Source organism: Stegodyphus dumicola, chromosome 6 (assembly GCF_044657685.1).
Source record: "Stegodyphus dumicola isolate Sdum_Otavi_A_Nest chromosome 6, ASM4465768v1".
Classification (NCBI taxonomy): Eukaryota; Metazoa; Arthropoda; class Arachnida; order Araneae; family Eresidae; genus Stegodyphus; species Stegodyphus dumicola.
Window position 1 is genome coordinate 205,848,612 of NC_140773.1, and position 120,781 is coordinate 205,969,392.

At 31.2% G+C, this 120,781-nt stretch overlaps 2 protein-coding genes across 5 annotated transcripts; one reads left to right on the forward strand and one right to left on the reverse strand.

Annotated features, from left to right (window-relative positions):
* Nucleotides 1-10,227: 10,227 nt before the first annotated feature.
* LOC118187140 (beta-keto L-gulonate decarboxylase-like) lies at nucleotides 10,228-37,165 on the reverse strand. Of its 3 annotated transcripts, none has more exons than XM_035357344.2 (9): nucleotides 37,008-37,165; nucleotides 33,258-33,356; nucleotides 29,139-29,212; nucleotides 26,944-27,045; nucleotides 23,408-23,473; nucleotides 19,361-19,450; nucleotides 14,269-14,418; nucleotides 11,753-11,866; nucleotides 10,228-10,882 (listed from the first exon to the last, which is right to left on the reverse strand). In XM_035357344.2, the coding sequence occupies exons 1-9, from the start codon at nucleotides 37,066-37,068 to the stop codon at nucleotides 10,709-10,711; spliced, it is 930 nt and encodes a 309-aa protein (XP_035213235.2). In that variant the 5' UTR covers nucleotides 37,069-37,165; the 3' UTR covers nucleotides 10,228-10,708. The 3 variants fall into 3 exon arrangements, with proteins under 3 accessions (XP_035213235.2, XP_035213234.2, XP_085675514.1); XM_035357343.2 differs by lacking the exon at nucleotides 37,008-37,165 and adding an exon at nucleotides 36,785-36,902; XM_085819388.1 differs by lacking the exon at nucleotides 37,008-37,165 and adding an exon at nucleotides 36,743-36,769.
* A 189-nt stretch (nucleotides 37,166-37,354) lies between these two features.
* Nucleotides 37,355-116,407, forward strand: l(3)72Dn (UTP4 small subunit processome component l(3)72Dn). Of its 2 annotated transcripts, XM_035357340.2 has the most exons (18): nucleotides 37,357-37,520; nucleotides 48,185-48,239; nucleotides 48,846-48,965; nucleotides 49,516-49,587; nucleotides 64,780-64,864; nucleotides 72,693-72,861; nucleotides 74,436-74,511; nucleotides 75,964-76,011; nucleotides 83,626-83,782; nucleotides 83,890-83,960; nucleotides 86,923-87,016; nucleotides 88,488-88,615; nucleotides 95,221-95,410; nucleotides 97,598-97,704; nucleotides 98,379-98,474; nucleotides 103,981-104,151; nucleotides 108,083-108,172; nucleotides 108,256-116,407. In XM_035357340.2, exons 1-18 carry the CDS (start codon nucleotides 37,417-37,419, stop codon nucleotides 108,367-108,369), a joined length of 1,947 nt encoding a protein of 648 aa, XP_035213231.1. In that variant the 5' UTR covers nucleotides 37,357-37,416; the 3' UTR covers nucleotides 108,370-116,407. The 2 variants fall into 2 exon arrangements, with proteins under 2 accessions (XP_035213233.1, XP_035213231.1); XM_035357342.2 differs by lacking the exon at nucleotides 103,981-104,151 and having other exon boundaries at nucleotides 37,355-37,520.
* Nucleotides 116,408-120,781: the final 4,374 nt, after the last annotated feature.

Genomic DNA, 120,781 nt, shown 5'->3' on the forward strand with positions numbered 1-120,781 from the left:
TCATTATTGTCTCCGCAAGGTCTTTCAAATTTGAATAGTTCCTTTTAAAATCTTCCTTAAAATTCTTTCTATATTTCTCTCTTGCACTCCGGGTAAGCGTACATTCATCGACAAAGTGCCTGGCGTCCCCAAACTTATCACAATTTAAGCATTTAATCATTATTCTGTAGATGGAGCCGGTTAAAATAAGCCGGGAAACGCCCATGATTAGTCAAAACCTGATTTATATCACCATTATTTATAATATTCATCTTCTATTGTATATAACTATACAATAGAACTATATATTTTTCATTAACTCTTTTTTTCTTTTTAGACGACTCTCAGCGAAAATTCCATTCTGTATAAATCCAGTTTTCCATTTCAGCAATGGTCTTTTTTCTTGAATCTTGGATATCAAAATTATCAGTCCCATCCCCAAGTGCCGCGATTTTAACAAAGATTTCTTTTATTTCCGACAATTCCACTGTGTGCTTTCACCCAGTGCAATTTAACAATATGTTTTCTTTCAGCCTTTTTAAACAAGTCTTTTATTTCATTAATTAGTTGATTTTTAAGATCTAGTTGGGCGAGTGCCTAAAGCGCAGATAGGGCATCAATAAAAATATTTATAAAACATCGAACTGTTAATTTTTTATTAATCCAAATTCAAAGCCTCTAACAATGCGTATAGTTCTGCTTAATAAACCGAATTTATTGGTTTAAGTTTTAATCTCACATTGTCTATTTCCACTCCATGAAACAAAACTACCACAGCGCTACCCACTCCCCTATCCATTCAAGGACCATCTGTAGAAACGTCTGTTTCGCCACCAGTAAGAAACTCAAGATCATAAAATAATCCAAATCGTGTCATTGGGTGAGTAATATCCTCACACTCTCTTGTTGAAAGGCCTTACTTGTGAGTACCTTTTGTCCAATTTCAGTATCTATAATAATTTTATTAGCTATTAGAAACTTTTTGTAGTAAAATTTGTATTGAATCGAGAGGGGCGAAACACCTCCAAGGACGAAGGCAACTTCAGTTGAAACGGTTCTGAAGGTTCTTCTAATGGCAAGCATCCAGCCTCTCTGCAGGGTGTCCAGTTTCATTCTAATCCTAAGTACTTCCTCTGTCCTGCAGCCCCAAGCCCCGACTCCATAAAATATTTTAGGGATGATCACATTTCTAAATATCTCTCTCAGGGTGGAACTCTTTCTATTCAAAGTATCAGCACTAAAATTATACTTATAACATTTTAAAATGTTATTTGTGATTCTATGTTATGCTTAAAATGTTTCGCAAAACTCAATTTGCTATCAGTAACAATTCCCAGATATTTCATATTTTTACCAAATTTGATACGATTAGCCTTAAATTTCAATTTGGGGTGGTCTAGTCTTTCTCCCACCCCGAGGGGGAAAAGTCCGCAAGTTTTTTCATTATTAAAATATATTTTCTCTCTGTCACTCCACTCTTTTAAATCATTTTCTCCTTTTATAAATACTTTCTCCATTTTTTCAAAGGAGTCTCCTTCCACCATAACCAATATATCGTCGGCATAACAGACAATCTCACAGTTCAAAATATTGACTTTCTGCAGTAAGTCATTAACAATGAGGCCCCAGAACAGAGGAGCGCTGCAAGAGCCTTGAGGGCATCCTTTGTAAATGTCAAAATCAGATTATCAGATGGGCCCTTAAAAATCATCTTTTGCCTTGTAGGGTTTATATTTATTTTAACTAACATTTATTTTAAGTTTAAACTATCTTTCCTGTCAAGCCTTACCTTCCCCTGGAATTGCCAATGCCAGAGTATGTAAATTTTAGTAGAACGCGCAAAGTATTCAAAATAGTCAGCGGAAATATTCTGAGTTAAATAGAAGGGAAACGAGTTCGAAAGTGTGCTTTCTTGCTTTACGAGCGTGGAGGTGGCTAGTTAGAAATTGAAGAACCACGCGTTTCGGCCTGTGTGCTTGCCTCAGTAGATAGTTAAATCTTTCAACGTAATATTCAGAAGTTTGCTGAATTGTCAGCGGTATCTTAGAACGCGGTTAGGTTAGTTACGTTTTAGAGAGCCTCGTAGGTAGTCACTTGTTATTATTCATTTTTAGTTTCTTATTTTTATTTTACCGCCGGGTCGGCGTAGTTTGTGAGCGTCAAGAGCACGCATCTGTAATTTCTAAAGTTGAATAAAAAGGGATTTAAACCCTTCTCAAGACTTTGTATACTTTCCAGTTCATAGCAGTCACCACTATTGTTGCGTGCAGGTTGGAAGCGCGCAACATTACAGCCTTTTAAAGTAACATTTTATAATTTCATACATATTCTTAATAATTCCACTATTCTTCAAGTATCGCATCAGGGAGAGCCACCTTACATTATCGAAGGCACCCCTGGAGTCAAATGAAACCAGAGCCACATGCTTAATCTTTCTTTTCTCTCTAATGCCAGATATGACTCTATAAAGAGCCAGTTCGGTTGACCTTCCCTTTCTAAAAACCAAATTGCCTTTCAGAAAGAATATTATTCTTATTTAAACAATATTGCAGTCTATTAACTAAAAGTTTATCATAAACTTTTGCAAATGTTTTCAGTAGGCAAATTGGACGAAATCCTCCTTTATCCTTTGGAATCAAGATTAATTTTCCAAATTTCCATACATCTGGACATATCCCCAACTTCAAGCATCTATTGTTTAACACTATGAAAAAGAAAGGACAATCCTCAAACAATATCTTCAACAATGTGGCTCCGATCCCATCCAACACAGTAGACCTTATCCGTAGACTTTTCATTGCAATCAGTATTTCATCATAAAGCAGTCTTTCTTCTTTTCACCCTCCTTCATACTAATTTCTTCATTTATATCCTCATTATAATCCTTAAGATATAAAGTATCTTGATAATTTGTTTGTAATTGTTGTCAATAGACGCCGTCGGGGCTTCGCTTTCTCAATAATAATTTTCTTTTTCATTTTAGCGGTGGCAGCTCTAAAGAATTCATCATAATAATTCACATCTCTCATAAGCAGAGTGCCTGCAGTTATCAAACTGTAAAAACTGTTATTAGTATGTAATATTCAACCTTGTTACTTTGGATCCTTCCCTGCCGTGATGGTATATAATTCCGTTTGGTTCATGTCCGTGGTCGGAAGCCATCATAGCGGTGCACTCACTCTCATAAACAGATAATTTTTATATTCTTTCCTCGTACGCTTGATCAGTTTTTTATATTTTGATAGGTTTCTTTTATATTCGATTTTTCACACAATCTTGATATCATCTCTCAATCCTTTTATTTGTGTCCTTTTACGTGCCGCTCTTACTTGTCATCTTAATTTTATCCAGTTCCGAATTCCACCAGGGAGTTCTTTCCTCCCTCTCTTTCTTCTGATTACTGCAGACTATAAATTATCAGTCTACTGCAGACTATGAAAGATTTTGTAGAACGTTACTAATTATTGCATATTATTGCTTCACATCCATTTAAGTTGCACGGTTTAGGTCAGGGTTACCACGGGCAGCCCTATCTACACACGTAAGAACAGAACCAGATTTAGACTTGATATTGTAAGGCCCTAAGCTATCTGAGATATGGAGCTCTTTATAAGTCCGGATGTTATATGTCAATGCCAAATACGATTTTCGGATACCTAGAGAGTTAAACTGAAATACAATTAAGAAGTATATAGATAGTGAAATAATAAGTATTTTAACTTAAAATCATTTTTATTCATAGCAAACTTAAAAATGCAAACTCTGGTAAGAAGAAGCAAAAGTTCTTTTAAAAGGTAGAATTTACAAAGGCTTATTATCCAATCACTTAAACCATGACACACGGATTAAGGAATTATATTAAAATAATTTTTTTATTTCTTGCCTTTGCCGGAGCAAAGTCACTGATGACATCTCAAATGATAAACTGCGTACTATGTCACTTTCTATATACAAGAGACTGAGGGAACATAATTTATCTTGAGTCGTTGTTCTAAATTTATTCCGTATCCTCTTCAGCTGATAAAAAGATCTTTCTCCAGAGCAATTTGCAACCATCATACTAAGAAACAATCTCAAAATTATTTCTGCATTAGGGAATGCTGATTGGACACGATCGTTAAATATTACCTTATACAGATCCCGATGTGTCAGACTATCATGTTTCTTCACACGTATCATGACATAGTTACATCAGTATGTTAGACATAGGCTTGACTATGTCTAACATACCGATAAAAATGCTTGACTTCTCCTACAAGATTCATTTTCACGTCTTCGAGATATGTTTGGCATAAAGCACTAACTCCTTTACCAATCTCTTCTTCCGTCGCTTCTAATTTTGTTAAAGAATGAAAACATTTTTGCAGCGTCATTGTATACTGAGGCCCTCTGTGCCAGACTTGACTCCAAAACATCCATTACAGCTATAAATGTTTTGATTCTGAACTTGTTTCTTAGCCCAACCTGCTCTAAAGCATCATCTTCATCATCATTGATATGCCTTCTTCTCTATCTTCTTTTCTTGTAATCAACATCAGGCAATTTTTCCTTTGCCTTTTCTTCAAAATGATCGACCGGTGTGGAGTGGAATCTACAGATAAACTGAAGTACCCTGCAGCTTTTAAATTATCCAAGATTGAGTCTCTTACATTATGTGTCATAATTTGGATAAATTCATCACATATCGTTTAAGAAAGATAAGATATGACACCTAATCCTTTATTCCAGGAATTCTCAACCGGTGGTATGCAAGAAAAAAATAGGTGGTACGCAAAGAAGCAAAGTATTTTTAACTATTAACTTAAAAAATTAAATACCCCAGTATCCTGTTGAAGTTCTTCTCTAAATACTCGTAAATTTATGCGACTGAGCTTCGTTCAGGGTCAATAGCCGCTCATACACTTTAGCAAAAATAATCCGTTTATATTTTCACAAATATTTTTTTAACCATATGCACAACAAAATTTGTCAAGAAATGAATTTTGTATTTAATGGAAAATTAAAATGAGTTCCTATAAAAATATAATAGTATCTCGTTAATTCTTTTAGAGTTAATCGATTTATTAGAATGTCTCTACTTTATTTCGCCACTATTTCCAGGCGCAAATTGCTCTATTTTCAATTAGAATAATTTTTTTACGTCGATTTGCTATATCTAACAACAGGTATTTTGTCTTTTTGTTGCTTTGTAGGTCTTACTTTTCTACGCGATTAGAGAATATCGTCGTTTGTTTTTGAAGAAGTAATATATTGTGCATTTAAATAGTTGTGAAAAAATAATAAAACAAACTTAGATTTTTCAAAATGAAAAAATGGCTAAAATTGACTAAATATATCCAGGACAATCTACTAGTACAAAGAACATTGAAAAGAAAATAAAAATTGTTTATAGAGAATATAATGAAAATTATTTATCAATTGGGTTTTCTTGGAATGGAGATCAAATGCACCCTCAACATCAAAGTGTTGTTTATGGTGAACTATTATCTAATCAAAGTATGAAACTATCGTTTATTAAATGACAATTTTAAGGATAAATCTGAAGAATACGTTAAGAGGAAATTATTGGAGTTCAAGAATAGTAAACAAATAATGAAAGGTTTTGTTACTTCAAGTGAAAAAGCTTTGGAAGCTAGTTAGTTACTAGCTGTTATTCTTAGGCTTATTAAGAATTGCCAATAATGTGCAGACTCACACTATCAAAGAAAGCCTTTTATTACCAGCAGCTAAAGATATCGTTCTAACATTATTCAATGAAAAAGCGCCTAATGAACTTGATAAAATTCTGTTATCAAATGATACAATAAATCGACAAATTCTGTTATCAAATGATACAATAAATCGACAAATTCCATAAAAGGGACACTTAATTCCAGAAATAAAAAAATACAGTGAATATTTCGCATTAGAGCTGGATGAAAGAACTGATATAACGAACTTTGTTTAATTATTAGTTTACATACGTTTCAAAGAAGATAAACGAATTGCTGAAAAGTATTTATTATCTCTTCATAATAGAACGACTAGATAAAATGTTTTCAAAGTAAATGACAATTTTTTGTTTGAGAATGATTATTCCTTGTAATAGGTGCATTGCCGTGCCCACCAGCAGGTTAATGCCTCTGAACACTGGTAATTTGGTCCGGGTTTCGAGTCCCGGCGAACGGGCTGACTGCATAGGCGCTTTCGTGGTTTTACCCCATATGTAACGTGGACACGAGCCTTTGTCCTTTAAAAAGATCTCCACGGGCATACCTTACTTTTCATATAGTGCTTAAGGGCAAAGCACGTAATCAGCACAAAACAAAAACAAAAAAAATGTGCATTGCTGTATGCAATGACTGAGCTCGGGCTTTAACATGAAAACATTCAGGTGCTGTTTCTCAAATAAAGAAAGTTGAACCAGAAACTAAATTTACTCACTGCTCCATTCACTGTGAAGCATGAAACTTTAGTAGCCAAAACAATCCCCGAAATCCTGAAAATCGTTTTGAATCAAGCTGTGAAAATTGTTAATTGTATTAAAAGCCGGTGTTTAAATTCGAGAATATTTATGATTTAATGCAAAGAGATGGTCAGTGAATAGTCATGAAAAGCTTTCGTTATATTCCGAAGTAAGTTAGTTATCCCAGAGGCAAAGTTTTAAATCATCTTTTTGAACTTCGATCAGAAATTCAAATTTTCCATTGTGATTCAAAATTTGAATTGCAGAAATGTTTATTAAGTGAATTATGATTGGCGAGTTTAGAATATTTATTTGATGTTTTGGGGAAGTTAAATGAGTTAAATTTAGGATTACAAGGGCTGTGTTAATCTTTTTACCATTAGAGATAAAATAAAAGCAATGATAAAAAACCTCGAAAATAAAAAAAATAATAATCAAAAATTGGATAATAATATTTTAATCTTTTTACCCCTTTTAGAAAGTTTTCTAACCGAAAATAATTTGAAAATAAAAGAAGAATTAGGATATGACATTAAAAATCATTGCTTTTCATTAAAAAATAATTTCAACATGTATTTTCCTCGATAATTACGAAAATGAACATTGGATTAAAAATCCATTTTGTTCAAATTACCTGAAATTTTATCTCGCAAAGAAAAAGAACAATTGATAGAAATTTCCTGTGGTCGAACTCTAACTGAAGATTTAAAAAAGTAACGCACTTGTCAATTTTTGGCTGAACAGAAAAAGAATTTAAAGGTATTTCAAATATAGCTATTAAATTTTTACTCTCTCTTTGCACAACCTATTTGTTTCAACAAGGATTTTCTTCCATGTTATGTTTGAAAAATAAATACAAAATAAAATTTAAAATGGATCAGTAATCCAAGGAAATTGCCACTGTGAGGAGAACCAAATGTTTTCTCTCCTCTGAAAGGTTAACCATGCTCTGCTATAGTAACTATAACTACCACAACTCATTCAAGAACATTTTTCCAGTGCTGCCATTTATTATTTTAAATAATAAAAGGACAATTTCCCCCCCCCCCAAGAAAGTGGGGGCCCTAAGCTATAGCTTGAATAGCTTATACGTAAATACTGCACTGCATATATAACACAAGAAAAGTTAACTTTCTCGAATTTTCAGTGTTTTCGCAAGGAGAAATTCTGAAAAATCAACTGAACTTTCATTGAGAATAGAGTCCAAGTATGCCTCACTGTCTGTTGGTTGTGCTGGGAACTACACAACAAGGGGCCGTTGCAAGCATCCTTTTAATTCTTTAAAAGTTCAATTGAACATGATTGGCTTCAAATGTAAAGAATGAAAAAAATAAGATGATAGTTAGTTATCTTAACCTCTCAAATATAATTATCTTTTAAATGCAAAATAATTTAATTTTAGTCGCTTAATGGTTTTAGATAATGGTTCGCACTGATGTGATTTCGTAAAATATATCAGCATCAAAACATTATCTTTCATTCATGCGAAAAATCTACAATGAGTACTTTTCAACAAGAGTATTCATTTTGACTATCTAATATCGAGTATTAGTTTTTTTTTTTTTTTTTTTTTTTTTGCTTTTTGTTTTCTGAAAAGTAACCGTGCTTTTGAATTCTTAATTTTTATTTTTTAAACACTACTTCTGCCCAGATTTATTGATTTCCACAATGTTAACCTTGACACCACCTTAAAGTCTGCAGTGATGGACTTTAAGGTGGTGTCAACCCATGTCCTGAAATAATAGCATGCGCTATTGGTTATTTTTCATTTCCTAGATAAATTGTAAGTGTCGCAGATAGGAATGGTACGTTTGCATATCACAATAATAGATCTCGTACATACAAATGGTACATCCGCATATTAGACTTAACCTTCTACGATTCTTAGTGAAGGAATTGATGAGTACCGAAGGTAAACTACAGCTCAAATCAGTGGTCTCATACTCATATTGCATGGAAACTGAATGCACAATCTGAAAAGAGCTGACAGGACTGACTTCCCCCCCTTCTCCCTTTTTTGTTACAAAATGAAGTGCTGTTAACAAAATAAAAAATAAATTTTTAATTTCGCTTACCAAATATTCATCCAAACATGCATAAACAATAATAATAATGTCGCAAAGAAAAAAATTCAAATTTATATTTATTTTTTACCTAAAATCTAAAGTTGGGGGACACGTAAGACTTTTTTTTTGTTTTTGGTTTACACTTTTTAATTCAAATATATTGACCAAAAAATATTAAACTTGTAAGCTGGCATTTCTTTCAAATAATTCTAACTATCTTAATTATCATTAATTGATTTAATTTAAACTAATAAATAAATATAATTAAGCTAAAAATCTTTCTAATTTTTCAGAAAAAAATTATTAAATGGAACAAAATTCGAGAATAAATAAAAGCAACTTAATCTTTCACATTTTTATAAAACTTTCCTTTTGATACATAAATAAAAATATGTATGTTCAAGTGTAAATAATTACAAACTTCTTTATTTCTTATTATAGCTTGACACTTGATGGCATTTTGATTCTTATAAAGCTGAAACTAAATTTGAGAGTTCCAAAGAAATTACTAGAAATTATTTTTTTTACCGATTGTAAATACTCATTGGTCAAATGGGTTCTTTTCTTATTAACTTTCAACTGTAAAAAAAAAAAAAAAAAAAAAAAAAAAAAAAAAATATTCACATTAAAAAAAAAAAAAAAAAAGTATTCCCAAAAAAGTTATTATGCTTGGAACAAAAATTTATAACTGAGCTCATTTATTTTTTGACAAGTACAAATAAAAATTAATAAAATCTGTATCTTCAAAATCTTTGAATAAGATTTATATTGCATCTGGTGGTTAGATGTAAATAGGTAAGATTAAACAATTATTAAGGGCCTACATGATTTAATGGCCTGTTACATTTTTATTTTTGAATGTTCAAAAAGTAATAATAGAAGCATAAATTTTTTGCTAATCTTTGATGTTTTATAAATACAGATTTAAATTCTGTAAATAAATGATGTTATTATTTATAAAAAAAAAGTTTATCGTATCTTCTTTTCAAATGCTATTAAAATTAGAAATAAAATTAAGTGGCACAGTAGCTTATCTTGTTTGTTGTCAATTCCAGTGCTGTGGACTGAAGTCTTTTGTGTATATGTATTAGCCGATGCAATGACCTCCAGACAGTATCCCATAACTCTGGATGGCAACTCGGTTGATCCGATCTTAATGGTTTAGGAGCAGAATAGGAGTGATCTTTGGTCTTGGAGAGAGACCAGAAGCTCCACCAGGATATTCACGACGTCACACCCGTCAGCAGTGTTGTAATATTGTCATGAAATGTGCATGCGCAATCTAACCAAAATTAACCTGTTTATTTGTGATAATCATTTTGTATTTGTCTTCACTGTGTTTTTTATATCTGAGCATAAGAAGGCATCAAAAAATAATTAAAAACTGCTATCACAAACCAAATAGGCTAGCTTTTAGATTGTGCATGTTCATTTGATTAAAGGCAACCAGAACAGCTAAGTGCTCACATCCTATAGTAGTACAGGATAGGCCACAGATGGTGTTTGAAATTTCAGCCAACAAGTGCAACAGAAATCTAACATCGGCACCACAAGGAATCATGCTTAGAAATATTCCAGGGTTACTCGGACGACGCCAACAGCTGTGCAGATGCGTGCCACAAGAGGAGATTTTCATAAAGTGATAATGAGATTTCATTTTTAAGACTTCTTACAACCAAAATTTTAATTGTCTACAAATTTTAACTAGTTTAAAATAAAATAAATACAATAAACAACTTTTGAAAAAATACTTTTATTACAAAAATAAACATAACATTCATATATATTCTTTTCATGTGCACCATTTCAAAATCAATTTTTGATATAATGTATGAAGTAATGTGTATCAAAATATAATTTTTTTCTTAGATAGGATCACACAGTTGTATAAAAATCTTTATAATGTATATACATATATTTTTTTCTTTTGAAGTAAATTAGAAAATTCTTGTAATTCTTGATTAATTACCAGAAATTCTTGATTGATTGACCAGAAATTAGGTTCTGACAGAATATAAGTAGCTTCTAACAATAAATTTAGATTTAGAAAATATCATTAAAAATATGATTGGCTATATTTATTAAACAAATGTTTCCTCCTCTCCCCATCCAAACAAATTATCATCTGCATCATTTTGGGAAAATTTAATACAGATCTACCATTAAGATAGATCTCAGTTAAATTCTCCTAAAATGCATTTAGTTTGTATCAGAATATTCAGTCTCTCCCAACTTGATGTGTTTCAGCTGGTGGATCAATTCTGTAAATAAAATCTGCTACATTGAAATATCCTTCATACTTTACAATATCTGGAGTAGTGTCTTCATGATAATGACCACCTACATCATGATCACTAAAGCAATGAGTATGCTCAACTCTTAAATCTAAACCCTGCAAATAAAATAATAAATATCTTATACAACTTATATACTATTCTATATTTCTTCTAAATAAGAATTATAGAAAAAATATTTACATATTTATGTATGCAAACGCTTAAATATTTGAATAATTTAAAATAATGAAAATTTTGATGATCCTGCATATGAAGCATCTACCATGTAAAATACCTTTTTTTTCATGCAGAAAGAACGTTTGATAATACTATGTGCAAAGAAGGACTATTAGTAGCTACAGTTGAATTAAACAACTATTTTATCTTTATCTCATTGATATTTCATTCCTATTTATTTATTTCTATTTATGTGAAAAAACGTTTTCAACTATGGTCATAATAAAAACCAAACAAAGAAATCAATTGAATACCAATACAGCACTTTCTCTTGCAGACACAAACGTGCAGCCATGCACATCAAAAAAACATTTTTTTAAAGGTGGCATCAAATGTTGCACTAATTAAAATTTATATCTGTATAGCATTAGACATAAACAAAATATCCATTTATATATTTTTTTTTCTTTGTTTGATGCCGGTTCACGCAATATTTTTCCTATTTTTGCCAGTCTACAGGTGTGAAAATGTGGAAAATGCTGATCTAGTACACGTCAGAATTTTTTTTAATTCGTATTTTAATGACTGAACTGCTTTGGCTGGGCATACCCTTAAACATTAATCCCAAATTTATATTCACAACAACAAAAAAATATATACATTCCCCTAGAATTTCATTCTACATAAACTATTCTGTACAATATTATAAGCATGATATTCGAAAATAATGTTTTTGAAACTTCAATATTCATATCTAATTCTAATAAATAAAAGTATATCAAATATTGAGGGAACAAACTAGCACTTACCGGATCATGTGATATAAAAGTACTTAAACATACTAAAGGAGCTGGCTGGTTGTAAAACTTTAACCAATTGTTAACATCTTCATCAGTCTTCAGTGGAGTTTTTGAGTAATCAGGCTATAGATGAAAGGTTTATTTTATGAAAATATTTTAGGAAAGTTATGCACATTATGAAAACACTCAACTAAAAAATCAGACTAGAGATGATACTTCAAACACAGTTGTTATATAACATAATAAATTTGATATAATTTAATATTAGAAAGACAACAAACTTTTCATGAAATATTGACCAATTTTATATAATAAGCAAATTAATATCTAAATCAAATTTCCTTTTGGAAATATTATTCTGAAAATTTCATTCTGGAAACTTTATCAGATTTTTATAAGAAAGTGACATCCAATCCAACAAACAATTAAAGTGGGGAAGAGGGAAACTAGAAAAATTTTACGTATTTCTTTACAATATTAGATGTCACTGAATAATAACAATATATGTTCGATTATTATTTAAAAAGTGCTTTCTAAAAATGTATCACATAATAGTGGTTTTGGTTTTTTTTATATTCTTCCATTTTATATTATTACAGACTAAGAATGGCAATAATTTAAAATAATAAATATATTTTTATGTGCAATACATATTTTGTTCCTATAAGCCAAAACATTACATCAATTTGAAATTCTTTCAGATAAAATAACATTTAACAAGAATGTTATAAAGCAGCATCAATGTTACATGGTACAACTCGTGCATTATTATATTAAACATCCTAAAAATTTAACAAACTCTTTCCTGCTGAATTAATTACAATCAATACTAACATATATATGTGTATGTGCGATGATTTAAATATTGATGCATTAAGATAATGGTATTCATTGAAGCTGACTACTCACTTCAGTTGCTGTAGACAAGCATATTTTTAATACAGCAGCAGATAACGCCAAAAACATGCATTTTCTTGAATAGCTACATAGGCACTTTTTTCTGTAATATTTGAAGAAAGAATGAGCACCAGACAGCAGGTTTGCATAGTTTTCAGCTGGTGGTTTTTTTTTTTTTTTTTTTTTTTTTAAATTATAATTTCACTTTGTTCTGATGGTTGATCGAGTTTCAGCTCACAGAATTAAAAATTATTACTGGCTGAAATGTTATGTAAGCACCCGCATCATTAATGTTATGCAGGAATTATGTTAGAAGAATTAATTTTGAAATGATGTAATTTAGAACAATTTATTATAAGCAGCTACTATTTTTACAATGACAGGGGCAAATAAAACCCAAATTAAACGGAAGAGTTAAGGAGATATTGCAATTTGAAGTTAGTATTTTGTCTTATCTGTGTTTTACCTAGCATTAAAGGTACATGTGTGCATTAAAATATTAACATATAAAAACATAAAATTGCATTAAAAAAATAAATAGTTTTTACTAAAGGGTAAAATATGACACTGAACTTCTTTTAGGTACAAATTCATATCAATAAAATCCTTTAAACAAAATTTAAGAACTATTATAACAGCACTCTTTTAACAAAGGAACAATTCAAATGAAAAAGAAGTGCACAAGTTTAAAATTTAATACTAAGCCAAAAAAAAGGGGGACTGTAGTTTTGCCTGGATTTTCATTAAAACTCTATGAATTATTAGGCCAATCAAACACTGGTCCCTCTTATTCAGGAGCGAAAATGGGGGGGAAGGAGGGATAGCCGACATAATGCATAACACAATGCATGTACTAATGCAATCATGCTCACTTTACTCCACCAATTACTTTCAGTATAAAATTGTTACCAATCTTCCTTTCTACAAAGTTTTTTGCTCCTGAAGAAAAGGGATCTGTGTATAATCACCCTTGAATTCAAGAGTTTTAATCGAAATCTATGCCAAACTAAAATTATTTATTTGCCTAGTATTAAATGAACAGTTATTTCCTTTTCCATAAAACGTTTTCTCAGTACTCTTCTGCTATAGAGTCCAAATTTTGAAATGTATGCATGTATATACATGAGTGCATGTGCATATATATGTGTATATATACATGCATACATATGTATATACATCTATGTACAAACACATCCATCCATACATACATTTCTGAATCCAGTCCCCACAACAGAAGAGTACCATTTTCTCTGACTATATTTTCTTAAAAATAGAAAATCACTTATCTCCTACATAAAACATACCAAAATATTTATTATAATAAAATATAAAAAAGATATCCAAATAAAAATACAATAATACTTTTATTAGCAAGTATATTAAAAATTTAAAAATAATTTAAACAAATATGAACTTCTTTACTTATGATAAATGATTTTTTGGGTTACAACTAAATCTTGAGGGAAAAAAAAGTTTGAAAAAATAGCAATCTGACAGAAATTATCCAAAAAGCTATAAATATTTATGAGCTGTATAAAAACTAGCTTAATTCTCAAATTAAAACTATTCAAGAAACTCTATACAATATCCTTAATAGAATTTTCAATAAGAATTTAAAATAAATGTACCATTATATGCAGCTTTGCTTCGCCAACTTGTATATTAAAAACTCCCCCTATACCAATAGGTTGGTCTTTATAGTGCTCTGCTAAAGTCTTACGCATAGCTGAAACAAAATTTTCAGAAGTTTTCCTATGCTGTGCTGCAACTTTAATTACCTGTAAAAATGATTTATTTTTAATTCTTTATCACAAAAGTCTATTTTCTGCAATAAAACAATAAAAGCCCACAGGCTAGTCCCATTACATAATGAATCTATGCATATCACCTTAAAAGCACATCACATTAAAAAAGGGGAATTAAAATATATACATGACAATCTAACAAATGATGATTTTCTAATTCTGAAAAGTGTTTTCCCCACTCTAAACTGTGTATGGAAGATTTGGTATTTGATTACATAAAATGAAATATCAGAGTATTGAATGGCTTGTAAATAAAATCTCACATTCCAGCATTTATGGTCATTGTTTTTGATCAGAAGAGTTTTAAGTGCTCTTCTGTTACCGGGACCAGATTCAGAAATGTATGTGTGCATATGTGTACAGACGTATGTGTTTATGTATACATGTAGTAGCTGCGTAGGTCCATACACAGCAATGTACGCTGTACAGTGTGTTAAGAAACACAGTCTGGGTTGCCACTGTTATAGCTCTTTGGTAATGGCGAAAAATGCGTAGCAATCTCCACTGAAATTAATGCGCCGTCGATGACACACTGCTGGCCGGGGACTTGTCGTTTCACTATACAAGCACCACTTTCGATATGTGCTCACAACTGTACGTGAACAGCCTACTAAATGCGCCATTTCTGATACCATAATGATTTGACCTTTATCGAAGTCTGATAAATCAGCTGCTTTTCCCATTATGTAGCTAATCGTGTTATGTTTGAAAAGACAATGCATAGCTGCTTTATATACTCCAACATCAACTGCTCATATGCAGTGGTTTTGCTCTTTGGCGAGCCCATTGTTATAGATGGAGGGTGGTCATAAAGTAATGTCTCTTCGGTAAATATACACACATATATAAGCACCTACCTACATAAGCACATTTCTGAATCCGGTCCCGATAACAGAAAAGTACCCTGTTTTGATTGAAACTGATGGAATGAAGTCATATCAAACAGAATCAGTAATTCTATTATGTAATTTTAACTGCACTGCCCGACACTGAAAATACAACACCAAGAAGGAGTGGTTGGAAAATTATGTAAATTCCAGGCTAGACGCACATCATCGAGTTATGTGAATGATGTGAAATTGCACACATTGAAGAAGACGTAAGGGAAGGAACTTCAGAATGTTCAATTTCCATGCCATTATTTCTGCTAGGGAAATCATTGTAGAATATTTGTTCTTGTCTTAGAGGATGCATGTAATAGCAAAGAAATGCCAGGCCATCATCAATGACGCAGTTCCAGCAGACAGACAATTTTATGAGGGTCATAGCAATCGGACTGAAAAGGGCAGGTTGGTCCATACGACAAATCACAGCTGACACACACCTTGATATGTCCACAGTGCATGGCTGTAGCAACAATGGTTGAACAAGGAAATATGGCAAGTTTGAGAGGTGCTGGTGCAGCCAGAATGAGGTCAGCATGTGCAAATCGACAGATCTGCTGACAAGCCATGGTGCACGAGTAAATCACTTCTGCCTCTATTCTGCAGCATGTTCTACCCTGGAGGTTCCATATCGACTAGAACCATTTGCCGTTGAAAAAGTCGCTAGTGGTCTGCACTCGTGGTGTCTATTAAAAAGACTGCCATTGACCCCATATCACAGATGACAACGTCTGCATTGGTACTGAGCTAGAGCGATGTGGATGACAGAATGGCCTAGGGTCGTGATCTCAGATGTGTCACACTTCTGTTTATCCAATGACAGTCGCCACATACAGGTGTGGTGTCAATATGGAGATAAGTCCAATCTGGCAGCAACTGTAGAATGCCCCACCACGTGATAATGCGGCATCATAGTTTGGGGTGCATTTGCTTACGATTCCAGGTCACCTCTAGCTCGTATTCAGGGCACTATGATAGCCCAACGATACGGAGATGATGTACAGCGGGTGGTGGCACACCCCTACCTTCAGGGAGAGCCTAGTGCCATTTATCAGCAGGATAATGCCAGACACACACTGCTTGCATCAGCCAGTGTGCTCTGGAAGGTGTACAGACACTTAACTGGCCACCATTCTTCCAATCGACCACATTTTGGATGTGACTGGACCCCATTTTGCAGACCCTGACATTACTGCATTCAGAAGATGAACTCGCTGATGAACTGATTCAGAAGCAAATGATTGACAGGGAATTGAGAAGTCCCATTCTTCTGGGCACCATCCACAATCTCATTGGCTCTGTATCTAGACGTGTTGCCACTCCAAGGTGGTCCTACAACCTACTGAGCTGACCCTGTTCTCACTCTCTATTATGCACATCATTTCAAAATAAAGATCACGTATTGTTTATTGTTGTCTCTCTCTGTTTGCCGAGTTTCATCACTTTCTGGCCGCTCCTTCTTCAAATTCATTGTGTTGCATTTTCAATGTTGGTTAGTGTAAAATACAATTTGATCTACCTGTTGTCATACAGATTCATGGCAAAAATAATGCTGAAAGGTAGAATGAAATTTAACAAACCTACCTCTTTTCAACCACTGAAATCAGCATTTGTGCTGCCATGGGTTTTACAATAATCAAAAAATTTTATTTTTGATTATTATCAAAAAATTTTATTTTTGATTTAGATAATAGTACATAAATGATACAGAAGGAACTTCTGTGGTTAAAACATATTAATGACTATCAATATTTTTTTAATCTAGTATTTAGCCTCTAATGTACTTAAATTATACATCCTGCTTCTGCAAAACATCCCCCAGTTACCTAGTATGATGTATTATAATTATGCAAATATAGAAGAGAATGTTATCAAGTTTCTAAATTTTGTATTTAACTTTAAAAATGAAAGTAATATTATTTTTAACAGATATGTACATTTTTACAATACCTAAAACAGATTATTTTTATAACTACAATTATTATTCCCTAACGATGAATTTATCACTTTGAGATTAACTGATATAAAAAATATGCTGTAAAATCTCTATTGCATGCATGTTATAATTCTTCATAATTACAAAAGCTTTGTAAAAGGTGTTTAGAATATACCACTTTTACCTATAACATTCAGATTGTAGTAAAGTGTGCAGGAAATTTTATATATATTTATATTGGTTGAAAATCACCCCTCTGATAGTTAGAACTAAACTAAAGAAAATTAATATTTAGATTTATTTCATTGATAAGCATGCAACATTGTTTCTTTATTTTATATTCATTGACTAATTACACAAAGGCAAACCTTTATTATCAAAATATATATTAATCTCAAATAAAGAAATTAACTCATGATTCCCAGAATTATAAAAATACAGAGGTAATTAAAAACAAAAATTTAACTCAGACTTATTTAAAACGTAAATCTCATAAAAATAACCTCAAAAGTGGTCAAAATGCAAGCACGTGTAATCTCAAAAATGGCTAAAATATCTTATTCTTCTTCAGTGGCTCAATAGCCCATGATGGGCCTTGGCCCAAGTATTTCTTTAAACTTTTTCAGTTAGTATCCAGATTACAGCTCCATATGTCAAAAGAGATCTAATTAAATATTTATAAATTGTCAGTTCAGTTGTTATTTTGATAAAGTTTATTTCAGATACTTCTTTAAACCAAAGAAGCATCAATTAGCAAACGTTATTCTGTTATGAATTTCAACACAGATACAGAGCCAAGATGTATAAAACACTCAACAAATTCAAATTAATATTTATCAGTTCCCAAGAACAATTAAAATTGGACTTAATGCATGGTATATCATTAGTTTTTGGTTGGTTGATGCTAAGATGCATAGTAACTGTGTTAGCCTCCATTGAGAGAAATGCCTGTTTGAGTGCTTCAGCAATAATGTCAATAGCATCCACAAATGCCAAGACTTGAACTCGTTTTGTTAAAAAAACCTCTCCTAGTATTCATATTTGAATAGGAGACAAGCCAAAGCATCTACCTGTCTCAAACCATTGGCAAAAAGAACAGGTTCTTAAAAATTATTCTATATATTTACTCTTAATCTGTTCTGTGTTAAGATGATGGAAAAAGTTTAACAAGCTTTTCAGGAATGTTAAATTCTCTCATAGAATTAAGAAATCCTTTTCTATTAACTAAATCATAGGCATTTTTAAAATCTATGAATAAATGATGAATGTCAATATCAAATTCTCTGGTCTTTTCTATTATTTGCCTTATACTGAAGATTTGGTCATTAGCGGACCCTCCTTTACAAAAGCCACATTGATAATCATCAATTACAATAACTGTAAAAACAACTAATATCTTACACAGAATGTTAGAAAATAGTTCATAAAATGTGCAGAGTACTAATACCTTGATAATTTCAGCATTCGAAGAAATTCTTTTTATGAATAAGATAGACGCTATTAAATTCTGCATTCTTTTCGTATTAATTTTATTAAATGGTCTATTTTCTTTACAGCATCTGTACAACATTTTTAATAAGTTCAGATGTATTGAATCAGGACCTGAGATTTCTAGTTTTTCAATTTATGTATTGCTTCATTTATTTCCATTAAAGACAGTGTAGTGGATTTGAAAGTTTTACATCCAAGACTAATTTGATGAAAGGAAGCTTCGTTTTCATTAGATGTTCTTTAAATAGGTCTTTGTGAAAATTTTTCTTTTTCTTTTCATGCATCCTCTTCTCATGCCTTCTAACTTCCCTAGAAACTTAAATATAGTAAGTTCCTAAACAATTTCCTCTGTAGCATTTTAAGACATTTCATTTTATTGCATTAAAGTTTTTAAATCTGGTTGAAGTTGTTTCCTGCAAGACAGCCCAAAATTTTCTTCTTTAGGATTTGCAACAAAATTTGTTTTTAGAGAAAGATTAGCAACCTCTTGGCCAACCTCCAACCTGATTTGAGGTTCAAAATATCTTAATAAAGGCAAAATCTCAGTAGTAAATAAATTTGCATAGAAATGTTATTAAGTAACTAAAAATTTCAAAATCATTACCTTTCCACTTTTACCTTCTGAAGCAAAAAGATTGCCTAAAAGGCAAAATTCCTCATTATCTTTTAAGTGAACCAATTCACAATTGCCATCCTATAACAGAAATCAAGATAAATGAATGCATATTGTAAAAATATAAGTAGACATAAAAAATTTATATGTAATTTTAATGTGCAAATAGAGGAAATTTGTCATAAAAATGCAAAGAATAAGAAAATAGAAAAAAATCAAAAAATAACATTAATATAAGTGTCATTAAGTTGGCAGGGAAAAGTTATTAAGTTGGATGAAAATTGGAATGATATATTTGAAAATAGCAGTAAGTATTTTCCATGCATATGGCAGAGCAGTTCGTGGTATTCATTTTGTTAGTTACTCACTACCAGTTGCACATGCATTATTCAGTTTAAAAATGCCGATAGAATTTAATGACTGCGAGCTATTATCCCTTTTTTTTTTTTTCTGCAGGGGGGAGGAGAAGAAATTTATACAAAAGATAAAAATAAAGGAATGTTTCCTGTTTATGGAAAGGAGTGTTTGGTACAAAGCCATGTGCAAGTTGAATGAGAAATTTTCTCAAAGCCGCTCCAAAGTTTGTAATGAAAATCAAAGTAAGCCTTCTTTTCAGATAGAGACAAGACTCAACATCACGGAGAGAAGATGAATCGATCTGAGAAATATACCATATGCTATAACACACAGTTGCAGTACCTATTTGGTTTGCTAAAAAAATATCTTGAAAGTAAATGATTTAATGATCTTTAAAATGATGTCCTAATGTGGTAGAGACAGAAATCTAAGAAATTTTATGCAGCTAGTACTGCAGCACTGACAAAATTATGGGGCAAGTGTATAAATAATAATGAAAGTTATGTTGAAAAATAAAAACAGTTTCCAGCTGAGCATCTCATTAGTTATTTTGTAATTGCATTTTGCGACTTACTTCTTGATTTCCCTTCATAATACAATAAAAAAATTTAATTACAGTGGAGATGATAATATTTTGCATACAGTATGCTCTTCCAAAACCAACATGCACAGAAATACTGTTTTAATGGGACACATGATGTCAACAAACAACAGTAAAAATAGCCGTCCACATGGAATAATGCACAGAAAAAAAGAAATATTTATCTGATTTTTGCATTTTGATAAGTAAGCAATCAACAAATATTCAACAGCAAGGCCAAAAAGGCAATACTGGATGATGCCTGTATATTAATTTGGTAGATTTATGAGTCGAACATCTATGGAAAAAACACTAGCTGTAATGAACCTGCATTTAACTATAGCAGCCCGAAGAGAAACACAAAGCATCCGGTGGTTCATTTTTTAACATTATTTATTATCTGCTTATATACATATTTACAATTGTCCTATTATTACGTGCACAGTCTTCACAGAAATCATGTTGTCTAATCAAAACGATACTTCGTTTCTACCTTACATGCACTGCGCTGCTGCCAAGCAGCACCCTCTACTTTTCTCTTTTCAACACTAGCAAGAAGTTTGGAACAAGCAATGAAATAAAAAAGATAAATATCTGTACCATCATTCACTCAAGATATTTTTTTTTTTTTCCCTGGCAAAACTGAAGCATTACTGAAGTGCTGAATCACAAGCAGTGAAATCATTTAAGACTCCATTAAAAAATGAAGAACTTTCAAAACTTCTTATATCTATTCTATTAATAAAAAAATGTTAATGTTTTGACTGTTCTTTATATCAATGTTTTTTAAACTGTGGGTCATCAAAAAATTTAGCAGTTTTGATATTTGATATATATATATATGTAATTTTAATGTGCAAATAGAGGAAATTTGTCATAAAAATGCAAAGAATAAGAAAATAGAAAAAAATCAAAAAATAACATTAATATAAGTGTCATTAAGTTGGCAGGGAAAAGTTATTAAGTTGGATGAAAATTGGAATGATATATTTGAAAATAGCAGTAAGTATTTTCCATGCATATGGCAGAGCAGTTCGTGGTATTCATTTTGTTAGTTACTCACTACCAGTTGCACATGCATTATTCAGTTTAAAAATGCCGATAGAATTTAATGACTGCGAGCTATTATCCCTTTTTTTTTTTTTCTGCAGGGGGGAGGAGAAGAAATTTATACAAAAGATAAAAATAAAGGAATGTTTCCTGTTTATGGAAAGGAGTGTTTGGTACAAAGCCATGTGCAAGTTGAATGAGAAATTTTCTCAAAGCCGCTCCAAAGTTTGTAATGAAAATCAAAGTAAGCCTTCTTTTCAGATAGAGACAAGACTCAACATCACGGAGAGAAGATGAATCGATCTGAGAAATATACCATATGCTATAACACACAGTTGCAGTACCTATTTGGTTTGCTAAAAAAATATCTTGAAAGTAAATGATTTAATGATCTTTAAAATGATGTCCTAATGTGGTAGAGACAGAAATCTAAGAAATTTTATGCAGCTAGTACTGCAGCACTGACAAAATTATGGGGCAAGTGTATAAATAATAATGAAAGTTATGTTGAAAAATAAAAACAGTTTCCAGCTGAGCATCTCATTAGTTATTTTGTAATTGCATTTTGCGACTTACTTCTTGATTTCCCTTCATAATACAATAAAAAAATTTAATTACAGTGGAGATGATAATATTTTGCATACAGTATGCTCTTCCAAAACCAACATGCACAGAAATACTGTTTTAATGGGACACATGATGTCAACAAACAACAGTAAAAATAGCCGTCCACATGGAATAATGCACAGAAAAAAAGAAATATTTATCTGATTTTTGCATCTTGATAAGTAAGCAATCAACAAATATTCAACAGCAAGGCCAAAAAGGCAATACTGGATGATGCCTGTATATTAATTTGGTAGATTTATGAGTCGAACATCTATGGAAAAAACACTAGCTGTAATGAACCTGCATTTAACTATAGCAGCCCGAAGAGAAACACAAAGCATCCGGTGGTTCATTTTTTAACATTATTTATTATCTGCTTATATACATATTTACAATTGTCCTATTATTACGTGCACAGTCTTCACAGAAATCATGTTGTCTAATCAAAACGATACTTCGTTTCTACCTTACATGCACTGCGCTGCTGCCAAGCAGCACCCTCTACTTTTCTCTTTTCAACACTAGCAAGAAGTTTGGAACAAGCAATGAAATAAAAAAGATAAATATCTGTACCATCATTCACTCAAGATATTTTTTTTTTTTTCCCTGGCAAAACTGAAGCATTACTGAAGTGCTGAATCACAAGCAGTGAAATCATTTAAGACTCCATTAAAAAATGAAGAACTTTCAAAACTTCTTATATCTATTCTATTAATAAAAAAATGTTAATGTTTTGACTGTTCTTTATATCAATGTTTTTTAAACTGTGGGTCATCAAAAAATTTAGCAGTTTTGATATTTCTTTAACTTATGATAAAAATTTTACAATTACTAAATATTTTTACACAATGTATTTGAAAATATATAAAGATAAGACAATACAGACAAATAAAAAAGAAAAACATTTCGATGTTTTCCTTTTTTCCTTCAAGAAAAAAACATTCTTTCAAAGAAAAAAGGAAAATGTTTTTATAATAGAAATGTTCATTTTACTTGCTTTGCACGTGACGCTGTCATTTTGTCTGTTACTTAAAATTTTCACATTGTTGTATTATTGTAAATTTCACATTGTCACATTGCCTTAAAATTAGAAATTAAAATTAATGACCTAAAACTGCAATAGTATATTACAGTACAAGGGGAAAAAATTGACAGTTTCACGCACACGTGTGTCAGATTTACACAATGCTTATAGGGACCCACAAAATTTTCATAAATATTATGGGGTCCTGGAGGCCGTGAATTACTCTATAAACTTTAAGAATATAACATTGCATCTGAACTCTTTTTCACCTTAATAATGCATATATTGCATTGTAATTTAAAATTTTTGAATTACGATAAATTTATTATGCACTAAAATTATATATAATTTTAAAAAATGTTTCAACATTTTTTATTTTATACATAAATAGATAACATCATGAAACAGAATCATATACCTTTCCGATCTTGGCAACATGTGTGTTATTAAATTCATCCTCATTGAATTTTATATTTGGCATCATCTAGAAAATTAAAAATTATATTTTCAGATATCCAGAACAAAATGTCCATATCATACTTTAAAGTTTAAATTAATCAAATATAGAATAGCATTTAAAAAAAATAGAAAGTGTGAATATGTAAAATCATTGCAAATAAAGAATGTTCAAGAGCTGCACTATGAATAAACTAAGTAATGCTACAGACCTTGCACTATGAATATGAATGCAAAATATGAAAGACTTTTCCCATTAGATAACTAATATCATTGCAGAAACATACTAAAATTTTACATCAAATATGAATATAAATACAAAATAAAGATTTTTCCTGTTAGATAACTACCATTTCACAGAAAAATACTGAAATTTTATATCAAATGATTTGTCAGACAACTGATTATATAATATGTTATAAATACATAACAAAAGTGAAGAAGTGCGTAAATAGGGTTTTCAAAACTTAAATCCAGCACCAATTATTTTAACTATGTGTAAAATCTTGTATATTTGTAATATTTAATTTGTAAAAATTGGAGGCACTGTTCTGTTATCGGGTCTGGATTCAGAAATGTGTGAGTGTGTATGTATACAAGTGCATTATGTGTATATGTATGCACACACATACATTCATGCTTATATATACACATGCACACATGAACACATACATCCATTCACACATGCATGCATACACACATTTTTTAATCCGGTCTTGATAACAGAATTGTACCAAATTGTAAAATAATATCTGACACCTTCTTTCTATTTACTACTAAGCCAATTTCTGTTCATGTCACCTAACAGCCGATTTGTGTGAAAAATTTATGACTATCCTACACTTTCTTTTTATTTTTCTATACTTTTACCATACAATATTATCTTTAAAGAAAAAAAACTGAAGAAAATTAATATAAAATATTAAATACAACTAAAGAACTAACTATATAATTAATTCTAGTGACAAATTTATGTCAATGCATTAAAATGTTGCAATAAAAATGTATAAAGATGTGACCTAAAACTTTTTATGCTTACTTACCAGTGGTCTGATATTAAAGGGGGTACATTCCGGAGTCAATATCATGTTTAGTTTGATTGCCGTTCAAAAGTTAGTTCAGAAGATCTATTGGATACTAAAAGTCTCACCAAGTAACTTGGTTACTTAATTTCTAATACTTAAAATATTTTTTATGTAGACAGCAACATTTTTCACCTTTTTTGTTAATTCTCTACCAAGATTATTTTACCTTTTAACATTTCTGTCGGCACCTGAAAATATGTAGATGTGGTCTCCTAAATTCATCAGAAACATATGTATATATAATTTAATTAAATAAAAAAGCACCTAATAAGTTAAGGAGCACGAAATGCATAATGAAATGTATTTTTTAGTACCAGATGCTGGATAAAATATCAATTTTTCTCTGACCACATTCTGAACATTTCACCGAGAAACAAATATAAAAACTGCATCAAATTTTATAAAAAATTTCTCAGATTTTAATTTTGACATGCTCACAAAATTTTGATTTTAATATTTAAAGTAAACCGTCACTCTTCGCCAAACACTGTGGACACTTTATTTCAAAGTAATAATATTTTTTACTTTATAATTGTTAATTTTACTTTTTAATTTCAAAATTTTAAACCGCTTAAAGTTATAATTTAATTAATTTATGAATATATATACAGTAAAAATTCGACTATCCAGAAAGCTTGTGAAATGCCAAAATCTGGATACCCCAAAATTCCAGATGATTGAGCATATAAAAAAGTGCAATTTATGGTAGGAAAGCCAAATGAATGGATGTAAAAATTTCTGGTCTGAAATTATAAAAAGAGTCATTTTATCAAGTTCAATATCAAATGCCTACACTTAAATTATGTGATATTTCAAAAAAAAAAAAGTATTCCAGACATAAACGTCAAAGTAAAACATCACATTCGATTACAAAATTCCATTAACCATGATGATGGGAGGAGCTCTCGTTATACTCGCATCAGTCATTCCAGCAGAAGTTTGAAGGAACAGATCGTTTTTCATATAGTTAATCAACATATGCAAGTTATGGACATCTAAAAAGCTTAAATTGCTTGTCATAATTTCTAATGCTGCATAACCATATTTATGTCATTTTCACATAAATCGTAATTTTCTAGACGCCAGAATTTTTCATTCAATTAATTCAGTTCCCACTTCGCAGCAAGGCAAAAATACATAAAAAATCAAAACACCTCCATTAAAAATTTCAAAAATATAAATTATAAAATACAGAAAAACACCAAATACAGTTAAAACAGTTTAAATAAAATTTTTTACAATTAAAATTAGACTTTCTACACAAAAACAAGCAATTCAGCCAGCAGGCAAAAACACAGATTTTTCAGTGTACAAAAACTGAAAGTTTATTTTTGGTCAGCATAAAGAAACTGAAGGTGCAGAAACTGACTTAATTCAATATTCTGTTTTTTTTTTTTTTTTTTTTTTTTTTTTTTTTTTTTTAAAGTGGCTGCTCTGTTAGGCTTAGTCTCACTTAAATAACTTTAAATTGTTGATAATTCTAAAACTACTGCATGCAGATTTAACTAGAGGCATGAAAACCTTAACCAGAACATAAGAACAACATAATTCAATAACTTCTAAAGCAAAAAATGCACAATTTACCAATAAATAAATAAATAAGAATTTAAAAACTGAGCTCACTGAGTAACAGAGTGGGTGTGTGTATATATATATTTCAGGTGCACATGTTTGCAAAAGGAGATGTTATAGCAATCCCATATACAAAATTTCAATGTTCTGGGGCTACTCATTTTTGAATTTTTGATTTATGCAAGATACATACATATGTACGTACATACAGATGTCATGAAAAGTCTCTTCTGAATCCATTTTAATTATAATTTTTAATCCATTTTGGGAAAAAGAGACCTCTATTCTGTCTATACATACAGATATCATGCAAAAGCTTCGTTTAGATGGATTCGAGAGCGGTCAAAATGGATATTTTCGTTGAAATACAATACCCAAAATTTTCCGTGATTATACTTCCTTTACTTAGTATAAAAAAGAAGTACCCACATTATCAATTTTATTATAAATGAAAATCATTTTACTAAATTTAAACTGATGATCTAAAATAAGGAAAATTTTTAAATCAATTTAGAATCGCTGAAGTCTCAGTAACTCTGGATTTTTGAATCCATATACTAATATATTTTAATTTGTTATTCTTGCAAACTGCTTACATTGCACATCAAAAAGTAATACTGTTATAACTATCAAACATGTAGGAAATTTTCAAAATTGCTTTTCCTTTTGAATGACGAAATCCTTTTGATAACTTTTATAGATAATTCAAATTGTGTCAAATAAAAATCATTCTGAGTGACAATAGTAATGAAAAAGTATCCCTTAGACATTAACAGCAAGAACTCTTCTTGCATATTGAATTCTAACATTCTATACACAGCAGAAAAACTAAAATACATACTTCACAATTTGTTCCAACGTGATGTCTAGGGCCTGCTCCTGCGCCTATGATTAAAGCATTTGGCAATTCTAATTTTTTTGCAATTTCTCTTAAATTATACACCTAAAATAATAAAAAACCAAGACCTCAATAAAATATGAAGCTACTTAATTAGTATGAAACATTAACACAGTTAAAGTCTAAATGGTACTTTCTAATTAGCTGCATCCCCACTGAAAGGTTATGAACTTGTTAGTGATTTTGAAGAGCATTCTGGAAATTGTTTGCTTCCAAAAACATAAGAGAATTTTACAATTTCAGCCTTGTATAACTGGCACTGGCAAAAGAAGACTGTTCAATGTACACCTGGAGTGCCATGAAATACTTTTCGTCAGCATCCTGGGCTTACACATAACTATTTTGGCAGAATACTGCTTTGCTTCATAAATATATTTTTTACAACTTTTTGATGGGGGTACAGATAAAAAATAGCATCTAAACTAACAGAAACATAGATTTTAAAAAGTTAATTTTGTTTCTCTCAGTTGCATAATAATCTATAAAAGTAGCCATCACTTTCTATGATTATTTTACATATATTTCTATGGCTATATAAAATTCCAAATTTCAGTTATGATTTATAAAACTTAGTTCATAATGAAGAAAAATGAGCAACATCAGTGAGTTCCAAAAAGGCCAGATTGTTGGTACATCTGTAAATACAGTTGTAAAATAACAAACAATATCAACTAATAGTCTGAATTCCTGAAAGCATATGATATTCTTGGCCAAATATCATTTGTAAGACACAATTGTGGGATGAGAATGAAAAATTACTGGCAGAGACAGAAAGAGATTAAAGAGGATTGTTACATCAAGAAGAAAAATAATTATGAGAAAGTTGACTATCAAATTTAATATGCATTTACGAATCCAATTACGGCACATACAATATGATAGAATCTGCAAATAAGCAGAATATTTACGGCAAAGCTATCTCAAAATTTCTTGTTTCATAAATAAATATAAAATAGAGGCTACGACGATGCCAGGAACATAAAAAGTGGAAAAACAAAAATGTTGATCCATGGAAACAAGTTGTCTTTCCGAAAAGTCAATATTTCCTAGTTTAGGATGAGTATATTTGCTAAGAACACCAGCAGTAGCTTAAAAAACAGATTGTTTGCTTCCTATAATACAAAAGCATACTAGTTCGGTTAAGCTTTGGGCATTTACATTGTGTTTTATAGCAAGTCTAATTAATAATACCAAAAAATTACTTAAGACGCATATCTCTTAATTAAGCTAAAAACTAAAAGCCGATTAGCTAACTTTTCAAAATAAAAAACTAACTAAAAGAAATTATTAGCATCCCTAATTGAAAGATTATTTAGTAAATTAAAGTGTGTAGCTAAATTTGGAATAAGATTTTAATGAATTAAATTAATTTGCACAACATTTTAATGTTCTGCTGACACTATGTAACTGTTGTATGTTTTTCAGTTGATTGAAAATAGTAAGCGTGGTAAATATTTGCAATGAAAAACCGCTATATTTTAAAAGTGAAAAATTTCACCAGCCGAAGAAACATAAAATATGATCATACACAAAAAACCCTTATATTCTAAAAGCAACAGTAAAAAAAATTCACATGGCATAGATCAGTAACCATAAATGCTTGTTTTTTTGCACATGCAAAGATAAGTTAACTACTCGTTTCTAGCCAATGTAGAAATATGCCAAATCAACATTCCTGCCAAGGCCACTGTAGAAGAAAAAGCCATTTTTCTCTCTTAACATCTCTCAAAGAATTGCAGTTGTTTATAATAGAAGAACAGTATAAAATACCTGTTACCAGCATTGAAAACTTGTATACCTCTATTCCAAAAAATTTTATAAAATTTTGGATACCTAGACTCATAAAAACACTGTATCTCAGAAGTGGTAAGATGATGACAATAATGTCAAGGCATTTGTTTCACTGTTCAATATCGTGTGAATAGTTGGCTATCTTAACACATAACTTGCAAAATTAGACAGATGAAGTTTGTTATAATTACTTATCATATCCTTTTATTATAATCATCATTTCAATAGTTGTAAATATTCATTGTACCAAAAAAATACTAATGCCACTGAATGCAAATAAAAATAAGAATGAGTATAAATATAAAATTAAAAAATATATAAAAGTATTATTAATATAAGAGTAAAACCTTGTCTGTGCGTGCAACTGGTATCAAATAGGGGACCCCACCAACATCTGCAAGGCATGGATTCCCACAAATACCTAAAAAAATATTATTCATTCACTCAATAAAATTAATAGATCACAATACAGGTACAACAGGTATGGAAATAAAAATTAAACTGCATGCAGAATTGTGGAAAGCAACAGACAAGTCGTTCTCTTTAATGCTGCATATCTGCTAAGTATTGAGTAATAACTATTAACTAATATTCCAAGAAACCAATCTTCATTATAAAATTATTTTTAAGGCATTAAAGATAATGTAATTCTAAAAAAGCTGCAAATGATATAAAGCCTTATATGGTTGATCTTTACAATATGGTAACTGGTAGTTTGGCGACATTTTGGAGGCGATAAAGGTTACTACCTGGGACTTTGGTAATAATGTGAGCAGTACTCAGTTCCGATTACGCATTATTTTGTGTGAGGGAAATGAGAGATCATGGGATATGTCATGTGATATTAATGGACGAATTACGGTTCTTTAATCGGAAAAGGGGGGAAATCGGGAAAAAATGTGGAAATTTTGTATTTAGCTTTATTCTGTGTTGTGTGAAACAGTGTTGTTTAATTTTTGGATCCCATGGCCCTAACTAAAGTGGATTCGAAATGGGTATTTAGGCATTGTGATAAAGAGAAGTTTGCTTTTTATTTACCGGAGGAAGTATGGAGGAAAAATCTTTCAATAATTTTATTGAATGAATTAGAAAAGTGTATCCGCCACGTAATCAATATTCTGAAGAAGATTAGTATTTTTAATTATTTGAGGATATTATTTTTATGCATTGTTCTAAATGTAAGGTGGAAAGGAATTTGGTATTATTGGGAAAATTGTTATTAGCAATGATTTAGTTTGAAGTAATTAGGATTGTAAGGTAATTTTTATTAATTTAATGTATGTGCTCATTTATATTTTAAGTAGTGTTTTTGAATTTAATTATATTTTAATGAAATGATAGTTATTTTGTGAATTTTATGTTTGTAGGAATTTGGTTTACGTTTTAGTTGAAATAAACGTGCATGGAAATAATTTAAATATTTGATACTAAGTATTTGTAATGCTTGCGGTATGAATTCGTTGGTGACGTGTATAATGTAATAGATGATTTAGAGGTAAAAGTTTTTGGATATTTTATTTATTTTATATGTGGAAATGTTCATATTTGTAAAGGGTAAATACTTTTTCGCGATCAGGTAATTTCATATATGTTCTTTTTACCGGGTTTAAAGATTGAGAAAATTGTCATGTATTTTCGTGAAATTTTTCTAATTTATGAGAAAAAAGCAGTGTACATGGATATAGTGAAGAGTGTGCGCAATGCCATTTTTGTGCAATTCTCGGATGTTTTTTTAAGTAAAAATAAGTCGGCGTGTACATGGTTTATGTGTATGTGTTATTTTGAAAAACGCGTAAGGGGTACGGTATTGTGCACTTTTTCCCAATTTTGCAGTGAATATTTGTCATGATTAAGCAGTTTTGTTTGATAAAATTTCTAGCATAAGTGTAATTCGGCTAGTAGATTGTTGGAAGAAGTGTTCAGTAGATAAAAAGAAAAGAAACATGTCTTTACTTCGTGAAGACAAAATGGCGGCGGGGAAAAAAATAGAGGGTTGCTGTAGGAGAGTTGGTTGCCAAATTTTCGCCAAAAAATCGCCAAGTTACCATAATGTAAAGATCAACCCCTTATATATAGGGTTTATACATTCAGTATACAAATTTGTAGTTTTTTATGATTTTATTCAATTTTAACATCAGCTTTTTAATATTAAAAACATCAACATATAAGTAATAATAATCAAGTCAGTTTCTAATAACATGATATTTATTAGTGATATGATAATTATTTAGTAACATAATGACTTAGATTACAAAAATTCTACAATTGTTAAAAAAAATCAACAACAATGGGGGCACTGCTTTTGAATATTTAAATTCTTTAACTTGTTGAATAAACTAAACAGCTCACATATTTTGTTATGTTTCTTATAGCAATGAAATACATATGTATATCATGTCTATAAAAGTCCTTACCTGATCTTAATTTTTTCATAAGTGTTGGCTCTGAATGTATACTTCCAATTACAAAAATATTTCAAATGAAAGAAATATCCATGTTTTGGTTAAATTTTAAAAGAATTAATTTTGTATAAAATACTAAATCTAAGATTTTACATGTTCTTCCAGTCCCTATACTTTTAGTCAGGGAAATTTAATAATAAAATTTGTAATTACAATATTCCATCATTGGAAAAGTTGGAAGATATTAAAAAATAGGCACTCTTCTCTTAAATCAGCACACATCTAATGATATGACGACTGCCCTAAGAATATGTAAATGTTTATGAAAAGAATGACTATTTATTAAATGCAGAACAATTACAAAAAATATGGAAAAAAACAAGCCTATAAAATACATTTTGCCAGATTAATTTCAGATTATGCAAGAGGCATAAGTTGCCAATTTCAATTAACATTTCTGAAAACCTGAGTATTTTCATGCAATTGCCACCACATGAGGTAACGTAGACAGCAATGACCAGCACTGTGTTGACGTTTATTTCACTGTTTTGCATATAGCATGCCATATCAGGATCACTAATATTGTATTTATAATTAATGTGCACATGTATCTGACAGCTGCCATTTCATCCACTTAAACGATTGAAAATCTAGAAAAGAAAATTCCTGGATTGATGTTTACCGTTTCCACTTATTTGCAACAACATTACTGCACAGCTAATCCTAACACAATAGAAACAGGCTACCATATTTGGCTCTCTGGCACATATTTGGTGACAAGCAGCCCACTTTTTGCTCTTGTTAAATTTATTGATGATACCACTCTTTTGGATTTTAATGAAACAAAAAGTCACCTCACTTTGTTTCCAAATTATCTGTAGAAGCAAAATACATAAAAAATTAATAAATAATTGATGTCACAGAGTACAGAATGCAACAGCCTTAAAGAACAAGATCTGTACCAACTTAGAGATCATTAACTTTTAAGCAGCTTTCTAGAGGGGAAGAGTATATGTTGTCATGTTGCAAAGAGCTCTGTCTACTAAGAGAAGCTGGATATATTTCATGCTAATGTGAATACATTTTTCCAATTTTTGGCAAGAAAGAATTTATGATTTGACCATCTGGCACTACTCTGGACTGAACTGCTTCCTCAAAATTCAAAACTCATCATTTTTTCACTGTTTGCAAATAAGTTCTGTTGATTTTCTATGACCTACCATTATTTCCAACCATCTCAATTACTTTAGTGAACTTACTTTTGTATGTACTCCAATTTTTTTAAGCAGCATGATTATCTTCATCTGTTCATGAGATTTGTTATTACTCAGTAGATTTTATTTTATTCTTTAAAATATTTCATGTTCTTTGATTATCTAATTATCATCTTAATGAATGGAATATTATGAAAACAAAAAATAAAATAAGTGACCATATAAATGTAACTAATATTTGCAGCTAAAACTGATCTTATGATCACATAAAGGTGGTCATACCATTCATTTTTTTGTCACTTGGTATACACCAGCTTAAAATTTAAAATATTTTGTTTTCTCATTTTCTTTAATGATATAATCTTAATGAATCAAATTTATGAAAACACAGATTAAAATGAGTGATTATACAAGTGTAGCTGATAAATGCCATTTAAATATATGTCTTCATAAGAAGATTCATTGATAAACAGATTCTTCATATGACAGTTCAACTACATGTCTTCATAAGCAGATGTCAAAAAGCTGTGCCACTCAGAGGATTAAGAGTAGATTCAAAACACTGTGCTGTGCCAATTTGATGGTTAAGATGATGTTCTACTTAAATTAACAGTCCTAGTATACTCATGTAAAATGTTCAGTTATCCAAGTATGTATAAGAATAAAAATACTTAAAATAAAATAGTTATTAAAAATCTTCAATATTTTAAAAAAATTATCTAATTAAAATCTTCAATTAAATTAAATTAATTAAAATCTTCAATACTTTAAAAAAATTAAAGTGTTAATATTTTTACACTCATGAAAAATTTCTAAACATATGTTCAAATTAAATTAACATAATATTTACCTTCAGCTGCTAACATGTAAGGTTTTCCTTTCAAATCAGGACAATCTACAACATCCACAGAGATATGTGAAAAAGTATTTGATAGCCCTGCTTGAAGAACTAAAAGAAATTTTGTAAAATGTTAATTTATTAACTACATATTTTAAATTTCTGGACGATTTCCTAAAAGTCTGAAAGACTTTAATATGTACTATTGCATTATCCGCCCAAAAACAGCAAAGCAAAATGCTATGTGGCTAAAGAACACAACTCAAAATTTTATGAAAAGAAATTTATCTGGCAACTCATTAGTAGTTGTGGGCACACTGCAGTAGAGTGTAGTGCCACCATCTATCTCCATAGTGGTGGAGAAATTATCATTGAAATTTGAGTATTATGTTTCTGGCTGACATGGTACATGTGTAGAGTTTTCTCTCCTTCTAATGAATCATAATGCAACTGTGTGCCTGCAGATGAAAAAGAAAGCATTATATTTTTTCAGAAATATGGCTCTTTACCTATGAGAAAATAGAAAGTATTTAATTATGGATGTTTATTGCATTTTTAATTTTGTTCCTACTTTATGTAATTTTCAGCTTGGTGCATCTTTTTTCAGAAACATTGGCTACTGTTTTTCATGTGTTAGGTTGGCAAAAAAAGGTAGTTATGAACGACTGGCAACTTTGTACAAGGATTCAGCGCAGGGCCGTTCGTAGGCCATTGACTGCCCGCGTACTTTCCTAAGATTGCTGATCCCAAATTTTAAAAAAAATACTCAATGATCAATCAAATTTTTAATTCATACTCCCTAAGTACTTACATATGACAAGTACTTACAAGGAATTTTAAATATTTAGGTGTGGTATTGTTGCGAGTCCGGCCACCCGATTTTCACCACCCGCATATTTTTACACACTGCACCTCCGCTAGGAACGCGCTGATTAAGCAGATAATACAGCAATACCAAATTTATTAATGACATATTATGCAATTTCTGAAGTATTTGTTCAAAGTTTGAAAGCAGATGCTTTAATATGTACCAGAAGCATAACTAAATGTAATATTACTTAATATTTCCTCATATACTCCTGTTAGCATTTTCATTTTATCTAACTTCCCCACTTTAAAAATTACAACCTGCAATTTATTTAATTTAGATGTATGTAAATGGACATAAATTTTATAATTAGTAATATATAGCAACTCATTCTGCATAAATAAACATCTTTTATGCAATATAATATTTGCTATAACATAATGCAAAATATTTTTTCTAAACTTAATTTAATTTTGATTTTAAAAAATTAAAATGCAATTTTTTTTTTCCAAAATTACAGAATATATTTAGTTTTGAAGCACATCTACCAATAAATCAAACTACAGATACAGGATAAGGATTTTGATGCAGAGTCTCTCCGACTCTACATCACTTTACTATTTATTGCCTTATATATATATATATATATATTGCATGCTTTGTTTAAATTAGTCTCAATATCAAAAACTAATTTTATTATAAACTTTATTTATTGATTTCAGAAGGCTCTAGGATATTGACCATCATTAATTAGTGTCAGAAAATAAGATGGGTACTTACATATTAGCAAAATCATTAACACAGTCTGACAATGTTTAACCAAAAGAAAAAAAGGAATGTGACTTACAATTGCAAATTTTGCAGGAGCAGGTTTTTGCATTTTTTATCTTAGTGAAAATTTCATAGTGATTGCTTTAAGAAGAGATTCAAAGTAACAGTTCCCTACGTAATTGTTTGGAAAATAATGTATTCCTGCAGAAATTTTACATTGTTTATTTTTTCCATTACTGGCAAATATCATAAATGCATATTTTAAGACTGTGTTTGAGAAAAAATACCACAATTTGCCCATAAAAATTATTGGATCTTGAAATATATTTTGAAATAATGCATACAAAAATGGATATTCTTCTGTTATTGGGGCCAGATTCATAGATGTATGTATGTGGATATATGAGAGAGTACATACGTTCATAATACATACATACATACATATATACATGCTAATTGAACACATACATGTATACACACATGCATTTTTGAAGCCAGTTGCAATAACAGAACAGAACTCAAAAATAATACCTGCTTTGGTAACCCCTTAATGACTGCATAATTTTTAAGAGAAAAAGGCAAAAAAAGTGCCTACTTCTTTTTTCAAGAAAACTGTTTTAAAATAGTAAGCATATAAAAAATATAAGTATCCATTTATAATTTTTGGAAATTTTTTTCAGCTTAAGATCTAGTAAAAACAATTTTTTTTCTAAAAAAAAAAAAAAAACAACAATCAAGGTTAAGAAATGTAATATTTTTAATATTTTTGGTTTCTTTTGAATGCATCAGGCTGGTAATATCACGGGCACAAGAAATAGAGACAAACTTCATCCCATAATTCTGACAGAAGCAAGAAGGGGGAGGTTAAAATGAAGAATCCTTACATGCATAGTTACCAGAATTTGGCACATTTATCAAATTTGACTATTTTTACAGAGGTTGTTGCTCTAATAATAAGTATCATAAGATATCTGTAGTTAACAATTAAGAAATCCAAAGCCTTTAATTCACCTTTTTCAATATTCTTAATTTATGGAAAAAATATATGTAAAACACTTTCAAAATCAGATCTCAGCAAAGCAAAACTTTTCACAGACCTGAATCTAAAGCAATAAATACCTCAACACATTTTGAATATAAAATGATGAAAAATACATCTGCAAGTATCATTACATTATAAAACTAGAATGATCTATTTAGTAATATTTTTAATGAAGGTATATTTTATCAAATTGAAATACCAAAAATTTCCAAGATTGATACTAAGGACAATATATATGCAACACTTCAAAAACTTGATAAAATCTACATTTGAAATATTGAATAATGATTTCAAAGGTAAAGCAAGAACTATCAAAAGATAGAAAAAGCAAAGCTACAACACAGTCATTACAAGATGAATTTTTAATTCATACTTGGAGAAGTAAGATTAGATTTATCTTCTAAAAATTGATGAGGAAATTTTAAAAGCTAAAAATCAATATGAAATTTTAATCTTTAAAAAATTAAGAAAAATGTCAATTTCATAATTTGTGCATTTTGTAAATATACCCAACAGTTAGGTACCCAACAGTTAGGTACATTTTTATAAAATTTTATATGCCACACAATATGAAGTTTTATAACACTCCTTGCATTAATGCATTAAGCAAGGTTATTTTAATTTGCCTCCAAGAAGAAACACTTAAATGCCTCGTTTTAAAATAAGTTTTTTAGACTTTTAAACTGCATCTCAATCAAAAACTTTTCACAATTGTTATGCTAAACAAATTAGAATACAATTAATTTCATTTCAATTTCTGGCTATATCTTTCCATATATATATATATACATACATATGTGGAAATTTAACATATTTAAAATGATATCAATAATAATTATAAAAAATTTTAAATGAGTAAAATTTGGACATGTGTACCCATGTGTAGACATGCATCTTAAAACATTTTTCCAGTTTTACCTCCAAGATATGACAACGTAACTAACAAGTGAATTTTAAATGCAATGGAATAATATGTGCAGTTATATAAAAGTAAATATGAAATCATATTTTCATCTAAAATATTCAGATTATTTAAGTTGATAAATTGACACTCATCCCCCTCCCCTTTCTAAACCGTACCTTAACGTAAATTATTTTTATTAATTAGAATGCCACAACAAATTACAAATTAGCAGCTTACCTTCCGCGACTTCATTATGATTAGGTTTATGTAACTTATGTTTCACAATTTTATCCATCATAACGCAAATTCAAATTCCGTGCTTAACTCAAAACGTTAGTATTTCCAGTGATTAAAGATCATTTCGCCTAAGGCATCTGTTTATCACTCACTATGTAAACAAGTTTACGAAAGCACGTGTTTTATGACTTTGAATAAAATAATGATGAATATTAATGTAATTGAATAAATATTGATACTTTAATATGAGCTAATACAATGCATTAAAAACTATATTTAGTAATACGTTTTCATTTCGGTGGTAAAAAATTTCCGTATTTATCTCTTCGGTACTTATATTAAAGCTGCAACTTTAACTGCCACTTTCGGACGCACGTGTTTGCGGAATGTTTACAAATTTTATGTCAAGATGAAATCCTTACGTGTTCATAGAATTAATTTTTTTGACCCACAGCCGAAAGCTATTAGATGTATAGGATATGACGAAACGTCTACACGTTTAGCTGTTTCAAGGTAAGTTATAACAGACTGAAATTGTATTCCATAGTACATTTATGCAAAATAAATAGTATTGTCTCCTGAAAACATGTGGTTTTGGTACATCTGCAGTGGTTCACAAAACTGAATAAACACTCATTTTTTTTTAACCATGGCTCAGTATTTGTTGTGTAGGTTTAATTTAATTTCTGTTGGTTAAATAAAGATTAATAAGGAATCAAAACATTCTGCTTGTGAAAGCGTTTGATGTAAAAGATTTAAATGTAGCGTCACAAAATTGAGTGAATACTTACATTATACTCGTTATTCACAGTGAAATTTACATTCTCTTGCATATCGTTTATACTAAATAATAAGTTTGACATGAACATTGGCCAAGAACCTACTGTCTGGCAAGCTGTTTTGCTCGTAGATTGCACTTATAATGACCATAAATATTCATTCATATTTAGAGATTGTTTACTGCCTAACACAGATTTTTAAAGCTTGTAAATCATCCAGTAACTCGTCATAGCCTTGTTTTATTTCACTCATAAAAACACAGTTTATATTTTGGGCCCTTTAAAAGGATTGCTGCCCAGGCCCTCTAAATTATATTTAATCACATTAGCGTCTGAAGACATTAATACAATAACCAAAATTATGTGTTTGACATCATTGAAAATTTGAAACAATTTTTGTTTTTCTGTTTTTAATGGTTATTTTCTTTAGTATAGCAAGTGTTTCACTGGCTCTACTCTTATATATGCTCTAAGATCACCAAATGTGGCGATATGTGTTCTGCGCTGGTTTTGGGAATGATGTTGTTTGTATGGCAACCCTTTTGATATTGAAATTTAACTCTTTTGCTCTAGTGGTTTAATTGCTCATTGGTTCGTGTCGTGCGTGTTTTGAAATGACCTATGTTGCAATGATAGACGTGGTGGAAAGATTTTAGGGTACTTTTCCGTTTTGCCGGCGCAAGCGATAAAGTCGCCAATAATGGTACAACTGATGCCAAACGGAATATCTGTGCTGGTAACCTTTTATGCCTCATTTTCAAAACAAGTCGCAGCCATTTCCCATTAGCAGATTATCTTTCAATACTGCCATACAATTATATAGATTTTTACAAGATAGTTGAATTTTGTGCCCTAAGACTATTCGAAGTAATTAAGTCAATTAGGATGCAATCAAACCGATCACCCGATGGCGAAAATATAGAAAAGGCAAAGTCAAGTGTTAAGTTCATGAATTCTAATGAGAATGCATTAGTGAAGTAAAGCACTGCAGTTTTGCATAATTTCTGAATAAGCTATTCGAACGAATGGAAATAATTCTTACATTTAAATTTGTATTCCAAATTAAGATTTAACTTGAAATTAATGTAGATAATTATTGAGAGAATTAGATTTTTGTAGAGTAGTTTACGTGAGATACGACCAGCCGGCAAACCAGGAATTTGAACCATGAAAGCATAACAAATTCTTAAATTTATGTCTTTTTACAAATTTGTCTTTATTTATTGGCTTTTTACAAAATTTTAAACCATATTAAAATGTTTATGCCTTCAGAATAAAAAGTTCTTAGAACTAACATTTGTTAACATTTTTTGTGTATACTGTTTGTTGTCGCCAACAAAGTCTGCTTGGCGAGATTTGCGCCGGCAAAACGGAAAAGTACCGATTTTAGTGTTGTAATTTAGATTGTGTGGAAAGTAAATTTAGTATTAAAAGGTACGATGTTGGAGTTATTAACGAGTCTTTCGTTCACGGGTATGCTTATGGGGATCGAAGTGTATGTTTGAAATTTCGGGTTTGCATCCGCAGAGAACCTGTTGGCACCGTTGCATTTTTACTCGCGAAGCTCGCGTTTCATCGACGATGAGCCAAGCCGTAAACGTTATATTTTGTAAACATGATTTTTAGTGCATGTAAATTGAAGTTAGCAGACAAAACAATATATTAAGCATATGGTAGTAAAAATTCACAGATAATAAGCATGTAGATGTAAAACTAGCTGGTTAAACGTGATATACGAAAATAAATTTGTATTAAATTCAAGTTAGCACAGAAAACAATATATTATTAAGCATAAGACAATATATAAGCATTTAGAACAAAAATAAAAATTCATTTAGAAAATATAAATTAGTATTAATATACTGAAATTAACTGGTTAAAAGCGATATACAAAAAAAATTGTCTTAAATTCCAGTTAACACAGAAAACAATATATTCCTTACACCAGCAGTGGTTTGCTAATTATGGGTAACCATATAAAATATTCATCTTCTCATTCGAAAAGACAAACATACAAATCTTAAAACCTTAACACTAAAAAGTACATACTAGATGATCTGAAGCGTACCCATATAAAATTAATTTAATATATTCCTTACACCATGGTGATGCATCAAACTATCCTGTCATCTTAGATAATCAATAATATTTTTTATTTCAATTTAATCATCTATTTATGTCACACCTGCCATCCTCTGAAAGGTTATTGTTAGAAAAGCATTAACAATATATAATCTTGTTAAAATTTTATGCCGTAAAAATTGATTTATTCTCATAATTTTAGATGACAATAGCCAATAATAAAAATAAAAGCATTACTTAATTACAGTCAAAAGTCGTTAATCCGGACTCGTCAGGACTTCGGCGACTCCGGATTATCGATTTTTCCGGATTATAGATCATCAGTTTAAATCTCGTAAGATGGCATGCAGAAATTCTAAAATTAAAAATATGAAACCGTAATTTATCAAATAAAGAAAGTTATGATCTAAAGGGTATCAAAATTTGCAAAAAGAAAAAGCTTAATATTTATTTGTTTACTTTATTAAACATTTCTTTCAATGTAAGTTGTTTAAATTTTGCTTCGTTTCATGTGATAATACTTTCTCTTTAATTCTATTAAACAGACATAATTTCTTGTTCAGTTATAAAGTTCCGCTGTTCAAGTCCTATAATTGCTGTGTCAAGAACACCGACTAATTTGTCAATCGAAATTTTTTCGTTTTCAATAACCTCTGTTACTTTTCTTCGCTATCGGAAGCGAATTATAATGACGAGAAACTTGTTTTAAATCATATCAAAGACGGAGCATATCGAGATGAAATACTACATTTGGTAAGGAATTATAAGCCAAATAAAATAAAAACATCTGCGCTGAAGATAAGGATAGTGCTGAAAAATCAACTTCCAATTCATTACGCGCCCGCCGTTGCGTTCCCCCCGCCGAGCAGCGTGAAATTGATAAACAGATTTTGGATTTCAAAACATACTTTCGCTTTAGATCCTTTACATATTAACAAATATATATCGGAAATTCTATTTGATATAATCGAAAGTTTAAGCTTACTTTTATAAAATTGCTCTTACAGTCTGCAAAAAATAATAAGATGGATCCAATTCAAAAATTAAGGAACAACGCAATCATCAACATTAACTGAAATAGATAATTAGATAATTTTAGCTTATACGTCTATTATACATAAAACGCGCACGCGAAAACATATTCTGCACTTGCGCACACTCATATGCGCAGTCGTAAAATGTCTTACGCGCACGCGTAAACGCCTATGCGCATGTGTCAACGCGGCGCATGCGCAGAAAGTTTTTAGTTTTGAGGTCCGGATTATAGATCATTCCGAATTATGGGTGTCCGAATTAACGACTTTTGACTGTATTTAATATGCACGTGCACATTTTTGCGGTCTACGAAAACAAATTATTTTAGACGTTGGAAACCTCATGGTTCTTAGAGCTGTTAATAATTAAAAACACAATGTGAACAGCCATGTTACAAATTAGCATTCACCCCTCCTTTCATCCTGAACCGAGAACCGGCATCTATCTACGAAAATATTTCTATCTATTCATTGTTAAAAAATTCACCAAAAATACTTGGCGAGAAATTTGTCGCCAAGCGAGGGCGTATATAAGAGTACTTCCGTTTTACTTTGTTTATGATATCAGTCAACACCAATTTCTAATCCTTTTTGTCAACATTATCCGTACATAAAAATATGTGTGCATGTATAACCACTTCAGCATTTCACTGTTGTAGACATTATTACAATTAATTCAGTATTAATCTCTACCAGATATAATAAAGATAGTCATTAAAAAGTATTTAACTTTTCTCATTGTGAAAAATATCTCAGAATTCTTAGAACAGTGTAATATGGATTATATATCAGATATGTCTTTTGATTTTAATGATTTTTAATAGCTATTTTAATCATTTGAATTTATTTCAGAGAACATTCATTTTCTGTCTATTATTGACTGTATCCAGGTCAAAATTCTCAGTTCTCTAGTTTTGAGATCTTTCTTCATGTTTCAGATTGTTGATGATGTGCTGAATCCATTTATGATTTATGTTACATATCCGTTTATGATAGACCATAGTCTGTTTGCTTCAAATCCAGTATTTTCCAACTATTGTGTTATAACTAGACACAGTTTTGCAATTTTCTGGAAAGGATATTTTTTTTTTTTTTTTAAATTAGACACTTAACTTCTAGATCAGGTTGTTTCTCTCCATTCTATAGTTCATTTCGTAATATCAGTTTGGAAATTATTATTGTAAATTCTGTCATAAGTTTTAAAGTAATATGCTATCAGTGTTGTAAACAAAAAATTAGTAGTAAGTTTAATTGCAAAACTGCTTAATAAATCATTAAAATTAGGCATGTGGCATATGTGCACGTGTAGAAAAATGTATACACTATTAATTAATTAAAATAAAATCAGGATTAGAATAATGGATGTGTCTTTGCAAGGCATAAGAAATTATTTTCAAGGTAATTGCTTAGTTTTGCTTTGTATGATTTCCCTTAAATTGACCATTATTTGGCAAATTTTTTCCCCACAAATCAAATTTCCATTGCAGGCTCTAAAAAAAATGACAATATATCACTTCAATATCAAAATTTAAAGCTAATTGTAATTTTGATAATTCATTTGTAAAATATTCAACTGCCTTAAATATTATGATAGACACTCGGGAACACTGAATATAGTGCACCAAGAAGGAAGAAAGGTACAATCACAAAACTTTTCGAATAAATACAGTCAGATCCAATAAGCAAATAATCCAAGTTTGATGGCAGCGTGCATGACTACACACTCTTCAGTGGCACTGCAAAAATAAGCCTTATGTAAACCATTGCATAAATGATGATTTATAAATGTGATGATCACATTCTGACTCTAGGAGAATTTTAGTAAACAAAGAATGTCGGTAGACATGTGAGAAGACATTTTTCACAGTTAAATGAGTTTGAAAAGAGCATGATCATTGGCATGGAAACTGCAGGCTAGTTAATGGGCCATGTTGCTCAGCAGGTTAATCATTTGGAGTAGGCTTTTAGAAAAATTTGGGAGCAGTAGATACAAGATAGTACCCAAATGCAGAAAACTGGATCTGGTGCGACCAAGAATACAATGAAGTAAGAGGAACGTGCAGCAAGTGCTTATGGATCCCACAGTGGCTCGTTCTATGCTACAATTAAATGTAGGGGTGCCAGTTCTTCCACAAACTATTTCTAGACTTTGCGGAAGCAAATCTGCTATCCAAGCACCCTTTTCATGTACTGCCTTTAACAATCAAACATCAGCAATTACATCTACAGTGGTGCCAAGCCAGGCCAATGTGGAATGCCACATATTGACACACATGATAACTGTGCATGCGTGTGGAAGCATCCTGTTGAAGGTACAATTCCACACACTGTTGCACGGCAAACTGCCTGCACCACAGGCATAATAATTTGGAAAGCCGTAGCCTATGATAGCCAGTCTACTCTGATTGTTGGACATTCTTCGACCCTACATGAGACCTTTTCTAAATTGTCTTCTAGGGGCAATTTTTTAGCAAAATGTTTGCTTGCATACAGCTTGAGTTGCTCAAGACTTCCTGCATCATGTTCAGACTCTTCCATTGCCACTCTGCTTCCCATTATAGACCATGTGGGGGACCATCTGAAATGCCAGATGCCACAATGTCACTTCTGTGCACGGTTTGAAGGTGTCTGTTCAAGGTTTATAGGCCTATCTGCCTCAGGACAACATCATATGTCTAATCAACTCAATGCCAGACCATATTGCAGCAGGAAGCAGTGTGATGCACTAGTGAATTTGTGGTGTATTTGTCTAATTGTACACACTGTATTTGTTTGTCTTGATTTCAGGATTACATTAATCTCTCATTTGTATCATCACGTGTAATAAATTTCATTTCAATCCTGTACTTCTTTCTTGGTGGTCTATTTTCAGTGTTTTTGAGTGTATTTCTGTATATAAGTTGAGAATTTTTTTAACTTTTTCTAAAGCTAAATTATGATGTTTGGCTTCTATACAGATCCGCTAATTTCTCAAAATTTATAGGTATATACATAGGTTCATTGCATAATAATTTTATTTCTTTAATTAATATTTTTTAAGTTTATGAAAAGCATTGGTACTTTTCCATTTTGCCGGCATAAATGATAGTCATCAAAAATGGTACAGCCGAAGCCAAATGGAATATTATCGCTGGTAACCTTTTACGCTTCATTTTCAAAACAAGTCGCAGCCATTTCTTATCAGATTGATTGTTTCTTTCAATACTGGCATACAATTACATAGAATTTTTATCCAGATGGTTCAATTTTATGCCCTAAGGCTATTCGTGGTAATTAGTCAATTAGGATGCAATCGCATTGCTCATCTGAAGGCGAAAATATAGAAAATGCAAAGTCAAGGGTTAAATTCATCAGTTCTAATGAGAATGCGCTAGTGAAGTAAAGTACTGTGGTTTTACATAATTTCTGAGTGAGCTATTCGTACGAATTGCAATAATTCTTACATTTAAATTTGTATTCCAAATTAAGATTTAACTTGAAATTAATGTAGATAATTACTGAGAGAATTAAATTTTTGTAGTGTAGTTTACGTGAGATGAGATCACTTGGGATCACATGGTATGAAACGGCAAATCAGGATGTTGTACCATGAAAGCATCTAGTAAATTCTTATTTTCAAAATTGTTTATAATGATGATTTGGTATGTCATAGTCAACATGCAAAATTTGCATCTTGCTTTCTGCATTCTTAAACTTGTTTTTCATTTATAGAGAAATGCCAGGCAGTCATATTGTTGTTAGAATTTTTGGTAAAAATATATTTACAGGTGCCCCTTGGTGAAAATTGGTGATACATGGAGACTGAGTTTGTGCAATTCTTTGACTTGTTATTTTGGCTTTGTATAGCGGAAATTTTTACGTCAAACACCCCCACTACACAAATCCAAAATAACAAGTCAAAGAATTGCACAAATTCTGTATACATGTACACATCAACCTATTTCCACTTAAAAGAAGTCAGACAGAAGCATAGCTAGGGTTTTCAGCACCTGGGGACAACTGAAGATTTTACACCCTTTTCTATGTGACAAGAATGAAAAATTTTGTAACATGAATTTGGCACCCCCTGGATGCTGCAACTGGGAACAAATGTCTCCCCTTGCCCCACCCTAGCTATGCCACTGATCAGAGAATTGTACAAACTATTCATTGCACACTCCCTTGACTTTGTCCATATCAATCTAACAGGTGTCTCAAAAAGAACGCCGGATTTGAATCTACTATAAATCGAATTTATTTATTTGAAAGAAGCAAGAAAAAACACACCATGTACAGACACATTTCGTTCTGTCCATGAAATTAACCATCACTCGCTCACACATTTCTCCATCAACTTCGTTGAGAACCCATTGAATTCCTTGTTTGAGTTCCAACAGATTACAGGGTTTGTTTTTGTAAACTCGTGACTTAGTGTACCCCATAGGGAAAAGTCACAATATCGAGGTGGATAGGTTTGGTCTCCTCATAATGAGAGTAGTCTGTCTGGGAACTTCTCACGCAGCAGAGCAATTGTGTCTCCTGAAGTGTGGCAAGTTGCACTGTCTTGTTGGAACCAGAAATTTGCGATGTTTATTTGATCCAACTGGGGCCAAAAGAAATTAGTGAGCATCGCACGATAACGAACTCCAAAAAAATAAGGACCGATTAAACCCCCACTCCAAATTGCACGCGAAACCGTAACTCGGTGAGGATGCATGTCTTTTTCGTGAATTACTCTTGGATTCTCTGATCACCGTATTCTGCAGTTATGTTTATTCACAAAGTTGTTTAAATGAAAGTGAGCTTCATTTGAGAAAATGGTGCACTTTGTGAAATCACTTGTATCTCGTTCTTTTTCCAGGTTCCATTGTACAAATTGTCATCGCTTTCCATGATGTGCTGGTTTAAGTTCCTGTGTTAACTGAACTTTGTATGGGTGTAAATGTCAATCTTTCGATAAGATTCTATGCATTGTTGCTGAACACATGTTCATTTCTTGAACACAACGGCGACATGATTTTTCCGGACTCGCAGTGACCGAATCAAGCATAGCAGCAACATTTGCCTCACTCCGGCCTCTTTGAGGGCATCCCAGGCTTTTGATGTCTACTGTTGAAACAGTTTTTTCAAATTTCTTGATCAATCTATGAACAGTGGATTCATTTGGTGCATTGTTGTGTTCCATAATTGTACAGAGTTTTTGAGTGGTTTCCACGAAACTTTCACCATTTTTGTAGCGAGTTTTCACAATCAACACTCACTGTTCCATGCTGTATCTTTCCATGACTATACACCACAAACATTAACCTGGAAAACAAAAGCAGAGTATCAAAACATAACCTCGTTGATCAGTGATAACAAAACATGCAAAAACAATGTTGCCAACAACAACAAATAAAAATAACAGGCTTTTCAAATCCTGCATTCTTTTTGAGACACCCTATATATTCATTTAAAAAGTCAAAGGACCAGCCAACAAAAAAAATATATAATCTCAATAAACTACATTTTAAATCAAACAATGAAATAACGTAAAAAAAAGAAATTCATCTTTGCACTACACAAAGGAAATATTCACTTACCTTATTTACAAATTCCGTGTCTTCAGTCAAACAAAATTCCTTAACAGCATCCAAAAACTTCCTGAAATTATCTGAACTAGAATATGTATACTGGCATCACCACATAAATTCACAAAAATAAGAGTAAAAGATATCCTGTGACATATGACCATATGCATTTTCTTTGTACAAACAGGACACTTCTAATGGCTACTAATTAAACCTTCATTTACACACCAGTCAAGTAATGTTTTTTTCCCTTTTATTCCAAATCGCACAGAAACTTAAAATTATTCTTACCATATTCAGCCATTTTACTGTATAAACCACAAAATAACAGCGTACTTCTTATCCAAAATCTGACATGCAAACAAGTTTTTCCAGATCTTTTCCCATGATTCAAATTCACCGCAATCACACAACCAATTATGTCATAATAGGGTTTCCAAAGCATACCATAAATGAAACAACAGCTTAGCGATAATCCAAGGGGCACCCTTAAATCTACTCTAAGCGAATTTTCATCAAACATGATCACTTGTAATTTGAATTTTGCTGTATTAGAATTTCTTTTCATGCTCATCTTTTAGGCAAAAAATAAAATGGCACAGAAAATAAGACTAGCACAGATACCACAAGATCGTATACAAGACAAAAATAAATGGAAAAAATGTACTAATAGTTAAAATTATAATCTTTGATATCTGGCATTTTGCTTTATAGAAATTTGATGGAAAATAATCCAACATTTTATCTGCTTAGCAATATTTTTGGATTAAGCTATATTGAAGGGTGTCCCTTGGATTGTCACGAAGTTGTTTCATTTATGGTAACCTAAGTAGTTGAATGTTGTGGAAAACCTATTATGATGTAATTGGTTGCATGATTGTGGTGAATTTGAATGATGTGAAAAGATTAAGGGCTTAGGAAGTATGGTGGTTATTTTGTGGTTTACATAGTAAAATGGCTGAATGTGGTAAGATTAATTTGAAGTTTATTATTTATTTTGTCTCTGTGTAGCAGCGATTTTTGGCACTACAAGAGCCAAATTAACAAGTCAAAGAATTGCACAAACTTGGTGTCCATGTTTCGCCAATTATCACGAAGGGGCACCCGTAAATATACTTTTACCTATTTTTGCTCTCCTGGTAACATGTTTGAACATTATAGTTTTTTCATTTCAGCTATGGGTCTTGAATTTTGGATAAATTTTTTAAGGGAAAAATTATCCTTCATCTATACACAGATTAGCATATATTTAGAAATGTACAGTATTGTTTTGAAAAAATGGCATGATTTTTCTTCAGTATAAAATTGAAATTAAAAAATTTTAAACACTATTAATTTAGTTAATGAAATGTTGTTGAATATATGTATATTTACTTTTTAAATCTGTTTAAAATGTACAAATACTCTTTTGTACGGGTTTTTAGATTAACTCAAGATTTTTTATCCTGCTAAGGTTTGTTTCACAGAGGCCAGTTAATTAAATCTATTGAATATTATTTTTTATCTGTTCATCTTGCATATAAGAGATAAACAGATAACATAAATAAGTCTGTTACAACATTTTCTGTATCTTTCAAATTTAATGGATTACTGAGAGAATTAATTAAATTTTTATATTTTATAAACATGTTATTATTAAAATATGTATTGAACACTATTTTATATTATTGAAGCAGTGTTTGTGAAGTTGACCTACTTCCATTAAATAACAAGTATATCTATTTGTATTTCAGAGCTGATTCATCCATAGAAATCTGGGATGTCAAGAAATATCCATATCTAGAAAAGGTTTACACTTTAAATTAATTTTGCATTGTGTTATTAATTATCTTATAGTATGTTGTTTTTAAATGTAATTTCATATCATGTTATTTTTAAATATATTTTTCTTAACTTGACTAGTATTTTGCTTTCATTATTTTTATCACTTTTTTGGAAAATGGAATTTTTTAATGTGGTAAAAATATTGAATCACTTTTTAGTGTTATTGAAATTTCAGTTTTCAATAATAATTAAAGCATCGCTGAGATGCTACATATTATAATAACAGTTAATTTGGGTTTTCAGTATAAGTGGTCACCTTATAGAGATGACATTAATTTCTTTTTATATATGATTTGTTGATGAATTTCGTACAATATTATTTCATACTAAAATATTACAAGTAGAAATTTTTGTAAAACTGATGGATTTTGCAATTCATTGCTTTTGATCACAGATATGTTTGAAAAAACTTGGAGCAGATAAATCTGTTGGTTAAATTTTTACTCAGTGTAAATATGCTCAAAGATATTGTGATAAGATGATCAGTATTTAGCTAGAAATAAAATAAATTATGTTTATGTTATACCAGAATTTAATTCATATTTCTAAAAGCAAGTATAATTTTTTTAGGTGATTCCAGGATCTTCAACAACATCAGTGGAAACATTAGCATGGTGTAATGACCGTTTATTTTCTGCTGGATTGCATGGTTATATAGCAGAACATAATCTAAATACTTTGATTCCAAAGGTATGTATTCTCTGCATTATTATATCATACTTTTCTGTTGAAAATAAAGTCTGGCTTTTACCTATGGAAGTTTAAAAAAAAGTGCATATCATGTATAAAAGCTTAAAATAGATCGGAAAGAAAAGCAGGCCATTTAGTTTATAAAAATTTTTACTGACCTTGATGAAGTTTTTACTAATTGGATTAGTCTGAAAGAAGAGGTAGAAAACTCTTTATCAGAGTTAGCTATTGTAATTAAAAGTTCAAAACTATAGCTCTATTACCTTCAGGCTTAGGTAGCTTTGTGCCATCAGTATGATAAGAATAATCTTTCTGTAAAAAGGTAACAGAACAACAGATAGAGAATAATAGTGTACAGTCATAAGAACTCCCCGATTTATTCTTAAACGGTTTTATATTTTTTCCTAAAAATAGATTAACAAAGTTTTAACTTGATCTATATCTTTCTTTTGTCCATGTAAATATGTCCTGTGTTATATTTAATTTATGTAAATCAATAGAAAATGTTTTGTTTGTTTCTTTTTTTCTTATCATAATTTTCTTATTTTAGTATCAGCTTTCTGTAACTTCTGGATGTCCAATCTGGTGCATGTCTGTTAATGAAGATAAAACATGTTTAGCTGTGAGTATTTATAATAATTTTGGCTTAATCCATTATAAAAATAAAAAGCATGCAGTTCAAAATCAATTTTAAGCAAAAGGAACTTTGCATTTCATATTAGCATATATGAATTCTGGGGGAGAGAGATGGAAATCTATTTCCATAAAATATTAAAGAAATCCACAGAAGTACAAAAAGAGAAAATATCAGTGCTGAAAAAGTAAAATAATACAAGGTAACCCAAAAAGTTCTTGCCATTTTGGACAGTCAGAAAGAAAAAGTCATAAAACAAATAATAACCACCTCAAAGTAATCAGCATCCAGTACTTTTTGCCAATAAGTGGCTAGCTGTGCAATGCCATCGTGGTGAAACTCAGGAATCTTGGATACAAAGAAGTCTGTGAGGGCCTTTTTGAGGTCTGACCGGTTGTTAACCCTTAGCCTGTCGAGTAATTACCTGCGAATCTCTTTAAAACTGTCACTAGTTTTGGACCGAACTTCCGTAAAATGTCGCGAAAATAACCCTAAACCTCTGAAAATTGTCAAGCAGTTCTTTTGTTATTTCCCATCCGTCCCAGAATTTTACTTCAATGATTCCACTAAGTGAGAATGATTGGCTGTATATTGTTCGGTAGCTGTGAGCTCTCAAGAGAATTGCAAAAGGCTAGACTCTCCGTGCGTCTTAATGCCGCAGGCTACAGCTGCGAAACTTGAAAGTTTCCTTCCCTTAAACAATCTTATCTCTACATATCTTCTCTTCATATAATAAATGAGAGTCTGTCTGTGTGTGTGCGCCTTTCGTTCGCGCTGCGCGTAAGCTAATATACCCACGGCTACGAAATTTGGTACATAGGTACATCTACACAAGAGCCAGTGCACTTCGAAGCGATTTTTTCGAAATTCAAATTTTTTTTATTTCATGTTTTGTGATGAAATCGTGTCATTTTAAAACATAATGGGCTATAGGAAAGCGAGATTTTACTCTACACACTCCATTTTCACATCGTCATGAAACGTAGGCACTTAGCTATTTTACGAACTTAAAATAAATTTTGTGTTTCAATAAATCGATTAAATATGAATTTATTTAACAAAGGGAGCTTAACACTTTTTCAATGGGATTTTTTCTAAAAAGGTTTATTTTTAAAAATGTACAGTTTATTTTTCTTTGATTTTTGGACACGTTAAACTTTTATCCTCTTGAATGCTTTTACAAAAAGAATTTTGGAAAAATGATAATATTTTGTATTTTTAAAAGATTTTTAAATGAAGCTTCAGAGTACATTTCTCATATCTCACATCTTTAAAAATGTGATTTTGGCAACAATTTTCCTGTCTTATTGTTGTTGATAGATTTTTGATGAAATCGCATCATTTTGAATAGTTTCATTCTTTTAGAAATATGGGTTTGGCAACAATTTTTCATCGTATTTCTTATGTCACTGTTTTTAAGAGATTGGCATATTTCATTGTCATTTTTATATAAATATAATATATTTTTATTGATTTTTTTTTTTTTTTTTTTTTTTTTTTTTTTGATAAAGTTGTTCTGTGGAGTAAAATTCTGCGCGGAATTTTATGTTTTTTGAGTTGCTTTCATGTCATTTTTTTGCTTATTTCACTGTTTATAAGATACTGAAAAGTTTTGCATGATTTTTGTTCTTCTACGGAAAGTTGGTTAATTTTTTAATTAAGATAATTAATATTTGTATTAAGAGATATAGCTTATTTCATTATAATTTTTTCCCTTGAAAACATAACCCTTGAAACATAAGATAAAATATCATTAATTATACTTTGCTTTTCAGAATATTTTGTTTTTTGCATTCCTTTATTTTATTTATTGCTCATTTCACTGTTTTTAAGATATTGAAAAGTTTTGACTGATTTTTTTAGGAAACAAAGTTATTAACCTCCTTTATACCATTTGAGTTCTTAAGATTTTGCAAAGGGAATTTGGTTAATTTATTTATTAGGATAATTAATATTTGTATTAAGGGACATTGCTTATTTCATTGTAATTTTGTTATACGTAATAACTTTTTTTATGAAGTTGTTCTGCAGAGTAAAATCCTACGCAGTTTTTAAATTTTACGTTTGGAGTTCCCTTCAGCCATTTTTCCAGTACATTTAAAATCCAAACGAAGGCTCGCAGCGAAGCTGATAGTTTTCAAATAAATTGGTTTTAAAATTTACCCGGTTAAATTTTAAATTATTACGCATTTTTAACCTAAGTAACCTAAATCTGTATGTCACTGATTATCACCGGAATTTCAATGCAGACTGATTAAACTGCTATCACTAAAATTTTATTCTGACAAATATCTGGTGCAATTTTCATTCCTTCTGAGATATTGCTGAAACATTTCGTATTATTTCCGATTTTCTGTATTTTTGTTATTAATTAAAAATCTTTAAAACCTTCAGCATTTTCCTATATTCTTCAACTGCAGGCAACTAATAATTATTTTAAATAATTTCTTTTTTCCTTAATTATTACGTAGTTTTAAGAGAGTAATAAACGAAATATTTGGGTGTTTTTAAGGGTGGTAATATTAATATTAAATTTGCATTTTACTTTTTCATATACATTCAAGATATTCAGAAAGGGAATTAAAACATGAAATCGTTTTCAGTGTATAATAAATTTATTGATTCAAATTAAAAATTCTTGTTTTCCTGTCCAAGAAACACTAGTAAACTTTATCTGAAATAGGAAAGATGAGGCATATTAATAACAAACAAAGCAGTTAATTTGGAAGTCAAAGAACAAAAATCAGCGGTATATTTTCAAATTTTCACAGGACTAGTTTCGATGGTTTTACCGAACCATCATCTTCAGCTGCAAAAGCGCAAATGAACGAGATAAGATATAATGAAAATTAAATTGTGAAAATTTGAAAATATAACGCTGATTTTTGTTGTTTGACTTCCAATTTAATGTTTGTTCGGCTTGTTATTGTATCTTAATTAAACAAAGCAATGTTGTTACTTATTAGCTTACAATATAATTTATTCAATATGGTATTTTTGTAAAGAAAGAGTGTTGCTGTACATTTGGTAAAGTATAAATAAGCATTTCATTTAATAATTATAAAAGTTATTAATTATTTAATAATTAATCATAAGAATATGAATAATTAAATATTTTTTCGGAGATATATTTTCCGGCGATATTTTTTTTTCTAGGGATCCCAGCATACATTTTTGAAGCATTATGCTCTAAATAAATGTCTTGTTTAAACATAGCATTTATTGTTGACAAATCTCCAACCAAAGGAAATACCTTACTAGGGAGGATATTCAAACAAAAATTTTTATTAGAATAAATATTTTCGTTATTTTAATACTACTAATAACATACAAACATTAGTTTAAGTTCACTATAGTTGAGTGAATAAGATTGCTGGATGTTGGTATTTTGTTGTTGGCAACCGAACAGTTTAGCTGCTTGTGGTATTTATGATTTTCCCGATGCGTAACGTGAATTCAAGCCAATTTTATTTAGAAAATTGCCCACAAAGGTGTTCTCTTAAAGCAGATAACCCATGACTTCTTAAAAACTGTAAAATATAATCCGTGGATATTTTCCGTTATACGATAACACGACGAAAATGATTTCCTATACGAAACATATGATCAGCGCTGTTATTGCCCGCCGTTTAATTAAATGCATCCATCTTATTCCTTACAATTAATTTTCCTTTTTCAAAGAAAGTTTGATTTCAGTAAAATGTACTATTTACAATGTGTCATTTTATTTTGCTCGTTTTTTATGCAAATATTCAAATTCAGATAGGTATTGCGTAAGTTCAGAAAGCCAACTAGTCTCCAAGCGGTAAGATAGCTGAGCACCGGTAAATTCTAGCGGCTGCATGGGGGGTTTAGGGGTTTTTCATAAGTACAATTGATTGTGAATTAACAGTTTGCTTCCCACAAAAACAATCTACCCCGAAGACTTCCTTTCCCTTAGACAAATAGGTCCTGTGTGCTTTATCATAATCCAAAATCTTAAGCGTAAAAATCTTTTATCGTAGCCGATGATGACGATAAAATATTTTCTATCTGATGTGTCAAGTTAGCATAATTGTATATTTCTAACGAAAATTGTTTGGCTCATGTTACCCTATAATGAAAAAAAGATTCAAATCGGTTTTTAGCTTAAACAGTATTTTCATTATTAATTATATCATGAATTTTATCAATAGTATTCTTAGTATTAATTGCAGGCATGTATTCAAGAATATAATATACACAAAGCTGTGTCTAATGATTACGGCTAATTTTTATATAAAATTTTATAGTATAAAAATTTAGGTTCATAGGTCAGCCATATTTGAAAGAGTACTTGTGTATTATAAGAAAAGAGAGAGAGAAATTTAAGAATCAAAAAATTTACCACGAAGTAATGTAAAAATGCAATAGAATACAAAAGAGTACAATACCATTTCATGTTTTGTGGAGATACTTGAAGACAGAAACATGTTTCAGCTGTATTCGTTCATCGGAGAAAAACTTTTCATATGAAGCTATTTTTTTTCAAATCTTTCAATATACAAGTAATACAAAAGCAGTATAGGAATTTCTTTTCTTAATACCCAACCGAAGAGCTGAGGGGAAGTACAATGATTAACATACAATATGTGCCTTGATTTATTTTGCTTTACATGCAATTTCCTTATATATGTAAAACAAAATAAACTTTCACCCATTCCAAGATTTCAAGAACTCACAGAGAGAGAGAAATATCTATAACAAATTTTATTGCTGTTTGACTGATTGCTTCGGAAACAATAAGTCTTCCAACTCAAGCTTTCAAGCTTCAAGCTATTCAAATACGAACGCTTCTCAGCAAAGCCATTTGGACAGCATCTGCTTTGTTAAAAAAAACCTTTTGGAGGTAAAATCATCCGCTTCATCGGGTTTTTCAAACAAAGCAGTCAGTGGTCCTGTTACTACCTGCTGACATAGCGAAATTTCTCAGAAACTTTTGTTCGAAGAAAACGAGTTTTATATTTTTAAGAATTTCCATTCTGACAGCAAGATTTTGTTATTTTTCATATATAGATGAAAAGAAACTAATTTGTTTTTAATAAAGAAGAAAAAATTAATAAGCTCATTTAAATTTTTTACACAGCACCGAGTAAGAAGACGAAATTTAATTTTCTTTATAAATATTTTTCTCAGACAATAATTTAGTGTTTTTCAAATTACGAGAATAGCGCGTTAGTGTATGCATTTTCAAATCAGATTTATTTAATTAATATATATGGATATGCCGAACAAGCACACTTTCGCACACATACACTGTATATTAGTACATACATAAAAATGAAATAAAATTTGAAAACAAGCAATTTAAAAACTACTGTATTGAAAAATTATTGAAAATTTGTTTTTACCTCTTTTCTTCTTTCTCTTTTTTCGTTATATACATTTACTTCAGTTTTTTTATATGCATTTACTTAATTTATTTTCTTATATGCATTTACTTAATTTTATTTTGTTATATGCATCTGTTAGTGTTTTTGAAAAATTTTTAGATTTTTTGAGTATGGCAAAGGAAACGAGATCTATCAGCTGAAAGCAATGAATGTCTCCATGGACGACTTTCTAAGTAAAACATACTCATGTTCATGTTACACATAGGAAAAATCACAAAATTCAACCAGTTCGTTTGTTTGGGTTCGAATACGAATTGAAATAGCAATAATCAGATATCTTAGCCAGGAGGCCATTGATTGGTTTTGACAGATTTGGAAACCTAATAAATAGTATTTAATAAATATAATATTATTAAACGAATCGGATTTATATAAACCAAATAAAATTCTTATATCGAACACAACTAAAATTCGATATAACTTACACTGATAAACTGATGTGTAATAACACTGATAAATTAAAATACTAAACGGAATATACATTAATTCGACATAGATAATTTTTCGTAATGTATTTCGCTGGGAATGTCTGGCCGCAAAATCCTGATTATATATATCCTTATTTTAAGGTTATCACATATCGGATGGTTTGACTTTTACCTCAAAACACAAAGAATCCACAAAATTCAGTAAAATTAATAACTTTATTTCCCTGTTGAAAATTCTCTGAATCTTTTCAAATATAAAAGCACACGCGCCAAGCAGTTTGCTTTAAATAAATATATGCAGCAACGAGAAGATGCGCTTTTGACAGCAACTCGTTTTGAAAATCGAAAATTTTTCTAAATGTAAGAGATTTGTCGCTTAAATTAATTTTTCATTAAACAAAAAAAACAAAATAGAATCGCATATTATTAAAAGAATTTTATTCATAATTCAGGTTCTGAAAACAAGAACATTGTTGTTATAAAAAACAAAGAAAAAATAAACAACATATTTCATTCAACGGGGGCCAACTTTGGCGCATGAACTTTTCAACATAAAAATATTTGAAGCATGTTATGGATAAAGGTTTATTTGATTATGGCAAAGTACTCGATGGTTATTTGCCTAAGGTGAAGGATGCCTTCGTTCGAGGACTGCCTAACGGAAATTGGCTTGCATACATGTTACACATATGAAAAACTAAGAATATCATCCTGGCAACCAGCACGTTTGCCAGGATTCGAACCCCCGGACAGAACCACCAGTTGTTCCGTTAGACTCCGCTCAGTCGCTGGTGGGCTGTCCGATAACGGAAAAGTTCAAAATTTCATATTAGAGGAAAAGTGGTAGCATAGTATAATTCAAAGTTATTGCCATTTCAGTAATGTGAAGAGATTTCAAGAATGTTTGATTATTTTATTTAGTTTATGACAAACTAAATAAAATAATTAAACATTCTTGGAATCGCTTCTCTTAACAACACAACCCGAGCGAGGACTCGTAGTCAAGGCACGTCATCATGGAAAGCTAACTAAAATTGTCTCATATTCACATTAAACATGCGCAACAAACATTCGCTAAAACTGGTATGCAGGCAATCCATTCATCAGGATTTGAACCCGCTTCAAACTATTAGTATTCAACGATTTTACCGCTACTTCGTTGGCGGCCTTTTGTAGTATCTATAAGAAAAGTAATCGCAAAGACACAATCATTGCGTACCGACGGATGAACTAAATTCGGAATTTAAAGAATAACTTTCATTCATGCTATTGCTGTTAGCATTGACAATTGGACAGATGTTAATTTATTTTAAATTCTTTTAATGTAATTAATTTATATCTTTAAATAATTGATCTTCTGACTGTAATTTTTTGTGCACATTATATCTAACCCTTTTGTACACTAACTGTTTTAATTAATTTACACTCCATTAATTTTAAGAGATTTTATATCGATAGATTTCTTTCCAAAAATGTTTCAAGGATTACATATTTTTTTTCTTTAGATTTCAAAACATTTTGTATTTAAAATCTTAATAATAAAATTTTTAAAACAAATATTTCTAGAAATTCCTTCGGCGTATTCATTTATTCCATTTAGTTGAAGTTTCGAGTAGAATATCTTCCTTTCAACATTCATAAAATTTTTATATGTCAGTTCGCCATTTCTACGGAGCATAGAGCCACACATACGAGCACAAAACTCGGGCATGCTGAAAGCACAGTTTTAACATTTAAGAATGTAAAAAGAAGAATATAACGTTATAATAACGCGCATTTGAAATACGAAGGCAAACAAGAAAGCTGGTTGCAACATTTTATATTTTTTCCTGACGAATCAGAAATTGTAATCATTTTTCAATACAAAAATAAAATATTTGATTCTATAACATATAGACATAAAGGCGTCCTCCGTTACAATTCTTATTTTTTCTTTTTTCTTGTTTCTACTAAAATTCGGCAATGTACTATAACAACGTCGGATCCTGTTTGACTTTCATTTGTATAAAGTACCACAAGGCAAACAGTTGTAAAACGATTTATCTTCTTTCGCAAACTTTTAGTCGGCACACAGATAATACATACCTGCTGTCTGACAAAGATACTTCACTCTAAGGACTTTTTCCTAAAGTGCTATTTTCAAAGAGACTTCACACCCTATTAAGACCTTTGTGTCAACTGACAGCCGCCTGCAGAAAGATAGGGGAATGAAGACCAGATCGCGTCGTCTAAACACGTCTTAAGCAATCTTCGCGAAATTCGGCCTTCGTGTATGCACGTCTTAAGCATTTTTCGTGCGATTTGAAATTTGTGTAAAGATGTCTTAAGCATTTTTAAAGAAATTCCAAAAACGTTTAAACACGTCTTAAGCAGTTAAAGGGCTAAAGGATTTCCCACAAAGATGCTTGTCCAGCGAATGGGAAAAGTGGTAGTCTGTTGGTGTGAGGTCTGGGGAGTATGGTGGATGAAATAGTGTCTCTCAGCCCGGTCGCTGGATGGTTCCCTGGCCTTCCAAGCCATATGTGACCTCGCATTGTTATGGAAGAGGAGTACACCATTATGATTGACCAATGCTGCTAGTACAGGTCTGCCGTGATGGTTTGACCCACTGGCAGGAGCTCATAGTGCAGCACTCGGCAACTAGTGCACCAGATACAGAGCATGATCTTGCATGGGTAGAGAAAAGGTCTCACCGTGTGAGGCACAGTGTCCCATTGAGACAACCAATATCTGGAACGTCTGGGTGTGTCATACAAAAGTATCGCTGGTGAGTATTCAATCAAATATGGATGCATTGCGGTGCCAAGTAAGCAATGACAAACCGGCAGCACACTGTTGCTTGTTTGCATTGGATGGTGTGTGGTGTGTGCATCGGATGGTGCACTTGCTCAGCTTGTATGCCTTTCGTATGCAGTACAAATGGAGTCTGATCATTCCATCAGATACCTGGAGATGTGCAGCGAGCTCACTACATGTTTCACTACTGTCACTCTCTATGGTTACTCTCAGGGCAGGGATGGGAAAACTTTTTCAGTCGTGGGTCAAAAATTGGGGGGAAAAAATGTTTGGCGGGCTAAGATAAATTTTTCAAAAATTTTAAAAACAATATACAAATATTACAATTTAAATACTGTTGTGTGCGTATGGGTTCGTAATAGATTGAATGCACAAGTGCGATAAAATGTTATATTTTTGTAAGACTGCTACAGCTTCATTGCAGATGAGACACACTGGTTTATCTTTTACAACTGTAAAAAATAGTTCCAGCTCCATTCATCATTAAATGCAGGGCACTCCGAATCAACTTTACATTTTTAGTAGCCATTTTTGAATTGAAATATTTTACGAATAACCCAAACAAGCACTAGCTTTGCTATACTTTTAATAATTTCACCACTATTTACAATGATGCTATATGTCCGCAATCTATCCATACATAATCAATAATATTGAAACTCGTCCCAAAAGAAAAAGCCGCTGGCTGGAGCTTAAAAAATGCGCAGTCTGCCACATGTGAGGTCTAATTCACCTATATTTGATTCCCATATGTCTGCTCTCCGAGAAAAAGATAATGCTTGTTGGTGCCAATTTACAGCTATAACTAAAAAAGAATTTCCACTTTTAACACTTTACTAATTGAAAGCTGTCTGTGCTTGCTATTTCCGTCAATTTATGTTTTGTTGGGCAAAACTAGAGAAAGTAAAAAGACCGGCAAACTTAAATTCTATCCGCGGGCCAGATAGAATCTTCCAGTGGGCCGGAGCTGGCCCAACCCTATCTCAGGGTCTCATCATCCAGCACTTGTGGCCAATCACTGCAGGGGGTATCACTAAAAGGCATATCCCCTGAACTGAACTTCTGGAACCATTGCCTAGTGGTTCGTTCGTTAACAACATCATCCCCAAAGGCCTGGCAAATTTGGCAACTTGGTTCTGCTGCTGATAGGCCCATTTTAAAATCATACAGCAAGCAACTCCGAATGAGCGCCTTTGACATGTCCGTTTCACTCGGTATCTGTGCAAGTTATGTTTAAAGTACCAATGCAGCACGCTTTTATACTTTTGGTGACTATTTTTATGTTGGGTTTCACTCTTCCAATGTCATATCAGAAATGGCAAGAACATTTTTGGTTGCCTTGTAATAATAATAGATAAATAAATATCACCCATAATAGCAATCAAGTACATAATGGTATGCAGAGCACCAAATAAATGCTTATTGAAATATACTACAGCTTATTTTCATGTGCATACTTGTGATTAAAAAATTAAACTTTGAAGTGTTTATAAAAATTCCTTTTCCCGTTAATATTAGTATAAAATAAAATTAAATGAAAATACTAATGTTGGAAGATTATTGATGGGGTAGCTTTCTTTGGTTTTGTTTATATTCGCTTTTTTTTTTTTTTTCCCTCCTCCCTGAGTGAATTTTAAATAATATTTTTAAAAATTTATTATGTATTCTTTGTTATCATGAAACAAAACATGTGTAGGGATCAGGAGAAGGGTGTATAGAACCCTTTATTAACTTGAATAATGTTTACCAGTTGGCACCAACTCATGCTTATAGAAGCTAACACTTTTGGCTTCTGTAAAATTGATTGAAACGAATACTTTTGTCTTCAATCAGAAGGTAATGAATAACTTAAAATTATTGAAGTTTAAGTACAGCTTAATGACTTAAACAGTTTAACTATTGTCCAAACTGACTCTGACTGAAGTTGGAGTAAGCAAGCCTAATGGCAAGAATAACTTAGCACCACAGAATTCTAATAGCTTGAGATTTAAGATTAGCAATCTGGCCTTCAAGTGGGCAGAACATGCTCTAATTTCACCCTTGAAAACCTTCCTTTAAATACTTCTTTCTTCCTACTTAATTTGAACATTGTGAATGCTGGAAATTTACTGCATGGGCAGGAATGCAATGAGCAGGGAAGTGAAATGAAGTTTGATATTAAAGGTATTTTAACTTAACACAATTGGTTAGAAAATTAAATGTTACACTACAGGCTCATAATATATATTAGATTAATACTGAATGATGACTTTGGAGTATTGGCTTTGTATATTCCATATTCTTTTCTTAGTTTTTAAGCTTCTATTTAACTTTCCCTTGTGTTTTATTCTGTAAATAAAATAAGCACAAAAATAAATTAAGTAATAATGTAAATATAAAAATGAGTAATGCTTTCAATAAACTGCTTTAAGAAGTAAAAAATAATTTTTGTATTTAACACAACATTCTTGCTTATATAACTGAAAATAAAATCATTGAGCAGCAAACAAAGATGGATTTTTTATTTAATCAAACTTATCAGAGAGCAATCTCTTTGAATTGAGTGTATTTTGTACTTGTAATTCCTACATTGACACTTATATTACTCATTAAAACTCCATTAATGTCCTAGTATGTTCTTAAATGGGTTCAAAATCATTTAATCTTTAGTCTGTTGTCCTGCAGTTGTGACATTTCCATAGATTTCACCATATGGAAAAAATGAAGTATTTCCGTTAGTTTTTGTTCTTATATAATTGTTGGGCCGGGGATATGCGGAAAATTTCTATCATTGTTGTTTTAGAAAAGTTTATTTTATTGCTTCTATGAATATTTCAAAATAAAATATTCTATACTGTTCAGTACATTATACATTACACTGTTAAAGTAAAGTATATTGCATGCTAATACTCTTCTTCATGTATATGAAAGTAAGGTATTCCAGCATTTAAACTGAATCTACAAAAGACAAGTGAGAAATGAATAAATGCAGTTTTTATTACTTTACAATATAGCTTGCTTTTCCAAAGGAATAAGGATCATTCATTTTTCTAGCATTATCATGATTATATTTATTTTCGTGAATAAGGACTTAATAGCAGGACAACTTCTGTATCACGTTATTTGTGAGAATAAATACTGAAAGTAAGAGAGAAAAAGTATGGTTATAGGGAAAATGGTATAATATGTGTAAAAGTGTGTCTTTAAAAACAAAGGTGAGTCAAATATTCTTTGATTATTGGTAGCCAAGATTCCCAGTTTGCATATTATTATCATCAAATTAGGATGGAAACTCTGAGTTTGAAGAATTTTCTGTAACCATGGAATACACACCATTGTATTCTAAGCGTCTTTATCATTAAGTTCAGCAATAAAGAATCCTACTGCACTTTTTCTTTATAACGTCATTAAATAAAAAAGCTAATTTTGTAGACATTATTTTCTCACATTTGAATTTTATACATCTTTAAACAAGCCAGATGTCCTTTTCAAGTTTGTGAATGTTCATTGCTTGTTATTAACTTATAAAATACGTTTTTTAGATTGTATTTCTAAATTTTTCAAATTGTAAATTAATGCCTAATTAGATTTTTCAAGCTAATTAATTTAACATCAAAATTTCATTCTACTGGTTGAATACAATTAGACTACTAATGTTACTCAATTTAAACTATTAAAGATTACCATTGCTGTTTTTAAATAATATCATTCACTAGAAAGTATTTTGAAATAATTACATATGTAATTGTGTTATCTTAGAAATGTTCATGTCATTTATTTTAGCAACTTAAGTAGAAAACTAAAAAATTTCCTTCTCTCTAGACTTTTACCTTTTTAACTTTTGAAGGTCTAAACACTTATCTTTGGTATGTGTTACTTCAGTTTGCATTCAGATATTGTAATGTATTGGGCATTGTGTTATAATGTCAATTGTGCCACGTAACATAATGCAAATTGCTACAAATTCTATAAAGCAGTTTTCACTATGCATGTTCTGTGTATAATTTTATAAGTATGTTTAGGATGTTAAGAGGAAAAGTTATGGAGAATAGTTATTTATGAGGACATGAAAATTAAAACTAGCAAGGTGCTTCTTCAGTTAATTGTTAATGTATTGGCAGAATCTAAAAATTATAATAGCATCAGTATCATAATTGCTGTGTGTACCAAAGTAGTTATCAAGAGCATTATTCTCCTTTTGAGAACGTCTAAATAGTTTTATATTAATTAATTTTTATGATAAAATTTACATAATAGATATCTGTTGCAGAAGCAAAAATTATTTTCATATACTTAATTTTCTGTACATTTCCGGTAAATAAAAAATAATTGCATGAAGAAATCATATGCCAAACAAAGCAATACATTTCAGGGGGTGACATAGTGCATTAACTTAAAAGCTGCAAAATTCTGAACTGTTTTACTTCACATTCAGGAATAGGCCTTAAGCATGTGATCTTAAAATTATGATTCTGTAATTGCCTAATATCTTTTTAATAATTCAAAATATGAAAAATTTCTTCTATTCAAGAATGCCTTACAAACTTAGGATTATGTAATTATTTTGCTATCCATTTCTGTGTATTGGTCTTCTCAAACATGGGAAATGTGTTTTTTGCACAAGCTTTTGAGTCCGTTGGACTTATTTTTTGTTAATGAATTAATGAATTAGAATCAAATTTAATTTGATTGTTTGACCCTTTCCAGCATGCTATCTTTTTTTTAAAGTTGGAATTTCGATAAAAAAAAAAAAGGTTGGCAGTCTAATTAGGCCTACAGGTAAAATTTTGTGAAGATATATCACTTATCATTTTAATTCTATGGGCACACTGATTGAATAGAGCTTTGAAAAAGAGTGCTGAAACAAGCATTGCACATAAAAGAGTAAAAGATTTTGCCTATGATTAGAAAACACTAGATTCTGAATACTGTAGCAGATTTGGCATTACCCAGGATGTGCCACGAAGAGACTGCTACTCTACACCGTCCCTAAAAAAGCTCTTTCTGATTATATGATGATTACATAAGTATGAATGGGGAAAAAAAAGTAACTTAAGTATATGATATTTACATTTCATATTTACACTTTGGTCTATTTTTTTCATGGTGGTACTTTCTGAAGAAAGTGACACCACCTTGAAAAAACACAACCCAATATTGCATGTTTTGCACATGTACCAGGATCCGTATCAGATATACTATCTGAAAGCAATTCATGTAGCACTTTCAGTACTTCTGAGATGGTCAGCCCTCTTCCCAATCCGTTTGGGAAATAATTAAAAATCTGAAAATAATAAATTAATATTATATCTGCAATTAGAAACTATAAAATAAAATAAAATAAATGTCTACAACTCAAAACTAAACATAGCGCTAACAAAACTTCTTTGAACAAAAGTGAAAGAGGAAAAGAGAAATGCTCTAGTGAAAAACCAAACAGCTAACTGATAAAATTACCCCTGAGCTTCAGAAAATTGTCCCAACAATTTCTTAGTTGATAAACAAAGGTCCCCACCCACCCCCCAAAAAGAAGAAAAAGAAAAACAGGAAATGAAACACAGATGGGGACCCATCTTTCTATTGTCAATGCACTGACCGATGAGCTGCAGAAAAACAAAGATACTGTCTCACAGGTGTCCTAGTCTCTTAGTGAGCCCACTCTGGGCACACCTGATGTTCACCATTCGATTTTAGGCAAGATTTCAAGGTAACAATTTAAAACTAATATAGAGTAAGGAGATTAGCATACAGACAAAAAAGAAGTATAGAAATTTCTTTTCAAACAATTCCTTTTATATTCTAAAAAAATCTGAAAGATTTCTTTGAAAAATGTGAGGGTCTTTAAAAACTAAACATGGTTAAAATATATGGATTGGTTTGTGTTGAGTTGCCATCTACTATAAATAACAAAGGTTCAGAGTAACTTATAGTAACCTATAAATCCTTTTTCATTCAATTTTTTTATGCGCAAACCGGGCACACCATGCAGCGAAGGGTTAAATAAAATTGTACTTCAATTTAATTGTTAAAATCAAGTGTGTTTCCACTGCTTTTGTTAGGTAAGATGCTGTAGAAAGCTTTCAGTACTTGCTTTCTTTAATAATTTACTTATTCCTTTTTACAAAAGACTTTAGCACACATAAAATTGGCTTTAACCCTTCAGTTGTTATGAGATTAAACAATTCTTTCTTCCCAGGTATGCTCAATGTCTGTCAGTCATAAATTTGTAATATGAGCTGTGTTCATTTGTGCACACTGTGATACAAAACTGGAATGTGGGCTGAGCTCTCTACCATCAAAAGTTTAATCAATGTCACACATTATTTCTAATGCTTTTCATTTAATTTTAGGAACTTTATTATTTTTAGTACTTAGCTTTTTTCAGTTTATTATTGGATATTTAGAATGGGCAAAAATTAAATGTAGAATTTTTTATCTGTTTGAAATCATTCAAAGGGAAGTATTTATTTAGCTTGATCTATGTAAATTTAGCTGATGCAGTTATATTGCACTGTGTACTCTTGTTAACTATGATTAATTTCTTGAAGTTTATTTCTTTGCTTTAGATTGGAAATGAAGATGGCCATGTTGTTTTACATGATATGTCCCCTGAAGGTCTTGATTTTGTAAAAAAGTTTGATAAACAAGAAGGTTTGTTATTTTTATTTATCAGCTATTTCTGACTTTTCATACCACTTCCTTAGTTCATCATGTTAATGTTTACTTTTCTCAATAAGATAGCAATTGCAGCTTTTTATTTGTTACTTTAAATAAAGTAAGCTGGTAAACAAAACCCTAACCTATTCTAGCTCTACATTCTATGTCTTCGATGTCTACCTGTGGCTGAGAGGTAAAACCATTGAATGCTGGTAATTCAACCTGAGTCCTGATGAATGGGCTAAGTGCATGGAAATTTTTATGGTTTTTGCTTATGTATAATGTGAATACAAGCCAGTTTTCCTTAAAATGTCCTTGGACAAATAGCCCTTGTTAGCTTTAACTAATAATATCTAAATCCAAATCTCTGCCCTGCTCCTAGTTATTGATCTATGCTGGAATCCCACTATTTGGCATATTCTGTAGCAGCCTTGGGGGAAGAAAATGAAGTTGGTGGAGGTTTGAGCTTGAGAAAGTGCATTTGTTGCCAAATGTCACACACATCCTTGAAAGTGAAATTGATTACACTAAAAGACAAATTGGCAAGTTATTCAGTATCTACGCCATGCAAGTTATTTAATATATATGTAGAGAAGGAATTTAATGTACATTTTCATTTATTATAGTATCTAATACAATTTTATCAGTAATTTGTCTAAAATAACAACATATATAAACATAATGGAAAATTCTATTATTAAACATAACAGAAAATTATCATTATTATTTTATTTAATATAGTTTTCTTAGTAATTTTTTTTTTTTTTTTTTTTTTTAAATATCACAAAAAAAACTCTTTTTTTTACAATCTCTTTCTGGTGACCACAGTTTGGCAATTTCTGCTAATAATGCCTCAGATATCAATGAAAGCTTCTTTTTCGAAACATGGACAATTAAAAATGGTAAGAAAAATTAATATTTCACAGTGAAAACCTGCTGTTTTGACATGATGCAATTAAGAAAAACATGTCAAATCATTAACCATTTATTTTTCACATGTACAGATATAATTAAATCTTTGTTTCTTGCACATATCCAGATTGGTAACCATTTGTTTCTTGTCAGTGCAGAACATGCAAAGGCTGCTACAGAAGACAAATGCCTACTATTCTATATATTTACTGGACTATTTCTTTAAAATAACATGCATGTTACAATAGCATGAAGTCATTCTGACCTTATTACCACCTCAGAACTAATAGGGGGACCGGAAAGTAATGTCGTTTCTGCGCATGTCGACAACAACATGCTAAGGGCAGAAGTGGAAGCAAATCCATGTCAAACACTGTTAACCAACCTTGGTCGACCATCCAAGAACATTTAAAGCAGAATGGAAAAATAAGCAAAGCAGGTGTTTGAGTCCCCCCATAATCTGTCCGAAGAGTACAAAGCCAACTGATCCATCACATACAAAGTATTGCTTCAACGGTACCATACAGAACCGTTTTTTGATCATTTGATTACGAGACGAAAAATGGATCCTATATGATAATCCAAAATGCAAAAGGAAGTTTTAATATGGGTTACAAAGGGTTTACGTCCCAAAAAGGCACTTCTGTGTGTTTGGTGGAGTATTCAAGGAATTGTTCATTTTGAATTGCTGAAACCTGGACAAACGGTTAATGCAGATCTTTATTCTGAACAATTGGATAGCGTGAACCAATCTTTAATCGAAAAATATCCGGCAATTGTCAATAGGAAAGGCATCATTCTGCAACACGACAATGCAAGACCACACTGTGCAAGACGGACACTGGAAAAAATGAATTAATTGGGATGGAAGGTGCTGCATTACCCACGATACTCGCCCGATATTGTACAGTCGGATTTCCATTTATTCCGATCCCTACAACATTTTCTTATGCCAAAAAATTTGAAAATTTATTTAAATGATCTCCAAAGAGCCATCTTGAGATATTTTACTCAAAAACCAATTGATTTATATCGGTCTGGGGATTGAAAATCTGCACACTAGATGGCAAAAGGTTATTGATAACGAGGGTGATTACATTATTGATTAAAAATGAAAACGTGTTAAAAATTTATTCATGTGAATTTAATGTAAGAAAGCGACATTACTTTCCAGTCCCCCTATTGTTATAAAATAACAGTTGAATCAAGATAAAAGCCAAAATGTTTAAACAGAATTGTAACCTTTGTTGTTTTACTCATGTGAGCAGATTAAAATACACCTTCTTGAAACTACAAGTTCAGTTAAAATAAAAAGTAAAAAATAAATTGGAGGGAGGGAAGATGTTTCTACTTGCAGGAAAAAACTTAGATATTCTAAACAATGTGAAATAAAATACACTGGAAAAATCTACAACAAAATAGATTTCACTGTCGAGGTATACAGTATTTTTTAATTGATTGACTGTCCATTCTTTCTTCTCCTCCTCCTTTTATTTTAGTTACAAATGTGGTACCATCCTCCTTCTACTTTTCCTCTGATTTAATTTGACATGTCAACAGTTTTATCTGGTTCACATGGGCTGCCATACTGAAGCAGTGACCATTCGTTTTCTCTTCTAATTCAGCAGCTCTGTAGGTGTTGTCAGATGAGACTTTAAATATCTGCAGTATTTCAGCTGTATTGTAATTAAATCTCGGTCAATTTAGGTATTCTTATTATCACTGCTTCCATATTTAATGAATTATTTCATTGTGGTCATAATCAGCCATGATATTTTCCTTTCTATTCTCAGTCCTTTGTTTTCCTTCATTCTATAGTATTAAAGAATCTTGCCATTCATTTGCATCTGTACCTGCAGCCATTCTTATCAATCTATCGTTAAATTTCAGTTAACATCAGTGGAGTAGGTTAAATAGAGATGTGTTTGTAATTTTTTTCCCAGTATTATGTACGTTCCTTTTGCATAGTTAGATTTTTTTGACACAGATTCTCCATATTGATATTGATTGTCACTAAACTAGTTCAATTTGCTTTTCCATTCACTACAGATATTGAGTTTTAAATTAATATGTGCATAATTCATCTTTCAGTACATTTCAAATTATTTTGCTGTGAAATGCATTTCTCAGTCCTTTATAATTCTTTCTGGCTGTTCAAAATCATTTATGAAATTTTCTAGTGCAGTCAACATATTCTTAACTGAACTTCTTTTCATGGAACATAAACATGTAAATTTAGTAAAGCTGTCAGATGTTACAATTAAGTCACTTTTGCTTTTTGAACTCTTCGCAGAGGTCCTAGGCATTTTGCCTTTTGAACTCTTCGCAAAGGTCCTAGGCAATTAATCTAATATAACTACAAAAGGCTTCTTGATTTTTGCAAGTTCTTTGTAATGAAAAATGTGTAAAGAAATCATGAAGTTTTGTCATAATGCTTTTCCTCATTGATTTAGGAAAAATGTAATAATTTTCCCTCTCTAGATATATTAGGTAACTTCATTTTATGAAATAATCATGTTTTAGATCATTAGTTTTGATCTTATATTTTTGTCCTTCTTCTACCATTTGCTTTTTTACTTTAGATTGTCTGTTTATTTCTGTTACTGTGAATCTCAATGCTGAATTATAAAACTTGTTCTTTTATCATCAACCCTGTGTATGTCTCTAAGTTATATTCAATGACTGAATCCAAAGTTTCTTCATTTTATCAACTGTAATCTATTTAATGCATTGGCATGATATTACCTGGCAATTCATAATTATAGCCTGTTTGATTCCAATTAAAATTTGTCATGTCAAAGTATAAACTATTGCCAGTTTACTCCGATAATAACCTTTTCAGCTTCTGTTGTTTTATTACATACACAGTGCATTGTTTTTTTATATACATTGTTTTTATAATAATATTCTTGCTAATCTTGTATGTCTTTTATCTTTATATATTTTCATAAATTTGTTGTTTGTTGTTCATAATTTTGTTTTAGGATTGTTTAGTACTAAATAAGTGACAAGCTGACTGGTTAAATATTCTTTTAACGTATCAAATGCTTTTTGCTGTTCTTCAGTTTTTCATATTTTTTGTTAGTTTTGTTAATGTATCTGTATTGGATAATTTCTACAATCTTATATTTCAAAATATCAGATATTCTAAAATACTCATTAAAAAAATGATACAAAGTAACTCTATTAAAGAACATTCATTACATGGAGAACATCTTAAAATCAAGCACTGTCAACTGCTACTATAACTTTAAAAATCAATTTATCTTTTATAAGTGAACACCAGTGTTCCCAAGTACTGAAAGCTAAATTAGTCTGTTGGAAATAAATACTATCAGTCTGCTTTCCCTGTGTTTTGGTACAAATCATCTGAAGAAATTAGTCAAACTTAGTTAATTTGAGAAATTTAGTATAACTTGCAAGTTGTTTTTTTTGGGGGGGGAGATCCAGGTTGCTTAGTGCTCAGTTTTTCTATAATCCCAAAAATTTCTCATTGATTTTGTCAAATTCATAGTTCATAATTTGTAATCTGAGTTTTGCTACTCTCAAACATTCAAGCATCATTATTTCCATTATTAATTTTCTGTCATTTACTTATTAATTTTTCATGAAATTCAAATGCAATTCGAAAAGAAAAGGAAATATTTTCTGAATTTAAAACCATACTAAAAATTCCATTGTCAATTAAGGAATTGATGCTTGGATGGTGAATTCATGTGTAATTGGTGATTAGTTTGTTTGATAATTGAGCAAAGTTTTCTGAATGGAAAACTTAAGTTTATCTTTTTCATTTAACATTTCTTTGCCTTTCTTCCAATATTCCATTAATATTTTCCTCCCTATTTTAAGTATGATGTTTTCTATTCTTACATTATGGACAAAGAAAAATATTTCTCACATAGATTAAAAAAAAGAAAAAATTATAGGAGGTGCAGTTCATTCCAGTTATTAGATGTCTGGATTGCAGACTTTTTACTGTATAATCTTTGTATTCAGTATTCATTTTGTGAAGCTGGTGTTGAAATATATTTGAATATAAGTCAATGTCATTTTTTTAAATTTATTTTTTAATCTATTTATAATAATCAAAAGTAATGGTGGAGGAATTATCTCTTATTTTCATGCTGGAGTTGTTGTGTTTAAATTCCCTGCAGTCTTTTTGCTCTCTGTTTCAAGTTTATACTGCTTTACATTGATTAACTTTGTGAACAAATAAATCTTCATAATCTTTGCAATTAACATTTTCAGATCTTTAACATTGTATTTTGGGGTAAATATTTCTTTCAGCTCTTCATAAAATAAAAGTAAATCTGATTTTCAAATCTGACCCAAGTTAGCCATAATTGATCTATGATATTCAATACCAAACCTTATAAATAATGCAGTGACATAGCTTACCATTACTGTTTAAATGAGCAGAACAGCTTTAAAGACATTGTTCTTGATGTGTAATGGATATGCAATGATATCCATAAAAATCATTGGCAGAAATTAAATTTTTTACTCATTTGTGTTGTGATTGCATACCTGTCATTAAGCTTTGTTCTGATTATTCTTGCTAGCTGTTTCTGATTTTTCATATCAGTTCTTTAGTCTTCATGCTTTTGTCCATTTTGCTCAATAGGAATTGAGAAACAACTCATCACAACTTTTTTTTAATCTTTTTTTATCAATAACATCACAACTTTTTTTTATCTTTTATTTACTAAATAGTTACACTGTATAAAAACATAACACGTTTTTTGTATCAGTTCTTATTTTACATTACCTTTTTATGGGTCTTTGTTCCGAGACTTGTCTATCATTTCTCTCTCTCTCTCCCTTTAGCTCTGCCTATAGTTATTTCTCTACACTACGACACCACAGATACAGCTTGTGTGCTCTCTTCTATATATTCACTATATTATTCATAATACAGGATGTCTGAATTGCAGACTTTTTCTTAACTGTTTTGGCTTTTGGAGCCCTTTACAGAATCAGTTCATATGTCTAATAAGTATCATATGTCTTATAAGTTAGTGATGTTTAAGAATAGTATTATAGAGTAGGAAAAAGTTATAAAGGAATGTAAAATAAGAAGTTATATAAAGAGTTGTTCAATGTGTATTAAATGAAATTTAAAAGTTTTTAAATTTACTGTAATATCTCAATTTATTCAACAACTTGAGGATGTAAAAAATTAGCCATAGGTAAAGGGTTCTCCCAAAGTTCAGTTTGTGTTATACCAGGTATTTTGCATTATTGCTAAGAGTATCATTAAGCTCATTCCAGTAATTTTGGTTTCTGCAAGTTAATCATTGTATGCAATTGAATTCAAATACATATTTGCATATTTATTCATTATTTGTTATTTGAATTTTTTATTAAATGGATTCTGCCTATTGTTTTGCTGTCTGTATAGGCAGAAAATCCTGCTTTACAGAGATATGTAGCTGAGAAACATCGCAGCACTAATTTTGCTTTCTCAGACTAGAACTTCAATTCATATTGTATACAGCCCAAACTGCAGCAAATTTTGGTTTTGAAATGTAATTTTTAGTTCACTATGAGATGCCAAATCTGAGGACATCATAGTTAATTAAACTGAATAGATATTTGTTCTGTCTGAATCAGTACTCATTCAAAATAATTCAAGCACCTTTTCTTGAAATGAGGGAAAATAAAGTTCAAATGAGGCTTTCAAAGCTTCAAGATGTGCCTCAACAGTTTTTTTTTTTTTTTTTTTTTTTTTTTTTGTGGGTGGGGGGAGTATCTTGATATTATTATATTCTAAGAAGTAAGAGAGTTGCAATTATTATCTTAATTTTCCATGCACTCCAATCAATACATAAATATCCTCTTGAAAGAAGACACACAAAAAAATTGTTGCAAATTTCTCTAACAATGACAAATTCCATTTATTTTATTCATTTTGCTAAAACTTTTGTCTAGTATGCTATTTTATACATCCTGGCTTCATTATTTTAAGCTATCGTCAATACCGCATTAATGGTTCATTAAAAACTGTTACAACCTGTGCTGTTACTTTCATCAAATATGATAATGCTTTTCCTAAAGACAACTACAAACTTCAGTGTGCAGCAGAAGTGACTGATGGTAGCTTTCCATTATCACAGACTAGTATACTGAGTCTGATTTCAAAAAGTTGTAATTTGATACAATTTATTATTTTTATTATTACTTTTATTTATAGAAACTTGCTAGCTACACAACTAAGTATCACAAAGAAATTAAACATCCTGAAAACCCATGGAATGCTTGCAAAGTGATCCAAATCAATAAGGCCTCTGTATTTACATGGAGCTAAGTTTCAAGAAGCTTTGAATAGACTCCAAGAATTTTCAAAGATAAAAAATGAACAAGAAGCTTCTCATATGTGCACTTCCAAGGAATTGCCAAGGATCATCTGCTGGATATGTATTTCAGACTGTTAGCTCCATAGTGATTCAACTTTCGAGTTATCTTGCTCAAAATGTATTTTCTAAATTCTTGGAATTTTTATCCCCCCCCTTTTTTTGTTGTTTTTGTTTTGTTTTGTTTCTTTGTTTGTTTGCTTGTTTCCTTATTCTTTAATTTCATTCAGTTTTTATATTTTATTTCATTTTCTGGGAGTAGCCAAGGAGCCCTTTGGATGTGCATGTAGAGCTCTGGGGAGCACAGATTAGGAACCTGTTGATCTAGAACAATAACATATTATTCAACTCTGCATGTAACACTATTTAAATGTCAACTGTCAAAAATCAACTGTCTCATGAAATTTAGTTTCAGGTAGATGTTATATTAATGAATGTTTCATAGATAATAATATTTAATAACTTTGGTGTACATTATCATTATATTGTGCCTGCATGTAAATTATATGTATGCTCTTTAATTCATCTATAATTTCTGCTTATGAATTTTCTTCTAGGGTGCATCCTATCTTTAGCCTGGCACACAGAAGGACAAATAATTGTGACAGGCTCATTAGATACAATTCGAATATGGAATGTCCAGACAGGCCATGTTATAAATCGAATAATCCTTGGTCGATCAGCTAAAAACATTGCAACAGTTGTTTGGTGCTTAGCAATCACAAAGTAAATATTGAAAAAATTTTTAAGTTATTTCTAATTAAATGTGTGCAGTGTGATAGATTATAAATCTTTATAGAGTGATATGTTGCAAGAATTCATAATTTTTGCTGTACTAATCTGTAGCTGGCATTCTTCCTATGTTCAGCTTTGTATTTCTTAGGATATTCAAACATAAATTTTTTTTAATGTGTATGTCTTAAAATTTTCTGGTAGATGTAATAATATATTCAAAATGTTTTTCTTAGCAACCTTATCAGTGAAATATCCTACTTTTCTTTAATTTTAAAAAGTTTTTAAAAACATATTTCTGAATGTTTTGTGGTTGGAATATGAACATGATTCATATGTCTATCCCTAGCTTAGTTATTTTCATTGTGTCGCAAATACTTATCATGTACACATGTTCTACTCTTTCATTACTTAGAATTTTTAAGTATATAATCTTTTAGTTCATTAAGTCTCTATCTTAGTTATAATAGCAAGCAAGAAAAGGAAGCATATTGCACAGTCTTATATACTAACAAATATTTGAATGGGCGAGGGGGAAAAAGTTTGAAAAATGGCTTTGGTCTACTTAAAACAAATATAGCACGAACTGAGAAAATTTGTTTCACGTTCAGACAATTTAAATATTATTGAAACAAACCTTTAATGTGTGTAAAAGCAGGGAAATACTACATTTGTAGGCAATTACGCTGAAGCAATCCCTGAATTTTGTGGCAGGACATCTGTAAAACACAACAGCAATTAAAAAAAAAGAGAGAGAGAGGCCATCTTAAAAATAATTATATATGTTACAAAATTCTTTTTTTCCCCCTGTTACCACTTATTCTAATCTCAATGCAAAGCAAACCATTTCTATTAAAATATAAATGCAATTATACAATTTTTTTGGTCTTTTAACTGTTGCAGCTGTTAGTCATAGAAGAAGTGATATAGCTTTAAAAAAATGATTGAGAATTTTTTCCCTCATTTTTATTTAGTATTAGACTCAGAAAGAAAGGAGAATTTAAAAATGATCTTATAATATATTTCTCATATGTTTATAAATTCATACATACTGGCAACACTAAATCGGTAGTTTTTAATTTGGAATGGTTGCAACTTTCCGTTTTATCTGAGTTTTCAGCTGAAGTAGCATCAATCAACATTGCACAGATTTTTGCTTTTTCAGTGATCGTAATTAATATTGCTTGGCTCTGTACTACTAATAATAAGTATGCAGAACCGTAATAATTTTACTGCTTTTTATTATTATTGAGATAATTACACCTTTTTTTATTACAAACATATTTGTGTGAAATCTTACTTTTTAAGGTACAACAGAATTTTTATACAGTCAACTGAATATCAAAATGTAGAATTTCAAATTATTTATTTTTCTTGTCCCCTCATGGTCCTTTTAGTGTCGACATAGGTTGAAAAGCATATGCTTCTGAAATGTAAAAAGCGTTTTACATTTCAGAAGCACAGAGTTTCTTTTATTCTTTTGCATTGTTTTTTTTTTTTTTTTTTTTTTTTTTGGTACTTAAAATTATACAAGATGAAAATACTAGATATGTATATTGTTATTACAGAGACATGACCATTGTGAGTGGTGACTCATGTGGAAAAACATCTTTCTGGGACGCTAATACAGGAACCCAGTTAAGTGTATGTATTTTTCTTTTCATCTTATATTAATTATCATTTATGATTATTTATAAAATTTGATTCCATTTATGTTATTCAGATGACTAAATGTTTCTTCATTAGATAATATCGGGTTTTAATGAAAGTTTCCCACCACAGCAAAGATTGTCTGTACAAACATTTCATGTTGCCGTGTTTAATTATGTTTTGTCAAACAATTTTTGGCATTTGAGAGAAAGAGACTTGCTTTAGAATACTGTGAAATTTGTAAAAAAAGTATTGTTATTATTAAGTACAAGGTGTCTGAAATGGAACTATCACACTACCAGATTAGAACCATCATTTACTTCCAGTTCTGTTGCAAAAAGTCAGCTACAGAATGTCACAAAATCATGTGTCTAGCTTTAGGTACTAATGTAGTATCATATGACATATGATTTGGTACCAAAAGCTGTAAAACAAGGACTATGACATTCAAGAAGCAGAGCACTCTGTCCAGCTTACTGATGTTGATGAGCCAAGAACTTGTAGAAGAAGATCAGTATGCAACCACTCAAGTGCTTGCTAAGGAGTCAGATGTTAGTGCCATGTTCATTAGTCACACTATGCATTACATAAACTTGACGTAAAAATTCAATCGCTGGGTGTCACATGAGCTGACTCAAGCAGATAAGGACAGACGTGTTCGGGCCTGTACTAATCTGCTCTCATTGCAAGGACAAAATTCTAGATCAGATCATCACTTATGATGAAAAGTGGATTTACTTCAACAACACAGGTCGAAAAGAAGAATGGTTTGCAACCAGTGAGCCCGTTAGCAGCGTTACAAAGTGCAGTGTGACTAACAAAAAGATCATGCCTTGTATCTAGTGGGTCTGCCATAGTATTATCCACAAAGAGTACCTGAGAAAAGGTAAAACCCTTGACAGTAAGGTGTATAGCGAGATACTAGTCCATGTTGATGCTGCAATCAAGGTAAAATGTTGAGCCAAGTTCCAGAGCAAAAAGGTAATGTTCCATCAAGATAATGCAAGACCACACATATCTGCATTCAGTGGTTGGGCTCTGTACAGACTAGAATGGGATCTTTTGCCACACCCACCATATAGCTCTGACATTGCTTCTGCAAACTTCGGCCTATTTTCTCATCTGCAGCTACATCCTGCTGGTGCTATCTTCCATTCTGCACAGGACGTCCAAAATGAGGTTGATTTGTTTTTGAACTCGCAGCCACCAAGTTATCGGGCCAAAGCCTTTGAGAAACTACCAAAACATTGGCAGAAAATCATAGATTTGAATGGTGATTACTACTGCGCGAAAGGTACTGCTTTCCTGTTCCCCCCCCCCTTAATTTTATTAATGTTTTTTTGGTGGAAAACTTTTGTTACAACCAGATATTATTATTTTTAAAAATAATATAATGTAAAACTTTTTATCATTTAAAGAGATAATTTAATAATTGTGTATTTTCAGTCTGTAGGAGGACAGAAAAATGACGTTTTGACATTATGTTTAAATGAGGTATGTGCTTTGTCTGTTAAAATAATTTTTTTTCTTTCTCTGTGTATTAATTTGTTGGCTATACAGGGCAGGTACAAAAGACAAAGATGGGATTTTAAATATTAATAAATAATTTCTTTCTCACTTTATGGGAATATGATATACATCATCAGCAGTAGTAACTATCTAAACTAATATTTGATTACAGTTGTTTCTTAAGTTCACATTCTGTGCCATGTATATTGGGTAATTAAATTCATTCTGAATTCAATGTATCATATAAATTGCAATGGCCTGCACTGCATATATTATCTCATCAAGTTCCTGGATGGGTATAGACATAGCTACCCAATCTCATGGTTTTTCATTACATCTCAATGTCTCTGAATAGATCCCTGATAATCTTTTAATTTCAAATATTTAGTGTCTATTAAGTAAAACATTTTTCAGCAATAAGTGAAGTTCATTCATTTGATGAAATTTAAATTATATAAATTCCACCCCCTAAGAATTTTAACATAACTTTTTATTAAATTTTATTTAGTCTGAATTGTCTTAATCTAATTTGAAAAACTTTTTATGAAGATTCAACCGATAATCAATGTTAATATTTGTGTTTAATTTTTTATTTCATTATTTGTTGCATTACTAAGCTTTTCATATAATAATATATATATATATTATAACTTTTTGTGTGCTGAAGACTTAGTATAAAGGTGTAAAGAAATTACAAAATTAGTTAAAGAAAATAAAATATCAAATATTTAACTAAATATTAACGTATTTTGCATCCAAATCATGTATTGTAAGTAGTTTAATGAACTGAGCCATGGATTATAAAGTGGATCAAAGACAATTTGAAATTCTTTTGAAATGGTATTGTTATACGGTCTGAAAACTGCCCAGAAATTCCTGGTTTTCATACTAGAACCTCCCGTTTTTCATATTTCAGGTTTGGCAACTATGTTGCAGCCAATGGTAATATGTAAATATTATCTTTAATATGCTTAAAGTGGAAACTGTATGGGGTAAAATTAGGTTAATAGGTTGGCTTGGGAAAAAGATAATTGGTGGTCCAGCACTATGAAAATCACAGCTGATAAGTATTTGCATATTACAGTGAAAATAAGGGGCTGTATCTATTTGTAGAATGTAATACCACAGCATGTATGCAGTCTGGGTAACAAGTAACAATTAGTTTCCTTATGTGTCCAGAAATGGATCACTAGTCAGAGTTGCTACAGAGAAGGATAAAAATCTTTTGGCATTAAGCATTGACTTATGAAAGATTATATTGCTGCATCTTTTTAAAATCAGGCCTTAAGTACACATTGCATGTAATTGCGGAACTGGACACCTTAAAATGGAACACACAGAAAGCCATCTTTCACTTTCATAGACACTCAACACTTTCAATCAACACTTTCATAGAAACTGCTAGTATTGCGTTGAAAACTTGGATATTTAGCTGTTGTTTTGTTATAAGCTTTTGAACTATATTATTTTTTCATTTATGCATAATGCAAGATATTGACATGCGTATTTCTTAAAAATTGGGTCGAAATATGAAACGGAGCTTGCATTTTATTATAATTGACGTGATAAAAGTTTAAACAATTTGACTTGCTTGGAAATTTTAAAGGGTTTTATTACTTGCCCACGAATTTCAAATCACTTCATGATTAGTTTAAAATTTCATTGCATATAATAACCATTTTTATTGTCAATTTTCATTGATAAATTTTTGATAAATTAGATTTCCTTACAAGTGTATAGCTTAAAAATTTATTAATGCATTTGAATTATTATGGTGTTTTAAATTGTAATTAACTTAAATCAGTGTCTTAAAAAATTTGAAGAGTTTACCTCTTTGCATTGCTAGTTTTTCTCAACATTCAGCAACTGCAACTATTTTTCATAGTGATTTTAAGAACAAAACTTATGACTATTTCCTGCATCACTATCAAAAGTTTTCAAAATACTTTTTGTTTGTGAAAGGAAGATACAGAAGATGTTACTTAATAGGTAGATGACTTCCTATGTCAATCTAGTGTGTCATATTTATAGTTCCAACTTTACTCAAAGAAGTTGAAAAGGCATCTTTAAATTCCTCTGTTGAATTTGATTAGCATTTAATTCTTTGCTTGCAATTAAATCTTTTATTTCAGCTGGAGTATGCTTCTGATTGATGTTATGTTGTATGTTGTTTGTTTTAAGGGGAAATAAACTGATTTTCTTTCCTTTTGTGAAAGTGCATGACCTGTCATTTATTTTGGCAACTGAAACTGACTCTATTTTTTTTTATTAAATCCATTAGGATAGCTCAATTAATGTCCTTTTAAATATGTATTTCCCTTAAGGAAGTCAGTAGTTCATATAAGCAGCTTCTCGTGAGTTTTTGCCATATCACCAATGATGCAATGTGTTTCTAGGAAGGATGGTGATAGTCTTGTGAACAACTATCCTGTGTAAAGACATTTCATTCTCATCCACTGTGAAAACATTGGAATTTTTATAAGCTTTGAAGTTACTCATGGTGTCTGTCACTATGGTCAAAAATTTGCAATAGATTTTTAAATTATTTCCTGATGAGCTATTAAGCCCAGATTTTGCACAGACATTCTTGTAGATGGCAAGACGTGTTGAAGCAATTTTTCAAAAGTTTGATTCAAATTTTTTAAAAATTAATGTTGAAATGATTTTTTGCATTATCTTCATTTAACGAACAAATTAAAAGCTCTGAATTTTACTTCTTGCACCATCAGAAGCATAGGAAAAAAAATTCTTTTAAATGCTGTGTGTGTGAAATTTTTAACATAATTTCTTTTTTTTTTTTTTTTTTTTTTTTTTTTTTTTTTTTTTTTTTTTTTTTTCAAATTTTCAATGATTATTTGATGTCCATTATTTTTAAATTTCAACATCTAAAAATATATCTTTTATTAATTTTTTTTTTCATTTTCCCATAAATTCACTTTTTGTCCTCTTTTAAAACAAGAATATTAATCATGTGATTTTCTTATATATGTATATATGTAATACTTATATATGTATATATATAAAGCATCTAAATAAATTAGTAAGTTGGAATAAAAGCAAGGCAATTTTTGTAAATATAATAATTGCAACTCTGTATAAGAGGTTTAACATAATGTCAAAACTAATCTAGTTAAAGAGAGAATTCATGGTAGAACAATCTCGAAAAATAAAATTGTGAAAGGGAAAATATACAAAATTATACAAATAAAAATTAATCTCCTTTTTTTAAAACTCCATTTATTTAAGACTTTAAAATTCATATAAAGCCAAAAACTCAAATCTCAAATGTACTAGAATTTTCCCTACAGATTTTTGAAACACTTGGAAAAAAGAATAAAGCATTATAGTGCCAAAATGACAATTAAAAAACCATAGAACTCTACATTATGTACATAGGCATTTTAAAAAAGAAAATGGTCTAAAACCAATATGTGCTAATCCGAAATTCAAAATCAAGTATAAATAAAGAGCAAAACTAATAGTCATTTAAACAAACTAAAAAATTGGGAGGTCTCTGATTATGCTAAACTAAGCTTTTAATATTAAAAAAACGAAAAACTGTACTTAAAGATTTCTATAAATAAAATGGTTAAATCTGTGCTTTAAACAACTAAAAGCTGAAAAAGGTTTAAAAAATTTTTATTCAAATTTTTAGCCTATTTATATATTTCTTTATAGTATATATATATATGCTATACTATGACCAAGCAGAAATTAAAATATCAGAAATTAATCAGAAGTCAAATTAAATGTGTCACAAGATTCACTTGCAATTTGAAGTTATCATTAGTATTAGTATTAGTTTGTGCTATTTTTCAGGCTTCTGTATACATTTCTTTCCTCTTTTAAAGCAAGAATGATAAAAAGAAAAAAAAAAAAAAAAAAAAATTCATTAGGTGATTTTGTACAATTTGTTTAACACTAGTCATGCAATTTGCCGGACCCAATGCATGCCACATGTTGTAATTTGTCTAATAAAGAAATGCCAGATTGTAAAAAACCATTATTTGCAAAAGGTCAAACAAACATTTTTCTTAGCAGAGAAGGACTGAGAATGCAAGATTTCGGCAATTCATAAAATATTAAATGACCTAAAAAGAGAAAAATAATTTATCATATAGTTTAATGGGTACAAAATATTAAATAATTCTGTCAAAATTCATCAGTAATTTTATATCACCAATAAAAAAGCACTGGTGCTTAACTAATCATCGAATTTTGTTGCCAAAAGTATAAGCTACTATCTTTCTAAATTTATTAAAATCACCCCACACTTTTATTATTTGCAATATAAAATTGCTGATAAATTTTGTAAGGAGAATTATATAGTATATTGTTCCCTTTAAACTGTATGATGAATTAATTATCTTTCTCTTTGTAGTTCGTTAAATATTTTCTGAGTTTGAAAGGAAAATATATTTTATTAAATAAAAAAACATTGAAGGTACATAATTTCTTATTTTTTATGTCTAAACAAAATTTGTATTTTTTTCGAAAGGCTAGTTGTAGCATTGCATGCATCTACTGTGTTGTCCACATACACTTTGTGCTCATAAACACAGGTTACAATTCTGATGTATGTATCTTCCTTTTTTTTTTTTTTTTAAGTACACTAATATTTTCTCTCCAGTCACAGTTTGTAGAAAAGGCATGATAAATACACAGAAGGTGCCCTTTCAAACACTGAGGTACATCAGCTCACAAAATACTTGTTCCAGTATCAACTATAATGGGGAATCAGAAACTGTTAATTCCTCCTCAAAGCTCTTGATCTCTGGCTATGAAGTGAAGATATTTTTTAAATGCAGAATGGCACACATCTTACGTACAGTAACATTTCCCCCTTGAAATGACAAACGTTTAATTTTTCTGCTGCTTCTTCAATATATTTTAGGTCTTTGACCTGGAGGTGCATGACATTGTTTCTATAAATGTGCTTTCTATTCCCGTTCCAGCATTTTATTTTATTACTATTACTGTTTCATTTTGCCTTAAAGACTTCCACTGCATCCAGTCTTTTCATCAAGTTTGTCATTCTTCTCAGCACTCGCACTATTCTCTTTCAAATTTAAGACAGTAGTTTTGTCATTGTCATCACTGTTATCAAATTTAAAATTTAATTCTCTTCTTTTATTCATGATAAATATTTTTAGAATTTCATGAAATAAGTAGTTAGTCTTCCCATCCAGAATACTAACAAGTACTTATGTATTAGTGTAACCATCTCTACCCAGTTTGATAAACTTCATCTTGTGGAAATCTGAATATCTTCATCTATTTTAAAGGTGTTTTAATGAAATTATTTTTTTTTTTTTTTTTTTTTTTTATAATTTCAGCTTGATCCCATGCAATTGCAGAAAGTGAATGTTCTATTAAATTCTCAACTTGCAAATTTTAAGTTCTATTGTATTATTAGAGAGTTTGTATATGTCATTAGGGAGTTTTATATAAATCCTTCATGTATTTGGCATTTATTGTATTTTTAACTTCCAGGATGCAGGAATATCCTGAAATTGTTGTAAGGACCAAGCTGAAATTAGCCAAAAAAACTCTTATATAAAAATACCTTAAAATAAAAAGGCTATCAAAATATCCCCAAGATCATATTGCAATGGAGAATAACCCTTCAGTGTCCCATATATCTGGATGTAAATCCTAAAAAGTATGGCAACTCTGTGTTAAATCTGTAAGCTATATCCTAAGTTCTTAACAGTTATCTTTTTAGTTAAAACTACTTTCCTGTCGCTTCTAATTTCAGCTTAAATTTCCTGCCAGAGTGTGTTTTTAGAATTGCAGTTAAATGAAAATGAAGGAAGAACAGTACTTACGTCGAAGTTCCACTGACTTCGTTAGACAGCTAGAGATTCTGACTAACGCACATTCCCCTTTTGGCTACTCTCTCTGTAAGCTATTACTACGCTTGGCTGTATTTCAGGCCCTTGATAGCTTCGCCGTTTAGTTAGCATTTAAGGGGCCGACTCCTGTAGAATTTTGATAACTTCAGCTATATCGTTTTAGTCAAGCATTAGTTAAGTTTGATTTTCTTAGTACTCTTGAGTTTAAGCCGAAGTGGAGGCTGTTCTGTACATCCTGAGAAGGGCCATCTGCAAAACTTTATTTTGAACAATAAAGGGTAATTAACCCTTCTCACATTTATGTCTATCTTCTGAACTAAAGCAATTATTGGCTTACTAGTTCTCAAGGTTCCGCATACATAGCTGTAAATTCTAGGTTGAGACTTTATAAATCATTGAAAAAAATTAAAAAAAAAAAAAAAAAAAAAAAAGAATTGCAGCAATCTAAAATGAGGTGAAAACGAGATCTACTTTCAGCAGGACTCCAGATGAAAAGCAGATAAGCTGTCTGTGAAATCTCAGACTGCCAATGTGTATAAATAAGTGTCAATAACATTATCAGTTTATTTTATTTACTCACTGCATAATTTATTCTTATAGTTATTAATTTTACAATACATATCATTCCTTATATAAAATTTTTCAAGTTATTTATTCGTTACAGCAAAGAATTACACTTGTTGCATATAGTGCTTTACAACCTCCACACATATAAAATACTCAGAGACAGCGAATTGTTAAAAAAATATTAGTCCAAAATTTGTCAAGTAACACAAGATAGTGGTGCATTTGTGAAGAAACTGATATTGAGCCTCGTTTGACATATCAACAGATTAAAAAATATATGTTGGTTTAATAAATTTGACAGCATTATATTTCAGATTTTAAAAAAAGCTTGTGTTTAATTCACATAATTAAATACAATTCACATGTACTTTTTAAATCATGCATGTAATAGTAATGTTCTGTGTGTATCTTTTATTTAACTGTGCAAATTTTAAAATGTGGCGACACTGCTTTCTGTGGCAACCCTAAAGAATTCGTCTGTCATGAGGATCACGGGCCCAGATACATTACGTCTACATCTGCTTTTCTGTGTGATAGTTAGTTGCATTTAGAATTTTGTAGAATAAGAAACGGCATGAAAATAAATGTTGGTTTTTAAAAAGTGTCGGCTCAGATTTTTGAACCTGTAATTTACTTTTTAAGCAACAAAAATAAAACCTTTGATTGTATTTACCTGAAAATATTTAAAATACTTTTATTTTCTTTCTTTCTCTCCCTCCCTCCAAATCATTGATATTGTATAATATACTTAATCTTGATAATTTTAAAGTAATTCTGTGAAATTTTGTTGCAGTAAATATTTTTGTAGAATAATTTTTAAAGATTATGTAAATTGGAATAAAAACTTGACTTGGTTTTGAATTTATTTATAATAAACTTCTCATAATTTAATCATCTTTTTCATATGAATAATAATATGATAGACTTATAACACCTTTCATAATAGTTTAATAAATATTGTTGGAGGAGAGTTTTTATACTTTATAACTTATAGTATAGTCTTTTATGTTAATTGTATTTCTGGCATTGTATACTATGTGAAATGCACATTTAATAGTATGAAGATGAACTTTTTAAAATCAATTAACCAGAACTCAGAGTTTTCCTTTTCCCATAAGTATTTGTTATATAAATATTGCTCCTTAGCATTGCATAATTTGTTTTTTATCAATTTAAGGAGGAGGATACTGTATATGTGAGTGGTGTAGATCCTACAATCACTATGTTTATGAAATATCCTTCAAATGGGAAGTGGTTAAAATCAATTCAGCGAATTGTCCATACCCATGATATTCGAGCTCTTTGTCTTATTGGGGAATTTTTAGTATCAGGAGGTAAGTGGACTCTTCCATTTTATATATAATATTAATTTTTAATGGCTATTCAGTTAAATTAGAAAACTTATTAACTTTTTTTTTTTTTTTTTTTTTTTTTTTTAAAGGTGATGACTGCAATCTTGTATTCACAAAGTACCCTCCAAAAACTACAATTAAGTTTTTCCCTTTCTGTCAGGTAGATTGATAAAAATTTGTTGTGTATTTTTATTCATCTTAATAATAAGCTCATTATGGTATTTATTAATTCTAATACTATAATTTCAAAATTATTTTATAATTGTGAAGCTACAGTAGAAATTAACTTTTTAAGTAGAATTATTATGTTGGTATCTGATTATTATCTCATTAATGTTTTCATTAATAGTCTGCTATTATCTAATATTGCTTTCTGATTTTATTAGACTTCATTAATTATGGTATTTGTATCAATGAGATGATTTATAGTGGTATCTGTTAATAAATTAAAATCAACAGAATAAAAATTTGTCAGAATATAAAAAAGAAAAATCCAAAGCTGCTAAAATTACCTTTAAGCCAGAAATAAGCAGACTATATGGAGGGCCCAGGTTAAAATGACTAGAGGACATTAAAAATTATTTCAAGCTCATAGTATTTAAAATTGGAAAACCTTAATCAAAAAGAGACTATATTTAAAAACGGCACTCTGAAGAAGACTTTGGTCCTTTATGAGCTGTTTTGAAATTGATGGTGATCTTTTTATATAAAAATATTAATCACTAAACAAAATTTTTAACCTAATCTTAATTCAACAAAATTGTCTTTTGTAACTGAAAATAAATATTCTAAATATGTGCCATTACAACTTATTTCATTTGATTATACACTGACTACCAATAAGTATTTGGACATCCGTGATAGAAAAGAAAAACTAACTTTATTCAAAATAAATAGTTGGTAGAGCCTCCACGAGAGGTAATTACAGCGTTGACTCTCCGGGGCATACTTTCCACAAGTTTTTGTATGACAGCTAGTGGTATTTTCTTCCACTCGGCTTGGAGAAGACATAGAAGTTCCTTCACCAATTTTGCACTGTTAGTGCACCCCTGAATTCGGGGATACAACTTGTTCCAGAAGTTCTCGATAGGGTTCAGGTCCAGACTCTGGGCAGGCCAGTCCATTCGATGAACTCCATTGGCACCATACCAAGCCTTGGTTAACGTCGAAACATGACAACTGGCATTGTCGTCCTGAAAGTAACGGGTCTAACCCGTAAAACTGCCACAACGTAGGAAGCACATTGTCATCCAAAATAATGCAGTAAGCATCGGAGTTGAGCTTACTATGAATGGGGACCAAGGGTTCCAACCCATACCAGGAGAAACACCCCCAGACCATAATTCCACCTCCACCGAACTTGACTGTTGGCACAATGCATTCTGCCAGGAGACGTTCTCCAGGTAGATGCCAGTCCCAGACCCTGCCATCCGTACGGTAAAGGGTGAACCTTGATTCGTCACTCCAAAGAACCCGTTTCTACTGATCTACGGTCCAATTTCGATGTGCTTTGCACCAAATTAACCGAGCAGCGCGGTTGGACTGTAATCAAAGGCTTATGGGCAGCAGCACGACCATGAAAACCAAGCAGATGTGCTTCCTTACGGTTGGTATTCATTGAAACAATACTCCCGGATGATTGTTGAAACTCCTTGCGGATGAGGGCCATCGGTTGGGTGCAGTTCTTCCGAATTTCTATGGACAGCACTCCTCAGTCTCTATCTCCCAGTTTCGTTGGTCTGCCGACTCGGGGCACATTCCGACAATCACCGCTCACCTTCCACTTCTTAATCACATAGGCCACTGTCGATTTTGGGTACTTCAGATCGCTAGATATGTCCCTCAAGGATCGGCCACATTTGTGATACGTGATAATTATACCTTTCTCAAAATCAGAGAACTCTGAACTGCGAGGCATCTTGCATGCGACTAAAGCCGATGCTGTTTCCTACACGATATATACCAGCGGAGTCCGTGATGTACCTTAGAACCGCAGATATCGTCATTTGCATAGGTGTCCAAATACTTATTGGTAGTCAGTGTATACTTTAAGAGTAGCTTAGAATATTTCTCTGATTATAATGGAAGTATTTAAAATGTTGTTATGTAGATGCTAGATAATGTAAATTCTACTAAAAGAGTGTAGTATTTGTATTTAAGAATTTTTCATCATATGCAAGTTTTTTTGGGGAGAGGAACAACCAGACAACTGTATTGAATTTTAGCTGCAGTATTCTAAATTTGAATATAAAATTTTTTAAAAAGAAAAGAAAAGTAGAGTTTTAATTAACTAGTGTGAATATTTCGATTTAATGGATAGGTTTAGTTATATACAGTATTTATTTTACTGTAATTATTGTATCTCAAGCATAAAAAATCTGCATGATTTCACGCAAACTTGTTATAATTGCCACTAAATAGCATTATGATATTTTAATTATAAACATTGTAATGCTTATGCATTCATTAAATATTGTAACAATAAAAAGAGAAGCTAAATACTAAAGAGTATTTATAAGAAAGCTTAAAATAGTAACTGCTATTGCAAAATTATATATCTTTATACCTTTATCACTTTAGCTTAAGTGTGAGATAAACTCATCATATTAAAGTCTATATATTTTTATTTATAAAGTTTTTGTATAATATAATTATATAATAAATTATGTATCCAAAAAATAAGTATAAATATATATTTGTTTTACATATAATATTAAATTTTTCTAAAGGTATTAAAGAAAGCTTTTAAAAGTAATATTGTGTCATATAAATAATAAAATGTTTCTTATTCATAATTTTTTTTACTCAAATTTATTGTAATCGGCCCGTATTTTCTCCATTAAGTTTGGTCATGCAGCAGTAAGTTTTATATTTGGATTGATTTTTTTTAGCAATATGCGAAATAGTAAAATTCACTTTAAGCAAGAAAATTAACAAATATTAAATAAAGGCTTCAATATCTAATCCAATATCTAGCAATCCAAATTTCATAAATCTGTGTGCTGTACATGTTAATTTTTGTAAGATCAGTTCCTTAGTAATAATAATAACTTAACATTCATTAGAGTAATCTCTGTAATGTACACAGTATTACCGTTATCTTTTGCCCTCCTTTTTTGCAGATGCCGTATGCTGTTGTGTCTCCACATTCATCATGTGTTTTGTTAAGATATCCAAGTTTTCTCGAATTGTGGCAAATTGGATCTTCAACTTCTGGTATGCAAGTTTATAGTTATTATATCTTTTTGATTTGATGTATTTGAATATTAAAGTGTTTTTGTTTTTCTTCTTGGGTATGTATTTATATGCATGCATATATATGTGTGTTTTCAAGTTCCCTAAAATTAAGGGCTACCTACAGTAAAGTCACTGAACACTGGTAATTCGGTTTGAGGTTCAAATTCTGGCAAATGGGCTGGCTGCATGGGCATTTTCATGCTTTTTCCCATGTGTGATATGTATACAAGCTAGTTTCCCTTATAAAATCCTTCACTAAAGCATTCCTCCCCTTAGGCAGATAACTGTCTAGTGCTTTGCCTTAACTGAATATCTTCAACATCAACATCCATGAAATTAAAGATACAGAAATAATTGAAATGTGAATTACGTAGAGAAGCATCTGAAGGGGAAAAGAGGTCTTTCTTGCAAATTTAATATATGGTATCATTATCTATCTCAAGCATTATATATATGTAGAATAAATTAATAATAATAATATAAAAGAAATAAGATTAAAAATGAAATTGACTGAATTATGGACTTATTCAGCTAATAAAAGCTAATGCTGTAAAATTATTTTGGACATTTATTTGTTGTTATATAAAATAATCTCTCACATTGCCATCTCTTTGTTTCATCATTTTATTTCATAATAAAGTTATTCAGTTTATGAAATAAATGCAATTTTGAACATTGCATTTTCATGTCTTTTTATACTGTCTATGAAGTCTTATGAAGTCTTTACTGTATAACAGCAACAACAAAAAATATTGACATTAGTTTTTATTGGCAAACACACTTAGTCATTTTTGGAACTTTCTTGGCAAAACCTAATAGCTATGAAAAAATTCATAAATTAGCATAGAAATAATGAAGTCATCCATTATAGCCAACATCAGATGTTTCATTTTTTAATTTATCAATGTTTAAATGTTTCATTTACTCAGGCAAAGGAAAGTCTTTCTTTACTCTTATGTTATTAATTTGCAGTTCCTGCAAACATATATTAGTGTGTAAAAATTAAAGACAAGACAGGTTTCTCATGTGTAATGTGATACAGCAGTGTTTCAAATTGATACACATAACCAAGATGTAAGATTAAAGGAGATGAGAGCTATACTGATGAAGAAAGGAATTCAAAGTATGCAAAAGACCGTTATTCAAAAGTAGGTTTCAGGCATAGCACAGAAACTAGAAATATCCATGTGGGAGATAACAGGCAAGAAAAATGTAGTTCTTGAATAGGGTGATATGATCACTCTTTATTGTGATGCAGGATGTGTCATGCTTAATATGATATGATCAACTAGGTCTTGAGTCATCTAAATAAAAACATTTTATATAATTTTTATTATAATGAACTTAATATTACTCCTTGTTATTTTTATGTATTGGGAAATTTATGATTTTATTGATAATTGATTTACTGTTATATTTTGAAAAGATTTATGTGTGTACTTCTTATTAGGTCCAACAAATTTACTGCAAGTAAAGGCAAAAGTAAATGAAACTATTATCTGCAGCTCAATTTCTGCTGATGGTAAATGGATAGCATATTCTAGTCAGTTTCAGATGAGGCTGTTCAGGCTACAGTTGGTAAATACGTATTTGTTACATTCTTAATTATTACTTTATATTTGTTGTACTGTATACTCTTTCTTTAAAAAAAAAATTTGATTTCATAATTGTTTTTATTTATGTAGTTATGTCCAGAATTTTAATTAGAAAATTTTTTAATTCTTGTGTGGATGTAAGAATGCTCTTATATCAAATCGGGCATTATTCAGTTTAACCATCCTTTCCCTGAAAAAATATTCTGTGATGCATATAAATTCAAAAACCATTCTTAGCATTAAAAAAAGTGTTTTCTTCCTTTTTTTAATATTAACATTCATATTAAATTTTAAACATGATTTAAGAAAAATTGTAATGATAATTTTCTTTCAATTCACTGCATTGCTTTCATTTATCATTTTTGTTTCAGATTATATTCTATTCTTTCTGCTAATTATCTTATTGTGGTTTTGCTCTTTACTTAGTTCATGAAAATTTTAAAATCTTTCTTTCTTATGTATATATATCTAAATACATATCATATTTACATATCTAAATGTATGTAAACATGTATATTTATCTATACACATCTAAATATATGTATACATATATCCAACTTTTTATGTATGTGTATATTTATTTATATATATACATATCTAAATCACACATTAAATTAGTTTAGTTGCATATTAATGTAATTTATTTAAGTTACAATATAAGGAAGTACTGTTTCTAAAACATAATAACTAAATTATAAAATTAAATACATATATTTATATATATTATCTTTCGCTGCATCATCATCAGGGCACTGGTGCAACAAAAGAAGGGCCTTCAAAATCGTAAAAAACAACCTTATATTTAGCGTAGGTATAATGAAACACTCAATCGATTTCGAGGGCAGCTAAAGGTCCCTCCTCATCAGGAGAAAGAAATACATAGAAAGAAGAAAATAGGAATCACAGAAACACGTGGTGCTTATCAGCACTGCACATGGTTATAGCACTCTTGTTTCTCTTCTAGTCTAGTTTGTGCTATCAACCGGCATTTTCGAGAATATTTTACTGTTTATTGTTTTACCACGTGCACCATTTTATTTACTTCTTTCCACGTGGCCATCATTTTTTCGGATTTGGTTTATGCTATCAACCGGCATTTTCGAGGTAATTCTATATTTTTTCGGTTTACCACGTGCACGATTTTGACTTTCGTTGCTTCTTTCCACGTGGCTATTGGTTTTCAGTATTGGATGTTTCTCTCCTTTTGGAATGTTTTTGTCATTTGTTGATGAAAATTGTCTTCATTATTTATTGGTGTTTTTTTCATGTTATAAGTAATTACTTGTTTGGACTTTCGGAATTACATTTCTTTTGTTCACTTGTTTCTTGCTTGTGCCCTTTTCACAATATGTCCACTGACAGGAACCGATTTTGTAAGTTACGCCTTAAGCGTACGAAATTCTTGAATCATCTACAGTTTCTACTTAAATGCAAACATCAAAATTTCATTCCCAAATTTATACATGTGAAATGTAGCCTTAAAGCTTCCGTTCACGTTTCAAAAATTTTGCATAAATTCAAATTGGCACTTCTTCGTCACATTATAAGGGACACACGCAAACGTTTATCTAAAATTGAATTTGAATTATATTACCTCCATTTAAAAATTGCTAATTCCACTGAAAATTTTTCCTCATTTGAACATACATCCTGGTCTAGAACCGATACCGTTTGTCAACGACATAAAAATGTGCTCATTTCTAAATTCCAAAAACTCACACACCAGTCGGATAGTCCCAATAATCTAGCTGATCTTCCCACTGTAAACGTTAACTCCATCGTTAATATCTCCAATAGGAATCTTTCGGAGGATCAGTTAAAAGTATTAAAATATAATTTCAACTTTTCAAAGACATCTAAACCTTCAATTCCTCAAATCATCGCCCCTATAGAGAAAGCCTTTAAATTCTCCAAAATTTCGGAAACGCAGAAGGATACAATCCGCCACCTAATTACTCATAACGTTAATTTTAACAATAAATCTTTGGGTTCTAATCTTAGCAAAAAGGAAAATGAGATCTTACGTGAAATTCATTCTGATACTAATATCATTATCTCTAAAGCTGATAAGGGCGGACAGATCGTTGTTATGGACAAACACACATATATTACTGGAGTCTCTAAATTGATAAATGAAGGCCCATACTGCTCGATCCCTAAAGATCCTTCAACTTCGGACCTCATGAAAGTAAAAAGTGCTATTAAATCTTCCCACATTCTGCCAACTCAGTTGAAGAAATCACTTATTCCGCCTATTACTAATTGCGCTAGACTTTATGCTCTTCCAAAAGTCCACAAAACCAGTATTCCTTTTCGACCAATTGTTTCCAACATAGGTACTGCTTCATATCCTTTGGCCAAATATTTAGTTTCCAGATTTTCTCCTCTACTTGATAACAATATTCACACTGTAAAAAATTCTGTTGAAGTCATTGATAAACTTTAAAATATTTCCCCACTTCGTTCCATTATGGTTTCATTTGATGTCAAATCATTGTTTACTAATGTTCCGGTCAAAGGAGCACTAAATTGTCTTGAAACTAGGCTTCGGGAATTTCACTTCACACATACTGAAATTAATGAGTTGGTTTCGCTTACTAAAGTTTCTCTAAGTCAAACCCACTTTGTTTTCCAAAATGCATATTTTCGTCAAGTTGAAGGATTGGCTATGGGTAATCCTCTCAGTCCGGTACTTGCTGACATTTATATGCACTATTTTGAGATGAAATTATTTGATAAATTATCTTTTTGTCTTTGGATTCGGTATGTTGACGAGACTTTCGCACTTTTTGACGGTTATAAAGAGGATTTATCCGAGATTCTATCTATTATGAATTCAATTGATCCAGCCATCCAATTCACTCTTGAAATTGAATCCAACAATTCCCTCCCCTTCCTCGATATTCTTATAATCCGCAATGAAACCGATTTTAGCACCACTGTGTACCGTAAACCCTTTGCAGTTTGTTTACCACCCCATGCCAAGTCATGCCACCCTGTTAAGCAAAAAATGGCTTCTTTTTACTATTATGTTTTCCGCGCGCTAAAAGTTTGTTCCTCTGAATCTTTGCTTACCAATGAACTTAATTATTTGAGAGCAGTTGCGATTGACCGTGGATTTTCTCCCGTGATTATTGATAAAGCCGTCAAAAAATTTTCAGATTCCCATCAAAGAAGACATTCTACTGTTAGAAATAATATCAATGACCTTGTCGTGCTTCCATTTTATCCTTCTGTTAGCTATAAAATTGCACGGATTCTCCAGAAATTCAATTTTCAAGTCGGTTTCTCCCCTATTAATAAAATTCACCCTTCGATTCTAAAAGATTGCGTTTCTGTCTTGAATTCTTGGGAAATTTATAGTATATCATGTCAGTGTGGTTTAAGATATATTGGCCAAACAAAAAGAGCGTTGAAGTTTCGTATCAAGGAACATGAATCTTATGTCAAAAAAGGGGAAATTAACAAGTCTTCAATAGCATATCATAGCTGGACTTAAACCATAATTTTGATTTTGGGTCTGCAAAAATCATCCAAAAAGCTTCTTCCATAGGCGAATTGGATTTTCTTGAGGCTTTTCACATTCACAAAGATTTAGAAAGTTTAGTTAATGATTTGAAGTCCAATCCAGTCCTTCCTAATGCCTTTCAAATTCTACTGTCTTAATTCAATTATTTTTGCCGATAGATGGCGTTACCTCCTCGCACTTGGTACTACCAGAGGGTATAAAAATCCATTCAGTGGTTGCTTTCCATTATTTGAAGTTCAGATTTTGAGCGTAATGTGCATTTGCCCCTCGCTCTCTATTTTAACTTCGCTAATATTTCTTTATGCTTGATCAGACAGCCTGGCTCAGTAAAAGTAGGCGGCCAGTGCAACTCTGATTAAAAATCTAGTTATAACCACGTGCAGTGCTGATAAGCACCACGTGTTTCTGTGATTCCTATTTTCTTCTTTCTATGTATTTCTTTCTCCTGATGAGGAGGGACCTTTAGCTGCCCTCGAAATCAATTGAGTGTTTCATTATACCTACGCTAAATATAAGGTTGTTTTTTACGATTTTGATTGTCACATTAGCGTGTTTCTCTTCTAGTCTAAAAGAAGGGCCTTTTTCTGAACCAATTTAAGACACACAAATTGTTGTTGTTGTTACTAATCTCCATGCCTAGGAATATACTAGACAAGGTCCACAAGTCCATTCACCTTTAGAAAATCGAAAACAAGCTTGGGAGACACGTAAAGGTCCACAAGAGACAAATCCAGGCACTCAAGGATATGTGCCGGTGATGCGGGTGCATTGTGACACTTAAAACCAATTGGGTGCATCTTGACACCACTCTCAAAAGTAAGTCCCCTCAAGTGCCCACTGAAGAATCGGTAAAGTGTTGTCTGAACACATCTTTCGCAATCCATAGCAAGGGATCTTCCAGGACAATCAGCTTGATACCAGGGATGACTCGGGGGAACGAGCCATATCTGCCTGTCAGCAAGTCTTCTAATGAAATGCAGTTCAAGATATGTCAGTGAATTGATAATTGGCAAAGGTTCTTCAGAAGCCTCCCTCGCCAGAATGTCTGCCATTTCATTCCCCCATATATCAACATGGGAAGGAATCCACTGAAGATGCACTTCACAGAGTGACGAGACCTGCCTAAGTTTGCTAAGAATTGTGGTTCCGGCCCTATCACCAACTCTTTGCCAGTTTGAAAGATATTTGATAGCGCTACGACTGTCAGACAAAATCCATACTGCCTTAAGATCTGTAAGGTACAAAACAGCATTTAGTCCCTCTTCGATGGCTATAAGCTCACTCTTAAAAACCGAACTGAAGTCAGAATTTCTTTTCTTTATTTTAACAATATTTCCATTTGTGCATTTAATGACAACACCACTACCGGAGCGAGAGTCCTCAATTTACTCCCATCAGTATAGATGAGGGTAGCTTCAGCGAAAATTGCATGTATAGTTTCCAAGGCAGATTGTCGTAACAGGGCCGGAATATCATTTTTCTTGGAAACTCAAGACGAAAGTTCTACATGGAACCCGACTCCAGGGAGTCCCTCAGATGGATCTAAACATTGTTTCAAGGAATGCTGCTCGACATTATGGTCAATTATACTAGCATACTCAACTTGAGAAAGTGGACTATTTTTCTTAAGTCTTTGGTTATTACTCCAGTGCTGCAGAAATTCTGAGTTCTATTCTGGGAGCCGTAACTGAGAAGTTTATTATAATATTTTATGAGGCCTGCATTTCTTCTTAGACTGAGGGGTTGAAGATCTGTTTCATACAATGCAATTTTATTCGGGCAACTGTTGCTCAAGCCAGTTATAATGCGAGAAGCACTGAGTTGGACTCTTTCCAATTTCTGGAGGTTGGTGGAAGAGGCACAACAGTAAACGGGGAAACCGTATTCCAAAATAGGTCGTATGATAGCTAAGTAAGTAGTTCTCAAAGTGCAAGCATTGGCTCCCCAATCAAGTCCCGAGATATACTTCAGAATGTTTAGGCGTTTTCTGCCTTTAGAAACCAGTGCATCCACATGTTTGTTACTAGTGATCTCTGGATCAAGAACGAAGCCCAAATATTTTGGATGTTTGTCATATGTAAGAGGCAAATTATTCATAAAAAGCTTTGAATGATAATTATAAATCTTCTTATTGTTGGTAAAAAAACTAACAATAGATTTAGTTGGGTTAAAACTCAATTTGTGGTCTTTCGAGAATTTCCACACTTCTTCAAGGATAAAATTAATATTGGTCTCAATTAAACTCACATCTGGGCCAGAGCTCCAAAGGGCAATATCGTGCGCAAATTGTAGTATCATCCGCAACCTCACATCTTCTTGATATAATCTTCTCAATTCCAGCCAAATACAGGCAAAAAAGAATTGGGCTCAACAAAGAACCCTGGGGGACGCCTTGGCTCAATTTAAAAGTGTTTGACATAGTGGAATTAAGCTTTACTTTTATCAATCTATTTCTGAAGAAATCTGCGATCCAGATCAAGGCTTTACCCCTGATGCCAAAATCTTCGTAGAGTTTTACCTATTAGTTTATGTTTCCAGACACGGTCAAACGCCTTTGACAAGTCTAGGAAAGCAGCCACAGTATGATTGGTAGGCCGTTTGTTTTGGGCATCTCTAATCTTCTGGCTGAGATAAACCAATTGATCAGTGATGCTATGACCTTTTCTGAAACCATATTGTAAGACACAAATTAAAGTTTAAAACTAAAAATAATTTCAGGAAAGTAGTCTATGTCTTTATCAGTCTAACCCTTACTGGCTAAAGTAAGCAGTGCAAACAGTTAAACAATTGCAATATATATATTTATATGTATAATAATACCTTTTTTAATCATTTCCAGTATTTTTTGTTCACCTTCCCCCCCCCAAAAAAAGACATACATATGCATATCTATACATTATGTAGTTTGTATAGATATGTATGTATATTTTTTTTTTGGAGAGCACAAAATAATGCAAATGGTTTTAAGAAAAAAACGGTATTATATGCCCAGTATAATGTAGAACTTTACTCTAATTGTCATTTTTAAGTTTTGTTAATTTTTCCCCCTTAATTCTTAGGGGCCCGATACATCTACTGCACCATCAGTTTCTAAAGTTATGTTGCCTGAAGAAATTCCATCTGTTGCAACACTTATGTTATTTTCATCAGAACACTCTAAATTATTGTTTTATGCTGGAAATAAAATATATATTCTAAGGTGTGATGATATTAATGCTGTATTAGAAGCTACTGTTGAGGAAGATGTTGGTATGTATGATAGTCAGACTTTTTGTTTCATATTTGTTTATTTTCAGGAAGATTTACTTAAAATTTGAACAGCTGAAGGTCATAGCAAAATTACCTTACAGGATTTTCATGCAGTTTAATTATGAAAATTAATATTTCATAAAGTCAGGAATTTTCATCTGTTATCAAAACTGATTTTATTTTGTATTATTACACTTTTTTAAAAGCATAGTTTTATAAATATATGATTAGGTTATGCAAAATATCATAGCGGTGTCTAAGATTTTTCTGTACAAAAGGTATAACTTAACTAATAATAAAAAAAAGAGAAATAGTCAGAGCCCTTTTGCATACCTTTGTTCTTGTAAACTCTTCAAAAATACAGCAAGTATCTATCCTATTATGCAGTTCAGTCCACACTTGCTGTACTGTTGTCAGCTCCACTAGCTGTGATGATATACTTTTTTAATCATATTAAATCTTAGGATAGATAAATAGGCTCCACCGCAGATTCAAAGGTCAGTGTGTATGATCAGTTACTGAATAAATGTATTGTTGATGTGACTCATCTCGCTTACCTGACAGTAACATCAGATCAAGGCCATGAATTCATCATGGCTAAGAATTCATGTTGGCATAGGCCTTGGGCACCTTATAGGTGATGTACAAATTTGACCAGCTGTGCCCCATTTTTGAAGAAGGATCCCCTGGTGGACAAGTCCAAGGATCTATCGCCTTTTCTTCTTCTAAGAAACTTTTATGAAGCCTTTTGACATTACTGTATTTTATGTATTTTAAATGTTATACCACAAAACTACTATAACACTGAAAAACATCCATGCCTTCAAAAATCAAACCTGGGCCCTAGTCTATGACAGCTGACTCCTTACCATCATGCCAGCAGAGCAGCTATTCAATATATGATACACGGATTAATCATGCAACTGCTAATAACTAAATATGTCTTGCCAGGCTGCTTCTTTTAATAGACTTAATGTTGTAGGATTTCTTTCTTTGTAGAAGGTTAAAACATGTACTTGCACTAATCCTATTCTGAGATTTATTCAAAATAAAGCAATACATATTGCATAAAAGTGGTCATAAACATAATTGGATTATATCCTACACATCTACTGTATCACAAAGCATGGGTATACTTCAATAATTTATTAATGTCTGTTAAAATTGAACATTTCTCTTTTCATTACCATTAATCAAACAAGAAAGTCATTCATGGTTTATGCTGGCCACAGCTAAACTGCAGCTCCTGAGCTGCTTTCTGAACTTCCACACTGCAAATGTGGCTTGTAACAAACAATAGTTTCCTTTTTAACCCATTCAGTACGGGTGTGTCACATATGCATTAGCAGCGAACATTACGTCACGGCCGAGTGTGTCATATTTGAATCGCCATTTAATTCACTCTATGGCTGGGCATACCACATTTGACTTTTTGATAGAACATTTAATTAGTATTTTTTGTTGCCGCTAGATGTAGCTGTATGTCTGTTATGGGGAAATATATCGAAAGTTCAGTATGTGTACCTTCATTCCTATGCAATGTTTTTTATTTTTGGTATTTTGTTTTGGAATGAGAGGGAGATTTGTGGGTGGGTGTTGAGCAATGTAATGTCTCTTTAACTGTGTCATTTGATATAAACAAATGCATGTGTTCTCGATGCTTTGAGGTACTTTTTATTTTTGCAATATCGGTATTTGAAGGTAGAAGAATATACACAAATGCTACTTCGTTCAACGTGTGATGGCTCTTACTGGGTCATTTCATATAAACAGATGAACATGTTCCTCGATGCTCTGGAATACTTTTTATTTTATTTTATTTTTTTATCCCTATATAGTGGAGTAAGATGTTCTATCATTAGAGACTTTTTTTATTACTCTTAGATTTTTCCGGCATTGAGACCCATTTTAGTGAACCATGGCTTAGCGAAAGTTTTTTTTTAATGTTCTATTTTTTAGTGGCAAAACGAAAGAGCTATCTGACTGTAGAAGATACACAATCTAAATCATATGCCTTTGTAATTCATTTATGTAACTTATATTAAATACAGTATATGATATAGCATGAAGATTATTTTTTGTCATTTGCTTGCATCTTAAATTATTGTACTCAGTTTTAAGTAATTTCAATCTAGAGACCTCTTATAATTCTTAGTTTTGTTATATTTATTTATTGAAATATTTCAGATTCTGCTGGTCAGATTCATTTAATGGAACTAAGTGGAAATGGTTCTCGTTTAGCCTGTGGAAGTCACAATGGCTGTGTAATTATATATTGCTTAAAAAATAAAAAAGTAAGTACTTCGTTTGGCTAAACTTTTATGTTTCTGTAGTAAATTCTAGATACAGAATGCTCTTAATGTAATGAGGGTCCTCGCCAGTGGCTGAGTTGTTAGTCCATCCTATGTTTGAATCCAGGCAAACTGACTGGTTATATTGATGGTTTTCATGATTTTCCATATGAGAAACATGAATATGAGACAGTTTTTATTTTAAAGTCCTCCAAAAAGATATTCCTTCCATTGGATAGATAGCCCCTGTGTGCTTTGCTAAATTTCAATAACCAAACAAACCATTTAATGTTGGAAGCCATTAATATGTACATATATAAATTAATCAATCATTAAAAATCAATTTGAAATTAACTTTGTAAATTATATTATAATTATGTTATTATGAATGTATTGGTGTGAAAACCAGTCAGTTGTTTCAAAGAATAATGTTGTCATTATCCTTTGAAATAATAATAATAAATCACCAGGTTGATCCATTTGGCAGCATTAAAAAAAATCTATATTATATTTTTAGCAAGTTATTTATATAAATAAATAAAATAAATGGAAAAGAGTTACTTCTGTTAGTTCCAGAACTTGCATTGCTTTATGATATCACCTGTCAACTCTTGTTAACCTTATTTTTTAATTAATATTTTAGGAGTTGATAAAATTTTTTTTTTTCCCTTTGTTAGATTTTTTGTAAACTTCCGATGTATAAATATCAACCTACTGTTCTGAAATTTGACCCTTCATCTGAAAATTTAATAGTTGCTTACAGTGATAGAAAGGTAAGAAAGCAGTTTTATGTTTGTATTTTGAAAAATATTCATGGCAAATTCAAACTTTTGTTATTCAGAAATGTAATAAGAAATCAGATTTCACAAGTCTTAAAAAAATTGTAGTTGTGTTCATCCAAACTTTCAAAAAACTATATTCAAGTTTTCTACAATTGTCATTGTAGAAAGTCATTTTAATGAATTAGATAGAAAATTTGTAAACTAATCTGATACATACATACAAGGAGCCCAATTTAAAAATACCTCAAGAATGCTTATTACATAACTGTAGAATATTTTCTCACCGGGTTGATCTATATGCTTCCAAATAATGAATATAGAAGGGATGTGAGATGTATCCTAGTATGTCTTCTCTAGTCATTAAATTTAACTCTGTTGATTTTTTTTCCTTGTGGCTTTTTCTCAAAAATTGGGTCTTATCAGTTTCTGTGACTTTCAGCACCTAAAAACTTGCATGATGGATTTGATTCAGTTACATCGAACATGTATCAAGCATTGTGAAATGTGATTTACTATTGTTTTTATATTTTTTTGCTTACTATAATTACAGAACTAAAATTAACTGAGGCAGCTATGGTGGAAAAGGCCAACTGCTTCAATTTTTCGTTATAGTGATGTAAATCAGAACTTGCTATAATAAATATTTTTTTTAGATATAATTTCATTATTTTCAATATCTTTCATCCAAGTGCAGTACAGTCAAAAGTCGTTAATTCGGACACCCATAATCCGGAATGATCTATAATCCGGACCTCAAAGCTAAAAACTTTCTGCGCATGCGCCGCGTTGACACATGCGCATAGGCGTTTACGCGCGCGCACGTAAGACCTCTTACAACTGCGCCTTTGCGTTTGCGCAAGCGCAGAATACGTTTTTGTGTGCACGTTTTATGTATAATGGATGGTATAAGCTAAAATTATCTAATTATCTATTTCAGTTAATGTTGATGATTGCGTTGTTCCTTAATTTTCGAATTGGATCCGGCTTATTATTTTCTGCAGACTGTAAGAGCAATACTATAAAAGTAAACTTGAACTTTCGATTATGTCAAATAGAATTTCCGATTCTTGGAGCTCCCAAAGGATCGTACAAAACGAAAGTATGTTTCGATGTCCATCAAGCAAAAAGTGGAATTGCTGCAAAAAATGGATAAAGACGTGAAGAATGTGACAGAGAGGTTAGTGAAAATGAAAAAATTTCGATTGACAAGTTAGTTGGTATTCTCGGCACAGCAATTAACGGGACTTGAACAGCGGAACTTTGTAACTAAAGAAAAAATTATGTCTGTTTATAGAATTAAAGAGAAAGTATTATCACATAAAACGAAGCAACTTAAACAATTTACATTGAAAGAAATGTTTAATAAAGTAAACAAATAAATACTAAGCTTTCTTTTGTAAATTTTGATACCCTTTAGATCATAATTGTTCTTTATTTCATAAATTACGGTTTCATATTTTTAATTTTAGAATTTCTGCATGCCATCTTACGCAATTTAAACTGATGATCTATAATCCGGAAAAATCGATAATCCGGAATCACCGAAGTCCCAATGAGTCCGGATTAACGACTTTTGACTGTATATGTATTACCATTGCCAATATTTCTAAAAAAACTAAACTTCCCCTTGTTCATCAAATCTTCTGGTCTCCTGGCATATTTTTAAATCTTCTTGTTTTTATCTGAATTAGATGAACTCTTTCAAATATAGTTTTAGAAATCATGTTTAAAAGCATTTTGATAAGTAAAAGATATTTTTCCTGTACTTGGATTTTAATCGATATAAAATTTTATGAAATTATAAAATTGAATGCAATTAACCAGGAACGTAGCTTAAAATAAAATTTAGAATAATAAATATAAGTATTTTACTTCAAAATCTTGTTATAATTAGTTTAATATCTTTAATAATGCATTATGAATAGAATGTTAAACCTGTGAGAAGAGTGATTTTGGAAATCTCCATCTATTATTCCTGTGTAGCTCATCACCTAAATATTCCTTTGACTAAGTAGAGTTAAGCCAAGACTTATCTGAGTATAATTCATTGGATCTTCACTGTGAATGCTATAAAACAATGGTTCTCAACCTTTTGACTAATGCATCCCATCTAAACAAAAACTGAAAACCTTTAGTACCACCACTACAAAGTACTACCACCACCACCACCACTCTTGAACAAAGCTCAGATCGCACAAATTTATGAGTGTTATAGAAAAAACTGAATTAGGGTATTCGGTGTTTTAATTTTTGGAATTTAATAGTTAAAAATGGTTTGCTTCTTTGTGTACCACCTATTTTTCTCTTGCGTACAATTGGTTGAGAACCTCTGCTATAAAGGAATGCCAATGATTTTAATTTAATCTCTACAGTGTCAAAAAACATTTTTCTTTCTATTTCTGCTTTGTTAATACTAACAAAAATATGAAGAAACAAAGCAAATAGAAAGGATGAAGATGGTTATCATTTTATTTCGCTATATTGCTGGATATTGTATACTGTGTGATTAGAGATATTGTCATTATACAGGAATCAGCCTCAAAAGAATTCATCAAATCACTGAAATTATGGCTATCCTTGGGGACAACTTTGTAACAATTTCATCAATTCTGTTGAGGACAAGTTTAGTCAAAATTCAGCTGATATTTTGTATGTTTTGAAATGCCATTTACAACTGCATATTTTAACCATTATTATCCTTAAAAACTCTCTCGATCATTACTTTCTCTTTTAATAGGTAAGAAAAAAATTCACTGCAATTGCTGTTCTTAGTGTAACAACTATTTCAGTTACACCCAGGTTCACATTAAGGCTTCTAGAGGCCCTAATAAGAATTTAAGATTTTGGTGTTCCCACATTCATATGGAGTATAATGGTTGTTTTTTCCAATCTGTCTCTCTTGGTTTTGTTTTAATTGCACCATACATTGATAAAACTGGAAATAAGAAATATTTATGGTGTCCTGCTTCCTTCAGTCTCGTAGCACATTTTTGTTATTGTAATTCATCAACTACTGTTGTCAGCATCTACTGACATATGCAGGTTCTATTATTAATATGTTTTAAAAGTAAGAAAAAACTTCATTACTTTTTCTTGTTTGCAGGGACTGTAAAATCTCAGTTGAAAGAAGAATCTTCTCCAAGGAAGCACAATTTATTTCTTTACACCACATTTCCATTCACACATCACGTTAAATTTGAAAAGGAAAAACAAATATTTAACTAAACTGCTAAACAAATATTTCACTGCTATTTTCTCAAGTGTTGCAGCCTTTACACACATAGGACAAAATAACACGAACACCTGTGAAAAGGCATGATGTATTTCACACCTTCAGTACAGCCACGCCGCCTGCAACAAAAGTCTGTCACCTAGTGAGCCGTGAAGAGGAAGGTATCAGTCTCTCAACAGCACTCACCTGCGTTGCATACTTCGATCAAACTGTCTGTGAGAAGTTGAAATGTCAGACCTTTCAGAGTTCCAAAGATGAATGATATTTGGAGCGTGTTTAACTGGAGCATCGGTTATGGAAACAGGAAACCCTGTGGGGTGTGCAAGGAGTGCGGTATCAGCCGTTATGACAGTGTACACAAAAGAGGATAAGACGATGTCATCAAAGCGCAACAGTGGCCGAAAGTCAAAGCTGGCTGATAGGGATAGACGGGTTAACAAAAACTGTCAAGAGGGAACTTCATGCTGCGAACATTTATGGCAGCGGGGCAATTCGTAAATCCTTGGGAACAACAATTAATGCTTTCAAGCGACACTAGTGGTGCGGAGATCACAAAGGCTGGTCCCCACAGCAATGGCAACAGGTAATATGGTCAGATGAATCATTATTCACCCTATTTCAGATGACTAGACATGTTTATGTATGGAGAACTCCCAAAGAAACGTTTCATTCGGACTGCCTCTTGCCGACTGTGAAGCATGGGGGTGGCGCCATTATGGTATGGGATGCGATATCTTGGCACGGTCTTTGGCCACTTGTTATTCTACATGGGAGGACCACATCCAATCACTATCTAAGCATTCTAAGGGATCAGTCCATCCTTTTGTCCAAACTGTATTCCTTGGGGAGTGACTGCTTTTTCAAGTTGACAATGCCCCTATCCACACTGCTAGGTGTATTCGAGAATGGTTCGAAGAGCATGACGATGCAATTGAACATCTCGCTTGGCCCCCTCAGTCTTTGAACTTGAATATTATTGAACATTTATAGGCATATTTGGAGTCCAAACTTCGTTCCTGATTTCCACCTCCATCCAGACTTTTGGAATTAGAGACCACTCTGCAGGAGGAATGGCTTAATATTCCTTTAAATATTGTCCAAGACATAATGCATCTGTCCCACATTACATTCAATCTGTACTTCAGTCAAAGGGTGGTCCAATCCCGTATTAATAAAGATTTTCCATTATTTCACAGGTGTACATACTATTTTGTCCTCCATCTGTATCTATTTCTTACTTGTGGCTGTAAAATTAACAGATGGGCCAGACTGCCTAACTCTTCACATTTCTTACATGTTCGAACTGTAACTAACTGTAGCCAGTATGCCAAAAAAATAAGGTTTAAATTTTCTCAGTGAAACCCGTGGCATCATCTAGTGAGTGAAAGAATCACTTTTAAATGAATATTTAACAGTTATGCCCCTTTTTGCTAATGCTCTAAGCATATGCTTATTTTGCTTAATGGTTAATCCAACTACACAGAAATACCCACAGAAAAGAAAGAAAATAAGTAAGAGACAAAAAGTGAGCTCTCTCTCAACATGTTTTAAAGAAAAAAGAGAGAGAACTGAAAATTTATGTGACACAGGATTTGCATGATATAGATAGATGTCACAGAAAAATGAAATTCTACATGATATTTATGAAAAAGGTGACACAAAAATGAATTTGAATTTTATGTCCTTTCTTTCATAAACTGCCAAACAACAATTCCAAATTAATAAAAAAATAATCAGATGGAAGAAGTGCTATTGTACTTCTTGCTTCAGATTATTCTTTGTTAGCTTTTTTAAGTTACCTGATTTTCATTATTGATAAAAGATAACAGATGACTTAGCGACCAGTAAGGTTCCTGTTTTGTCTCTAATAAAAAAATGGGAATATTAAAAGCTTAGGAGCATATTTCATTTTAGATGTTTAAGACTATATAAAGTTACTTTAGTTAATTCAGCTTGGGTTTCTTTTAAGTTTTTGTCTTAATTCAGTCTTGATGAGATATTTTTGGAATATTAGTTCAAGATCAAAAATGCAGTTTCTGTTGATTACCTACTCAGAAATAGAAAATGCTATCCATATATTTCAGAATTTCTGTTATTTTATCAAATCTTTAAAATGTATAAAATAAAATATATGTGATTATTAAGTAAAATATATCTTTGCTTCTTAGGTTATACTTTATAATTACATACTTATGTAAACTAATTCTTTTGCAAGAATGTGTATATTATATATATTTGTGTATATTATATATATACTTTTAACAGGTCGTTGAATATAATTTAAAAAAATCAGCTTATTCACATTGGTCAAAACAAAGAGTTCTACTTGATCTTCAGACTGCTTCATTTCATCCCATTACATCAGTTTGTTTTTGTTCAAATAAATTATATTTTCAAGATGAAAATGCCATATATGTCTTTGACAAAATGGAAGAAGTAAGAGAAACATTTTTATTTTATATGTTAATTATATGCATTATTCTTGCATCTGAATTTTTTAAAATATTTTTTTAAGTGCATTTAATCTGTCTGAAAGCCAAAGATAACCAGTGTCAACAAGTCTTTTAGTTATCCTAAATAGCTTAATTTTTTTTTATTTCACTTTTGGTTCTCTGAAAATATTTATAAAGGATTCTGTTGCCCAGAAGTCTTTCTGATAGAACTATCTTCTGAAGATTATCCTTAGAAATATCTGAAGAAACCAAAAGGGATTTAAAATATTAGAAACATATACAGTACAAAGTCCGAAATCCGGAGTCGTTGGGACTTCGGCGATTCCAGATATGTGATATTTCCGGACATTAGTCATAAGTTTAAATCTAGTAAGATGACATGTAGAAATTATAAAATTAAAAATATGAAATTGTGATTTATAAAATAATGAAGTATTTATGATCTAAAAAGTATCAAAATTTACAAAAACAAAAAAACAAAAAAAAAAAAAAAAAAAAAAAAAAAAAACAGCTTAATGTTTATTTGTTTACCTTATTAAACATTTCTTTCAATGTAAATTGCTTTGTTTTTTGTGCTAATACTTTCTCTTTAATTCTGTAGACAGGCATCATATCTTGTTTAATTGCATTGTTGAAGCCTTGTAGCTGCTATTCCAAAAATTCTGACTAGCTTGTCAATCGAAATTTTCTCGTTTTCAGTAACTTCTCTGTCAGTTCTTCACTATCGGTAGTGGTATTTTCTGGATCTAGAACCATACTACAGATTTTGCCATTCATTAATTGATTGATGATTGAGAAGCATTGTCATCACAATGAAAATCTTCTTTCATATCATCTTCATTTATTACGACTTCTCCACCTTTTTTAAAAAATACATTAATTGGAAAATTTCACCTTTGCTTTGCGATATCCAAAAACATATAAACTTAGCGTCTATCATCATCAAATTTAGCTATTCTTCACAATGCATATTTGGCTATGCATCATGAGCTTGACGACTAACGACAAGTTGTTCCGTTAAATTTTATGTAGCTTCTAACGCGCACTGAGACAAGTAAACGTGAATTGTATTAGTTTAGTTACTTGTTATATTATATCTCTTTCTTGCACATGCTTAAAGCTTATCAGAGTTCTATGGTGAGCTGCTTATTGAGGGCCAGCACTAGATATCGTACTGCCTCATGCAGTCTCTGTGGGTCCTAAATTCTGAAGCTCGATGCGGCCATATGAGCCCTGGCGCAGGTTCTGGGTTTATGTGAATAACAAATCAGTTATTCTTAATTCAAATAGCCCTAAATGTAATCTTTGGGTCTATGAGTATCATCAACAAAATCAATTTTTAGCATACGAAAAGAAATTTTGATAAGTTTTTCCCCCATCAACATATTTTAGCGCATTTAACTTAAATCTGTAATCATCGTCAAGTATTATGTCAACATAAAAGGTTATCACACTCCTTTATTATTCAATTACTAACATTAAAAAATTGCTTAGGCATCGTTACATGAGTCATTACTCAATTTGTCATGTTTTGATAAACATGCATTGATGAAATGAAAGTATAATAAATAGTGATTTGCCAGGTTGGCGTCAGATCAATGATGTATCTATGTGGAATGTTTCGGTTTGAGATGTATGCCAAGCAGATATGCAGCAACAGAGCCAAAGTACTGATCGTACAAATTTATGCTAAAATGATTGTTTCTTCAATAACAAGGTGCTATTTTATTTAGTGTCGAAGTGAAATTAAGAATCGGGACTATCCAGATGTTTTATTATGCACGGAGGGGGAAATCACATGCACATGCGTAAAGCCTACAAGAAAACATTGTTGGTGATTTTAGGTCTGGATTTTAGATCATTCTGGATAATGGACGTCCGGAGTTCGGACTTTGTACCGTATATTTAATATGGCCAAAATAAGCCTCACTAGTTGCCTGTCACTCTTTGGACCATTAAATCTGGCTCACATCTGGTAAAGTAGTATTTTTATTTTGAAATTTTGGTGTAATTCAAAACAGATGTCACATTATGATGTGTTTTATTAACAATTAGTAATTTACTTTTTTAAATATTATTATGCATGTAATTATTTCATGCCTTGTGTTAATTATCATTGTAGAGACCAAAAGTTAAATAATTCTGTTCCTGTGATCCACTGTCATAGGATGCTAGTTTTCAGGTTGTGGCTGTTATGAAAACAGCAAAGATAATTATATCATTGAAATGTTATGTAAATAGTATTGTTACAAGCTGTGGATTCATGGCTGTCTCTTTGAATAACCATTCCACATAAGCAAGAAGAAATTGATGACTTTAGAAGAAATTGATATAAGTAACAATGACAAATAACAAAATAATATAGCTGTAAATAGTTCAAGGAAAACAATTATTAAGCAATTCCTTCTAAGTACGTGTGAAATATCTTAAATTTGCAAATCACTTGCAGAATCACTTGCAGAGTAAACTCTAAAATGCAATTCAGTTTACTCTCTTTGAGTCACAAAGTCTTAGAGTGTATTCACAATTGACTACCCTTGACTACTGCAGCCATATTTATATGGTGTTGAATGGGTTCTGAAAGCTGTCAGGAGCATTTTTCCTACAGCTTGCATTCTAGTTGAGTTATTCTTACAGTTTAAACATTGTTAAACTCAGAATTGAAGGATTTGTTGTTCTACACAAAAAGGAAATTTACCCACAAAATAAATTTTAAAACTATTAACCAAAGTGCATATGTCTTCACGTTGGAGATTCATAAAAGGTCTTATTTCCGTAATTTTCTGTTGTTTTTATGCAGCCAAGAATTAAATTATGTGTTAGGTTAGTAACAAAAGGTTAATACAAATAATGGCTTGTGAATAAAATAATTTATATTATAAAATAAAATGTTATATTAGGTATATTTTTCCCCTTTTAAAACTGTAGATAGACTCATGAAAAGAGTTGATGTGAAGTATGTAATTTTTTTGTAATATTGTAAAAAAGTATGCATATGCCATATATTGCCTTTCTGGAAAAACTGCCAACTCCCCAGTTTTCCCAGAAAACTCCAGGTTTTTCATCACATCTCCTAGTCTGCTGGCAGACTACAAAATCTCCTGAGGTTTTCAATTCTTAGCCTTTAACAAGGAAAATATTTTCCAGTAATAAATGAAATTTATTGAATTAGTGAAACTTAGGTTGTACAAATTTCATCCCCCACCTATAGTGATTTTCAGCATAATTTTTCTTATTGAATTTTATTCCACCTGAATTGTGTAAATCTGCTGTAAACATTTTCAAAATTTCTTATGAAGTTTCAGTCAATGTTTAATTTGTTAATATTTGTATTTAATTTTCTTTTACATCAGTATAGGTCACATTACTAAGTTTATGTGCACAGTAATACTAATAATTAATCTATGCACTGTAATTATTATTTTTTCACCATAATTAAAAGTACTTTCATAAATAAAAGATTTTCCCCTTCCCTAGTAAAAATTTTCTTGTCATAAAAGTGTAAGAAAACAGCAAAATGATATTAGTCAACAAACATCTATCTAATTGATATAGTTTATATCAGAATCATTATGAATAATTTAATAATCTAAATCAATCATTATAAAGTGAATTTATAACAGTTTGGGGTTCCTTGAAATGGTAATTGTCATAGTTGGTAAATGGTTGCATAGCAGGACTGTCAGAAACTCTTTTTTTGGCACAGAAATCTTCCTTTTTTGGTACAGAAATCTCTTTTTTTTTTTTTTTTTTTTTTTTTTTTTTTTTTTTTTTTTTTTAAATATTTCAAGGTTTGCAGCTATGGTATGCTTTTAAAAATAGCTTAATTTTTATATTATTATTTTCACTTCCTATTATGAACCAATTCTTAATGTTGCTGAAAAATTATTAACTGTGACTAAATTCTGTTTCAGCTTCCATTTGTAAAAAAGAAAATGAAAGGGACAGATGATACAGAAATAACGTACGGTGATACAACTTTTCAGACTGTTTCTAAGTATGAAGTAAGTGATTTGAAAAATATTAATAATTTCAGTGCACCTGCCCTTATTGCATACAGGTCTAATTTATATTTATTTTCTTGCAGCACATTTCAAGCATTCATTCATTTGCAGATGATCTAGTAGTAGTACAGATTTCTTCCAGTCGCATTCTAGAATCACTACCACCTCCAGTATGGAAAAAGAAATATGGAACTTAGTTTTTAGAATATGATATTTTGTTAATAAAAGATTTTATAAAAATAAGTAATGGTATTACTTAAAAAAAAATTTAGCATTACGTGATTTAGTGACAGATTTTCTGTAATTTGAGATGTTTCATGGAAGTTAATAATATCTTTTAAAATAAAATAAGTATCTACTTTTTTATGCATATTGTTTTGCCAATATAGAAATTGTCTGAAAATGATGTCCGCAAACTAAGTAGTGTTCTGGAAGCTATGGAGCCAGTCTGAAGAAGCTGCAGTGTTTTAGCTGATCAATGACTGTATCTTATTGTTACAAAGATAATGCATGAGAATAACATGAGGAATGGGAAATTGTCAATTTACCTACATAACATATTGTTATTCTGTGAAAGACATCATATATTATATAAATTGTGATTCAGATGTAGAAAATTTTTTAATTTTGAACTGTAGTTATTCACAATTTGAGGAAATTTAGGGTGGTCAGAAAGCAGAGATAGAATTGTCCAGTTCTGAAAGCAAAAATAGAATAGGTAAAATAAATTTAAAAGTCACCTTTGCTGAAGCAGAAATGAGGCTATGCAAATGCTAACATGTTTAAAAAGTGTACATAATGATAATTGTTGCATTAGACTGTTTCAGCCATATTTGCAATTGTATCTCAATTGCAATTGGGGCTCAATGTGTAAAACAGAGCAGAATTGTATAATTGAAATATAAAAACACTTGATAATATTTAAATACAAACATACATTTTGCAGTATTTATCATATTTAAATTTGAATTAAGGCTTATCTTTGATTTAACTGTAATATTCGTTAGAACTTTAAGAATTGTTTTATTGGGTGTATTTTTCAGTTCAGTTACTTATGTGCATACATTTTTTCTACCATTATTATTTGTGTTTAATCATATGTGTTTATGTATTTTGGAACATAATGTACTTCAAACTATCAAATTGTGAATAACTGCTGTATCATATTTTTAAAAGAAAAATTTTTAGGAGATTCCTTATCAGTAACCTTTTTGACACTTCGAATGTATTGTTTGTTTTCCTCTCTCTCTCTCTCTCTTTTTTTTTTTTTTTTTTTTTTTTACCGCTACTAATCATCAAATTTTCATTTTTTTTCCTGTAATTCCCCCTCTCTTTCTTTCTTTTTTTTTTTTTTTTTTTTTTTTTTTTTTACATTAGTACCGCTACTAATCATCAAATTTTCATTTATTTTCCTGTAATTCCCCCTCTCTTTCTTTCTTTTTTTTTTTTTTCCTTCTAAGCGTTTGGGAGCAAATTTTACTAAATTGCTACATTGGTTGATTTAATAATTTTTTATGTGTTTTAAGATCCATCTTGAATGGAATTTATCTAAGTGTCCTGTGATAGATTACATTTCTTTGGTACTGATATATTCATATGCAGGTAATGGAGATTTTAAACCATTTCATGTGGACTTTGAATTTTTTCTGTAAGTTTTCATGATCACTAACTTGCATTACCATAGACTTTGAAAAAAATGTATACTAATTTCATAAGAAGCATGTCTAAAAAAATATAAATATCTTTGTAAAAAATATTATTTTTTAATTTAAGTTACTAGGAGAATAAGAATCATTATTTTGTAAAATGTTTCTCTTTGACTCAAAAATTACTCCTTTAGCACATTCGAAATGAACAATTAACTGTATATGACCACTGTATTACATTGGACCAGGGTTGTAATTTTATTACATAGCAAGCGAATGTTTCAAAAGGGTCACCTTTTTCCTCTATCTGCAGAATTCAAAATGATTTTTTACTGATACCCAATAGCCTTTACTGCAATTTTAGTAATCTTAAAGGCTGAATTGAGTGTTTCATTGCCAGTTTGGAAGGTTTTGACTTTGTTCTTCTAAAAGGAAAATATTCATAACTTATTATGAAGAATAATTTATACATGTATTTTTCTATATGTTTTCGATTAACTTTCAAACCATTTGCTTATCTATAAGATTTTATTCGTAGTCCTGTGTTAAAATATTACTAATTTTCGCTTTTCTAATCTCTTTCTCATTCACATTTAATTTGTGACTATAACTCATAACAAAAAATTATACTTGCTTAGGTATTATATTGCATTGGTGAACGAGGATCATGTTTTAACATTTTATTGCGTTTCATGTGAACTTAAATTAAAAAAAGAAAATTTCTTTTCCTTCTGTCTGCACAATTTCAAGTAGTATTTTACTATTGTGTGGTAACTCTGCTTTTCATCTCTTACTGTGCTTTTTCGGTAAAATCTTAAAGGCTGAATTGAATGCTTTATTACTCATTTGGAAGGTTTCAGCCATAATCTGCACAAAAGAAAATATCCATAATTTATTAACAAAATAATGTATACATATATTTTGTTGCATTTTTGGTTAGTTTTCAATCTGCCGTCTATCTATAGCATTTGATTTCTAATCAAATATTAAGTGATTACTGACTTTTTGCTTTTCCTATGCATTTCATAGAAGAATATGCTCAGTACACCCCACCCCGTAGAGCAGCGTGAAATTGATAAACAGATTTCGGAATGGTTAGAGAAACAAATCACCTCTCTGTCATTTTCTTCATGCTTTTATCCATTTTTTGCAGCAATTCCGCTTTTGTTTAATGGACATCAAAACATGCTTTCACTTTGTAGATACTTTGGCAGCTCCAGAATTGGAAACTCTTTTTGACATAATCAAAAGTTCAAGCTTACTTTTTATAAAATTGCTCTAACTGTCTGCAAAAAATAATAAGCCGGATCCAATTCGAAGATTAAGGCACAACGCAAACTGCAACATTAATTGAATTAGATAGTTTTAGCTTAGCTTATACCGTCCGTTATACCTTAAACACGCATGCATAAATGCATTGTAGCTTTGAGGTCCGGATTATGGACGTCCGAATTAAAGACTTTTGACTGTATATGGGTATTCACAGTGGTGTGTTGTGACATTAAGGTTTAGGTAAATCATACACGCAAAAAAACATTTGAATTACATGACAGCAATCACACTATATGTTTGCTTGTTTTGTTTTAGTTGATTATGGCAAAGCACATTAGGCCTATCTGCTTAAGGGAAGGGATGCCTTTGTTGGATGACTTTCTAAGGGAAACAGTCAGACTATATATATGTATGTATAAAATAATTTTTATTGTAAAAATGCTTAAAATAACAGTACACTTTAAGGATTTCATGGCACATTAGTTGAGAATCACTGCCGTAAACGGTTGACTGAAACCATTCAATACATTGTAATACTGGATTTGCTTACCAATGAAATAGTGAATCAGCTGTGGGAATATTTTCAGACTTTACATATGTGTAATTCAAATTAAATCAGTTTCCCTTGGAAAAACTCCTTCAAACTGTAGCAAGCAATAAAATCCGATAAAAATATTATTGCAATGAAAAAAGAAATGGATTTGCTTAGCACATAAATTTTGATTGGGATAATCATCATCATAATTTTCTTGTTTGACTAGAAGGTATTTAAATTCTGTTTTTTAGCATCATGTTTAAAACCAATCCAAATATTGAACTATCGAAACATTTTTCTGGAGGTCATCCAGTTATTTACACATTTATCTGCATATCCACAGTAATATATTTCCATCACTGCATGTGAAAGCTAGTTAATTAATAGTGCAGAAGCACTTTCAGAATTGATTCTTCTATTTGTTCTTCATTTTATCCAGTGTTGCCGTTTTCAACTCGTTTGAGTCGAGCATATAGAGTTGCAGCTTTGAAGGAGGAAGATAAGCTCAGCTAGCATTTTTTGCATTGGAAAACCACTGACGATTAACTCAATAATCAACTTCACCTGTGTGAAACCAATTGAATATGCTTTATGTGGATTGCGGAAGAGTTCTTGTTCGGCAAGAAATTCGGAAAGTAAAAGCGACACATAAACAAAAAAGTCATGGAACAACATTCACAAGTTTTTTATCTTTATCTGAGATTCAGACAGAACAGTACTTTAAAATTCAAAAATGCCTTTTTAATGGCAGATATTCTCTGTATCGCTTACAGTCTACTGGCTCATGCCATTGCAAAAACTTGTGAAATTTGCTTAACATTTCGTATGATCAAGTGCTACATTCATTGACTTTGACATCTTGAGACTAATGGAAACTTGGATATCATTTGTGGATATGCTGACAGAGTTAACTCCATAAATCTGCTTTAATGCTTCATGAGATATTTTCCCAAAAGTGCATAGAATTAAATTAAAAACTGCTATTTTTCAATTAATTTTATTATGACGTACAGTAGCGAATTTTAAAACAACAGTACTTTTTGGAAGCTCTTCATCTTGAGACACAGTATGTGTTTACTAGTTTTTTTAATGTTAATTAATCATTTAGAGGCCTCATGGAACATGGCACCCATCGTAGCTGCGACTTGCGCGATTCCACAAACCAGATTCTAATAGCTCAGTTTCTCCTTGAATGCTATCGCATGTTCCCGAAAGTTCGAATTGCAGGATATTAAAAGGTTGCATTATTTTCTGAAGCACAACTGCAATTAAAATTTTTTCATTAGTTGACATGCAATTTTTTTTTTTTTTCCTCTTATTTTTAAGTATACTAGAAACAATCAATAAAAAGCAAATTTTAAGAAAGTTTAAATAGTTATGTGTATTTTTAAGAACTTCCGAGCTTAATAACATATTGCAGTTTAATATAATCAGTATCTCCTCTCGTGGGTTCGATTCCAGGCGAACAGCCTAGATGCATGGGCATTTAGTGTATTTCCACATGTATGTGATTACGAAAGTATTTCCTTTAGAAAGTCCTCTACGAAGACATCCTTCAGGCAATTAGCCCTTATGTGCTTTGCCATAACTAAATAAATCAAGCCAAACCTATATCCCTCCATTGTTATCTATCTGAGATGCTTACAGTATATGTTCATCGAATATTCTGTCTGTTATTTGATTGCTTTTAGTTTTCTGTAGCTCTAGTTAAATAAGGCATCTTTTCCCTCTTTCCCGCATGCCTTTGTAATGTAATTAGAAGCATATTTGAGAGGTCCAGGGTTCGAGTCTTGACGACAGCATTGTGCATTTTTCACATCAAAAACCTAATGATTCTACAGTAGTGTCTGAACTCAAAGATGGTGGACAATAATTCGTCACAACCAGTATCTGACGGATGGGTCCCCTCATCCCCACGTGCCTTTTAAAAGGGGGGCGTATATAAGGTATTTTTTCCCTCCTTTCCGCATGCCTTCATGGTGTAATTGGAAGCATACTCGATACGTATTCAAGAGCTCCAGGGTTCGAGTCCCGGCGAGGGCATTGCGCATTTTTCATGTCTCCCAACATCAAAAAACCTAATGACTCTACATAATGATTATAAAAATTCTTTTATTTATGTGTAGTGCCCACCAGTGGCCGAATTGTAAAGTTCCTGAATAGTGGTAACTGCGAATGGGCTGGCTGCATGAGCGTTTTTCCCATGTGCAACGTGTATATGAGCTAGTTTTCCATAGAATGTCCTCCATGAAGTCATCTCTTCCTTTAGCGGATAGCCCTCAAGTGCTTTGCCATAATGAAATAAACCAAGCTGAGCTAAATGTTTTATTTGTGCTGATTCAAATTATATATTTGTAATAAAGGGCTGACGTGATGTGATAACTATTAACTGATAACTGAATACAGCTGAACAGTCTGAATGGTAGAAATTTCTACTGTTGAGATAGCAGAATAAAATCTGTAGAAAACATTGCAGCTCGCAGGCAAATCAAACGTGCAGTTTTTGTCATAAATATATAATATGCATAATGTAGAAGCTATCCAAACCTGCGGTACGGTATTAGGTCTCGCCAAACTCGTCATTGTTACCCTTCAAATTAAACCTTTTTTTCAGCTTCTCAAAACAATTGTTTTGTCTTGCATCAAGTTATCTAAGTGTTATTTCATATCTTCAGTATGAGATAACATTTTTAAATGTCTAAAATGATGGTGCTCCCCGTTAGTTATGGCAAAGCACTCGAAGGCTATCTGTCTGAAGGGAGAGATGCGTCTGTGGAGGACTTCTAAGGAAAAACCGGCTCGTATATACATTACACATGGGCAAAACGACCATGCAGCCAGCCTATTCATGGCAATATATATATATATATATACAGACCTGCTTTCTGAAGAAGATTTATGATTATACAAACCATCATGGGCTTTTCCATGTAATATTGAAGCTGAAGCATTTAAAAGTAATGTTTTTGAGTTTTGCATACTTTCTAATGTAACAGCATTCAAACTAGAGTCCACGGAAAATCTGCAGTATTTTTTTTTTTTTTTTTTTTGATAAAAAAATAAGATTTTTGATTAATTTCTTGGAGTTGCAAGTCATATAATTTCATAGCACTTTTATTAAATTGTTTAGTATTCACAAGATTCGGCAATGATATTGTGATAAATAATTTTTTACATCAGAAGACCGCTAACTGAAAGAGAAACCAGCAGTATAAAATATAAAACTGAGCAAAAACGCAACCTAAAATTAGTGTAAGTTTATTACAAATAGCTTTACTTAAAAGCTCTTTGGATATCTGTGTTGACCAGACATAGGTCCCCATTCTTCAGGATCAAATTCTTGCAAAGGTAGGAGTGAATATTCTTTGCAAAAAGGTGGAATGAGCGGCTGCTATAAAATGTTTTCACTCTTTTCCTACCTTTGCAAAAATGTTTTTGCTCGTGAAGAAAAGGGACTTGTATCTTATTATCGCTTTTGAAATCGATAGTTGTAACAATTTAGTTTATTTTTAATTCTCATCTTTCTATCTCTTGTTACATGGTCATGCAACTCGTTCCGTCCAGATAGTTAAATAGATTTTTGAGATAAGTAGATTAACAGGAACCCCAGAAGTCTGTCTATTGTCTACTATTTGAAGAACGTTAGTCTGAGTCTGAGGCTGCCCCACCAGCGGCCGAATGGTAAAGTTGCTGAACACTGGTAGTTCGGTCCGAATCCGGGCTAATGGGTATTTTCGTGGTTTTGCCATAAATAACGTGCATACAAGACAGTTTCTCTTAGAAAGTCCTCCTTGAAAGCATCCCTCCCCTTAAGCAGATAGCCCTAGAGTGCTTTGCCATAATGAAATAAACCAAATCAAACCTGCATTTGGCCCTAAATATGGCTGAGTGAGCTAAACGAGAGAGCGAGCAATTAGCTAAGTTTTTTTTCTGTTAATCAAGTCCCTGACCTGGTTTCTCTGGAATTAGTTTAATTTTGTTGATTTGGTCTTTTTTATGGGGGAGGGCGCAGCCGGGCTGCTGTCTTCCTCGTTTTGGTTGGATTGGCCGGTCCTCAATTTAGTCATATTGCCGGCTAGGTGGCGTGGGGGCTGCGCCCGTTAATACTAATACTGATGAATGTTTCTGTTCAATTGTGGTCAGTGTAGCTGATTCCGGAGCAGTACTGTCCAAAACGTTAAGATGTGGTTGTAATTGTGGTTCCTCTAAGAGTAAGTGTGGATTTTAACACAGATGAATTGTTTGTTATCTGTGTATTTTTAAGATAATTCTCAAGACTCATTAAAATGCAAGTTAAATTTTACTTTGTTCTTGTCTGCATAAGCTTTGAAATATCATTTCCATCACGATAACTCGTGTAAGGAAATCAGTGACACCTAATATCGTAGTATTTACAGAGCTAGTGGTAAAATTACAAACACAAACATGCTCAAATCTAACAAGAGTCAATATAGTTTTATTTAAAATCTATGCTAGATGTTGCTTTATTTTCTAACTAGCAGCTACGCTGCCTGGCTTCGTCTGGCTTGTAAATGTACCGGGAAAAGGTGCTACTTTGGTAGACGGTTGCATGGATTTTGGTGAGCGGTACGACTTACGGTAAACCCATTGCTGGACAAGTTATTTATGGTAACCGATACTTTGTTGTCATTTTATTTAAAAAATAATGCCTTTTATTATGCATAAATTCTGTGTTTTAAATATTATTTATGACTTCTAAATAATAAAAATGAATTTAATTTTGCATTTTTATTTGAAATAAAAATTTTATTGTTTATGATATTTTATGGAATTTTATTTTGTGATTGATGTAATGAATGACATCACATTATTTTAAAAGTAATTGGTTTTAATATCTATAAATTTAATCTAATGTTTTAAACATTATTTATGGCTGTTAAATATTAAAATGCAATTTAATTTTGCATTTTTTTAAAATATGATTTTATTATTAATGATTATTTAAATAATTTTAATTCTATGCTTGATGTAATCAGCTCCCTGATTGGTTACTGAATATTTGTGCATTACCGCGCCATTTTAAAATTTTATTATTTATCTCTTCGAATTCCTCAGATTTGAAAGGGAATGGATGTGTCCGTTTTGAAGATGAATGTTGTTATTGGTAATTACCAAGAATTATTGGTATCGGAATAAAAAAATTGCCGTTTGAGACCTTATTTTGGCCAACCTGGCTTTCCTAATTAAAGATTTATTTATTGTTACAAGGGTCAGAGGAAATTTATGTAAAATTTTTGGAGGAAACCTCGCTAATTGCTTCTTTAATGAAGTGCGAGAGATGTGGATCACAGATAAAGATCTTTTTTTTTTTTTTTTTTTTTTTCCTGGTACTTATCAATATTAACGAGGTAATATTGATAAGTATTACCACATTATTATTATCATTATCACATTATTATTAGTCACCACATTATTATTAGTATTATCAGACAGGTAAAATACTTTAAAAAAAATGTAAGTACATATTTTTCTTTTACTTTATAATTGTATACTTCAATTTTTATTAAAAATTTAATACACTGTTTTAAAAAAATTCCTGAGATATTTATGAAAATGCCTGAAGAGAAATGTTAAATTTAAAAACTGCGCAGAATTTTACTCTGCAAATTAATCCCAAAAAAAAATCTTAAATTTAAAAAAATGCATTACATATAACAAAATTACAATGAAATTTGTCCAGTATCCAAGAGAAACATTAAATTTAAGAACTGTACAGAATTATCGCCTTCATTTTTCCTAGCGGCAACAGTGCTGATTTTCAACAGTCAGCAGTCCAGTATACAATTGAATGAAAGACTGTTGTCAAAACCACAAGTGAAACCAGGAGTGAAACTATTCAAAATGATGCGATAAAAAAAAAAAAAACTGATTCGAATTTTGAAAAAATCGCTTCGAGGTGCACTGGCTGTTATCTAGATGCACCTATATTACCAAATTTCCTAGCCCTGGTTACGCGCAGCACGAACGAAAGACACACAGATTCTTTTTTTTATTACATGTAGAGATAAAGATTTTATGTCCCAGGAATTTCTGAAAATATTTGAATTTACTCGGAAGATGAACAATTCAATACTTTTCTTTATAAATCGAGTTTTTAAATTGAATTATCATGATATTAGTTTTCTTTTCGATTAGAATTATAGTCATTTTTAATTATTCATTTGACTCATATGACGACACATCGAGTAACAAAGAATACGATTTTATTTACCGAAAAAAAATCTGAAACTTTCAGATATTATATTATGTCAAAGGGGCGTGTTTTTCATTCACACATACATGCACGTTTCGAGAGCATTTGGGGTAACTCACCTTTGGGCGAAAAATATTTAAAAACAGCATATCTTTAGAATTTCCAATAGATAGACTCGCTCCGCTGGACATAAACATGTTTTATTCCGTACAGTGTTGCCACTGCTCGCTTTGAAATCGTTGAGTTTTTAATCAAAAATTCTTTAAATTTTACAAAATATGATATAGATAATAAGACAAATTCAAAATTCAGGCTTCTGGAATAGAGATGCCCATATTCGGGAGGAGAGCTACTTATGTTATTCAGAATTTGATGGCTCTAGGTACCGTTGTTTTTTCACAATGCGAGAAACATACATACGTTCATGCAGATTCTTCATTATTTAATTTCCTTTAGATATAATACAGGGCGATAATAATTGGCGGCAACAATTTGAAAAGTAATTCGACGCAAAATGCCATTTCGAGACTAATAGCCCTTCTGGACTCTAACCCCTCTTTGGCTAAGAGTAAGATAAATAATATATTAAGCAAAATATTTATCTCCACGGGGGGGGGAGGGATTCTTTGATCAAAATATATTAACACTGCAATAACTGTCGGATTATATAGCGTTTTTGATACAATTAACTTTCAGGCTAATGTATTATTAACTGAACTATGCAGGGGTTCTACGTGATCCAAGTGCTTCGAGCTTTACTTGCAGGATTAAACGTGAGTCTAATACGCCGTTTCCTTGTTCACATTTTCTTTCACGGATTACGAAGAGAAGAAATGACACTGAAAATGAAAACTAGTTGGAAAAATGAAATAAATCTTAGAGCATAAAATCTAATTCAATAATAATAAAATAATAATAATAATTTTAAACAAATTTCCATTTATTGTCATAATCAATTTAGCTTAGAGTTCATATACTAATAAAAATGCATGACTTCTTGCGAATGAAAATGTTTAATCCAAAGAAGATATAAATTAAATCAGATTAAGGGCTAGCAAATAGGTAAATTTTTTTTTTAGCGGCCTGTCAGCTAATCGTAAAGATTGGATATTTATTTTCTTCTGACTGAGATTTATCTGTTTCCAATCTTGACTTCTTACCCTGAAGATTAACATACAAACTTAACTTCCTTCTTCGAAAAAAAAAAAAAGTGTCATTGCTATCTGCAATTAAAGGAAAAGTAAATTTTTGAATATATTTTCCTTTTTTAATGTTCTCAAAGAACTCTTTCCTCTCCCGCCATTTAACACTAGCGTGATATCTCAGTATTTTCACATGAAGTGTTATGACAATACAAGTTTTATTTTAATTAATGAATCTCACTTTACACTGATAACTAACTATATGTCTTTCCTCAAAGCAACGTTGTTTCATAAATTTAGACATACTGCCGTGTGTCTAAATTTATGAAACAATGTTGACGGTTATGAAAACAATGCTGATGATTATGAAACAATGTTCACGGTCTAAATTTACGAAATAAGTTCAGAACAGAAGGAAAAGAAAGCAGCGAGACACCGGCCATGTGTATCTTAGAAGAACCATTTCGAGCTACTTTCGATCCCCCATTTCTCAAAAACTATTAGACCTACAAACTTGAAATTTTGTACGTCTAATATCGCTCCCTTGAACACATAGAATCCCAAGTTTCACTGCGCTACCTCTTATAGTTATGGAATTATTAAGAACTGAAAAGTGTCATTTTTTTCACTCAATGACTGACTCGCTCATCAAAAACCTTGACTACTAAATGATTTAGATACTTGAAATTTGAGATCAAGGTAGATCATTCGGCATATACAAAAGAAAAATCGAAATCTTCAAAAAACTATATTATTATCAAGGTTAAACCAAATAATACTTATAACGAGCATTTGACAACGTCACCAATAGATGGCATTGCACCGATCGCTGGTTTCGGCGCCACTCAGATTCTAATCAGCTTTGCCGGAAGTGAAGAATTAAAAGATGAAATGATAGCGCAGCGGTAGAGTGCAGATCAGCCCTTTTATTCATTTTGGTAGTGGAAGCGGGCTTAACTACAGCGATATCGCGATCAACTCTTGTCGGTGACATCGACTACAGCGAACGTCGTTTCTTTCGAACTTGGTCCCTTTTCACATTTATATTGTTATGATAGTCTTTTCTTTGACCCTCAAATAGATATTTTGCATATTTTCTGACCTGAAGTTTTTTGCAACTAAACCGTCTAGCTGCATAAATTTTTCCGTCTCAGTAACATGAATACCAGCAGCTTCCTTTAGAAAGTCCTCCAACAAAGTATTCCTTCTAAAGTAGACAGCCATTTAATGCTTTATTAATCTCATTTAAACTTCTGAAGTTGGCTGAAGATTTCTCTTTTCAGATTTTGAATCATTTTGCTCCGGACTGTTTTTGTGATTCTCAAACAATAAAAAGTCAGGAAAAAAAAAAAAAAAAATTGGGGGGGGGGGGATTTCATATATAGAATTTTTTTTATTTCATATTTTTCAGATGCATTTGAAGAAATGATGCTACATTATAGGTCAAATGATAAACTAAACTATTTAAAGACCACTAGTAGCTGAATGGAAACTTAAAAGGCTGAAAGGGCTCGTTGCTTGGGTGTTTTGTAGTTTATTCCACACGAAACATTAATTCGAAAACAATTTCCTTAGAAAATGTTTCAGGAAATATTCTTGAGCAGACAGCCCTCAGCTCTTCGCCAATCAAGCACGTTACATCAACATCTCACAAAGGATATTAAAACTAATGTATACTACTTCAAAAAAGTTCCTATACTCCAGCATACGTCATTTTAAAAACTTCAAATTACTTCATGCACAAGCGGCACACGGTGTAGTTTTCAGCTATTTCTTTATTTAAACAACTGTCTACTTAAA

Coding starts and splice junctions, on each gene's coding strand:
- LOC118187140 (XM_035357343.2), bottom strand. CDS start 36,872: ATGATTTCATATTTACTTTTATATAACTGCACATATTATTCCATTGCA. Junction 29,213..33,257: donor TTACATGTTAGCAGCTGAAG/GTAAATATTATG, acceptor ATATTTTTTTAG/GTATTTGTGGGAATCCATGC. Junction 11,867..14,268: donor AAGCAAAGCTGCATATAATG/GTACATTTATTT, acceptor TTTCATCTATAG/CCTGATTACTCAAAAACTCC.